The following is a 144,179-nucleotide window of genomic DNA, read 5'->3' as shown; positions in this document are numbered from 1 at the left end:
TACTAAAAGTACCCTCCCCCTCTTGGGTAATAGTCTACCTGGCCCACCATGTAAGCTAACACAAGAAAGTTTGCCCATGGCATTTCTATATTACAGTCTATCTACAACTGGAGCAACCTATGTAAATGGGAATACTAACATCAGTGAGCACTCAGCAAACTCATCCACTGCCTCTGTCAAGTCTTGCCAGTAGGTTAACAAGTGACTCATATGGCTATCTCTTCCCTCAAGATAGATACTGAGATCACAGCTGCCATTATAGACATATGTTTTTAAAAGTAAATAATGCATGCATAACTGTCCCATGTGAGATTGATGTAGACTGATTGGAATGACTTGGTCCATTCTCTTTGAGACCCGAAAGAAATAACTCACTTTGGTGTTCTGGGAATTATAATTAGAAATTATAATTTCTAATATGAGTTTTCTCAGGGCAGAAATAACTCCACACATATATACCTTTGCTTTACCATTACTTCACAGTTCCTCAAAAACAAAAATACCCATTGCCAGAGTTGATCATCTAGGACCAAATGGGCATGTGTAACATGTAGACCATGTGGGTAAGCACAGAGTTGTGGGAGCCCACAAAAGCTTCCTAGTGAGATCTGAGCTTGCTTTACACTGCAGGGCTGCATAAGGGGATGGCTTGACCATGTGCATGGTCACCAGGTGCCTGGGATGGTCTGCACTTGGCTGTGCTGGGGCGAGGTCTTTTGCTCCACCCCTTGGCATTCCTTTAAAAGCCCTTTAGTAAAGACAGAAGGGGCTGGTGGATTTTGACCTAGGCACTCCCGAGGCTATCCTGTGTTTCTAACTGTCTCTCTCCTCTATACTTCTATCTATGTATTTCTCATTTCTCCCTCCTTAAGAGTACCCTCAGGGAAAAAGAGGAAGCAGGTCTCCCTCATGTACTAATCAGAAATAGCATGTCCAGAGGGCCAGAGACTTGTGGAAAACAGGATCCAGGCAAAAATTTGGATAGATAATGAGGCTTCCTCACAAAGATGATGAGATCTTTTACTGTAATAAAATGAATCTTTAGAAAGGTCACTGATAGCAGAGAAAGCCAGGAAGAAAATATGTGGCCAACAAGCTGCAAAATGTGTTCCATGTCTGCCATATCTGACAAGGTGTCGAACTAATTTGGCAGTATGTTGTACTTGGGGAGAAAGACAGAAATATTTCAAATGTTCAGAAGGATCGTTATAACTCTATTCCCTATTAAACAACTGTAAAATAATAACTCACTACCATTTAGTGTCTTTGATCCTCATAACCATCCCACAGGGTAGAGTTTATCATCTTCAGTTTTATAGTCAAGCCAACAAAATCATATGAATTACTATGAATTACTTCAGATAATATAGCTATTAAGCAACAAAATAGGGCCCAACCCATGTCATCTGGTTCTATTATAGTTTGAATAAAAAAATGTCCCACAGAGGCTCCTGTGTTTGACTATTTGCTCTCCAATTGGTACTAATATTTGGAGGAGGTGGTAAAACCTTCAAGAGTGTCCAACTTTTTGATATTGTGACATGACCTTGTCTTCTACCAATGGGTTGGGCCACATGCATAGCTATCCTGGGATGCATGTAAACTACATGTCACAGATTATCATGCTTGCAAGTATTGAAGCTGGAGCTTATCTGGAGGAAATAGGTCCCTGCCGGATGGGCCTTAAGATTTATAGCCTGATGCAGCTTCTAGTCTTCTTGGCTTCCCGATTCACGCCAATGTGAGCAAGTTTCCATCACCACAGCAGAGCCACGTCCACTACCATGACTTCTCCATCCCCTGTATCCCTCAAACCATGAATTAAAACAAATCTTTCCTCCACTAAGTTGCTTATTATACTTTATCATAGTGACAAGAAAAATAACTAAGACAGGCCTCAGCACCATCACCCTTTCTATTCCACCACAACTGCTTGCTGATCTCTGAGAGTTGACTGCTGAGTCTTCCAAAACACCATGAAGTAACAATCTCTTGGAAAATACTCCAGTAAAGTTAATATAGAAATTTCCCAATTGTCTTACCGTACTAGTTTTGCCCATATTAAAAAACCAAAACACTTTTCAGAGAAAACATACCAGAATGTGGTTACCTTAGTGCCCACCCAGGCCACATGGTAATTTTCAAAGCTAATGCAACTTCACAGAAAGAAATAAGAACACTAAATTATGCTAAAAGTATTTTTGGCTCTTACTAAATGATGCATATAGAAAGGCTAGTTAAAAATAGTCACAAGGATTGGGGTGAGAAAGGAAAATACCTCATTGGCATCTCCCTTGCTTCAGCTGCCTAATTAGTCATGCAAAACACAACCTTTATGCAATGCATGAGTTAACATTGCTATCCCAACCTTCACTTTCCCATTATCTGACTTTTATGAGCTTAAATTTGCAGTCTTAAAGGTTGCACCTCTCCAGGATTTTTGAATTTAATTAAATACAGCAATAGAGAAAATTCACATTTTTCAAAACAAGTGTTCATCACCTTAAATCTAGCAATGAAAAGATGAGTCATCAATACTCTCAGAGAAAAGCTTTTAGCTTACATGGCTGATGTACTATTACTTTTTTCTTGCAGCTGATACGAGAGCTGCCAAAATTATACGGATGCAGCATCAAGAAAAGACAAGCTCTGTGCTTGTTTTCATATTTTCTTCATGTTGTTTGGTCAGAGTTCAAAGTCAAATCTAGATAGAATTTGTCAGTTAAGTGTGCAAGCACTGTAACTTCAAGTTTTACAATTATTAAAACTAGACCCTCTTCATTAGCGAGATAATTGTGTAGCTTGGTCTGTTCAAGTGGACCCTGGCAGTGGGATCAGGTTTTATCTCTGGTGCATGAGCTGGCTTTTTGGATCCCATTACCTATGGTGGGACACCTTGCAAGCCTTGATGCAGCAGGGAGAGGCTTGGACCTGCCTCTACTGAATGTACCAGGCTCTGCTGACTCCCCATGGGAGGCCTTACCTTTTCAGAGGAGGGTAAGATGGGGGAAGGCTGGATTGGGGGAGTGGGAGAAGGGATGAGAGAGGGATCTGTGGTTAGTATGTAAAATGAACAAAAAATTTCTTAATAAGAAAAAGAAACAAAAGAAGAAAAAAAACATATTAAAGTGATGTCTTCCTTCAAAAAAAACCCTAAGAATGCAATATTGTCTATGATTTATATTACATATCCTCAAGTCATATGAAGTACCCCAGATACCATTATCAAAACTCTGTGACACAAAAAGATATTTTTCCTTAGAATTAGAAGAAAATGACGTATATTTTGAGTGCATTTGGAACACTAAAAATTACTTATAATGTTTTTCCACAGAAGCACATAACCATAGCAGAAAAAGAAAAAAAAATGACCATGAAAATAAAAGAAAGACTAAAATTTGGGATGTACGAGTGGAAAAGGGTAGGGAGCTGAGAAAGGGAATCAAGAGATGGAATATGATTGAAGATGTTATGCGCATAGGTGAAAATGTCACAAGAAAACTCATTACTTGTATAATTCGTACGCACTAATTTTAAAAAGCTGATTCCATAGATACGTGCTTCCCTGGCACATCTTAGTGGAGCAGTGGTCTAGAACTTGATTGTAACGGACTGAAGAGAGTAGTCTTTAAAAGATATCATATGGAAATTGTGGGCTATCCATTAAAAAGTCTAGATATGGAAGGGGAAGGAGGGACTCAAACGAGTGAAGGGGAGCCGTGCTCATAAATTCAAGCTGTTTCTCAGCTACGTCTACACCTTGAGGGATGCAACTAGCAGCAGCTAGGATTGACCAAATATCAAGACTGACAAAGCAGGTTCCATCCTCTGACTCAGTTTGTGACTATCTCTGTCAGTGAAGTATGTTTCCTGGAGAAAATCATGAGTTCTATCTTGTTTTTCAATCCAGTAAGTCAATGTGTGTCTCTTAAATAGTTGAGGCTATTTGTGTTTATTATTGAGAAGAATTCACTGATTCCTCTAGATTTGGTGGGTTTTTGTGGTTCATTGAATTATTGTTAGTTCTTATTTCCTCTCTTAATTGTTCTTTTTAAATCTGTCTATCTATCTATCTATCTATCTATCTATCTATCTATCTATCTATCTATCCACCCATCTACCTACCTACATGCTTACCTACCTGCCTCTTGCTGTTTAACCTTTTACTTTTGCTTGCTGTTTACTTATTAATTGTGTGGGACAATTGGCTTAGATAGGGTTTCTATTCCTATGAAGAGACACCATGCAACTCTTATAAAGGAAAATATTTAATTGAGGTTTAGTCCATTATCATTATGGTGGGGAGCATGGCAGCTGGGAATGTGGTGGTGTGCATGCAGACATGGTGCTGGAGAAGGAGCTGAGATTTCTACATCTTGACCCTCATGCAACAGGAAATGATCTGAGCCACTGGGCTTAGTTTAAGCGTAATTGAGATCTCAAAGCCTGCCTCTACAGTGACATTCTTCCTCCAATAAGACCACACCTACTCCAACAAAGACACACCTCCTAATAGTGCCACTCCCTTTAGGGGCCATTTCCTTTCAAGCCACCACGATAATCTAGATTCCTTTCTAACTCTCATTTATTCTTATATTCTATTTATGAAATTATTAATTGACTGATAGTGCCTTTTTTGGTTTCTTTGGTGTATAGTATTCATTTAATTATTTTCTACAGTGTTGATTTGCTGGCCCTAAATTTCCTTAGTTTGTGTTTGTTTTGAAATATCCCCATTTCTCCATCAATTTTATTTTATTTATTTATGTATTTGTTTGTTTGTTTGTTTTTTGAGACAGGGTTTCTCTGTGTAGTTTTGGTGTCTGTCCTGGATCTCACTCTGTAGACTAGGCTGGCCTTGAACTCACAGAGATCCGCCTGGCTCTGCCTCCTGAGTGCTGGGAATAAAGGCATGCACCACCATTGCCTGGCTCCTCCATCAATGTTAAAAGACAATTTTGTTATATATCTATATCTTTCTATCACCTATCTATCTATCTATCTATCTATCTATCTATCTATCTATCTATCTATCTATCATCTATTTGTCATCTAACATCAAATTAACATCTATCAATCTATTTATTTTTCTGTCTTCTGTCTATCTAATCTTGGGTGGATATTTATTTGCTTTCCAGATTTAAATACATGGTTCTATATCTATTTTCTTGGATTTTGTGGTTTCCAGTTAGATATCTGATATTGTTCTGATATGTTTGGTTTCATAGATAAGTTGGCATTTTTCCCTTTCAGCATTTATTTATTTATTTTTGATTTGTACTTTTGGCATCTTGAGTATGATGTGTCATGGATATGTCTTCTCTGGTAAAGTCTATTTTGGTTTCTAAAATGCCTCTTGTGTTTGGTTCTCCATTTGTTTCTCTAGGTTTAGGAAATTTCTCATTATAATTCAGTGGAATAAATTGCCTGTGCCTTAGACTTTTTGTCAGCTTCTTCTTGTACCAGTGGATCATTTCCCCAGAGTTCTTGGAAGCTTTGGCCTTGCCTACTTACTGTTCTTTATGTGTGTCTGAGTGTGTTGTTGCCCTGACCTTATTGTTCCTGACTCATTCTTTCTTCTGTTTGCTTTTGTGTATTGATATTTAAAATACAATGCTTTCTAATGGATTTTAAAATTTGATTGGTTATTTAATTTCCAACATTTCTGTTTGGTTGTTTCTGAGAGTATCATTTTTTTTTGCTGCACTTACCTTTGTGTTTTTGTTTTTTGTTGTTTCCTCCAAATTATTGACTGTTTCATCTACTTGGGTATCTTTTTTGTCCGGGTCCTGAATTGATTTCTTTATTTCATTTGTCTGCTAATTTGAATCCTCTGTGTAGTCATCCATCTCCTTTTAAAGTAGGAGTCTGAACTGTTTTTCTGGCCTCAGTTATCTCATTATCTTGGTTTCTAGTACTGAGGAAATATGAACTAAGAATTATGAAAAATAATGGAAGACATATTATGATGGTTGCAGAAAAACAATGGAGAGTGATAAAAACCTATTTAGACGAGATGTGAGCTAAAACATAACAAATAAATGAGTCCAATAAAAAAATAAAAATATAAAATGAGATAGAAGATCTATCATTAATCTGTATTTCTTCTAGGTTGGTTTTGTAGCAGGCTCTTCAGGGATAGCAGCTTTTTCTGTAAATCGAGCAGTTAGATTTGAATGTCCTTCCTGCGGAGGAGTTTCATTTTGGGACTCTGTTTCCTGAAGGAATTCTCCAATGTAAGATCTACTTATCTGCCAGCCCCAGCTTTTTCTCTGGTGTGCTGGGAATCATATTTTCTGTATTGGCTTTTGTGGAACTGAGGGAGGGTCTGAGGGAGTGTGGCAGGTGTGTCCACACTTGTGTCTACCTTTGTCCTAGGTGATATCTTCCTGGACCGATTTCAGCTGCTTTTTCATTGATGTCTTGCCCTTGTGGCTTGAGAAGAGTTGTGTCCACTTGTGACTCTCTGCCAGCCTTACTAAATTTCCCCTCTTTTCACTTGTCTAGACAGTGGTCAGGCTGGTGTTTTCTGTGTCTTCTTTAGGCTAGTCGCTCAGGGAGTCTCTTGCAGCTAGGGATCCCAGCTAGGGATGCCACCCTCCTGTGCAGCTGACACAGCCAGTGCTGCACTAGTGTTACTCCACCTTCAACATATCCAGTTCTGGATACATCACATCTCTGCAGCTCACTCAGTCTGTCTAGCTTGTTCTTGTGCCTGTGTCCAGGAGGGGACAGCACTTTTCTGGCAGCTGTGACTTCTCCTTAGCCAGGCAGAAGCAACTCAGGATGGCTGCTCTTGACTGTTTCTCTGTGAAGGATTTTGTAGAATTCAGCTGTTACCCTTTCTTTCCCCATCTTTTTCCACTGTCCTACTAATTCCTTTGTGTGTTTCTGGTGTCTTTTACCCTTTCATAGGGATAGAATTGATTCATTTTCTCTCCCTTTACCAGATCACACAAAAGCAGCTTCTAATTTACCATCAAATGCAGAAGTCCCTCCAGGCTCATTTATTATTGTGAGACATTTCCAGCAAGTTATACATATTGAAGAAATCAAATTGCAGTTAAAATGAGACCCACCTCTCATGCTGTTTTAATTCTGTGGTCGTTGTGCTGAGTGGCATGGAGCAGATAGGAGGAACGGGTGTCATCAATGATAAGTAACTTTTTGAGACTTTTTTTCCCTGTAAAGTAAAACAAAAACGTAAGTTTAAAATATGTTGTTTTTTTTTCTTTTCAGATGGAAAATACAGTGATATATTTACTTGATGGGAAGAATTCAGTTGCTTTTTAATGATTAATTTTTGACAATTTTATACATGTATATAATGTATTTTAATCATTTTTTATATCCCCATTCCCTATACTTTTATGTTTTGGAGGATGGGGAGAAGGGAGTTTTAGTGTATAGTTTTTAGATTGATCAGTGGTAGGAGCTTGAAGCAGCTAGTCATATCCACAGTCAAGATCAGGGAAAGATGAGTACCTGAATGTCTGCCTACTAGGACTCAGCTAGCTTTCTCTTCTCCAACTCCCATCCCTTTTCTGAAGCATATCTTAAAAGTAAAAATAAAAACTTCTTGTTGCTTCATCTTGGTGTTTATTTACTTTCATGCTTGAAAGCCTTTTAATTCTATGTAGTCCTACTTGCTACATTTTTTTTTTTACTTTGGAAGTATTTTTAAAAATATTTTATTAATTTCCTGAGAATTTTATAGATTGTAATTTATTCATATTTACTCTCACGTCCTTCCAGATTCACCTCTAACCCCTACCCACCCAGCTTGGTGAGGATAGTACTAAGAGTTTCTTTGTCAGCCACCACATTTGCTGTGTAAGTTTGTTAGATAACCATCACAGGCTAGTGGAGATTCCCTTATGCTGTGTTTGAGAAGCAGGTTTTCACGAATGAATGACGAACATCAGTAAAAGCTCCTGCATCCACTCTGATGCAACTACTCCCTGACATCCCCTAGATGCTGAGCTGTAGAGCAGTATCTTGGTGATGCTGAGCCATCTTTGAATCCAGGTTGAATTCTAGTTACAATTTGCCCACTAAGTCTGACTTGTTACTATGCATTTTGTTTTTCTTCTCTAATGATAAGCTTGGTCTGGAGATTTTCTTTTCTTTGTTTTTTCCTGCTCCAGTTTGGCTTCTGTCATAAAATGTTCCTCATTAGTCTTCTATCAGTTCTTCTGTTGTCCGAAGTATTTTATAAAACTTTTTTTTAATGTTTGAAAAATTAACTTATTAATGACTTGTCTTGCTTTCTGTCTTCTGATGGTCCTTTCAAGTTTCTTAGTAGTACTTTGTGTATATGTTTTTCAGCTAATTTTCTAAAAACAGATCTATTCTCACATGTTTTAATTTTTTTTTCTAGACAGGGTTTCTCTGTGTAGTTTTGGTGCCTGTCCTGGAGCTCACTTCCCACTGCTCCTCATAACTCCTCCAATATCCACCACTACCATCTTCGTGTACTTTAAAAAATTTTTAGAACTCACTGACTCCAATTTATGATGTCCATATACTTCTGGATGTGGTGTCATTCACTGGAGTGTGGTCAATGTACTGAATACCATACTCTTAAGATGGGATCTTCCTCCTCCAGAAACCATCAACTATCCACCTTTGGTTAGAGGTAGAGACTTGTTAACCCTTTCACACATCAGTCTAGAATGTTGACTTGCCTAATCTTGGGCAGGCAACCACAGCTACTATGAGTCATGAGTCCTTCATGTCCAGAAGACTCCGTCTTGCTCTGGTCATCCCTGACCTCTGGCTCTTACAATCTTCCTGCCACCTCACCACAATGGTCCCTGAAGTTGGGGAGTGATGTGATAGTTCCACTTGTGGGTGAACACTCTACTGACATTTATTCTCTGCATTTTGACCAGTTGTGTATTTCTGTGTTATCCATAAGCCACCACACAAAGAAGTTACTCTGATAAAATCTGACAACGGCACTAATCAGTGGGTAGGTACAAGAATTTAGAGGGCAGTTTGAAACTCTGACCATTTAACAGAATAATAGTAGTAGGTACAATCCAAAAATAATTGGTTACTTCCAAGATAATTGTGCCACTATTGTACACATGAGACTCTCTTGCTATTTCAGTCATTACTGGCATTCACAGGATTCACAGATGGGTAAGACTCTTGATGATTTTTTTTTTTAACATTAGCAACCTGCATAATACTTTCTGGCACTATGAAAGCTAGCCAGCAGAGAGGATATTTCCCGGCCAGTTACAACTTTATTTCTCTATGTTCTGTGACCAATGTGTGTGGTTTCCTCAGCACTAGGGTTTCATCATCATATTCTAGTGGTAGGTAAAAGCAATGGCATTAGCCTATATTGTTCTGTGGGTCTCAAGAACACTTCTGACCAGAAAGTTAGAGGTATCTCACATACGACATTGGGATTTTTATTTGTCAGCACATGACTTCTGGGAAGAACAAAATCTCCTGCATATGGTAACTTCAATTAAACCCTCTTATATGAAAAAAAGATGGTGGTCATAATATGACAGGTTTCCATATGGCTTTTTTCCAAAATCTTTAGTGTTATTTATTCCTTCTCTAAGCCCTCCTGTGCCCTCTGCCCTCTTTCCCATCCTTCCCCATTTCCTCTCCATATCACCTATGTGATACTATCTCTGCTCCCTTAAGATCTCTTATATGGATCTTAGCATCAAATTTTTAGATCTGTGTATTTGAGTACCTGTGGAATCTGAGAAACTAAAGTGTGACTGTTGGTGAGAGAGAAGGAATTAAATATATTTTTTAAATTAAAATAAAAATTAAGTATATTAAACTTTGTAAGAAGGTACAGTTATTGCCACTTTACAGATAAGGAAACTAAAGAACAGAAATAAACTTGAAGATATAAATGGATGATCCATGCTAGTCAGATTTTGACTTTCTACATGATATTGTGTTTTTTGAGCTCATTTTTTTAAAAAAAATCACACTATTTAAGGATTCTCTGAGAGGAAGACATTTACCATTTTATTGAGACGGTAGCACTGTGACTCTGAATTCTTAAAAATCCCTTTAGAGTCACATGGGCTTGTTGAAGAAAGCTTTCATCAGCCTATTTTCAAGGCTAAAATAAATCCACTTTTATTTCAATAATATCTATGACCCTCCTCTTTTCTCTCTCCTTCCTTTCCTCATTCAATTGTCCTCCACCCTCCACATACAGCTACTTCTATGCCTATGAGCAGAGAATACCTGGAAGTCTCTATATAAAGTGAGGCGTGTTTCCAATGGTATATAGGCCAATGTTATTGTACAATTTCATTTATTTCCATCAAAACACGTTTTAAAAATGCCTTCTGTCCCAAGTAAAATTTCACACTGAAGACCTGAAATTATTAAAGACTGCTGTATGTCTTCCAACAAGAAAAGCTGATTTTCAGGACGTAATTTTCAGGGTGTATTCAGGTGCATTCATCCCCCCTCCTCTCCACAAAGTGTGAAGATTAATTTCCCATCACATCAATAAGAAGGAGTGATTATGACAAACTCCTGAGTTGAGGAGAGTCATTAAAAGTGAGCAAGAGATATTTCACAGGTCAAGTGTTTCGTCTGCAAGCTTTACCCTGGCTTTTGGCTTAAAATGTTGCTCTCCAAGGCCATTTAATTCTTACGGACACATCTTTTCCTCTCACAAGTTTATTTATTTATTTTTTTTTTAGAGACTGGGTAGGGAGGAGCGACTGTAACTAATTCTCTTCAGGATAGGGTCAAATTTGTGACCCTGTAGCTGAAAGATGTAGTGTGTGTCCTCATCTTCCGAGTCATTTTGGACCATCATTCTACATTTACTGCATTGAGCTGAACTCTGAAATTGGCTTGCTCATTAGAGGTGGTATTTGTATGATATTGTTAAACAACAACAACAACAACATTTATAGAACAGTAAATGCTTTCTTTATGGCCACAGAGAACTTGAGATTCTGTAACTATTGAACAATAGTTTTGGACAGCCATGGAAAGCAGTGCTTTTCTGGTATATTTTGAATGTAACGTTAGGATTAGACTTAGCACTCTAGAGGTTGACAGAAATTAAACTTCCTCAACGGCTTTTGGAGATGACCATGTGGGTAAGTCTGGCATTAAGTTCCCCAAGGCTTGTAAGTTATTAGAACTTCTCTCATGGCTAATGTTGGAGGAATCTAAAGACTTCCCTTTCCAAAAGCATTCCTTCAAATATTGTATTTATCATCTGATTTGGGATAAGGACTTGCCCAGTGTCAGGAATACAAAGCTAATCATTTTATTCTCTCTCTCTCTCTCTCTCTCTCTCTCTCTCTCTCTCTCTCTCTCCCTCCCTCCCCATCTTTCTCCCTCAAAAAGAGCTAGGCAGAGCCAGGTGGATCTCTGTGAGTTCGAGGCCAGCCTGGGCTACCAAGTGAGTTCCAGGAAAGGCGCAAAGCTACACAGAGAAACCCTGTCTCGAAAAACCAAAAAAAAAAGAGCTAATTGCAAACATATATATATATATATATATATATATATATATATATATATATATATATATATATTGTGAAACAACTTGGGAAAATTCTGCGTCTATGTATATATGAAGTAATATGGGAATAGAGACAAGAAAATTATCTGCCTTAACTTATAGCTTCAGGAGTGTCCCTAGCAGAGCCATGCCTTGGAAATGAATTCTCTCTCCCTTCAGAATGATGATGGGGGAGGTTCCAGGCAGGGAATGCAAGGTGTGCCAAACAAAGTTCACTCCCTCAAAGACCTGCTTCTCTGGCTACTTTTGTCTTTTCCTACCCCATGTGTTTTATATGTGACTTGGTAATAGACATGATACACTAATTTTTCTCCCTCCCTATTATGACTTCAATTTATGTATTTTATTAAGGAATTTTTAAGTTCATTTTACATATCAACCACAGATCCCTCTCTCTTCCCTCCTCCTGTTCTTCCAGCCTCCCCCTCAACCCACTCCCCATTCCCTCCTCTCACAAGGTAAGGCCTCCCATGGGGAGTCAGCAGAACCTGGTACATTCAGTAGAGGCAGGTCCAAGCCCCTCTCGTTGCATCAAGGCTGTTCGAGGTGTCCCACCATAGGTAATGGGATCCAAAAAGCCAGCTCATGCACTAGGGATGGATCCTGATCCTACTGCCAGGGGCCCCTTAAGCAGATCAAGCTACACAACTGTCTCACTTATGCAGAGGGTCTAGTTCAGTCCTGTGGAGGCTCCACAGCTGTTGATCCAAATTTCATGAGTTCCCACTAGTTTGACTTGGTTGTCTCTGTGGGTTTCCCCATCATGATCCTGATGCTCCTTACTCATAGAATCCCCTCTTCTCTGAACTGAAGTCCTGGAGCTTGGTCTGGTGCTTGGCTGTAGATCTCTGATCTGCTTCCATCAGTTACTAGAGAACGGCTCTATGATGACAGTTATGGTATTCACTGATTACTGGGATAAGCCAGTTCAGGCACCCTCTCCACTATTGCTAGTAGTCTAAGCTGGGGTCATCTTTGTGGATTCCTGGGAACTTCCCTAGCACTTGGTTTCTCCCTTATCCCATGATGTCTCCCTCTTTCTTGGTATCTCTTTCAATGCTCTCCTACTCTGTCCCTGTTCCAGCTCAAAAATCCTGTTCCTTTATGATCTCATCCCCATCCCCTACCCTCCATTTCCCACACCTCATCCCCAGTTTACTCATGGAGATCTCATCTATTTCCCCTTCCCAGTGTTATCCATGTGTCCCTCTTAGGGTCTTCCTTTTAGCTAGCTTCTCTGGAGCTGTGGGTTGTAGTCTGGTTATCATTTGCTATACACCCTAGTATCCACTTATGAGTGAGTACATACCATGTTTGTCCTTCTGAGTCTGGGTTACTTTATTCAGGATGATATTTCCTAGTTTCATCCACTTGCTTGCACATTTCATGATGTCATTTTCCTTTACTGCTGTGTATATGTACCAATTTTCTTTATCCATTCCTTGGTTGAGGGGCATCTAGGTTGTTTCCAGGTTCTGGCTAATATGAATAATGCTTCTATGAACATAGTTGAGCATGTGTCCTTGTGGTATGATTGAGCATTCCTTGGGTAGATGCCCAAGAGTGGTATAGCTGGGTCTTGAGGTAGATTGCTTCCTAATTTTCTGAGAAACCACCACACTGATTTCCAAAGTGGCTGTACAAATTTGCACTCTCAGCAACAGTGGAGGAGTGTTCCTCTCCAATGTAAGCTGTTATCAGTGTTTTTGATCTTAGCCATTCTGACAGGTGTAAGATGATATCTCAGAGTCATTTTGATTTGCATTTCCCTGATGACTAAGAATCTGAGTGATTCCTTAAATGTCTTTCAGGTATTTGAGATTCTTCTGTTGAGAATTCTCTGTTTAGCTCTGTAGCCCATCATTTAGATTGGATTGTTCAGTATTTTGGTGTCTAGTTTCTTGAATTCTTTATATATTTTGGACATCATCCCTCTGTCAGATGTGGAGTTGGTGAAGATTTTTTCCCATTCTGTAGGCTGTCATTTTGAAAATACTCATGACTACAATTTTTACGCATTTATACATCTCTTTTCTTGTGTTACCTGTTCCTTGGTTGGAATATCAAATCTGCTATCCTATGCTATTTTAGATGGCACATGTTCTAATTATTTATTATGAGTTGGTTCAATCTTGTGCTCAGTTAGAATAATATGCAAATACTGTTATCTTGTGAGAATAAAACAACCATTTGGGTGTGGCACTTGATGGAATGTGGGGGAGCTAGTTCAGTTGGGTTGTCCGGTAACTCAGGTAACTTGTATCCTATGCCAGGACTTCCAACTACATCTCTCTTTAAGATGGTCCATAATTCAATCTTCTCCAAGAGAGCAGCATAATCAAAATGGTAAAATTCAGAATGATTTTGATTCAAATCATGGTTGTTTTACTACTAACTATGATTTTGGACAGATTAATCACATTGAGCCTTTGTTTCCTGTCTAAAATGGAAAAATGTTTATTAAAATATTTTTGGGTACATCCTATGTGGTGTGTGATATCACCAGATAATATAATGAAGACTGTGGCATTAAAGGGGATGCTGGGTGGCACAGATTTGGTGCCTGGGTCATTAGGATGCCATAGTCCTTACGAACTCCCTCTTAACTCTTTTTAGTTTGCCAGCATTATTTATTAGACAAGAATGGTTTTACTCTGTTTTTTTGCCAAATCTTTGCAGTCTCTGGGCTGCAGACAGTACAGATGTTTATTTGACATGCACACAGGATTTAAAAAGCAGAAGACTATGAGAAATCTTAAATATAACTTACAGATTTTACCTGGCTGTAAACTTGTCATCCCCTGCTGTATCACTCCAGGCTTCTGCTTTTGGCTTTGGCTTTACATTAGACCCACCTGGGGTCACTTAAATGTCCAGATACTTGGGCTGCATCTCGGACTAACCACATAAGAATCTGCGCGGTGGTTATTTATTAGTGTTATTTAAGGCTCTTCCAGTGACTCGAATGTGCAGTAAGGGCTGCCGTTTTGGACCTCTTTTCATTTATCCTGCCAACCGTGTGGTTCCAAAAGGCAATGGATGTCAACCCTAAATTCTAGGAAGGCATCTTTGTTTCGTCTAAATTTCAGACCCTGTCATCATCATCGAACTCTGAGTTCTCTCAGGTGGCACCTTCTTGGCCTCTGATTCCATTCTTGGAGTTCAAAGACGTCACTCTAAGCAAATGTGCTTTTATTTATTTATTCCCAAATGCGTGTCTTATGGAACTCTGGAATTTCTCTATAAACTGTGAAATGATTTTTTTTTTTTGCCTCCTTCTCTGGAAATCGAGACCTCAGATCACTTATCTGCCAGGGATTTTTTGTCTTATTTTGTGGTTAAGTTCAAGGTCAGGGGAGAACTGCCCAAATTTATTTTTTCTGGCTGGCTGTTGGTCATTTCCCTTAGAAATGCTATTTCTTTCGTGTTTCTGTTCAGGAAAGTGGTAGTTCTCAATGTAGAAACACCAATGTGAAGAAAACAGAAACAGATTTGTTGTCTGCTAGAAACGCGGACAGGGATTGGCGGCAGCTAAGGATGGCAGTGATCTCTCTGAAGGGTTAAGGGTAAACCTGAATAATCTCTACCAGTATCTGACCTAAGTTCTCAACCTCAACTAAATGTTTAAATGAATTGGAAGCCTCTGTTGTACAATTTTAGTGGTTTAATGGGCTCAGTGAAACCCATGTGTGTAGATTTGTAATAATGTACTTGATTTGTGAGACCAAATGTCCATGCAGATCATCCCAGGAAACAGTTTGTTGAAAACCTTGCTCTTCTTTTATTGTTTCTGACTGCTGTGATTAGATGTTAGCTAGTGACTAAAGAAAACTAGGTCTGAAATCACAATAACTGGTTGAACTCTTGCCATGCATTTGGGGTTATGCAAACAGCTTTGTGGGCTTCACAGAAGGCAGATTTTAAGCCCCTTACACGAAATGGTGATGTGAAAATCCCTGAGCAGACATCAGTATTAATAATCCCGCAACTGTTTTATTTTAGTGATGAAACAACCAAGGCAAGTTCCTGAAATCGTTTCTCTCCAACTCTGTGACAAATGCATTCTTTAAGATTCAACTGCTCTAGGTCTTTGGTAACTATACAGCTAGTGGCCATGGTGACTTTTTAAAATCTCACTGTTGTTAATATAGTTTACTCAATTCAGCCTATTTAATTCTTCCCTTAGGCTGAAGTCACAAATTAATTACTCCTGTGTTTGCTGTTGTCCTTGAATTAACTCAAAAAAGAGCATTTTAAATTTATCAAATTACCCCCAGCCTGTAATAGTCTATACAACCTTTAACTCTCCACTAGCTACTCAATCTACATTATCATCATTTCTTTTTGATGTTGCACTTTGGGTTCAGTAGTCTCATTTTGAGTAGCCATTTCCCCTTACCTCCCTTACCCCTTTAACAGCTTTTTAATCTTATTTTTGAAGATATTACTTCCCTCCTGAGCTGACCTATTGCTAAATACACTTGACACAGCCTCAGGAAAATGTCACTCTCCTCCAAGGAGATGCTGATCTATATTCCTGTTGGCCTACACAGAACATTCACTAAAACATGACTCTGAGTAGGTTACTTGTGTTCACTGAACTCCAACGACTCCTCATCTACTTTTCAGAGTAGCATCTGGTGTGAAGTCCTGAATTGTGTTTCTTTGGAACATTTGTCTATTTTTTTTTCCTTGATAAAGACAATTTCCTTCTTTTTAGAAACACAGCACACTGTTTTCCCGAAACACTTAATTTTCTGTCTTGTATTGTGATTTCTTTCTGCTGCCTGTATCTCAGCCTTGTAGTAGATGATAAACTCCTAAGGGTGTCTTCCATAGAAAAAAATGCTCAATAAATACCTGTCATTGGTAATAACAGATCGTAGATCATAGCTTTTGGTGGGTGGGAGGCAAAGTCCCCAAAGAAACCTGTAATTTCAGGCTTACTCCCTCTCCCACATTAAATAGAAAGCGTTTACTGAAGGCTCATATAACATTTGATATTTGATGTGGGTTTTCTTTTATTCAGCCAAATCCCACGAGATTAGTAAAATATTTGGATGAGAAAACAGAGGCACTGAAAGTCTAAATTGAATGCAAGTTCTCATCACCAGTGAGTGAGTAGTTCAGAAAGCAAAGGTGTCTGATTCTAAAACTTGTATCGTTACCTGACCTCACCCCATCTCATTTGGACCTAATTTGGAATGGACACAGCAGATTTTGAGTATCAAGAGTTTTTGGTCCATGGAATGTCAAATACCTTACAAGTCTTTTAAGGATATCTGAAACATCACTCCAGTGATCTAGTCTGCAATGAGACCTAGATTACTTGACTCTACCCATGGAAGAAGAGAGTTAAGTGCTCCCACAGAGAGCTATTCTTGTTTAAGTGTCCTATGAAGGTGGTGATGTTTAGACTCCTCTCTTTTAGTGCTGTCTCAAGTTTTAGAGTTCATGGTGGTTTAAATGAGAAATGTTTCCCATAGGCTCAGGTATTTGAAAACATTGTCCCAAGTTGCCAGCACTGTTTGTGGAAATTTAGGAGGTATGGCCTTGCCAGAGGAAGTATGCCATTGGATTGGCATCGAGACTTTAATCCCTCAGTCTATTTCCTATTTGAACCCTGCTTCCTGTTTGTGTTTGAAGATGTGAGCTCCTAGCATCCTACTATTGCTGCATGATAGACTCTTAATCCTCTGGAGCTATAAGGCAAAAGGAACTCTCTCTCTCTTCTTTAAATGGTTTTCGGTTATGATGTTTTACCCTAGCAACAGAAAGTAACTAATCCAGAGTTAGTTCACATTATACTGAATCTAAGAGTCTACAGAGGCACCAATATTATTTTACCATATTCATGACATAATATTTTCTTATTACTTGTGTTTCATAATACTTTCACTTACTGATAGTACTATTATAGTCTTAATTAGGCATGTGAATAATATAAATAGCTTGCAGTGTTCCTAAACATTTACAATGGAGTCAAAATCTCCCATGTTTGTATTCTCTCGTATATCATCTTCTGTGCCATTAAGGTAAGACAGAATTTCTTGAGAGAACACTCTGCTACTGCATCTGACATTTTTTTGTAAGGCACTGGTGCTTTCTTTGCAAGGCTGGGTGAAAATGTACAGGCTTCCAGAATTCCGTCTCTTCTAATTCCTTGCTGATAGCAACTTTAGGATGTGTCTTGTTTTCAGATACGGTAAAATGTGAAGTGCTTATCTGAACTGGTGAAACATGACAAAATGATTTTACTTGAAAAAGTGATCGTCGCTATTGAAAAATATTTGTAAACTATTGGTATAGTCCAAAGAATCCTGGTTACAGGAAGTGAGTGGACTTGGATTAAATTCTAGTTCTGGTGTAACTGCTGCAAGTAACATCAGGTCTCTCAAGCTTGGTCTTCTAACTGGTAAACAGGGAGTAAGTAGTTTATCTCATGGCATGACTTGGATAATGAGTCAGTTAAATTCCACAGAAGCAGGAAGGAATCTATCATGGCTGTCACTGTGTTTGGATGCCAAAAAGAAGTGGTAAGACGTAGGAAGAGCAGATGAACCAAGGGATGAACATTTAATAATAGGAATCTATATGCAGAAGTTCTGTGTTGGCATATTGCTACAGTGTAAGGAAGCACACTCTAATTAAAGATGAAAATAAACACAGGGTTTTTCATTAAGTACCTAACTATCATTAGCCTGTTTCCATTTTATTCTAGTTAATTTGTGATTTTAGATCCTGTCTTGGTCCTCAATGCTGGTAATTTCTTTTATTGTAAACTTGTTTTTTATTTTCTTGTGCATTAAATAACTTCAGTCAATATAATTATAAACCAGAAGACTATTTTATCACTCTTGAATGCTTAAAAAAATCATTTATAGCTTTTTAGTTGTATTTATTGTTGAATCATCTAACTATAAAAATGAGGAAAAATCATCTAAAATTCTGCTTAGAGAGAATAATTACTAATACTGTTTCTTTTGTAATTAGCAATGGGGCATATTTATTATTTTTAACCTGCTTTTTACTTGATGTAGTTGAGTATCTCTTTATATCTGAAAGGTTTTCATAATACTGTCTATGATGGGTTCCATATTACAGTTAATTAATTTAATGAAATTTAGAATGTTTCCATCTTCACTACTTCAGCGTCACAATAAAGAGCATTCTTGAATATTTATATTTGTGCATGTTTCTGAATTTTTTGCAGAATGAATTCCTGAAGGTGGATTTGCAGAGTCAAAGGGTATAGGATTTTTATTTTAATTTAGATGGAAACCTTTGAATTTAGCTTAACAGTTTGTTTAGAAAGGTAAAAATCAAAACGGTTTTGAAGACATGTCTATCTGGAGTTACTGTTGTGTGTGCTTTGCTACGTTCACCGTCCTGAGCATTTGTCTATTGTGATATGGTGTCTGAGTGACATTAGGGCTCAGGAGGATCCAGAACTGTCAGATTTTAGGACTGACAAGACTCTTATTTATCTTATTTTCTACCCCCGCCCCCAAAATTGAACACAGTGTCCTCACTAAATGACAGATAACGACGAGGAGCAGATCCCATTACTCGCTCGTTTCATCCACATGATGAATGAGTTAGAAAGTGAATGCAGTGTCTGGGTACCAGGGGACCTGATTGTCACAGTATGAAAAGCCTCTTATTGATAACTGCGTCCATGCTTCCATATTACTGCCAACACAGCCAGTGCAATCTAGTTAGCATAGTAGATGTACAGACTCCCATGTGGGACCATTGACGTTTTATCAACCATTTGTAGGCCCGTGCCAATGCAGTTTGCCAAGCTGCAGCTCCCAGTGCAGTCCAAATAAAACTAAAGAGAGGCTTGGTTTTCAGTGTAATGGGAACTAGACAAGTGAAAATAATGAAAAGGTTTGAGTTACTCTCTCAAATTATCATGCAAACCTGCCCCAGAAATATGTATTATTTTTCTGAATGTGTTCCAGCTGAACCACAGAAAAAATAATGACCAAATACTGTGATGGCTCATTGGTGTTTTTTGTGACCCATCTGTTGGTGGCAGAAAGGCTCCAGGCTATTACATCTATAAAGCTTCTGGTAAAAATCCAAAATCCCTTCGTGGCGTTTTTTCTGCCTCCAAATTCGTTTTTTTGTATTGTACTTATGAGGAAAAAAAATATAAAAATGGTTGAAAGTTATTTGTCTGAAGATCAGTAAGTTTCCAGCTTTGCTTGGTTCTTTCTGGAAAAGAGGGAGCGATGGTTTCATAACGCAGCAAGATAGGCTTTGATGAGCCACACACGTTGACTAGGATTTCTACTAGGAATTTCTGCTGTGTTCTTCCGATGTTAACCCTCATACATTTAGTAACTCACTATGATTTTCATTTAGGAAATCCTTGAATTGTATTTGTAGCCCCGAGTGTGGGACAATGATTCTCTTTTGCAGGTTTTTGGATTCTGGCTTAGGTCAGATGTAAGGTCAGATACAACAGCCATGAGCCTGAGAACTGAGGTGCCTCTGGGAACAAACTCTCTGGGATTCTGTCTGAAAGCAGAAGTCACTTAAAAAGAGAGATAGCTGTGTATACAGGATTGTACCTGTCTTTTACATATGGGATATGACCAGGCTCCTTCATTGGACCATGTCAGAATCATGTTAGAACACAAACACTGAGAATAAGACCATAAGAAGCTTTCAAAATCATGGGGGTCCTGGTAAAATCCCGGTGAGGATGTCCCTATTGACCTATAAGCTCAAGTATGGGCGTGGCACTGGGGGTATTGTGGTGGTATCTTGAGGAGTCTTGATGTGAATGTCTGGTGCCCAGAGAGACAGATGCACTGTGGGCACTTGTGACTTACACTATAGCCTCCTGAGTTCTTAGTGATAGGAGGAGATGCTTGAGAGGTTGGGGATGTTGAGGACAAGTGGAATCGTGACCCAGTGAAATCTGAGCTATTTCTGTTAATATGACCTCATTTACGCACTGGAAAATTAAGGTCCTTAAATCAGCATTCTGTTCACAAGGTACTCACGAGAGTCATTAAGTTCAAGGGTATTAATGCTGCAGAAGTTTAATGCTATAGAGACCTAATATTAACCAGATTGAGACCTAACTGTGAAAGAAAATTAGAGGAACTAGTCAAACAGAACTGTGCTGAAGGGCAGAAAATACTGGAAATTAACTTCTCTTGTAATGTATATAATGTACATTGTACTGTAGCGTTTTTGCCCTGAGCTGAAAGGCACCTTACTTATGTAAGGGGGTGGCTGGCCTCCTAAGTAATTTATGAGTTAAGTTACTTCACCTTTATAATAACCCTGTGAATTACTCTTTTAACCCTATGTCAGTGAAGAGGAAACTAAGGCTTGGAGGACTAAAATAACATACTTAAGATCATATAGCTGATAAGGGGCAGAAATTGCCACAGCCATGGTGTGAGTGTGGCGGTCAGAATACAACTCATAAGAGTTAGTTCTTTCCTTCCGCCATGTGGGTCTCTGGGATTGAACTCTGGTCCCTCAAGCTTGGTGGCAGACGTCTTTACCCACTGAGCTATTTTGGAGGCCTAGAAGTCTTAAGTTTAAAATTCTATACACATTTAGTGAATGGCCATATAAACCTTTTGGAAGGATTTTTTTTCAAAGGCAAAGAATCCATAAGCAGGTGTGTGTGTGTGTGTGTGTGTGTGTGTGTGTGTGTGTGTGTGTATTGTGTATTGAGTGATCTCAGCAAATAAATACAAATACAAGCCCAAGATACCTTTGTAACTTTACTTTTAAAGACAATTCAGAATTTGAAGCAGAATGTATGGAAAAGGCTTTACAAGTTCTTGTATCTCAGGGTCCTTTAATCTCCCCTCTGTAAGGTGAAAGCCCAGTGTACTAATCCCTCATGAAGGACTACAGCCTGATTTAGTTTCAAACCCTTTGACAGAGTGACCCACCACTAGCACCACCTGCCTAGCATGAAAAGGATTAACTTTGATCTGATGAGCTGTATTTTATAAATAGAATTAATCATGGACTGCAGGGAGATGAGGTCATCAGATTTACACTGAAGTATTAATGCGTTAGAGACATTGAGGTCACATCTGCTCAGCTCAGAGGGTGAATCTTCTCCTTTCCATGAAGGTAGTTAGCCTTGACTCCTCAAATAGGGCATTCTTTACCAAACAGGACAACCCTGCTGCTGTCTGTGTTCATTGTGGAGCGGTGTAGAGACCCTGTTAGAGGAAAATGTGTATTTTCTTGCCATTATTGGTATCTACCCAAAGCTATGTGTTGGTCTAGGATTGGAGCACTGTGTATTCCCTCCTGAATATCTTTGACCCATTCTGTTTCAGCTGTTGTAACATGTGTTGTGTGAAGTTTACTATCACCTCTTTCTTACACAAGAGGGGGATAAATGAATTTTTCCTGTCCATCTTTTTTTTTTTTTTTTTAATTGGGCCCCTGAATAGGAGCCAGGCAATGAAATGCTGAATCGTTCCCATTACCAAGGCCATAAGAAGTTTAATAATTATGCATCCTCTGTATACTAATGTTGAAATTGTCTCCAACTCAGAGGGAGAGGCCTTCATTAAACAATACAAGCTCCCTTTGTGTCTGAGATTTCCTACAAGAACACACACACACACACACACACACACACACACACACACATACACACACACGGCCACACAGAGTCATACATCCCATAAATTATGTGGAACTCTGATATTGGAGGAGAAATGGCCAAATTCTCTCTAGTGTCTCTTAAATTTCTCAGCTTTCTGTGTCCAAGCCCAAGAGCCCGTTTGGTTTATGGCTCAGCAGTAATGTACATTTAAGGTCTGATTTCTTTCGGGAGTGGACTGGGCTCTTAAACTCATTTAAAGAAGGACTTATTTCAGGCCGCCTGCACTTCAGTACCTTCCAGGGTAGAGCTCAGAGAGCTTGTGTGGACTGTGACCTCTGTGAACACACTCTGCAGTCCACTTTATGGGCTCTTAACTCAGATGAGTTTGAGAGGGCACCTGTCACTTTGTGTCAGGAAAGGCTGGAAGGCCTAGAGCATATCACTCCAGACAGCTATGGTCTAGAAATAGTCTCTTCAGATACCCAGCACTCAAGATCGGACTTGCTGTGCTTTTAACATGGTTTCTCATCTCTGCAACTCATTTTAAAGTTTTATCTTCATTTGAGGTATTAAGATGGTGGAAATTTAAGTATGGGTTCTTGCTGAGGGCTGTGTCAAGTATACAGCAGGTGACAACTAGTGTTTGAGAAGTCGACCCACCAGATGTATAACTCCCCGATGGGGAGCCCCACCTGGCAAAGCCGTGGGGTCACTGGCCGTGGAAACCAGTTGTTTTCTGTCTGTGACTTTCTCAGGTGCCACCATCAGACCTCCCTGTAAGAACAGCTGTGGGGTGCTCTCCACAGCCCTGTGGTGGTGTGTTTTACGTCTCTGGGCACACATTTAGCTGTGGATTTCTGTTGAAGCTGTATAATTTGGATGAACAGAAATATTACCAGAATATTCTTCTTTACTGACACAGGAAAGTTAGCATATTCTCAGTCTCAAAGACAGCCTTTTTACACATTTTGCAAACATCTTAGAACTAGTCCAATACAGACTAAGCTGCCCCTGCAGAAAATATGCAAAGATTAATTCCCAGGTGTTGTTTATTGCTAAATCAAGGCCAGACTGTTTACATCAAGACATAGTCCTTGCAGCAACTCCCTTTCTTTATGTGCCTTGACCGCTCAAGATTCAGCTAATTGTTTAATGTCTGGGACCCCTCACCAACTTAGAACTACGTGCATGGGTCAATGTGACATTACTAGCCTAAGAGAAACCCCATGATTTATCTTGTGTTTTGAGAATTGGTAGGGCCCTGAAAATGTAACCTAATTGTCCAGAGTTTGGCTGTGGAGCAGAGGTAGTGATGTGGAGAGAGATGGCTATGTAGAACTATGTGAGAGCCGTTGCGGAATGTGAGTGAAGTGTGTGTGTGTGTGCGCGCGCGAGTGAGTGCGTGCATGCTCGTGCTAAGTGAGAGATGAAGAAGAAGCATGAGAGAAGCATGAGGGAGGGAGTGGGTGAAAGAGTGAGTGAGTAGAGTGAGTGAGTAATGTAAAAGAAAGATGTGTGAGTGAGTGTGAGTGTGAGAGAGCTGTGTGAAAGAGCTGCTGCTACATAGAGGAGCTGTGCAAGGAACCGTATAAAGAGCTGTATGTTGAGAAAGCTATGTAAATGAGGTGGTTAGCTGTGGCTGTGTGGAGATTTGTAACTGTGTGGGGACAAGGAAGAGGAAGCTGTATAGAGAAGAGATACAGAAGAGAAATGTATGTAAAAGATAGATGTATAACCATGTGAAAAAAACTGTATGTATGTAAAGATGTGTAGCTGTATGCAGTAGTGTGGAGATATGTAGCGTGAAGCAGAAAGAGTCAGAGACCATTCTTAAGATGAAGTAAAAGAGAAAGTTAACATCAGAAACATTTGTGTTTCCTTATTTCACCAGTCATAGATAGATTAAAACTTATTCCTAATTATCTCAGATAAAAAAGTTTCCTATCCCATGCTTCTCTGAAGCATTCCTTTTATTACCCTGAGCAGATCATGGAAGCTGGTCTCTCATGGCCCACATTAGGTTCTAAAGTGAGACCTTAGGGAGGTGATGAGAATAAGGTCATTATGGTAGGTCTTTCTTGAGTATGGGTGGGTTTATAAGAAGAGAGAAAATGTCCTGCTGAACACGCCCAATCCCATTTGATCTCGGAAGCTGAGCAGGGTCAGGCCTGGTTAGAACTTGGGTTGCAGGAAGAGAAAACAAAGTGATCCATCCATACTTACAATTTGTCTATCCTCATGTGATACTTTGGACCATTTATAGGCTCTGGCAGCAAAAATACCATTACCAGTGGATCAGAACCAGGAGCTACAGTAAACCTCTTTTCTTTGTATCTTACCCACTCTAATACTGTATTACTGGCAATAGGAGACAGATCAATGGATTACGCTCACAGCCTCCTTGGACTGTCAGGTTTTAACCTTTGGAGAAGCAAGGACTTCAGAGATGACTCCCAAGTGTTCTGGTGGCAGATGTAACATCTTCGCACTTTCCCAGCTCTGAGACTGTTCGTGGGAGTTTTCGAAGGCACCCTGCCGGCCAGTGACCAACTGCTTCCCAGTAGATTATTTAACCACTATGAAGGAGCTTCTCTAATAATTCTCACGTGAAGATACTAGTGAGTAGTCAAGGGAAATGACTCAAACAGGAGGCCACCAATCTTCAGAGCCACTCAAGGAAGTCTGTGCTAGCCTGTGTCCTTTATGAAGCAGATGACAGCACAGGAGTCAGCGTGGCAGGGTTGTGCTAGAGCAGCCACATGTGAGAGGACATGGAGAGGAAACAGAGACAGAGGAAGATTTGAGGAAGAAGGTGGGCTGGAATCATTATAGGTAGTAATGGGCTCAAGGACATATTTATTCTTTACCCTTTTTTCAAGGACATTTTTTGATAAGGTCTTTGGGAGAGGAATAGAACCAAAGGTTCCTGGTATAGTGTCTCTGAGTTTCCAAGGAGAGAGCTTGCCTTAGGCTCCTTGTCGTTTTAGTCATCTAGTTAAAAACAGCCCAAGAAATGTGGCCTTGATGTGAAACATGGTGCTAGCTTTATTCATCTCTGCAAAGTATCTGCTTTGAAAGGATAATAGAGAAAATTTCAGAGTTTGGCGCTGACCACCATAGAATGCAGAAGAGGTAAAGAACTGACTGTGGGTGGGGATGCTTTCTCTCCGTTTCTAGAACAGTCAGTAGCTACAAGCATCTTCAGCACAGGCCCAAGCTGCTGCAGTAGGCGTCAGAATTACAATGGAGAAGTGTAACACGAATCTTAAAAGGTCTTATTAATAAAAACCAAACCCAGAGCCAGGTATTGGGGTGAACACTGACAGATCAGAGAAACAGAACAAGCCAACCTCACCTTGCCAGCTTCTCAACTGATCTTGTTTCCTCAAACTGAAAGCCTGAGTCCTCATCCAAATGGATCTCAGCTGCTGAAAGCTAAAAGCTTAGAAAGGCTCTAGTTCCTGGTCCTCATGCCTTATGTATCTTTCTGCTTCCTACCATCACTTCCTGGGATCAAAGGTGTATGTCTTTTTCAAGCAAAGACATGAGATCTCAAGTCCTGGGATTAAAGGTGTGTGCCACCATGCCTGACTCTGTTCCTAGTGTGAACTCACAGAGATGGATGTCTGCCTCTGGAATGCTAGGATTAAAAGTATGTGTTACCACTGCCTAAATTCTATGTTTAATATAGTAACTGTTCTGTTCTCTGACCCCCAGATAAGTTTATTGAGGTGCATAACCACAGAGAAGACACTGTTCAGGCTCAGAACAAGGAAGACGGTGGATGGTCACTGAACTAATAAATCAGGGAACGGGAGTCTGGAGCTCAGGGTTCCAATGGCAACAGACTCAGCTAGAGAGCTCTTTGAGTCTCTCCCAAGGTGGCAGAGAGGCACCTGTCACATGTGCCCATGCCAGCAATAGAAGTATCTCCTTTCCCTTCCTTCTCCAAGTGCAAGTCAAGCACAATTAAACATGAAAGTGATTGCAAAGGATGTGGAACGATTATGCAGTTAAAAAAAAATCACCTGGCTTGCAGAGCAGAAAGCACTCAGTATATACAGGTAGTAGGTAAATCATTTTCCTTTGCTTGGTTCAGAAGAACATGGAGTGTGCTGAAGAACCAGCCCTGCAGAGACCAAGTGCCCCTAGTCACTGGCTGCCAGCCCTGTGTTTATATTTTACATAAACCACACTGAGCCAAATAGAGGAGAACTGGTCAAATTAGCAGGATGTGAGTCCTCATTCCTGGAACTTGTTAAGAGGAGGGTATCAATCAGGCTTACTGAATTAGCATTTTACTGATAGCAAAGCACAAAGCCTTTTAATGATGACTTTGGAGTCTCTGAGCTTAGGCTCTTGACTGCCTGTTCCTAAGCAACCAAAAGATTGGCAGAGAATGTGTTTTGATGTAACATTAAATAAAGGCTGCACAATGCTGAAAACAGTAGGCAGAAATTGGTATAATTGTATTTAGTTTTGGTGTATTATGTCAAAAATAAACAAAGAATCCTTTTGTCCTAGAAAATCCCCCCTTCTCTCATATAGATTATTATTAATTTTTTCTAATTTTCTTCCTGAAATTTAAGCAGATCACTTATTTTTTTTTTTTAAATGGAAAACATTTCAAGGCTTTTTTCTTCAGTTCTTTTCTGTCATAGAAAATTATTTCATATGCAGTAACAAGCAAAGGGGCCTGGGGAGGGGGTCTTCCAGCAAACTCCCACTGACTCCTTGCTTTATTCCTCCAGAAAGCACAATTTAGAAGAGTAAAGGCTCTGCACAAATTCAACGTGTTTTAACCCCGCAGCCATCACCATTTCCCCTGTGGTGCCTCCACTGACTCTGCAGAGGTGTTACATGGTACCTTGTTGAAAATGTGTACACCTGCACCTGCTTCTCCAATACTGTGTTGTTAGGACGCTATAGTACTGTGTGATGGTGCTTATTCACTTGCTTGTTCCATGTTGACTTCGGGTCACTGTCCCACACCTAGAGCTTCATATGGCTTCTGACTTACAATGGATGCTTAATAAATAGGTAGGGAATGTATTATCTAAGGTCGCATGGGCAATCAGTGACCCAAATAGACTACAACCAAGCTTTTCAGTTTTCTGGTTTGATGTTTTCCCCTGACCTTTGGGAAATATGAGATGGATGTGGAGACAATTACATTTGGAGGATGTGTCTTCCTATTGCTGTCATTGAAGGTAAGTGGATTCCGGTGGTATGATAAAGGCTAAGTCCAAGTAGTTCTGATTATTGAGCCATCAGGACTTTGGCTCCAGCTCTGCTATGGGCTGATTCACTTTTCTGAAGGAGCTTGCCTTGACCTCAGAGGACTCCACTTTCCTCTCTTGTACTTACCAAAGAACAAAGTAACTACTTCACAGGGGTTGTGTTAGCTTCTTGTGACTCAACAGTTTAGGAACACACACAGAGATCTTACATGAGCTGACCTTTGAGCACACACACACTACTTACTAGTACTTTCCTCCAAGGCATAACATAACTTTCACATTCTGTGATATTGGAGGTCTCAGATTGGTGGGTTCCTCCTTTCCATATCCAGTGCATTTATAAGGATACTGTAGGTATGTTGCCTGACCTGAAACCTCTTATTTATTTTATAACTGATTACAGCTCCCCATTCTCCAGTGTATCTTTCATGGTCATCCATTCTTCAAGACATTTCTATGCCAGGGTCTCTGATGGCTTCTAATTGATGAATACAATGGGAAAAAATTTCAAACTCATTTGACTTACATTTGTGGCATAGTAGACCTCTGACCATTGAGTGACATATATCCCAAGAACATTATGATCCCTAGATTCTTGGACATTACTGTATAATACAATGTCATAATAACTTGCAATAGATTTCAGCTGCAGAACTGATTCAAAGTCTTAGCAAAGTAAATGTGTTCTTCACAATAAGAATGTGAGGCCACTTACAGATGTGAGTATTCCCTGATGTTATAAACACCATGACCAAAAGCAACTTTGAGAGAAGAGGGTTTATTTTGGCTTCCTTGATCACACAAATCCATCACCGAGAAAAGCCACAGCATAGATTCAAGGTAAGGAATCTGGTAGTAGGAACTGAAGCAGGAATGCTATCTACTGGCTTGGTCCTCACAGCTTGCTCAACTTGCTTTTTATAGAACCCAGGACCACTTGTCCAGGGGATAGCACCATCCACAATAGCCTGGACTTTTCCACATCAATCATTAATCAAGAACAGACCTGCCTACAGGCCAATCTTATGGAGGCATTTTCTCAAAATTTCCTTTTCCTAGATGATTCTAGCTTGTGTCAAGTTGACAAACATCACCACCATCATCATCAACAATAATAACAATGAAAGTCCAGCCTACCTACTAAGTGATAAGGTTTCCAAGTTCCTGAAGTTTGCTTTTTAGAACTGCAAACATCAGTTGCCATAGAATTTATTTCTATTTAAATAATGGAAACTAAGAAAAGTGAAAGCAACACATTCCAGAGGATATTCTACAACTGTTCGTTTCACTTTTAAATCCGGTACCGTCTTCAGCTTTGGATCACATGACCCCTGTTTCTCCCAACTCTCCGTGTTAGGTTCTTGATCATGTATTCACTTCTTGTATTGATGTTACACAGAATATTGATCTCTGATAGTTTCTCCTTTATTGAGTAAATTCTCTTAGGCCAATGGGCTTGGCTATTTCATATTTTATGTAGGTTTCTTTTCTAATTTAGTGGCAAATAAAGTGAATGTGCTAAGAAAATTGTGGGCTTACCAGTGTGACTCTGTCACACCAATGCCATTTCCCAGCATACCAACAGCAAAAGAATTGGTACTCATTATTTGCTATTTGCTTCCTAGATTTATTCTCCATATGCCCTATCCTACTTTGTACTTCAGATAGCCTTTTTGTAGTCTATATAATCTCTAGTCCCATAACATTTGGCCAACCAGAGACACTGGTAAACCAGAGAACAGGAAAGAAGAGAAATCAGGCATTTATTCCAGTCCCTTCTCCCATCTGTGAAGCAGTCCGGCAGTGATGACATTCCTTTGTGGCCATAGCTTTTCCTAGGTGGCTTCTTTTCCATGCTCTAGTTTTCACTGGCTTATAATACTGTGTTTTATTCTTTCCTGCTGTTGCCAGTCCCTTGTTGCTTCCATGGTCTCCTGTTGGCTCCCATAACCATGCCTGTGCATCTGTAAGTCGTGCCTTCATTTGAAATCTCTCCACTTCAGCCCTGTACAAAGTACCATCTGTCTCCTCTGGTCCCAGAATGACACAGAGCTAATCCACTCTGCAGAAACAGGCATTAAATCATCTCCTGTCCTTCCTCAACCGTTTTGATTATTTCTCAACAATCTTACAACCTCTGTTTAAGAGAACACAAGGGGATGTGAAAGTTGTGTGTAAGAGAAGGGCCCTATATAACAGTAGGAAATAAGAGATGGGCCAAGAAAAAAAAAATCAAAGAAACAAAGAAGTAAATTATTACATCCTTTCTGCTCCTTGTCATTATTATATTTTATCTATTGACACCACTGACAACTTTGTAAATTTAAGTCTAATCCTGACACTCTTCTTAAAACATTCAGTGACTGGTGTCTGTGCAGTAAATTTGAAGCTCCCCAGTATGGTATGTGATTCATTCATATTAACTTTTTTTTGACCTCTTCCTGCTGGTCTGTGAATGAATCCTTCTGGTCTCTTAATAACATCACCTTACATGTTTAGTTCAGCATTTCTATCTTCAGAGCCTCACATCCTTTATCTCCCATTCTATTTAACACCTATATTACCCATTCAAATCCTAACAGTCAAAATGGACTTAAAAGTCATCTCTCTTAGTTCCAGTATATAGTTGCTTGTCAAATGCTACTTGTAAGAGAGGCCTTGCTTCATACTTCTGTAAAACCACTTCTTATGAGTTTTCAGGTTTCACAGCCTGAAGGGAATAGCATCCACTAGGTGGGCAATGTATCAATTAGGCTAGGATCCAGAAGACACACATCAGTGAGAACACTGAAACTTTCCAAATAACTTACTCTTCCTTTAATTCTTCTTACTGTGTCTTTATTTCTTTTAGAAGTACATTCTCCCTTCATGGTGTTAACTCCAAGAATGTTGAAATACAGATGCAGAAATTGCCACATTGTTCCATAAAAGATCTACCACCTAGTGGCCTTGAGAAAAAAAAAAAACAGGAATAATTAAAATGCAGAGGCAGTTCACTATCAAATTATAAGTTTGGCAGTTTTCATTTGGAATTAAAGGAGCCAGATTGTGTTCATTTAAAATGTTTTATATTGGCATAGCAGATGTCATCCCCTGGGAACATTCTTAGCAATTAAAATATATAGATACATAAAGCATAGATATATACATATATATTTAAATGGAGTGTTATGTGGTATTGTTGATTTTATGTCACCAGCCAGAGGAGATTTTGAGATTGTAGTATGAGTAGACATGCTAACAAACTCCCTTTGTGCTAATCCTCCATCAAGGAAAAAAAAAAATCTCAAGATGTTAAAGCAGATGGTTATCTTAATCTAGAAAAATCTAAGGAGGAAGAGTCTGAGGTTTCATTTGCCAACACATACTAGGACCTACAAATAGCAACTGCTAAATGGAAGGGAAAACTTTCCATACAGTTTCTTAAATGTTTCATTGTGCGGTTGGTCGACAGAAAAGGTTAATGCTTTGACAAAGAATATCTGTTTTGGACTCTGGCCAGGGTAAAACCAAATACAATTGCTCTCCTAAAAGAGCATTACAATAAAATGACTCCTAATGATTTTTTTCTATAGATCAGTGCCTTGCTCAGCTGTCATCAGAGAAGCTTCCTCCTGCAACAGATGTGAACAGATATGGAGACTCACAGCCAGACAATATGCAGAGAGGGAGAGACCTTGGAAGACTGAGATTTAAATGGGATGTCTCCATCAAATCCCTCCCCTCAAAACTCAGCTAACATCATGGAAGATGAAGCAGAAAGAGTGTAAGAGCCAGTGGGAATAAAAGACACCTACATAAACCTTATCAAAGTTCATATGAACTCACAGAGACGGAGACAGCATGGGCAAGACCTGCACACATCTGCAACAGGTCTTCCATGTATATAAAATGGCTTCCAGTTTAGTGTTTTTTATGGGATTCCTGAGTGTGTGAACAAGTGGGTCTCTTAGTCTTGTGCCTTTTCTTGGATTCTTTTCTTTCTGTTTGCTTCTCTTGCCCAACTCTAATGTGTTAGTTTTTTGTCTTATTTTATTTTATTGTTATCCCTTAGAAAACTTAGAAGTTTGTTTTTTAATGAGACAGAGAGTAGATCTGGGAAGGTGAGGAGGAACTGGGAGGAGCAGAGGGAAGGGAAACCATGATCAGGATATATTATGTGAGAAAAATATGTTTTCATTTTTAAAATGAATTTATCTATCTATCTATCTATCTATCTATCTATCTATCTATCTATCTATTTATTTATTTATTTATTTTACATCCCACTCGCAATTTCTCCTCTCTCTTCTCCCAGTCCCTCTGCCCATCTTCCCTCTGTTCCCACCCCTCAATCCACTCCTCTTCCCTTTCTGTTTAGGAAAGGCCAGGTCTCCCATGAGTATCAACAAAACATGACATTTCAAGTTGCAGTAAGACTAATCACCTCCCCATATATTAAGGCTGGGCAAGGCGACCCAGTATGAGGAGTAGGGTCCCAAAAGCCTGCAAAAGAGTAGAAGACAGCTTCTGTTCCCACTGTTGGGAGTTCCACAAGAGAACCAAGCTGCAAAAACTGTGACATATATGCAGAGTGCCTAGATCAGTCCCATGCAGGCTCCTTGGTTGTCAGTTCAGACTCTATGAGGCCCTATGAGCCCAGGTTAGTTGATTCTGTGAGTTTTCTTATGGTGTCCTTGACCCCTCTGACTCGTACAATCTTTTCTCCTCCTCTTCTGCAGGAATCCCCGAACTCTGCCTAATGTTATGCCTGTGGGTCTGCATCTGTTTCCGTCAGTTGCTGGATGAAGCCTCTCTGATGACAATTGAGCTAAGCACCAGTCACAGGAGGCCAGTTCAGGCTACATAGCTGCTATTGCTAGGAGTCAAGCTGGGATCTTCCTTGTAGAATACTAGGAGATTCCCTTGCACCAAGTTTTTACCTGACTCCGCAATGTCCCCTCCTTCCAGTAGTCTCTTTCAGTACTCTCCCCTCAATCTGATCTCTCATGTTCCCATCCGCACCCATCCTCAGTCCACCCATCAGATCTCTTCTATTTCTCCTTTCCAGGGAGATTTGGGTGTCCTCCCATGAACCCTCCTTCTTATCTAGTCTCTCTGGGTCTGTGGATTGTAGCATAGTTATCTTTTATCTTACAGCTAATATCTACTTCAGAGTAAGTACATACCATGTTTGTCTTTCTCAGCCTGGGTTACCTCACTCAGGATAATGTTTTCTAGTTCTGTCCATTTGCTTTCAAATTTCTTGGTGTCCTTGTTTTCACAGCTGAGTTAATACTCCATTGTGTAAATGTACCACATTTTCTTTATCCATTCCTCGCTTGAGGAACATCTAGGTTGTTTCCAGGTTCTGGCTATTACAAATAGAATTGCTATGAACATAGTTGAGCAAGTGTCCTTATGGTATGATTGAGCATCCTTTGGGTATATGCCCAAGAGTGGTATAACTGGGTCTTGTGGTAGATTGATTCCCAGTTTTTTGAGAAACTGCCACACTAACTTCCAAAATGGCTGTACATGTTTGCACTCACACCAGCAATGGAAGAATGTTCCCTTTGCTCCAATCCTCCTCAGCATGAGCTGTCACTTGTGTTTTTGATCTTAGCCATTCTGACAGTTGTAAGATGGAGTCTCAGTGTCATTTTGATTTGCATCCCCCTGATGACTAAGGCTGTTGAATATTTATTTAAGTGTTTCTTGGCCATTTGAGATTCTTCTGTTGAGAATTCTCTGTTTAGATCTGTAGCTCAATTTTTAATTGGATTATTTGGTTTGTTGATATCTGGTTTCTTGAGTTATTTACATATTTTGAAAATCAGCCCTCTGTCCAGATGTGGGGTTGGTGAAGATCTTTTCCCGTTCTGTAGGCTATGGTTTTATCCTATTGATGGTGTCTTTTGCCTTACAGAAACTTTTCAGTTTCATGAGGTTCCATTTATTAACTGTCGGTCTTAGTGCCTGTGCTATTGGTGTTCTGTTTAGGAAGTTGTCTCCTGTGCCAAAGCATTCAAGATTATTATTTCCCACTTTCTTTTCTAGCAGGTTCAGTGTATCTGGATTTATGTTAGGTCTTTGATCCACTAAGACTTGAGTTTTGTGCATGGTGATATATATGGATCTATTTGCATTCTTCTACATGCTGACATCCAGTTGTACCAGCACCATTTGTTGAAGATGCTTTCTTTTTTCCATTTGGCTTCTTTGTCAAAAATCAGGTTCCCATAGGTATGTGGATTTATGTCTGGGTCTTCAATTTGATTCCATTGATCTACCTGTCTGTTCTTGTGCCAATACCATGCATATGCATGTATATTATTATAACTCTGTAGTAAAGCTTGAAATCAGGGATCGTGATACCTCCAGAAGTTCTTTTATTGTATAGGATTGTTTCAGCTTTCCTAGAGTTTTTGTTTTTCCATATGAAGTTGAGCATTGTTCTTTCAAGTTTTGTAAAGAATTGTGTTGGGATTTTAATGGAGATTGCATTGAATCTGTAGATTGCTCTTGGTAAGATGGCCATTTTTACTATGTTAATCCTACAAATCCATGAGCATGGGAGATTGTTTCATCTGGTATATTTTTCAGTTTCTTTCTTCAAAGACTTGAAGTTCTTGTCATACAGATCTTTCACTTGCTTGGTTAGAGTTACCCCAAGATATTTTTGTACTATTTGAAGCTATTGTGAAGGGTGTTGTTTCCCTGATATCTCTCTCAGCCCATTTATCATTTGCATATAGCAGGGCTACTGAATTTTTTTAAAAAAATCTGTTTTCAGTGAAGGGGAAAATGAATCTGTTTTGTTTTATTTTAGTCTGCCTTGGAATTTCAAAACTGGCTTAGGTAATTGTACTAACCAGGCATCATCCAAGATAACAAGAACCATTTATGCATTTGAAGTATTTAGGCTTTCATTCAGGGAATTGCAGGTTTATAGGAAGCTGGACAGGCTCGAGAGAGAAAGATCCAAGAAACACCAGCACTAATGTAGTTTCCAAAACCATGCTTCTGCAGGTGTCTAGTATAAGCTTTGTGAATCTCGGGAACACAAGCCAGTCTCTGTTACCATCTCAGCATTTAGCAAGGAAGTAGGCTGCCCCGAGGATGCCCTACCACTGTCTCGGCTACCTCTACATCATGGATAAGCCACCATGTGTCTGTGTGTTGTGCTCTGTGTATGTGTCTGCTCAGAACTGCCTCTAGAGAATAGTGGCTTCTCCCCTATCCCCACCTTCTAGCTCTTGCACTGAGTGCTCCATATTGGCAGTTGTAACTCAGATTCAAGTAGGAAAAGGGATTCTGAGGATGCTGTTCATAGCCTCCTCTCTGTAATTTGTAGATAGCTATACAAGGAATAGTGATGTGAAAAATATTTTATATCATTTCACTGGTAAAAAGGACATATTTAGTACCACATTTCAAGTGGCATTAAAATATTTTCATTAGTTTTTATAGGCAAGAAGGAAAAGTACATAAAGAGAAAAGGGAATAGTCTTTGGAATTGATGGGGCTTGTGTTTAAAATCTCAGAGCTACCATTCTTAGCTGGGTAGTCTTGAGTTAGTCAATCTATGGTTTGAAGTCTTTGTTTTTCATCCATCAAAATGTGATTAGTGATGTCCACTTTTGTGTTTTGGTTAGAACAGTAAATGAAATCATCTATGTCAAGCACCTCTTCAACATCACAGTGCCTGGCACAATAACAGTCAGTTGGTAAATGTTAACTCTGCAAGAAATCGAAACTGGGGACCGACATTAAGCGTGATAGCAGAATGTCTGTTGCTGTGCCTTGACCAAATTACTTTGTTGTTGTTACATTTGTAATGGCTAGACTTTTCCCTTGTAACACATCATTTACAACTTTCAGTATCAATACGTTTTTTTCTCTCCTAATCTGTTTCTTTTACAATTTTCTTTTCTAGAAATAACAGCACAAGGAAGGCAGCTTAGCTCGGAAACTGGCAATAGTTGCCCAATGCTCCCCGAACAATTAAGTTGCTTTCTCCAAACTTCAATCTCCTTATGTGTAGACTAAGGAGCTGGACAGATGGGGACAGGAAGAAGGCTGTCAGATTGTGATCCATTTGTTTTTATTCCTTTCCCCAACATTTTTCTGCCCTTTAAATTCACAGTGTTAGGCACCATGGGTGTGATTTAAAAAGATACACATTAAAACAAACTAAAACAAAGAAAAACATAAACCTTGGCATTCAGGGCAATATAATCCGGCAAAGTAAAGGATATTAATGAGAAACACATCAAATAGAGCAGAATTAGTTTCTGGGATTAAAAAAAAATTAAGGTTTTATTGATAAACCTACTAGGTATATCAGAAGCTTCATGGAGAAGAAGGGAAGAAATACCTGTTTTTAAAAATTAACTCAGTTGTTCTCTAAGGGGGAGGGGTGTCACTGCTTTGAGAAGAAAACCTGTTGCAGTGTGTAAACAGCTGGCTCTAATGTCACTGACATCTTACAGCTAACAAGTTAGCACCTGTTTTCCAAGCTCTTGTACTGGACTCATTTCCATATCTGGTGTGAGTATAGAGACATACTATTTTATCTGATCTCAAGGATTTTTCCTTATTAACTTCTCGAATGTAAATTTTACCTAAGTGGTTTATATTAGTTACCAAGATAAATGATTCTAGTCCCCAGTTCGTCATTTTATTAAGATTTAACATTTTAGTTTTTTCCTAAAGTTTTAACTTAATGCTATTCATTTCACACTCTTTGTAATACTTGATTTAGAAATGTGGGTGGTGTTGCCTTTTTCTAATGTCCCACCAAATTTAATTTAGAGGGTAATTTTGTGTGCTGGCTACACTGGTCATCATCAGTAAAATGTTAATTAAGGAAGCAATTTAGAAAGCAGGGCTGATCTCAATTTAAATGCAGTTTTGACTGTGAAAACTTATGGCCTACAAATATAATTGAAATTAAGTCGCACTACGGAAAATAGGTAAGTTGGGTATTGTTCAAGTAGTACCGAAATGAATTAGGGAGGTTGCTACCAGAGCAGTGTTTCAGAATGTGTATTCAGAAACCAAACCAACCACACCCAAAAGAAGGCTAGATAGGTGACTTAAGAGCTCTTGATACTCTAGGAGGTTAAGAGGTCTTGCTACTCTTGGAGAGGACCTGGGTTCCATTCCCAGAACCCACATAGTTGGTTATAGAAATCTGTAACTCCAGTTCCAGGAGATCTGGCATCCTCTTCTCATTTCCACAGGCATGAATCACACACACTGTGCACATAAATGCACACAAAATCCTCTAAAATAAAACTAAGTGAAAAAGAACTGAAATAGTTAAGCGACTGTTTTACCACAGTGCTGGTGACTGTGTGTGTTGCTATTTACTTTTCAACAGGGACAAATTTCATATTTAGACAAGTCTTCCTTTTAAAGATTTGTGTGTACCAAAACACTAATGGATTGGCTCTTGTTGTTAGAGGGGCAAATGGGTTCCAGGTTTAAGTTAAGGATACTCATTGACTTTTCATACTCCACCAAGAAGTTGACTTCTGGCTTTCAAATCCCATTACAAAAAACGGGCGTTATTAATCGTGTGTCATCCTGAAGCGCCTTCCTGATCGGTGCAAGCTTTGCTGGTGCTGTTTTATGTCTGAGTGCACATGGCTGTGACCACTGCAGATGATCTGTAGTCTCCGTGTGAATTGCTCAGGCCTTGCTTTGTAATTAGGACAGGAGTTTTCAATTTGGGTGCCTGGTATGAAAATGGGTTTTCCTTACTACATTAGTCTGCCCTAGTAATGGATTACCATAGCATGTACCATAAACCATTCCACTTGCATTATCTCCAAATTACACTGAAGTTTTTTTTTTCTCCCTATGGAGACACAGAGATTTGTTACAGAGTAAAGGGAATTTTGGAACTAGAAAGTAGAAACTCCTCTGATAGTACTAAAACAGTCTTTTCTAGCTTGATCATTTGATAGAAGTAGAAAGTGAGGCTGATCTTTGTTCCAGGATAGTAGGATAATGTGGCTCTCCTCTTTGCAATCCCTTTCAGACTTCCCAGGACTCTTCAAGTCAAGTCCCCAGTACCATGGCTTGGCTTCCATTGGTTGATTCTGCTTTGCTTCTCTGCAGCAATGCCCTGCTTTGTTTTCTGCATTTCTTCTCACCCTTCAAATGTACCTCTTTCAAAGTCACCCCATGGTGCCTAAGGGAGTGTCCTTAAAGTCTAGCCTTAGCAAAAATACTTTCCTGTCTTTGATTGTCTTGCTTTAATTCCTTCGTCTGGAATATTCTTTTTCCTTAACTAGATTGTAGCCTCCACTCCAATGACAACTCCCGTGGGCAGCATTCTCTGGGCACCACTCCATAAGCAGTTGGAATCTGCAAGAATTTAACCAGAGATATTTTCAAACTATTTACTCAGTTAACCTGGAGTGAGATGTGTTATAGTAGACTTTGTGTCGGGCTGTCTAAAGGACTATTGGGTGCTCTACAAACCTCTATGGTATACTTGTTGCTTTCTATTGTAGTTTCTGTGTACTGATTTGTCTTTGGCATCCCCAGCTCCTGTCTCTAGCATGGTCCCTGGAACAGAGCGAAAGCTCAGAACTAACATTTGCTGAAAGTGTTAATATTCCAGGTGCTTTACCAAGTCCTCTGTCAGCATTGACTCATTCAATTTCATTATGGCCTGGTGATCAAGGGCTATCATGATCTCCATTGTGTAGATGACAGGAAGTTTCTTCCATTTTCAAGGTCACTTAGTATAGAATCAGATTGTCAATAGTATGATCCCAAGGCCTATCCATTTAACCATGATGCATATTCTGGTATAGATTCTCAGAAATATTTATTGGGTGAGTAATAATCTAATTAATCACCACCATGATCAGTGGCAAAGTTAGCAGAAGCCCTGCCCTGAACCTATATATTGCCAGTGCAGACATCTTCACTTAACCCTGATTTGTGTTACACTTTGAGAGTCAGAGAAACAGTGTAAAAAGTACATTGGGCTAGTGCATTCTGGCTAAATCTTGCTAAAAACAGGTCATGTGACTTTAGAAAGAAAATTCACATATCTGGGCTTCAGTTTCTATATTGTGAAGAGATTAGACCTGATGAAACTATTTTATAATTCTTCAATATAACAATTTGTCTTCAAAATATAATTAAAACTGGCATTTATTTATATATCTGTATTATTTATGTGTATTTAAATGTGAGGTATGTGCATGTGTATTCCAGAGGTCAATTCTAAGTGTCTTCCTCTGTCACTTTCCACCTTATTTTTTTCAGACAGGAGCACCCTGATTGATTAGACTTGCTGAACAGTCTGCTCCAGGTTCTACCTGTTTCCTGTCAGGTCACCTCAATGTCTGGGTACAGATGTTCACTGCTGGACCTAGGTTTTTATGTGCTTCTTGGGGATCAGAGTTTAGATCCTCACACTTGTGCAGTGAGCACACTTTATTAACTGAGTCCCCTGCCCCCAAATGGATATTTAAGGTGATTTTCCTACATTAAGTAATCCAAAATTAGACTATACACTGTCTTACTGCCTTAAAATTATAATTACTTAGCATGCAAGGTAGCAGAGATCTTCCTTGTGAATACTTGTGTCCTCTTGAGTTCCTAATGCGTGGTGCCCTCCTATGAAATCAGGATAATAGTGAGATGATATATATGCAATAGGTTGAATTATGTCCTCCTAATGTCCATATGTGAAGTCCTAGCATCCACTGCCTCTAATGATGTATCATCTGGGATTGGGTCTTCTATAGAGCAAATCAAGTTAATCAGTCTCATGTCAGAAGAGCCACCTGATAGGGGACAGAAGAAAAATCAAAAATTAAGGAATTATTCTATTGCCACTAATCTCATAATTATTTGGTTTTATTTTGAATCAATAAAGCCTTTCTAAAGGTATAAATGTTATGTCAATATTTATATGATTAATATATACATATATATTTAAACTTTTTGTCATGATATTAATGATCATATAGAGTACTAACTAATTCTAGAAAAAGGCTTCATCTAGTTTCCTGTATATGATTTTGGGATTGAGTCTCTATCAGGTAACTAGAAACTAAGTTTTTTACTCTGGATGTACTTATCAAATTGTGGTCTTTTAACTTCTTTGAAATCTGTTGCATATGACATTTAAAATGTTTAAGTTTTCTGCAGTGAACCATGACCATTCCTAACAGTGACCTTTGAAGTCTCCAAAAGGAGGATGGGGCCCCACAATCATGATGATTCTACCTAGATTGTGGTAATGCCACCAAGCCAACAAATACTACCCAAAGATCAGCTTTGGACTACTATTTCAAGACGGCTAGCTGAGATGGTCCAGCCTCAGAGACTATTCTATCCAAGACTTGAAATAAGACCTGAATTTTCCTTTTACACAGAGACTGGACAACAAATGATACAACTATCTCTCCCAGGACTTGACAGTTTTTGGGGGGTTCCCTAAAGATGCTGTCACCCCCAGACAGCAGGAAGTAATTTTAAGAACACGATGCCCATATTCCCAAGAGGTGGGGTGGGGGGTTTTTGATCACTCAGTGGTTTGTGGATATTTGTCAATGTTTAGGGGGGTTGGTTATAAGTTGTTATTGATCATGGTCAGGAAAAAAGCTGAACAAAGGAGATTAGATTCAAACATCTCATTTTGAAAAGAAAAAGGGGAGAAATAGAAATAGGATAAAAGGGTAGATTATTCCCACCAGGCAGTGGCACCGGGTCCTGTGCTCATTGCATGAGTCGGCTGTTTGAAACCTGGGGCTTATGCAGGGTTGCTTGACTTGGCCTGGGAGGAGGGGACTGGACCTACCTGCACTGAGTCTACCAGATTGATCTCAGTCTGCGGGGAAGGCTTTGCCCTGGAGGAGATGGGAATGGGGGGCGAGCTGGGGGGAAGGTGAGGGGGGCAGGAGGGGGGAAAACAAGGGAATCCGTGGCTGATATGTAGAACTGAATTGTATTGCAAAATAAAAATTTTAAAAAAAGGGTAGATTATTGAATGTACTTTTAAACCAAAAAAGTAACTACTAGTCTTAAATATTTTACATTAGTATGAATTTTTATATGTTGATACAAAGTTGAAGTTATTTTTGTTATACTATATATATATATACATACATACATATATATATATATATATATTTACTCTTGTTTAAGGTTTTTCGTGTATTGATACAAATTTAAGGTTATTTTTGTTAGAATGTACTGTACATAGCTTTCTACTCTTGTTCAAGGTATTGTATCTATGCAGCTCATTAATAGTGTAATGTAAATTTCTAGTCATTGAAAGTTATTATTATAAACTATTTAGAATAAAGAAATGCAGGTTAGTATTTAGTCATCTATTACAATCAAACTTGTAGTCATGTTAGATATTTTTCCAAGGTCAAACAAATATATATTTTAGATAGACAGGTGGTCTTTAAACACGTCAGAGATCTACAGAATATGGTATTTAAGATGTTTTTAATAACATAAGGTTCTTTTTTATGACAATGATACATGTCTGCTCCTGGCAGCACCAATCTACTTCAGAGGTGATGGGCATCAAAGATACTGCATATGGAGTTCACTTTCTTTGTGGCAAAAGTTAGCCACTGGGCAAGAAACTGCCCTTGCCTTGACTGCTGACAATATGCTGACCAAATTGGACAAGCAGGACACACAAAAAAATGACTGTTGAACTTTGCCAAGACAAGGCATGTTGTGTGATACTTTGTTTGTGTTCTGACAAATGAAGCTTGCCTAGAGATCAGAGGGCAGAGCTAGTCACTAGTTCATCATAGAGGCCAGGTGATGGTGGCTCACACTTTTAATCCCAGCACTTGGGAGGCTCATGCCTTTAATTCCAGCACAATCAGGAGGTGGAGACAGGAATAGAAGGTGGGTGGAGACAGGATCTCTTCCCCTTTTGGTTGGAGGATTTGTAGAGGTAAGAAATCTCTAGTGGCTGCTCCTCTAGATCTTGCTGCTTTCACTCCAATATCTGACTTCTGGTTTTTATCGTTAAGACTAATTAGGCTGACACATCAAAGGCAGGACAGTCCTTCAAAAATCCTGCTTCACAGAAAAGTCTGTCAGATATTCTAGGCCTGCAGACTGAAGATGTATGCCCAATGTTACAGAGGAACCTTGGGTGACTACTCAGGCAGTCAGCTGTTTTTGTCATTTCTTAGTTTTAGAAGTTGTTTACTCTGCACTTCTGGTTTATTCACGTAATATTATATCATTCTCAAGTCTCTGATGGAGTTGAAGCCTAGATAGTTATAGTGTTTTCCTTGTTACCAGACTCAAAAAAGAAACTCACAAAAGGTGTAACGTGTGTAAGATTGAGAGACATGAAAAGATAGTTTTGGGTTGGTAATACAAGTTAAAATGGAAAGTGAATTTGGTACAACACCTTGAACTCACCAAAATAGGATAGATAATAGAGTGTTTTCTCTGAATTTGCCAAATGCAAATGGACTGGACATTTTAATGTAATTCTTACCTATATATATTTGTATATAGTTATTATACATATTGTAAATGGTTTTACTATGTTCATTAAAATCTTCATTTCTTTTTTTTTTTTTAGACAAAAAGGGGGACGTGTATGATATTTTGATTGTGTTCTAACAGAGGGTGGAGTTAGCCACTAGCTGAACAAAATTAACCACAGGGGTTTTGGAAGACTGAGGACAGATTGGAGAGGAAGTAGTAAGGCTGAGTGGAAAGGGATCTGGCTCTCTGTTTGGAGGAAGGAATGGAGCAGGTAGGAAGGTCAGATGCCTTCTCTGCTTCTCTGATCTTTCAGGCTGTTACCTCAATATCTGACTTCTGAAATTTTATTGATAAAGAATAATTAGAGTCATGCATCAGGATGCAAAGACAGACACAGAGAGAAGATAACATGAAGAGCTACACATAGATAATGATAAGCTAAGAAGACAGATCTTGGGGAGATCTGTCCCTCTTAGCCTTCAGGAGAAACCAACTCTGCTGATCCCTTGAGTTTGGATTTCTAACTTCCAGGGTTGTAAAATGACAAAGTGCCATTGTTTAAGTCACCCTGTGTGACAAGTAGCTATGCTATCCCTAGGGAAACAATTTGGCGTGTGAGGCTTGACTGTCAGAGGTAAGGGCTCCATAACGATTGGCAGATGAATTATATAAGAATTCTTATTAATGAAACATGATGGTTTATATTTTGATATGAGTCATACTCTTTATTTTCTCATCTATCATAACAAAGACCAGATATAGTCTCATGATTTTTACAATAACTTTTGGTGCTGAAGAGGAATTATTTGTTTTTATGGGTGGAAAAACTGAGGCACATGAAAATGAAGAGCCTTTTCTTAACCTTCTTAGGCCATTGCTTTAACTAGGGCCTTTTTCCTAGATTAGCCTCAGGATTCAGCTTCCTCCGGTTAGTGTTAGATGCTGTACTGTGGATACAGGTAGAACATGAAATGGTACGGGGCCAGCCTTCAAATCTACTATATTTTATCAGAGAGACAGACATGTAGACCAATATGAAATCACTGTTGGCTATACAGCCTTGGACAATAACCCTTTCTCCTCAGTATGAAGAATCTCAGTTTGGTTCATGTTCCAGTTTGGCTAGATCCGAGTGATAAATTGTGTTTGCCATAAGATATTGGTGACCTTTGTTCATATTTATAAAAATTGATCAAAATATAAGCATGCATTCCAGTTTTAGTTAGAAAAAAAAAGGAAATAAAGAAAGACTAAGGTGGTATCCTAAAACTAGTCTCTGCCTATTTTTACCATCGGTTTCTATGTGACATGGTGGAAGTCATCTTGCTGCTATGAGGAGGAACATCACAGGCATAATGAGGAAGACAGTGAGGAAAGCTTGGAACCGTCTATGACAAGATGCCCACAACTATCTGAACTTCTTACTATGTGAGATAATTAAATGTCCTCTTTTTAGCCAATCACTCTCAAGCACTCTAGTTTGTACCAAGCCATTGAATTATTGAGAAGGTAGGTAGTTAATCATGCTTTGGAAGACAAACAAAGGTTTTTGGAGGAACTATCTCTAAACTTGACTTTGGAATGGAAAGGAGATTTCCTTCTATCCCAGTGTAACTTGAATAAGTGTAAGCAAGTATCCTCAGGCAATCAGGATATTGTACATAAGGGCAGACAAGTTCAGGAGGAGAAGTATTAGAAGAGAAGCTTTAGAAGAGAAGGTCTCTATGGAGGTTAGACCTCTGGGTTTTATTTAATGTGCTAAGAAACTGAACTTAATTCTGTGGGGTTGATGATGAGAGCATTTAATTTAAGTTGGAGAGGAACTGTGGTTGTAATGGTCATGTTTATGGTTTAGAAAGACCAATTACTTTGAGCACTGATGATGTGGTGTGGTGTGGTGTGGTGTGGTGTGGTGTGGTGTGGTGTGGTGTGTGTGTGTGTGTGTGTGTGTGTGTGTGTGTGTGTTTTCACTTCTGTATAATCCATGAGAAGGAAAGACAAATAAAGATTAGGTTCTGGAATGTCTTGAGGGCCAAGTTTAAAATGTTGGGAAATCACTGAAGGATTTTAACAAGGAGGAGCATGACCAAGGTCTGTTTTTCAAAGAGATATAGCATCATTTAGAAAATAATTGGTTTTGAATAGAGCTTTGGCAGAATTAAAAACGGTAGCAAACAGAGCATTAGAGTGTCGTGATTTAGCTTTTCACGTGTGTGTGAATCACCTAGGAATCTTGTTAGAAAACACAAATTTTGATTCAGCAGATCTGAGGTGAGGTCTGATCCTCAGCATGATCAGCAACTTTCCAGATGATTCTAAGACTGTTCATCCTCAGGCCATTGTTTCAGTGACAAGGAATCACCACTCAGAGAGACTTATTTATACGGGGAGTTTGAAGGTATATGCACACACATACACACACACACACATACACACACACACATTATACACACACACCACACACACGCCACACACACACCATACACACATACCACACACACATGCCACACACACACCACACACACACACCACACATACACACCACACACACATACACATTCTACACACATACACACCACACACACACACACACACACATGCCACACACACCACATACACACATGCTACACACACACACCACACATACACACCACACACACATACCACACACACACACATACACCACACGTACACCACACACACACACACACACAAACCACACAAATACACAACACACACACCACATACACACACCACACACATACAAACACACACACATACCATGCACACACCACACACAAACACACATAACACACCACACACACAGACACACACACATACACACACACACAAGCTTAAAAAACTAACAATTCTTTTCAGTTCAAAAAATTCAAAAACCTCAAAAAACATTTCAATCTTTCAAACACTCAGAAATGGGACTGCCTCGTTGGTCCTTCCATCCCTCACAGACAGGACACTCACTGTGTGCTCACTAAATGAGAGCAGTGTTCCTTGCAGCTAATACTGTCATGGTTCTTGGAACAATTGTTCCAGTCACTACCAGGCTCACACTTCTCTGTCGCATCTGCAAGAGAATCATACTAATCTCTGCTAAATCTGTCCATGGTTCTTTGAGGTTAGCTTTCAATATCTTCAGTGAGGGAGTTTCTACAGTAGTTGCAGAATTCTGGCAACTTTACTATTTCTTTTTTTATACTCTGTATCACTTCATTATTTTTTTTATTGAATTTTACAAAACAGCCACTCTCCTATAAAAGAGCTAATCAAGTGTGTGTTTCCTACACTGCACATTTATATAAATATACGTTCTGTCCGAATTGCATAGACTTCAGCTTTCAAGGAGAAAGAGATACTATTTCTTGGATTGATATGTCTGCATGGCACACATTTTCGAATATTTTGTACTAACTTCTATACTTTAATATCTGGCAATCTATCCTTCATTATGTTAAATGCATTTTAAAGAAGTATCCTGTGCAAATCCACAGATGACTCCCTGGCATACAAAATGGGTTCATTCCCATAAAAATGCAAATTAACTGTGTGCCAATGTAGGCCTTGAGCATTTGTATAGAAAATAAAAAGAGGTTTCTAACTGAGCCCAGAGGAGCTCTACCCACAATGAGTTGATGAGCAGACACAGTAAAGGCGCCAGATATATTACACTTCCAGAGTATTTAACTAGAAACTCAAGTTTTATTCAGAAAGTAATCTGCTTAAAAAGCATCGAAGACTCATTAGGCCTTTGCAGAACAGAGTGGCCCTGCATCCTGTAGTCTTAGGTTATATGGGCATTGTCAATTTCCTGAATGAGAGCAGAAACTGGATCAAACTCTAAAATGATCAATGAACAAAATACGGTAATTATTTAAGCAGTGGCAAGCAAGAGCCTCTAAATCTTTGTTAGTCTTTTACTGGACTGACCTGGAGCTGTGTGTGGAGTTGTGTTAGAGACCCTGGTTTAAGATGGTCATACATGGTGACAAATGGTTGTCAGAGCTGGGCCCTAGCCAGTTCTTGTTTTCTGCAGGGAATAAAAGGGGAATAAAAGGAGCCGCAGCTTTGCCCTGAGTTCATGTCAGGTGAAGCTTGCGTTGTGAGTCCTCATCTCAGAAGGCGGGTAGGGATGATGCATGTGTTATTGTGCTTGACTCCACTTCAAATTTCCAGTGAGTGAAAAGCAGCCAGACATTTTCTGCGGAAACCACTAATCACCTTCCTCAGTATGTTTCCAAAAACATTTGAGCATCCAGTAAATTACTGTTCCTGATATGCATAATCACTGTGGTTGTTTGTTTTGCTTTTAATCTTGCCAGGGCTGGGCTTGCTAGAGAGCAGGGAGGAAGGTTCACACAGGCTGCTGGGCTTAGTGGCAGCCTGTGCTTGAGGGCCAGCCTTCTGTGCCGGATTCTGGGATTCTAGAATACACTTTGACCTTGTTGTGGAACTGACTTTTTTTTTTCTTTCCAAAGCAACTGTGTCCTTAATGATTTTCTACTTGTATTTGTTATTTTTAAACTATAAGTCCTCTCTATTATTTAAAAGCAATTCTTTTTTATTAAGAATTTTTTTTTATTCATTTTACATACCAATCACAGATTCCCTCTTCCCTCCTCTCGCCCCTCCAGGCTCTCCCCCTCCAACCCAGCCCCCATTCCCTCCTACACTAAGGTAAGGCCTCCCATGGGGAGTCAGTAGAGCCTGGTATATTCAGTAGAGGCAGATCCAAGCCCCTCCCTCTGCATCAAGGCTGTTGGAGGCATCCCACCATAGGTAGCCTAGGTAGTGGGCTCCAAAAAGCCATGCAATTCTTAAGTATATCAGCATAAATCTAACTGTTCAACATGATTTTTCACTCTGTGTGCCAGTGCTTTCCAAAATCTTCATGATGCAGGACAATTTTCAAATCAGTTTAGGTTACCATTTTTAAGCCTGAGCTACTTCCACAGAAAAGAATGGATAGAAATTGATAACTTTTCAGATTTTCTTTTATTTAGTACCTTAATTTCCTCATCCTCAGTTTTTACCTGGCAAAATGACAGAGTAGTAGGTGAATTCAGAAAGAGCTGTGGGCCAGAGGACAAAAAGTATCCTTTTCCTTCTTGTAGCGTAGGGTTCGTTATTTGTTTCATTGCTGGGATGGAACACTGGACAAAGTAGCTTAGGGAAGGGAGGCTTTTATTTTGTCTCCAAGTGTGGGGGTGTAGTCTGTCCATTTTGGTGGGGAAGTTACAGAAGGGGTGGGCAGAAACTTGAGGTAGAAGGTCACCTTGTTCCATAGTCAGAAAGTAAGGGATGATGAATATTTAGCTAGCTTTCTACTCTTTATTCTTTTAAAAACCCTAGTCCATGGAATGGTACCTTCTACATTTAGAGTGGGAGTTTCTGCCTCAAATAAACCAGTCTAGAAAACTCCCTCCTAGCCATGTCCACAGGTTTGTTTCCATGGTGATTTACATCCCATCATCAAGATGACAATCAAGGCTAACCATCACAGCAGCCTCACCAACACAGTTGGGAAACGACAGAGACATTGCAGTCCCAAAGTAGCATGGAGATTTGGCAGAGGATCCACAGGATGAGGCACAACCATTTGTACAGGATGAGTGTTCAGAAAAGGGTGTGTTGCCTGAGATGGAGCCTCAGCAGACACTGCCAGATAGGATGATTCAAAGACCATCCTGTTGTTGAGATAGCTACACCCCTCTGGACCCTCCACGGCAACCTGGAAGAAAGCAGGGGACCTTGAACTGATGGAGATGAACTTTTTGACTTCCTGATGGGAAGAGAAATAATGCACAGTTATTTTAAAATAAAGAGAATTATTACTCTTGCATACATCTTTTTATTTTATATACTTAGATTCACGCAAAGTGCATTAATAGTTTGTTAAAAGCTTCCCTGGGAAAGCCTATTATCCTCTTTCAAAACTACTTCTGTTCCGCACTCTCTTTTTAAAGCCTTACTTACTGTTTTTCTCTTGTTTCCTTTTAATTCTCAGTCTTTCTATGAATGATGTAGTTAGACGTGTGGTGCTCATTGTTAAGCACGGAGGGTAATGAACTCCGTCAAAAAGCAAAGCTGGCAACAGGAATTTTGTATTGTATTAAACAGGATGGCCAAAGGAAAATCTTGGGAGTTGTTGAGACACGATCAGTCCTGCCCTTGGAAGAATGAAAACTGGAGTGTGCTAGCCACTTACACACCCATGTGAAGGAACACTCGTCCTCACCAGTGTTTTAGTGTTTGTACAACTAAGCTGGAGACTGGCCTCTTAGGGCAGATGTGTTGTGGGCCACACGCAAGGCCAGCTCTTAGGGGTTATTTGCATTTTCAGCACATAGATAAAGTAGGATACTCAGCTGCAGCACAGTTGCAGATAACGGGAGTTGCCCTTTCACATGGATGTGGGAGGCAGGGGAAGAACTAGAGATGTTTTGAGGACTTTCCCTATCCTATTGAATGCCCTGTTTGCCTTCTCCCCCTCAGTGACTTGTCTTGACCTCAACTTCTAAATCACATTTTTTTATAGGAACTTTAAAAATTTTTTTCATACTAAGCAGTTCAGTATATTTATTGTGTACTTGTTTTTGCATTGTAATATAGACTTCAAAAACATTCTAATTTGGTGCTAAGTAAAGATGCTTCAGACTTAATAAGGATAATGCTTTAATATATTCATATTATCAGACTATGAGAAAAAAAATCTACTTCCCTAAAAATGATAGGAATTCGAGCTAAATAAATTACAAAACACACACACACACACACACACACACACACACACACACACACACAAATGGTTACATTATCCCTAGGGGTAGATGTGAAATAAAATTACTTGCTAAATTATCAGAGGAAAAATATTTTAGCAGAACCAACTTAAAGATATTTCCTTACATTATTATATTGCATTATAGAAGGAGATGGATGAGATAGATATTTATGGAAATCATTTCACTTTGGATTTTTTGCTTAGGAGAAAAATGTATCCTTTCACAGTCCTGCCAAGAAAAATAGAATTGTGGAGGACACATAATGTTTGTGATGAGCACCTCAGCTATGATTTTGCTCCAGATGTTTTATCTCCTATGATGCTCCTATTTAATTAGTAGCAGATTCAATATAGTCACAGATGTGAGTCAGTGAAACGGTGATGATGAAACCGTTACCCTGCATAATTGTTTTAGCTGTTCCACTAATTTTTTCTTCTTCTTCTCTAATGGCCTATCAGGCATTCTTATCACAAATAAAATGTGTGCATCTGAGAGAAGCTGCAGCATGTTGTGTTTGGTAATGGTTACCTTTGAGATTATTTTTCTCAAGTGATTTTAGACTTTTTGGATGTTTTATGTTAACCTCAAGTTGACAGATAAAATGATTTAGGTCCTCCTCTAAAGCAGACAAATGACCACACTTGTCCTGAAGAATTGCTCTACATCAAGCACTGAATTGTTGGATGGGAGTTGGTTGGGACAACTTTAAAGATGGAAGCTTTTACTTCTTGAGGTTGATGAAAAGCTTGGCTTTGGATTATAATTATAAATAAGGGCTCTAATTATTACTGTCTTATTTCTTTGGTAATTCTAAGCCACTTAATGTAGATGTAACCAACCATCTTATTAAATAAGAAACACAGAGCCGATTCAGAGAAGAAAGCCAAGAGGTCAGAGCTAAGAGCCTTACCCTTCCTTCTTCAGCCAAGAGAGCTCTCCGAAAAAAAAAAAAAGGACCTACTTCCTGTGTGTATGTCTTTATATAGTCTAGCTGTTCTGCCTTCTCATTGGTTGTAAACCCAAACACGTGACTGCCTCGTCACTGCCTGTTTGTACAGCCCTTCAGGTCCTCTATGGTATTGAAATTAAAGGCATGCGCCACTGCCGCCATGCACTTGCTATGGCTCTAATAGCTCTGACCCCTGGGCAACTTTATTTATTAACATACAATTAAAATCACATTTCAGTACAAATAAAATACCACCACAACTTACCTTGGTTTGCTGACACATGTCCCTTATTTCCTTCCTTACCTCAGTGTATCTTTTTCTTCTATTCAATCAAGAATTTATTTTGTATTTACCAAGACATCAAGGCCAATTTCAGTTGTTTCCAAGCAAATAGGTGGTTGCTCCATGAATTTGTTTATTACTAAAGCAATGACTTTATTATAACATTTGAAGAAATGCACAAAGCAAAAGAACAAACAAACAAACAAAACCCAAAAAACAAAAACAAAACAAAACAAAACAAACTGGCAAAGTACATTCTCACAGCCCACACAGATTATACATATAAGTGAGATCTTGTAGTATCCTTCTGTGTGCTTGGCTTATGCAACTTAACCCAATGTCCTTCAGGTCATCCACTTTGTAAATGACAGAATTTCTTTCCTTTTAATGCCATACTTAATTTTAGAAATACAGTTTTGCTGTTATTGCAGTTGTTGTTGTCCATGGTGGTGGGAATTATGCTAAACGCTGAATTTGTCTTTGCAGTGGCTTTCCATCTTGCTGATTCTGCACATGTTCCTACTGATATGCAAGAGATACAAAGAGGAAAGTATAAATGTGGCTGTGTATTTTGGTGCCTCCATGTCCAGAACAAATATAAACAGGCAGTCAATACTACAACCAGTGTGACCAGGACAAGGCAACCAGGACTCAAACTCAGCGATAAAGGAGGGACTCAGAGTTGTACAGAAGCACCAGCTCAAGTAGCCAAAAAAATTTGTATAGTGCATTAGGGCTTTGATATGTTCCTGGGGTTTTGAGCTTTGCAAGCCTTTCTGAATAAGGTGGTTCTTTTCAAATGCCAATCATTTTCAGGAAGTGAAAGCCGATGATCTTGTTTGAAGGAGTTTCACAACTCTAAGGGGAACAGTGGTAACTTTGCCCAGAAACAACTACTACAACTACACTACATTTTTATTGGCCCAAACCAGAAATAGCAACAGTCAACCTTTTTTTATTTTTACTTGTTTATTTTTTAATAAAAACTTCTTGTCTTTTTGGATCCATTTAAAAACAACAGAAATAAACACATAAAATCAAGTGAGCTAAGGGAACTTTAATTATATTTAGAGTTGAACCATATCAGATACATTTTGAATATATTTTATTTATAGGATTAAACTAATAAAGAAATAACCCAATTTTCTAATTTGGATTTTCAAAAACAAACGGTATTCTGATTATAGTACACCTTGCACAGAAGCACCCGTTGTTGAATATGGAGTCTTTTGAGAGAAGGTGGGGAGGGGAGGGTGAAACAGTGTTTCTGTACCCAGCCCTGGCTGTCCTGAAACTTACTTTGTAGACCAGAGATCTGCCTGCTTCTGCCTCCTGAGTGCTGAGATTAAAGGCATGTGCCACCAGGCTCAGTGGCCCTAAATATTAGGTTTTATTTTTACAATCCCTACCTTATTAACTATTAAGGGGAAATGCATCTGCACATATCTAAATATACAGTTAGACTATAGAATATAGCCAGTACTGGAGGAATCAGGCTGCCCTTGAAAATAGGTTATTAGGTTAAACAATTTAAGATGATAATTTTATTTTATCTTTTTAAAAGCCTAAATGAAGATATAAGTGCGAGCACATTGGGAGAAAGGAGAAAACCACAATTGCTGTGTATGCTAATGAACACCACATTAACATCAAAAGGACAGGGAGGCTCAGAAGCCCTGCTAGTTTCCTCTGGATACTTGGCTCATGAGATTAAGCTTCCTGCTTGCTGGGCTCCTATCCAGAAGTGCCCAGGAGGGAGCTACCTTCATGTTTACTCAGGTGTTCTCACTGCCGGCTGTGGTTGCCTGTCAGAGGTCAGTGTTGACTTTCTGTCTGTCTGTCTGTGCCCTAGATCTTGAGTCCCTTCTAGTCCAGGGCTACAACTCTATAAGTTCTCATGGCTCTCTCTTTTCTGCCACCCTCCAGACACATCTTTTTGCTTTTAAAAGTTCTGTTCCTTCATTTGCTAGCAAACTGTGCTCTCCAATCCAGTGCAGTCATGATGTGGTGTTTGCAGGCTCTGATGAGGATGCAGTTTGTAGAAATTCTGTCAGCCACAATGCTTTCATAACATGGATGTGGGAGTCCAGGTGACAAAAACCCTACTTTACAGCTTGCCTCCTGCCTTTGTGTTCTTGCTTTTCTTTCTGTTCGGATTGTCTTCTTCCAGAGCAGTGCTGTGGCTGGAGGAAAAGCAGGGATTGTCCACCATTTTTCCTGGCAATTGTTCCCAAGATTTAAGCTCCTAGAAGGCAAAAGTTACCAGCTATAAAACAACACATTGCCCTCAGATACAACTTAGTCCCATCGCATCTTTCTTCATATGAGAGATGCCCATGGAGAGTGGCAATAGCAGAGGGATTTTGTTTCCAGGCAGGGAAGCTGGGGATGTAGAAAAGCCTTTGAACTGGGTCTGTTACAAGAACTCTAGGCAATCAGGTTCATAGCTTCCCAAAAGGTTTCCTTTAAGTGTGCCATGGAAGACTTCCTAGACACCAACATCAAGAAGCTTGAAGGACCGATGTTAGCAGATTCTGTAGTGTTTGTAAGTCGAGACTTTCCCGTGTCAACGTGGCAAAAAATGGGCTAGATGGCTAGTCATCAAACTTAATGAGATAGAAGGCATATTTGTCTTCTCCAGAAAGGGTTGTCAATGTCAAACCATTGTCCCTTGCAGTATCGTTTTATCCTTCCCATCTCTCATTTCCCCCTCCATCTCTTTAGTTTTCTTTTGCATTAGGGCTCAAACCCAGAATCTTATATAAGCACTCTATCACTGAGCTGTAACCCCAACCTCACAAACTCATTTCTCACCAAAACTGTTCACCTTTTCCTTAATCAGCCTTGACTCTCTGCTCTGCCAGGTTCATGCAGGGTCTGGACTGAAGAAGTTGCACCAGTGTGGGCCATGCTGATCACGTGACAGAGCACAAGAGAATGACAGTCTATTTGAAAGCAGAGCTATCTTGATGCTTCCATTTTATTGTGTAAGATATGCAATGAATGACAGCATCAGTGGGATGGAGACCTAATCCTTTCGCAAGGAAAGGTGAAGTTATTTAAAGGTATATAATATACGCCCCTGGTCCCTAAGACTACAAATTTCTATTCTGAATGCATTCTCTGCAGAGACATCTATATTCCAAATTGAACTGCTATTGTCATTTTTCCCTTCCTATGTTTTCTCGTGATATCCATATTTATGTGTAGGAATTTTATTTTATTTTACTATTTGGTTGAATTTGCAAGTACACTGAATTGGGTATTTCTGCTGTGAACTCGTTTCTCTCTCTAAAACATCCTTGGTTGCTCCTCTCATTTCCTGGAAGATGTCAATGACCCTGATGCTGACTAGAGCGGAATTCTGGTGCTGATTCTGAGAGTGCAGTAGCTGGGGGCCCTGCTGCACGTCTGTCTGCCCTCACAGCTTATTCAGTAAGCAGCATGAGCATGGGCTCCGTGAGATTCAGTCTGAGGAAATAAGACAGAGTTCATTGGTCCCTGTCGAGGTTAATGAGCTCCTAACTTCTTCGTTCTTTTTGTTTTACTTTGTTTGTATTATCTTTGAAATCTTAATGATTCACATAATTGCACATGCATTAAAAATTAATTTCAGCTGGGAAATACTGAGATACATAATAACTGTGCACATGCCTGGGAAGCAGTTTGGCTCAGAGGGGAATAGTTTTAGTTCTGAGACACCGAAAATGGATATAAAGAGCAGAAAAAATATATTTGAAGTAAGAAATAGGCTAATAGTCTCATTTAAGGTCAAGAAGCCTGTCTGCATCGCATATCAGAGATTATCACATAGAGAGCTTAAGAGTATTATTTGAAGTTCCTGCCAAGTCTCCCACTATTTATCTTTTAATATGCAGGTTTGTCACTCATAATTTGTATGGCTTAAAAACATTTTCTTTCCATTGATATGACTACCTAACTGTTGGATTGAGTAGCTGGAGAATGCTTTTAAAGAATTAGGTGAAAAGCAACATCTAACAATTACTTTTAGATGATGATGATGATGATGATGATGATTATATTTATTCCATTTACTTTATGTGTATGAGCATTTTGCCTACATATAGTCATGTGCACTGTGTGTATGCCTGACTTCTGTGGAGATCAGAAGAGAACCTCGGTTCCCCTGGAATTGAAGTTACAGATGGTTGAACCGCAATATGGATGCTGGGGACCAAACCAGCTGCAAAAGCAACAGTGCCTTTAACTGCTGAGCCATCTCTCTAGTTCCCATAGTTTTATTTTTATTTAGAGAATTCAGTCTCAGTTATATCCCTTTCAAGGCACCAGAAGAGTCTGGGAATCTTACATTTAGTGTAAAGTCTGGTAAGATCATGGTCGGATCTTTTTCCCTGTGAATATTACTAAGGTCCAGGCAGCTTGTTTGCCTGGGATGCCACAGCCACACGTTCCACATCCTTGATACATTAGGGAGCACGTTTTGCCCTCTCCTTCCTGTGTTTCCATAAGCACTATGGGATCTGGCTCCCTTCCATATATAGGTCCCACATCACATTCCCCTTTTCTTGTCCTTGTCTCCTGGAAATTGGTCTCTCTCTAGTTGTTGAAAAGGAATCTAGGCTGTTGGCATTGAAGTGGTGGTGTTTGTACAGTCTATATCTTGCTAACATGCTGAGTGTATCTAGGGCATGTCAAATGTACATTTTCTGTCAGTTTTTTCAATAGGAGCTCTGTCTTTTCATAAATATTTCTTGTGCTGTCTTAGAGGAAACTCTTCTAGAAAGTGAATATAGTATGATCCCACACCAACATATAAACTAAACTGTGTCCTGCTCTCCTGTGAGCTCTGATGAGTAAGCCTGTGTCAGCCTTCCAACAGAAGTTCAGCCTGAGCTGACTCAGTTCTCTTGAGTCTGTCTTTCCACAGCCTACTCCTGAAGTAATAGAATTCAGGGAGCTTCCCGTTGCTTAAGTGTTAGCGTTGTTCTGTCACTTGTTATCAGTTGATCCCTCAATAGCTTGACTCTGTAAACCAGCTAAGATATAAACCTTATATATCTATATCTTAGTAGATATAAACTTTACGTTGTATTTTATAATATCTCTAGATATTATGTCTTAATAGTTAACTTGGTGCTATTTTCTCTCTCTCTCTCTCTCTCTCTCTCTCTCTCTCTCTCTCTCTCTCTCTCTCTCTCTCTGTGTGTGTGTGTGTGTGTGTGTGTGTGTGTGTGTGTGTGTGTGTGTTTGTCTCTGGCAGGCTGCAGTAATTAGCATATGGTTATTTTGAAAATGACAGTTAATGGTGGTACATTTATCAGTCCCAATACCGAGCACTAGAACCATTAGTCCAAGTGCACATTATCAGGAGCCCAGGAGGAGCGGTGACAGGGAAGTTGGAAGGGCATAATGAGGTGTATGCTTCTGTGCAAAATGTGTGAGCTTGATAAGATGCTGCTTTGTGAGGCCCTGGGAAATGAAATTGCTGAATGACACAAGCACAGGCAGGAATTAGGTCTGTTCCACAGGCTAGCACCTGAACAGTGCACTTTATAATCAGCACAGCATAATTCTTGTTATGAATATGAAACTTAGCATATCCTCCAGTCATGAATGAAGGCAACAAGCCAGTGTGGACAGCACCTGTAACTTTGTCATAATAGAAGTCATACATGTTCTTATTTCATTTCGCAGTTGCTGCTGATAGTTTAAAATGTGACTTATTCTGCACATTGCTTTAAAATTACAGACGTTGATAGTCATGTCTGCTACCTCTATGATGTAAGGTATTACAAAAGATGCTCATTTATTACTTCAAGATGATCAGGACTTTGATACTGTGCTTTGTTGCTTTCCTTTATACCATTAATTTCAAGCCTTTAAAAACATTATTTAGAGAGCAAGTCCATGGCACAGGCTAGCTGCCTCTACTTGTCCTCCCCTTCCCTTTTCACTCTTCAGCAACATCCAGAATGCTCCTTACAAAAGTGGGTCTTGCCTGCCTGCCTACACTGCACCTGACTGACCTTTCTGCAATTCTGATTACTCTCACAGATTTCAAATCTGCAAGTGTGATTTAAAATAGGATGAAGGAACAAATAAACATGTGGCCCCAAAGACCCAGATTGATGTAATCTCTGAGATCCAGAAGATGCTAAGTGACAATTGTCAAGTTATAATGCGGTTCAAATGTCTACTGTGCATATTCAGTTGTAGCCATATTTCAAGTTTATAGCTATTTGCAATCCCTTCTAGTCTCCTTGAGAATGGGGAACATAATTTTGTTAATGCTATGGAGTTAACAATCCTGACATTCAGGAGGCATTCAATTAATGTTTCTTCAGTTGAATTATAAATGAGAAACAAATGCAGTTTTCAAAGAAATTGAAGATATGTGTTCGTGGTTTTGAATCCTGCATTAGTAGCTAAAAAGTTCTGGATGTTATACTTTTAAAATATTATTTTGGGTCATAGTGACATCATTAGACACATACATTACACAATGAGCATCTATGGCAAGAGTAACAGTGGCCTACAGACATGGCTGTGTAGTTATGCTGGACACTAGCATGCCCATCATAGTTACTACATCAGCTGAAATAGTTTCTGCACTAGGTGGACAGCTCTTCTGAGGCAGCAACTGCTTTTCTCAGAGTAATTACAGATAATGTTTTTAGTATATAGTGTCAGAACATTATCTTGTTGATATGATGGACATGATATCACTTTTGGAACAAAGCAGATGCCATTAGATTTGAGATGACATGTGTTTCATTTTCTACACCCACTTTAACTGTTTATTTTATTCCAACTATGAATACATTTAAGGGATGCAAAAAAAGGAAAAACTTGACCACAAAAGCTTATAGATCTTTAAAAGTAGCAAATTATTTATTCTAGTGACTTTTAAGCATGAACTCTTTTTTTTTGAAAACATATTGAAAAATGAGAAAGATCATCTTCCTACCTCTTTTGCATTAGGCCAATCAATTTTCATTTTTCATTTTCACTGAACTTATAAACTTCTAAATTTCTAAGATCCTATGTATCTATTTACTATATGTACTGTTTGCTGTCTGTCTTCACTTAATATCATAGGAGGCCCTTTAGGGAAGAAGTCATATTAACTTATGTATCTTGCTAACTTGAAATGATGACTGGCACAAAAATATTTTTTTAATAAATGGGTGACTGAATATAATATAAAATATTATTTTATATTTTATGTTATATAATTATATTTATAGTATATATAAAATATAAACAATTATATTTATATATTATATTTATATAACATGTTATATAAATATATTTATAATATATAAAGATAAAATGTATAACATATATGATGTTTGTGGGGAGGGACTCCTAAGTTGTTTTGTAAATCCCCTTGTGGCCAAAGATGTGCTGGTAGTTTAACATCATTTCCTGGATAATTCTAAACAACTATAACTGCTGAATGTAAACCGATATGCTATCTAAATCTGTTCATGGTGGCTAAGGCATGAAGCAACACAGGGAAATTTCCATGGGTTGTTTGGGATCTGATGACTAGTGCTCAACTGTGTCGCTAACGGTCTTACAAAATTAGTAAAGCATTAATATTGACATCGATTTCCAGGTTCCACAGGAATAAAAAGGCTAAATGAAATAGTGAGTATCTAATCTCATGACTTTTAAAAAACAATAATAATAATTCTGAGAGATTGGCATTAGAATAGTTGAACACTGTCTACCACTGTAGCAACCAGTCATTGATTACCACCTGTGGGTTAAATAACAATGCATAATGGAAGTTTGTGAAATGGTGTTCTGTCTTTGACTCCTAATGATAAGTGCCTTGAAATTATTTCTTTGACTAGAGTATTGAACTGACTTTTGATTTCTCCAAATTCCAACCTTAATTTTAATTAAATTATTTTTCGATTAAAAATTATATTCTTAACTATGAACATTGTCTTGTGTTGAAACCAAAAGGAGTCCCTAGAACAGTTCACAAAGGGAACAGCAGACTGTTTAGTGGTAGGTACAGATATCATTTTAAATGACATATGGGCCAGATAATCATGAAGAGTGAGTCAATGCAATGGCTCCATTACTATGTAAGCAGCCACTAATTACCAGTCCTCAGGGGAAAAATGTGATCTTCTTAACTGTAGAATTACATAAGATTCATTTCATTATTTGAAAAAAAAATCTTTGTTCATAGGAAGGAGATAAAAATAAAGTATGATTCTTCTCTCATGGTAATAAAAGAAATAAATGAGAAGCCAAGTGTTTAGACAACTGTCGTTAATTACATTCTTAATAAGCCCAAGAACATAGGGTTCAACAGCATAAAAGAATTGAATGTGGCAAAAGAAAAAAATGTGTGTGCTGACAGCCCCACTTTTCTTTTTGTCTGTTTTCCAGGAGTGATTAAAAAAATGAGCTAGGGGAAAAAGTGATGTCTCTGCCACAGCTGAAGTCTGACCAGTTGGGAAGGCGTTTTTCAAATGTAGTGAGGAGAATGAGGATGTGCTAGCAGATTTAGGGTTATTGTTAGCATCTCTTATCCAGTGATTACACTTTAACTCATTTTAATCCCCCAAATAACCCCATGAAATCAGCATGATTATATCTGCATTTCCTGTCCGAGAATGTGGTATTTCAGGCTAAGAAATTGAATTAAGCCCATTCGGTTAGTACACAGGACTCGGACCCAAATTTTCTGATTGCAAATTGTGTGTATTTTCTGTTTCATAGCTGCTACTCCCAGTTTCAAGCATTCAAGATAAAATCATCCTCTTAGCTGTCCTAAAAGAATACCTCTGTTCCCTATGATCCATGACCTTATGTGTTCCACATTTCATTCTCATTTTTGTTCTGTGTCATTTTTGCATCTAATTATTTTTTGATTTGTAATCTTAAACATGTATCTACATTTAAGGATCTCCGTTCTTTTATTTTTTCCTTTCTTACTTTTGTTTTTTTTTCAAGACATTTCTCTGTATATCCCTGGCTGTCCTGGAGCTCTCTCTGTAGACCAGGCTGGCCTTGAACTCAGAGATTCACCTATCTTTGTCCCAGGAGTGCTGCGATTAAAGGTGTGCACCACCACTGCCTGACTAACATCTTATAGCCTTGCTAGGAAAACAGTCAACAGGTAGGATTTGGGGGGTAAAGTAAATACCATAAGCGAGGTAGGAATGCTACAGAGTAGCTCACTTTTCTCTGAGACATATATTCACTATATGGAATCCTACTAACATGTAGGAATGCTTACAGTGTGAATCTTCTTTTAACCTATCATGGCCATGGCACTGATAAAACAAACCTCATGTCTCCGAGTAATTTCCTATGTACCCATCTCAATCCTGATACCTGAGTTTTTCTCTAAGTGGTTCTGGCATCTCAATTAGCGTTGGTCTGATATTTTTCTGTATTGCTGCTCACAAGTTCTTACTGATAAATGAACACCCTAGGTGTTGTCTAACAAGGACCAGGAGTATATGCCTCTTAGATTAACCATTGACTGTGATATGGGACAGAGAAAGAGTTTCGTCTCTTTACTCTCTTCGTTGAGAAACTTTTGTCTATTGCCTGAAATGTGTAGGAGACTAGGCTTGTAGCCTTATGTTCAATGGATTGTCATATGATTTATTTTCCCAAATAATTTCCTTGAGGGAACACTGTTAATAGTTATACCAGGATAAACATGTTTTAAGAGGGACTGTCTCAGGCAAACTGGGATATATGGTCAGTGAGTCAATAAAGGACTCTTTAATGAATGAATAAAATTAATCCTCTTCACTCTTTATGATTGTTGATTGAAATATATCCTGCAACGAGAACCTGTGCATAGATGATTCAGCCAACAGCCTATTGGTCTGTCTGCTTTTTATCCTTTTTTTTTTTTTTTTTTTACAGGAGGGCAACAAAGGCAAATTCAAAGTATTGCGACCATCAACTTTACACAAATACCTAACAAGAGGATTCTAGTAATAATGGAACATAAATCTAAAATGTCATTTTGAAAAATTTTGTCTTATTGGAACCTTTGGGGGAGATCCTCATTGGAATTGAAGAAAAGATTGTGTTCTTTGTTAGAAAACACATCACAAGACCTATCCCCCAGATAATTTTCTGCATCTTTGTGAGGGATGTGTTTTCTAAGCTTGTATGCCCTTTTGTGTTGTTATGCAATTCAGTGATAAAAGGCAAAAGGCTAGAAACAAACGTGTAACCCCAGCTTTACAATGTATTCAGATATGGAAATCTTCAAGCAGGAGGACCACAATGATCTGCCATTCTCTGGCTGGAAGCTGTGATGGAACTGTATATTTATGCAAATAAAAAGACATTAACTTTGGAAAAGTTATGTGATGAATCCCTTCAGGGGTTTGAGAAGTTGGTTGAATTCAAATGTGCTTCAGATACTACAAATGCTGCTCACATGATAGAAGAACTGTGTTCAAGAGAGTTCCATCACCCCAGCTGTGAACCACCACACAACCCCTGACATCATTTGCAACATATTGATCTTTCCTACTTTCTGCAACTGTCTGAGAATTAAGCTCTGCTTGAAAGCCAAAGTTTCACCAAAGATAAACACAGCATCTTTACTGAGACCAAAGTGTCTGGTGTTGCAGAGCTCCAAGTGTTTTTACAATTTGGTACTTTTATGCTATTTTAATGCATATTGTATCAACAGCATATGTCTCAATGTGTCTAAGTACACATTTTTGTATATTATAGCCACATATTGTAAAGCACTGGATATTTTGGAGGTCCTTTCTCTTTCTAAAATTAAAATCCAAATGCAAAGTTGATTATTATGCACTTTTGCATTCGTTATCACTATAATGTTATTTAAAAAGGGCATATGATAATAGGCTTTGAGACAGGCTGAATCTTTACAAAAGTACAATTGAGAGTTGACACATAATAGCTTAGAATTGTAAAAGAGTTTAGTCATTAGAGGTTATTGTTAAATATATAATTTTATTCAGATTCTTAATGCATTTTAATGATGCAAAGGCAAGTAAGTTATTAATATCTAAATTCAATTATTACAATTAGGTCTCTCCATGTATTGCATAACAAACATGCTAAGACTATGGAAAATAGTGACAAAATGAGACACATACACACACACACACACACACACACAGATCTTGAAAGATAGGAAAAATAGGAAATAGGAATAACGATAAATTAGAACTTAAAAATGTCCTTAATAGTAGTTTTTCTGGGGAGTGGGAATGGGATAGATGTGGTCCATGTTTAAAACTATTTTCCAATACACCAGAGGAAGCAGAAGACTCACAAGTGGAGGATAAGAAAGTTTGTCCACTGATGAATGACAGCATTATTGAAGAAGAGTATCTTCAAGGGTGGCTTTAAGATGTACTACCAAGTAAAAAACTCACATGACAGGAGAGAGAAGGTGACAAGGTCTTTAGACACGAGAAACTGAATAAATAACAGCCATGGGAAGCAAGTTTACCTCACTTCTCTGCAGAACCCTCCAATACTAAAACACAGCTACATTTAGATAGTCCTATAGGGAAGTCAAGTATTCCCGAAGACATTTTCTAAGTAGATACCACCTTAAAATTAAGTAGAATGTTTTATGTCAATATAGAAATTATGTGTATGTAGAGTAATTAGATCTTTTTGGTCCTGTGTAGTGGTGACAAACACTTTGACACCTTTTAACATTCTGCAGAATGGCACATAAATCTTTCTGCTTGACTAATAGTAGATTTTTTTCTTTATGAGTGCAGCAATAACAGGGTAACCATGATGATAATTTCATTTGGTTCCCAAAATGATATTACATCTTTAAAAAATATGTCCTTTACTCAGGTGAGGAAAGTGAACCTCAGAGAGGTAAGGTAACTAATGGAGAATTGCACAGTTAGTAGGTGGGGAAACTTGGACTGAAATCCATGAACCCTGATTCTAAACCTGGCAGTCTTAGCTAACTATCATACTCTTAAAAAATAATTGTCTGAAAGAATAGGCATTTATATTGGGCCTAATATAGTTTCTTCTACTATTGTAGCATCCACATACATTTTATAGCATAAGTATAAATCTTTCACCCTCAGAAGATTAAAAGTAATGTGTTGGGGGCTAGAGAGATGGCTTAGGGATGAAAGACACTGTCTGCTTTTCTTGAGGACCCAGGTGTCATTCCCAGCACCCACATGGTGGCTCACACTGTAACTCCAGTCCCAGGAGATCAAATGCTCTCTTTTGGTTTCCCTAGGCACCAGGCAGACATGCAGTGTACAGACAAACTCACAAACCACCCATACACATAAAATAAAAGTAATGTACTATCTTTTGGGAGAGAGACTATAACAAGATGTCACCATTTATTATTTTTATTTTAGAAATTATCTAGAGAAGGAAAATGTCATTTCTAAACAGAGTAACAGGGTGTTAATGTTTCTATTGAATTATTTATAAATCTTGGTTTATTGTGTCACATAGCAGGCAGGAAAAGGAATCAAGTCAACAAATCTGTTTTTGTATTTTTTATGTATAGTCACACACAATGCATACATTCAATAGAGAAATTTTCTACTGTGTATTAAAAAGGTGAATGCAGTGTTTAAATTTGGTAGGTTCATCTGCTGCATACTTGCAAAGTGGAAAAAAAGTCATTATTTTTCTTATAATATTGATTATGACTACAATGTAAACCTTAGAAAAGGGGTTCAAAAATCCAAGGACTTGAATTTACATTATTGCATATCACACCATTGAAGAGTAACAATGTAGTAATAGAGACAGTTCTGTGTCACGCAGTGCAGTGGGGAAGGTCAGTCATCATCCCGCTCTCACTATCAGAAGTCCCCACTGAAGGCTGTAGGGTTGTGGAGAGTCCAGATTATAAATTATATCCATTTAATCTTTTTTCATGAATCTCTAAGGTGGCTTATGTGAGCAGCTGATAACTCATGCCTCCTTGTTTATGACAACTATTATATTAAGGGTGGAGTGAGGCCGGGTTTAATCTATTGTTGACATTTTTGTAAAAAATAACCTTGTCATCTTCTTGCAGGAGCATCCCCATATATTGCCTCCAACTGCCTTTGTCTTATGATACACATGCACACTCGCATTTTTATATAGCCTCGTATATAGTAGACTACCCTTGGGTTTCTTTGTTTTTTGTATTTAGGTTTTCAAAAAAAAGCCTAGCATATTCATTATGATTTTAAAATTGGAAAATTGTACACCATTTTAAAAGAAAGCAAGAATAAATTTATTAATGTTTATTCTGCAGATACACCTGTGTTTGCCATATTTATTATTATCACACTGGCAGCATTGAATAGAGTGAGAATAAAACTAACTTATAATGGTTTGCCACAGCCAGGCAATAAATGCAGAGTAAATAAATCCACATATCCTTTCATCATACATGGAAGGGAAAGTGACTGAATTATTTTACAACATTGTACACAGCGAAATTCTTTCATTCTGATTTGTTCTAATTGTTTTTAGAAATAAATATTTTTTCTTATTTATTGATTGATAATTTCATATATGAGAACCTGATGAATTCTAAATGACTAGTGTTATTCATATGCATATGTTTTTAGGGCTGACCACTTGGGATTGGGTCACCTATATGGGGTCCTGTCCCCAGAACAGGTCAATTCTCCCTTCCTCACCAGTCATCAATTGCCTGGAGCTCTTCATTTAGGTATAAGGCTTACAATGTCTTCCCATCCGTATGGGTATGTTGATTCATGTTGTCATTTTCAGCTCTTGTTCAGACAACCATATTGTGGAGATTTAATGGCTGCAACTTTCCTCTCATTTATAGAAGACACGATCATGCAGCAGATGTCCTGGTCCTCTGGCTCTTACAGTCTTTCTTCCCACGATATTTTTTTTCTACAATGTCTTTTCCACAATGTTTCCTGAGCCTTATTTGCAGGGTTGAGTTGTAGGTATAGTAGTTGGGGTTGGGTACACCATGGTCAGTTGTCTTATGAATTGTGACCAGTTACATCTTTCTGACATGGTCTCTATCTACTGCAAAAGACGGTTTCCTTGAAGAGATTTGAGAGCTGTGCTCATCTGTGATTAAAAGGTTAAGTGTTGAGAATGTGGTTACAAATTATTCTCGTTTAAGAAAGTGGTGGTGGTAAGTTCTCCTCCATAGTCCTTGGCCTTGCCAGCCATGAGAAGTGGGCTAGGTTTACTAGGCCAGGCATGAATTCCTTCCTTTTGAGTTGTCCTTAAGTCCAGTTAGTGGCTGTTACTCTCAAGATATAAATACCACTATTGACCAGGAATTAGGCCATCAGTTGACAAGTGGGACCTCATAAAAATAAAAATCTTCTGTATAGCAAAGGAAACCACCAAGTGAGGAGGAAGCTCACATATTGGGAGAGAATTCTTGCCAATTACACATCTGATAGAGGATTAATATCTAGAATATATAAAGAACTCAAAAAGCAGAGTTGAGAGAAGGGACCTTATTAAAAAATGGGCTTTGGATATGAACAGAGAGTTCTCAATAAAATAAATTAAAATAGCAAGGGGCTATCTCAAAAAGCATTGGACAGCCTTGGCATTAAGGAAAATGCAAATTAAAACTACTTTGAGATTTCATCTTGCCCCGGCCAGAACGGCTAAGATTAGCAAAATGCTGACAATACTGGAGAGGATGTAGGGAAAGGGTGTTGGTCAGTTTGAAAATTTCAGAAAACTCAATAGAAATCAGTGTGAAGAGTCTTAAAAAACATAAAAATACATTTACCATATGACTCAGCTATTCCACTCCTTGGCGTATGCCCACAGGACTTGGCATCCTACTCGACAGGTACTTGCTCTGCTATTTTAATCATCATTCTATTCACAATAGGCAGGAAATGGAAGCAGTCTAAGTGTTCTTCACCTGATAAATGGCTAATGAAATTGTGGTACATATACATAATGAAGTATTTTTCAGCTGTAAAGAAAAATGAAATCATGAAATACGCAGGTAAATAAATGGGCCTAGAAAAGATTGTATTGAGTGAGGTAACCCAGACCCAGAAAGACAAGCGCTGCAAGTTCTCTCAGAATTTTGGGTCCTAGTTCTGAATCTTTAGATATGAGCATGCAACCAAGAGTAACTGAATGTATCAGGAATGTAAAAAGGGAACACTGGAGCTGGCGGGGGCCGGGGGGAATGGGAAGCTTTAGAGAGACACAGCGAGAAGGGGGTATGTGAAGACTGGAGTGAGGAATAAATAACCCTAAAGATGTTTGAAAAAACACATGAAATTATTTTATATTTATTTGCAATTGCACACACCCATAGACACAAAAACAACCAGAAAACTCACACATACAATAAAGTTATGCCTCTTGTGATGACAATGCTTCCTCTAAAGCTAGAGACTATTCAACAAAAACCACAGTGCCAGGAATGGCACATCTTCTGAGTTGTTGATTAGAGAAATCTAGAAATCTTGAAAACAATGGGCTATTGCTGCCATGGCCCTTGGTTGCCTACAAAAGTTGAAGGTATGACACTACACACATCAGACAGAGGACTTGGAGAAATTGAGCTGGAACTGACCTGGTAGTGCCCCTCCACCCAAGGACTAACCCTCATTAGTACCAGAAAGAGCTACATGGGCTGCCAAGGGAGAACATCCATCAGTACAATAGTCCTACCCAGCTGTAATACATATGAACCAAAACAACGGCCAGTTTCCTCAAGTATGGATTAATTTTAAACATACATACAAACACACACACACACACACACACACACACACACACACAGACACCTGTTTTGTTTCAAATATAAGATTTCAGCTTACTGAGACAGTTTTTCTATTTTCTTGTGAATGAGACTTTAGTAAGCCAGTATGCTTTTAGGGGAAAGACTAGAATTTCTAGCTGTGACCATTCAGAATGCTCGTGTCTTTCCACTATTTGTGTCTTTCTCTGCATTTTTCTTGAAACAGTAAATATTATTGATTCATGACGAGGTTCCTTAAGTTACAAGAGACTTGGATTCATCCCTGGTAGGTATTGAAACAGAGAGACCAGGAAAGAGTGAGACATTTGGTTTGACATTCTTGGTTGGAATGACTCATGACCATGCCATCCCATCTAAAGTTGAAGTGGTAGTCTTTCTTTTAATTTCTAAAAAAAATGTTTGGAGATTATAATATAATTACAACACTTCTCCCTTCCCTTTCCTCGCTCCCAAACCTCCCATCTACCCCAGAGGCTGTCTTTCTTGTTGCTGTTTCCATCGGCGGGGAAGAGGGAAACAGAAGTATGTACAGGAAGACTCAAGCAGCAGACTCAGAATGGCGTCTGTCCCTGCCTCTCACAGTCCATTGAGTCGTGTTGGTTATAACTCTTCAGTTCACTGAAAAATGTAATCTGTAGTCAGGTGGCCAAGGCCCAGTTCGAATTTTATGGGCTCTGTCATTCTGAGAAGAAAAGGGTGAAAGAAAGCCTCCCCATGACTTCCCTCTGTGTTCAGTTGGGAGAACTCTGTTCTGGATAAAATGTAGCCATTTTCCATGAGAAACAGCCACAAACATAACCCAGGTATTTCACCCCACTCAAGGTGTAAGCACTTGTGTCTCCTGAAGGTCCAATTGTAGTTCTTCAGAGTTCATCAAAGTGTGAGCCGAAAGACAGCGTGTCCTGGCCACCTTCATCTACAGGAGCACAAGCCTTCTATGTCCAAGCAGAATCTACGAGGATATCCAGAAGATTGTGCTAAAAAGTAGTTATTGGATCCTTCTCAGTAGACCTTGCAAGGCTTCCCGGGACTGTTTAAGATGGTTCCTCGGTCAACTGATCCTGATGCCTCTGGCCCCAGAGTTGCTCTCTTGGTCACTGGCTTTGTGCTCTGGAATGCTCTGTTATCTTCTTTGGCAATATTGGAAGAAAATGTTGGAGAATGTGCTCTTGTGGACTCTGCTCAGCCTTTGTAGTCAGCTTGTGTGATGGTTACTCTAGTGGTGAAGCAAGAAGCCCAATGAAAGAGTCTGAAAGGAGGCTCAGCAAGACTCCTAGTTCCTAGAACCAATGAATGCTTATTAAAAGAGTTCATTGCAGATATGATTGAGGACCTTTAACATCTGACTATTATTCTGGACTATCTGAGAGGGCTCAAAATCTAGTCTGAAGTATCCTTAGAAAGAAAAGCAGAATATGAGTCCACAGAATATGAGTAGGTGATGTGGAAATGAAAACTGTAGTCAAGTCATGCAAAGCCAAGGAGTACCAAGGATAGCTGTGAACCATCAGAAGGTGGGAGACAGGCATGCAGTGGCTGTTCCCTAAGGCTTCAGATAAAACTGACTCCACTTGACTTGGGGGTTTTGCACTGCAGAACTATGAGAGGAAAACGTGCTGATTGCAGCTATGGCATTTGTGATACAATCAGCTTTCTTTCTCTGTGGGTTTTACATCTAGGGGTTCAACCAATCAAATGGCTTATTAAGATAAGCCATACCTAGAGGGAACATTTGCAGATCTTTTTCTTACCACAGCTCTGTAAACAATACAATTTGACAGTTGTTCAGATGTTGCTTACATTGTGATAAGTATTACAAGTAACACAGAACTGATCTAAAATACGCAGAGGATGTGCATGTATTACATGCAAATGCTACATTTTCGTAAAAGGAACTTAAGCACATTTGGCAACCTTGGACTTTGCTGTTCAAGAGGTTCTTGGAACCAATCACCCACAAATACTGAAGGATGACTATGATAGATTATGGTGTCCATAGAAAACCTAAGTTTGGGTTGGCATGTATTTGGTAATAGAATTCCTTTGAAAACATAGTGCACTTCAGGCCTATTTTTGTCTAGCAATTCTGTGTGAAATAATCACAGGCTAAGATCTCTTTTGATCATGGTTCTTAAACCTGTCAAATCTCCTATTTGTTTCCTGGTCTCTGTGCTCAGTCTGACTTTCTTTCTTTCTTTCATTTTTAAAATTTAATGTTAGCTATTCTGAAGTTATTAGAAGGGATAAGCTAAATCTTATTTTTGTAGCTGGGCTCGTTCTGGTGACAGTCTGACTTCTAAGCATTTGCTGGCAAACACAAAGGCATTCACTTCCCCCAATGCTACTGGCCCCAACCTTTCTAATTTCTTATTTAGCTTTGATTACAGCTGGCAGGTAGAGAACTCCTAGCAGATTGCCCTCTCCAGATGATATGTTTGGATACTGGAAAATTCTTGCTTGAGCTCAGATTTCTCTTGGATTATAAAAGCAGCAAAAGCAGGCTTGACATGATAATGTCTGGACCTTCCTCAGTCAGACCTTCAGTACTGTAGACTTAGCTGTATGTAATCTGACTTCCATAGCATGAAAGGCTGAGGAACTTCTCAGCCACTGCGTGTGTGTGTGTGTGTGTGTGTGTGTGTGTGTGTGTGTGTATGTGTGTGTGTGTGTGTGTTTGTGTATGTTTACATGTGTGCATGTGTGTGTGTATTATGTTGTTTGTATGTGTGTGTATTATGTGGTGTGTATGCTGTATATGTGTTTGTGGTGTATGTATGTGTGTGTGCACGCATGTATGTGTATGTGTGTGTGTTGTGTGTATGTATATGTGTGTGTGTGATGTGTGTGCATGTGTGTGTAAGTGTGTGGTATGGTGGGTGTATATGTGTATATAATTTGTGTGTTGTATGTTCATCTGTGTGTGTGTGGTATATATGCATGTATGTGTGCATGCATGTATGTGTGTCTGTGCATACATGCATGAGAGTGTGTATATGTGTGTGTATGGTATATGTGTACATGTTTGTGTGCCCGTGTGTGTATGTGTGCGTGTGTGCATGATAAACACATTTCTTACTATCTCTTGGCTCCAATCATTGCTACATCCTGCTTGGTAGGAAAGGCTGGGAGTAGACAATTATCTAGAACAGTGTCTTCAAGAAAGTTAAAAGAGAGAGAGAGAGAGAGAGAGAGAGAGAGAGAGAGAGAGAGAGAGAGAGAGAAAGGGTGTGAATTTGTGTAGGTGAGGAGGATCTGAGTGGAATTGAGGGAGAGAAAACCATAATCAGAATATATTGTATGAAAAAAATCTATTTTCAATAACAAAGGGAAAGCTATACATACAATTTCCAATTCCAACTATTGGTTCCCATTCAAGTAGCAGCTAGCTGCCTGAAGTAGAACTGTAAGTAGGTGGCCACTCACATGTGTTCCTGTCACTGGGTTTCTGCTGGATCATTGGGACAGGGACAGCTTGAGAGTGACAGGCAGCTATCACTGCTACTTTTTCTCCACAAGCTCTTTTGACAACCCAACAAGACAAAAGGCAGAAAAAAACAACCTGAAAAAGAAGCAAAACCAAACAACATTCAGAAATTCATCAGGCATGATATAAACCCAAGCACTAGCCAGAGCGCCACTGAGCATCAGACAACAATGAGGTGGTGGTTCTGCACTCAGTTCCTGCGGTCCTGTGTGGTGCACAGCATCAGGATTGGGTTCTGCTGCTCAGTGAGAAAGTGTGCTGTGGAAAACTGTGTAACTGTCACCCCAGGAATAGCATAAGATGTAAGTAGCTTCCCAGGGTGAGTTTTCTGAAATGCTCCGGCAAGCTTTTCTGGAGTTTCATTTGGTAGGGTGAGTAGGGACTAGGCAAAGTGAGTCAGTGTGGCCACTGTTTATTGGATGAACCAACTACTCTTTCATGTGTTTGAGATATTGAATATCTGTGAGTGTGTTCATGCAAGAAAAATATTGCTATACTTAAAAATTGGATGGTGAATTTGTCTATTGGAATATTGAGGTAATGTAGTGTGCGAGACGTCTACCTTTGTAGCTTAATATATAGTACAGTGTTGGAAAAGCTAGGAATCTCTTTAAAGTATCATTTGCCATAGTTTTTTGGCAATTTTGTTTTCTTGAAAGCAATGATTATATTTGATGTATTTTGAAACTTTCATAAACCTGAATTATATATTAATATTTAATGATGAAAGTATATTGTAACTCTTTTTGTGGCTCTCAATATTACAAAATTATAAAGAAATAACTAGCTTTACAAGTTAACTGGTATACTTATTTTCCTTCGTGAATATAACAGTGCTTCCTTGGGATACCTAGGTTTTCATGAATGCAAATTGTGTGTTAAATGTATTATGAAAAAGACATTAATTATAGCATCAAAATGTTGCATACTTGCAAATACAAGCATTTTACGTACACAGGTTTCTACTTGCTTTGATATAATGAAAATTTACGAAGAAATTGCTGTTTGGATTATGATCTAAGCACATTTCCTAGCATTTGTTAAATCTTTGAGTGACACATTGGATAACATAGTGCAAATTGGCTGCCATTTCTCATACCTAATGATGGTTAATAGTTCAGAAAACAAGCTCAGAATTCACACTCTCGTAATGGGGAATGTGCCACTGTCAAATCACTTAGATATAATTATGATTTTGAAATCATAATGACTAAGTGTGTGTAATTAACAAAACCGAACTTTGAGTGAGAAGAAAATGTGAAAATGTATTTGACTATTAAAAATGAAGTGGAAGATCCACTTAGTTTTTATTTGGCTATATTTAAGACATACAGCATGGTGTTCTGATGTAGCTAGAGTTTTCCTGCCTGGCCCACGGTCAGGGCAAATCTCTCTCATCCGCCAGTCCCACAGCCACTCAGACCCGACCAAGTAAACATAGAGACTTATATTGGTTACAAACTGTATGGCCATGGCAGGCTTCTTGCTAACTGTTCTTATATCTTAAATTAATCCATTTCCATTAATCTATACCTTGCCACATGGCTTGTGGCTTACCGGGATCTTCCCATGCGGCTTGTCATGATGGCGGCTGGCAGTGTCTCTCTCTCAGCCTTCCACTTCCCAGAATTCTTCTCCTTGTCCCGCCTATACTTCCTGCCTAGCCAATGGCCAATCAGTGATTTATTTACTGACCAATCAGCAACACATTTGACATACAGACCATCCCACAGCATTCTGATATGCTTATAAATGGTTAAATGGTCATTATAGTGAAGAAATAAACATATCTATCATCTTGCTGTCATTCTTCAACTTTCTGGTAAGAATATCTAAAATATTCTTAGTAAATTTCCACCATACAGTATTATAACAATAGTCCCCATGTTGCACTTCAGATCTCTAGACATCCTGCACATGTGTACCTGTGTTCCTTTGGTCTTCCGTCTTTCTATTTCCATAACCCACTCTCAGATTTCATCCTTGGTGGCTCCCTGTGTCTAGAAAACCAAAAATGACAGGAGGCCCCAAACAAGCCCTTGCACTAAGAATACAGTGAACGAATTCTTCCTGCAGCTAAGACAACTTTCTTGAGGTATAGTGTCTGTTATACATTTCATGAGGCTGCACAGAAGTCCTGGAAATGTGTTTGGCTTTATACAGTCCATGTTAACACATGTCAAGTTTCATCATGTGAGTCTTTGAATTTACTTTGGATATGAAGAAAAGGAGACAGAGCTGAATTCAGGATAACCCTGTGCACTCCAAGATTAACAAAATTGTGCATGACTTGTTCCTTGAAGAGAAGTAGGACCAGTATAGATAAAGTTAGTTTGAAAATATTATTCTTATAGATTAGTTATTTGAATTTTGTTATTATTGAACTCCAGTCTGAATCTGTGACTTCTACCCTTTTTTTCTTACTATTACTTTACACTTTACTGGTATTTTTGATATTTTTGTTGTCAACTAACGTATCTGTTTCTTGAATATCCCTTTAGAAATCCTAAAATTTAGGAACAAAGTCCATTTTGTTCATTCTATAGTCTTAGAAAATGTAATAGAATATACTTGATACACATTAAGTGACTGACTCCTCATATGTAAACATTTTTTGATAATTTAGTACTTAAACTCACAAAATTAGTGATGAAAAGGAGACATTATAACAGACACTAATGAAATTCAGAGAAACATTAAGACATAGCTTGAAAATCTGTCTTCTAATAAGTGGGAAAATGTCAAAGAATTGGATACACTTCTAGACACTTATAACCTTCTTAGCTAGCATTTCTGTTTTAACCTGCCTTTTTATTAAGAAATTTTTTATTAATTTTACATACCAACCACAGATCCCCCTCTCTTTCCTCCTCCTGTCCCCCAGCCTCCTGAGCCCAATTTCCTCCTCCAATAAGATAAGGCCTCCCATGGGGAGTCACCAGAGCTTGGTACATTCAGGAGAGGCAGGTCTGAGTCCCTCCTATTGCATCAAGGCTGTGCAAGGTGTCCCACCAAACAGCCAGCTCAAGCACCAGAGATGGGTCCTGATCCTATTGTCAGAGGGCTCCTTCAGTAGATCAAGCTACACAACTGTATTGCTCATGCAGAGGGCCTAGTCCAGTCCCATGGAAGATCCACAGCTGTTGGTCTAAATTGCATGAGTTCCCACTAGTTTGGTTTGGTTGTCTCTGTAGGTTTCCCCATCATGATCTTGATGCCCCTTGCTCATAAAATCCCCCTTTTCTCTCTTTGACTGGACTCCTGGAGCTCGGCCTTGTGCTTTCCTGTGGATCTCTGTATCTGCTTCCATCAGTTACTGGAAGAAGGCTCTCTGATGGCAGTTAGGGTATTCACCAATCTGATTACCGGGGTAGGCCAGTTCAGGCACCCTCACCACTATTGCTAGTAGTTTAAACTTGGGTCATCCTGTGGATTCCTGGGAACATCACTAGTACCTGCTTTCTCCCTGTCCCCATGATGTCTCTCCCTCTATCAAGACATCTCTTTCATTGCTCTCCCACTGTTCCAGCTCAACCATCCCATCCCCCTATGTTCTCATCTCCCATCCCCTACCCTCCATGCCCCCTCACGCCCAGTTTACTCATGGAGATTTCATCTATTTCCCCTTCCCAGGGCAATCCATGCATCACTCTTAGGGTCCCTTGTTAGCTAGCTTCTCTGGAGCTGTGAGTTGTAGTCTGGTTATCCTTTTATTTACATCTAGTGTCCACTTATGAGTGAGTATATATAGTGTTTGTTCTTCTGAGTCTGGGTTACGTCACTCAGGATGATATTTTCCAGTTCTATCCATTTGCCTGCAAATTTCATGATGTCTTTTTTTTTTTTCTGCTGAGTAGTACTCCATTGTGTATATGTACCACATTTTATTTATCCATTCTTCAGTTGAGGGGTAACTAGGTTGTTTGCAGGTTCTGACTGTTATGAATAATGCTGCTATGAACATAGTTAAGCATGAGTCCTTGTGGTATGATTTAGCATCCCTTGGGTATATGCCCAAGAGTGGTATAGCTGGGTCTTGAGATAGATTGATTCTCAATTTTCTGGGAAACCATCATATTGATTTCCAACGTGGCTGTACAAATTTGCACTCGCACCAACAGTGGAGGAGTGGTCCCCTTGCTCCACAACTTCTTCAACATAAGCTGTTATCAGTGTTTTTGATCTTAGCCATTCTGACAGTGTAGGATGGTATCTCAGAGTTGTTTTGATTGGCATTTCCCTGATGACTAAGGATGTTGAGCAATTTCTTAAATGTCTTTCGTCCATTTGAGACTCTTCTGTAGAGAATTCTCGGTTTAGCTCTGTAGCCCATTTTTTAATTGGAATGTTTGGTATTTTGATGTCTAGTTTCTTGAGTTCTTTATATATTTTGGAGATCAGCCCTCTGTCTGATGTGGAATTGCTGAAGATCTTCTCCCATTCTATAGGTTGTTGCTTTGTCTTATTTACTGTGTTCTTTGTCCTACAAAAGCTTCTTAGTTTCAGGAGGTTCCATTTATTAATTGTTGCTCTCAGTGTCTGTGCTACTGGTAATATATTTAGGAAGTGGTCTCCTGTGCCAGTGCATTCAAGGATTTCTTCCTACTTTCTCTTCTATCAAGTTCAGTGTAACTGGATTTATGTTGAAGTCTTTGATCCACTTGGACTTGAGTTTTGTACACGGTGATAAATATGGATCTATTTGCAATCTTCTACATGTTGACATCCTGTTATGCTAGCACCATTTGTTGAAGATGGTTTCTTTTTTCCATTGTACAGTTTTGGCTTTTTTTTTTTTTGTCAAAAATCAGGTGTTCATAGGTGTGTGGATTAATGTCAAATTTTTCAGTTCGAATCCATTGGTCCACATGTCAATTTTTATGCCAATACCAAGCTGCTTTTTTATTACTATAGCTCTATAGTAGAGCTTGAGGTAAGGAATCATAATGCCTCCAGAGGTTGCTTTATCGTACAGGATTGTTTCAGCTATCCTGGTGTTTTTGTTTTTCCATATGAAGTTGAGTATTGTTCTTTCCAGGTCTATAAAAAAATTGTGTTGGGATTTTGATGGAGATTACATTGAATCTGTAGATTGTTTTTGGTAAGATTGCCATTTTTACTATGTTAATCCTACCTATCCACAAGCATGGGAGATCTTTCCATTTTCTGATATCTTTTTCCATTTCTTTCTTCAGAGACTTAAAGTTCTTGTCACACAGGTCTTTCACTTGCTTAGTTGGAGTTACCCCCAAGGTATTTTATGTTATTTGTGGCTATTGTGAAGGGTGATGTTTCTCTGATTTCTTTCTCAGCTCATTTATCATTTGTATATATAGGAGGGCTACTGATTTTTTTTTTTTAGTTAATCTTTGGGTTTCAGGGTAACTGTAGCCTCACAAAAAAGAGTTTGGTAATGTTTCTTTTGTTTCTATTGTGTGGAACAATTTGAAGAGCATTGGTATTAGCTCTTTCTTGAAATTGTGGTAGAATTCTGTACTGAAACTACCTAGTCCTGGGCTTTTATTGGTTGGGAGAATTTTAATGACTGTTTCTATTTCCTTAGAGGTTATAGGTCTATTTAAATTGTTTATCTAATCTTGATTTAATTTTGGTATGTGGTACCTATCCAGAAAATTGTCCATTTCTTTTAGATTTTCCAATTTTGTGGAGTACAGGTTTTTGAAGCATGACCTGATGAATCTCTAGATTTCCTCATTGTCTGTTATGTCTCCTTTTTCAAGTCTTATTTTGTTAATTTGGGTGTTCTCTCTTTGCCTTTTGGTTAGTTTGGATAAGGGTTTGTCTATCATGTTGATTTTCTCAAAAAAACCAACTCTGTTTCATTGATTGTTTATATTGTCCTCTTTGTTTCTATTTTATTGATCTCAGCCCTCAATTTGATTATTTCTTGGCATCTATTCCTCCTGGGTGAGTTTGTTTCTTTTTGTTCTAGAGCTTTCAGGTGTGCTGTTAAGTTGCTAGTGTGAAATTTCTCCAACTTTTTTATGTGAACATTTAGTGCTATGAATTTTCCTCTTAGCATTGCTTTCATAGTGTCCCATAAGTTTGAGTATGCTGTACATTCATTTTCATTGAATTATAGGAAGTCTTTAATTTCTTTATTTCTTCCTTGACCCATTGGTGATTCAGTTGAGCATTATTCAGTTTCCATGAGATTGTAGGCTTTCTGTAGTTTGTGTTGTTGAATTCTAACTTTAAGCCATGGTGGTCTGATAAAATAAAAGAGTTTAATCCAATTTTTTTGTATCTGATGAGATTTGCTTTGTGACTGAGTATGTGGTCGATTTTAGAGAAGGTTCCATTTGAGAAAAAGGTATATTCTTTTCTTAGGGTGGAATGTTCTGTAGATACCTATTAAGTCCATTTGAGTCATAACATGCTAGATCCCTTATTTCTCTGTTAAGTTTCTGTCTGGCAGACCTGTCCATTGGTGGGAGTGGGTTGTTGAAGTCTCCCACTACTAGTGTGTGGGGTTTTGTGCTTTAGTAATGTTCAATTTAAGCTTTAGTAATGTTTCTTTTATATATGTTGGTGCCCTTGTATTTGGGGCATAAATGTTTAGAGTTGAGACTTCATCTTGATGGATTTTTCCTGTGATGAGTATGTAATGCCCTTCTTGATCTCTTTTGATTGATTTTAGTTTGAAGTCTATTTTGTTAAATATTAGGATAGCTATACCAACTTGCTTCTTAAGTCCATTTGATTAGAAAGTCTTTTCCCAGCCTTTTACTCAAAGGTAGTGTCTGTCTTTGAAGTTGAGGTTTGTTTTTTGTATGCAGTAGAAGGATGGATCCTGTTCTCATATCCATTCTGCTAGCCTGTGTTTTTTTTATAGGTGAACTGAGTCCATTGACATTAAGGGATATTAATGAACAGTAATTATTAATTCCTGTTATCTTTTGGTGGCAATGTATCTGTATTTCCCTTCTTTGGGATTTGCTGCTGTGGGGTTATCTATTGCCTGTGTTTTCATGGGTGCATCTAACTTCCTTAGGTTGTAGTTTTCCTTCTAGTGCTTTCTGTAGGGCTGGATTTGTGGATAGGTATTGTTTATATCTGGTTTTGCCCTTGAATGTCTTGTTCACTCCGTCTATGATGATTGAAAGTTTTGCTGGGTATAATAGTCTGGGCTGGCATCTGGTCTCTCAGTGTGTACATTTCGTCTGTCCAGGACCTTCTGGATTTCAGAGTCTCCATTGAGAATTCAGGTGTTTTTTTGATGGGTCTGCCTTTATAAGTCACTTGGCCTTTTTCTATTGCCTCTCTTAATATTCTTTTTTTTAATTCTGTATGTTTAATGGTTTAATTATTATGTCGTGAGGGGACTTTTTGGGGGGCAGTCTAATCTATTTGGTGTTCTGTAGGCTTCCTGTATCTTCATAGGTATATCCTTTTTTAAGTTAGGAACGTTTTCTTCTATGATTTTGTTGAATATATTTTGTGTGCCTTTGAGTTGGTATTCTTCTCCTTCTATCTATAGGTATGATGCAATCCTCATCAAAATTTCATTGGCTCAGAAACAGAAAAAAAAATCGTAAATTCATATGGAAACACAAAAAACCCAATAACAAAAGGAATCCTGAGCAAAAATACGAGAGCCACATCACGTGATGTCATGTTATACAGAGATAGTGACAAAAGCAGCTTGGAATTGTTATAAGAACAATGACATAGGTCAATGAAATAAAGTGGATGACCCAAGAATAAGCCCACATATCATTTACAGAAGTGGTGTCAAAACATACCTTGGAAGGAAAAAACTTGATTTCTACATGTAGAAGAACAGAACTAGATCCCTGTATCTCCCCTGACAGAAATAGAAAATCAACTAAAATGTAGCAACGAGATTAATGTAAGACTCAAACTCTGATACTATAAGGAGAAAACAGGAAAACATGTCAAGATAAAGGCAAGGAAAGGGGTTTTGGAAAGAACTCCAACAGGTCAGGATGTAGAGTCAAGAACTGATAAATGTGATAGCATGAAATTAAAAATACACTGTCCTTTCAAGAAAACTTTAACTGAGTGAAGGAGAAACCTACAGAATGAGAGAAAAGTCTTCAGTAGCTAAACTATGACAGAGGGTTAATAGCTAGCATGGGAACTCAATAGGAACTCAAAATATTAAAAAGCTAAGACCAAATAATACCACCAGTAAATGGGCAATGAATTAAAGAGACATTTCTCCTAAGATGAAGTACACATGGCTAAATAATATGGAAAAATATACTATGTTCTCATTCATCTGGATAATGCAAATTAAAATTTCATTGAGATTTTTGTCTAACCCTAGTCACAAAGGCAAACATTACAAAATCAATGATAAAGGTTGGCGAGGTTGTAGGAGGAGGACAACCTTCGCTCACTACTGGTGGGAATGTAAATTGTTCTACCCACTAGTGGAAAACTAAAACTCAAACTACCACATGACCCAGCTACACAATTTTGGAATGTACATTCACAAAGAACTGGCAAGTTCATATGAGAGACATATTTTCATATCAATCTATATTGCTGTGTGACTCACTGCTGTCAAGCTATGTGCCTTGTTCACATGCTCATCAACAGAATAATGAGTGAAGGAACTGTGGGATGTGTTTGCAATGGGGTTTTATTCACACATAAAGAAGAATGAAAGTATGTTGCTTGTTAGAAAATGGATGTAACTGTGTATTATCATGTTAAATGAAATAAGCCAGGTTTGGAAAAATAGCTAATGGTTTCTCTTATTTATGGAGGCTTAGTTTATATAAATAAATACAATTATATAATTTCTACATATCCATATATCTATTGACATGGGGGGAGATAGAGGATTAACAGGAAGGGCAAAGTGGAGAAATGGAAGGCAAGAGATTAATGTGGAGAAAAATTATATAAATCCAAGAAAATGCATTTATCAAACCCATTATCTACACAAAATCTGCTAATAAAGCATTTAATATTCCATGTATTATAATTATGTTGTTTTCTTGATAACAGGGGAGTTACTTCTCCTAAAGTCTAGATAATATTAAATGGAGCCTCTCATCCTATGAAATATGGTTTTAAAGGTCTGTTTGTGGGTAAGGGTTATATTCCCACGCTCACATTTCACTCTGAACCTCTGTGTCCACAGAATTCATTTAATTCCGGGATTGCATCAGGGACTACATACTTTATGCTAGTATATAGAATCTAGAATATGAACCTAATGCTTTTTTTCATACCCCAAACCAAAACAAAGCAAAACACACACTACTTCAGGCATGTCAGTTGACTGTTATTTCAACTGGAGGGACAGGAGAGATTTATTGTGCTGTAGTGAAAACAACCTCCAATTGCATTAGATTTTTTTTAAAAATTATATTTACAGAAAGCTTAGCAGTGTACATTTGAATCAGAGTAGTGGAAAGTTCTTTGGCTTTTGCTTTTTCCAGCTTGGCAAATGAGAGCCACAGATTTAGGACCCAGGACGTTGCCTCCCCATTGGCGGCGGATCTCATCATATCTGTCGTTGTAATTGGTCCTAATAGCTTCCACCAACTTAGCCAGAGCACCTTTGTCTTTCGAGTTAACCTGTGTGAAGGCAACAGTGGTGCATGTCTTCTTCCTGTGGACTAGATGCTCCAGCCTGGCCTTTCCCTTGATGATGCAGGAGGAGACCCCCATCTTGAGACATAGGGCAGGCAGGAAGATCACCAGCTCAATAGGGTCTACATCGTGGGCAGTCACCATCAGCTGAGCCTTCTTGTTCTCACCAAGGTGGTCTTGCTCGAAGGACAGGTGGTCTCTTAGTTGGGACGCCCCCTTTACCAGCAGCCTTCTTCTCAGGATGGGCCAACAGCCTTTGCTTCTCTTTCCGCTTTGTCTCTGGCCTGTACTTGTGGGCAAGCTTAAGCAGCGGGGTAGGCGTTTGCTGGTCCAGGGCCTGGGGGAACTGGTTAAGGGCAGGAGGTACTTTGAGCCACTTACAGAGGATGGCCCTTTGCCGCTGCAGCCTAATGTAGTGGGGCCATTTGAGGAAGCAAAGCATATGAGATCTCTTTGGGCTGATGTCCTGCCCGATGCCTAAGTTCTAAGGCTTTTTCTCAAACAGAGGATTTACCACCTTTTTGGGCTCCAGTTTCTTCATGATGGTGGGGGCTGGGGTTACTTTTCCCACTTAGCCTTGTTTCTTTTGAGCATCTTACTCAGACCGGAGGAGAGACAAGTGTTTTGTTTGTTAATCCTCCCTAACCTGGGTGTTAGTCATCAGCTGCTCACTTCTCCCAGACAATGGGCCCACTCCATCTTGATCTCACCGTCCTTGACTCTTTCCATTCCCCTCCCCATCTGCTTTTGTTCCTGGATGGCACAGATAGCTCCGAGCTTCTCTCATCCCCTTAGCAAGTCCTCTTAGACTCCAGTCCAGAGCTCATTAAGTGTTCAGAGGAAAAAAAAGGATCTTTCGGAAAGAAATACTAGAAATCTTGGTTCAAAATAGCACTTTGGGGCTTTCCTCATTATCCTTCCAAAGGGGAAGGATGGTTTTGTTCTGTTTTACTAGGCTCTCTCTTACTCCAAAATATAAGATAAGAAAATGTGGGAGATGTTTCTTATTTCACATTCAGTTTGTATTAGGCATCTTGGGAGTCACCAGCACCTTAGAAGTGTAGGGGGACATGGGCACAACCTGCTTGAGAGCTGGGATTGCCATCCTTGGTAGGACCACATTACTGTGTGGACAATAATGTAGAAATTAACAAATAAAAGATAAATCTTGACTTTTTTCATTTTTTGTACTGTGAGAATTCTCGTAGAATTAAAAGGCCACTCAGGAATCCCTTCCAGGTGTGCAGTTTTACAAGATGAAAACATATTTCATTCTGTTTATGGTATTTAATAATCTCTAGATATGTGCCCAGTAATAGATTCAAAGATGGGTTATGTGGATAAAAATACAAGTATTCCTTATCAGAATTAAGAATGCTGGTTGGTCATAAGCGACATTTCTACTACTGAAAGTTGACCTTACCCTGCTGTAGTCCCTGTGACCTTCACGTCTAAAAGCTGTTCTATATGTAACTTTCTGCCCATAATGTGTTCTACAAAAGTGGCGAATTTGTGAGATTGATAATTATGTACTTTTACCCACTGCTGTTAGGATTGTTGAACATGGAGATTGCTCTGAGCTCCTGACCTATTCCGGATTTGATGTTATTTCTGGGTCATCATTGTTATATTCTTCAGCCTGCATTTTGTCCCTTTCATTACTCAGAAGCAATGGATTAAAAACCCATTACCAATATGTATGTGTCAGAGTTTTCTAGAGGAACAGAACAGTGTGTGTGTGTGTGTGTGTGGTGTGTGTGTGTGTGTGTGTGTGTGTGTGTGTAAAGATTCACTTGCACAGTATGGTTTGAATAGTCCAACAAAGGCTGTCTGCATGCCAGGGGGCCCGATAACCCCGTCATTAGCTGCTCAGGTCATATGGCTCAATGGCCACAATTTTGCTTCAAAAATCTGAGAGTCTTGGAGAGAAGCAGACCTTAGTTCCATGTTAGAAGGCTGAAGAATGGCAGCCACAGCAGTGGCCATGGATGGCTCCACACATCAGCAGGCAATGGAGGTGGGCAAGAAGCTGAGCTGCTTTTTCATGGGGTCTGAGAGTTTGGGCCTGCTGTGGGAAGGGGTTATTCACCCTGGAGGTGGTTCTCTTCCCTCACCTCAGTTACTCCTTCCTGGAAACGATCTTACCAGATGCACTCAGAGATGTGCCTCTTTTAATTCTCGATGGAGTGAAGTTGAGAATCAACATCCACCATCACAGCATTGTTATCTTTCTCTTCCCCTAGGATAGTGTTTACCATACTGTGGTAGTGGAGTGGTGTGTTAAAAACTCAGTTTTCTGACTCTACTCCAGAAATCCTGAATCAGATTTAGCAAGGAGAGTCCTGTTGATGTGTGGGAGATGCCCGAATTCTAATATTCATTTGCTCACAGGGAAGTATGCCCGAGAGCTTAGGCATCTCATATGTTTGCATACATTTTTAAATGTTCAGGCATGATCATCTCTTTACTAGTTCTCTCTCATCTTTAGAATGTGAGCTGGAGCCAGAGGAAAAAGAGGTTCAGGTTGGGAAGTATCACTCACTTGGCTTAATAGTCTGTGCTAGGTTTGGTGTTTGTTTGTTTTGTTTTCTTCCTGTTTACTGAAAATACATTTTTTTCTTATACAATATATCCTGATTACAGTTTCCCCTCCTTCTCCTCCTCCCAGCGCCTCCCCACCCACCCTACTATCTGGATCCACTCCCTTTCTTTCATTAGAAAAGAACAGGCTTCTAAGAGATAACAACTATTGGTGAAATTATTAAGGCAACTCCACGTAGTTAAAAGGGAGGTTTATTTTGTGGGGTAACTCACAAATGAAGGGATAGGTAAGAGGGTCTGGGAAAGACATAGCACAGTCTGGCGGTGTTTTCTGGAGAACTCTGCTCTGTCTCCCTCCAGCATCCAGGATCCAGGAACCAAGAGAGCCGGCACATTCAGATCTCCGGTCTTCAGGGTCCTCTCTTGGCCCTGCCTTGTAGGCGTGACAGTTACCGAAGCCTCAATGGGGGCTGGAACTTCCAGATCAAAGCTGGAATGGCTACCCACTATAAACAACAAAACACAACAAAATAAAATATAATAAGATAAAGCAAGGACTATCACACGGAAATTAGACAAGGCAAACCAACAGGAGGAAAGGAGCCCAATAGAAGTCATAGGAATAAGAGATTCACTTGTTCACACACTCAGGAGTTCTATAAAAACACTAAACTGAAAGACATAATGTATACACCGAGGATTTGGTGCAGACCCATGCTGGTCCTGTCTTGGCTGCTTCAGTATCTATGAGTTCATATGAGTTTTTCTCAGTTGATTTTAAAGTCTTCAGATAATGGGGGAGATGGAGTCCCAATGGGCCATCTCTTGTCACCAAACAAAGCCTACAGTACTGGGTTACATTGAATTGAGTTGTTGGCCAGAGGGGTCCCATGGAAATCCCCAAACAACCCAGGTTGTTGCCAAGGCAACAGATTTCTCTCTACAAACTGACAGCAAGGCCCCATTGCTGAAGACAACAGCCACACAACCCATTGAACATGAGCGATCCAGCTGGTGCCCACATAGGACCTTCACCTTTGTGTTGTAGTGTCTTTGGTATGGAAGGTACCCTGTAGGCTACCAAAGGAGAAACATAAAAATCAACTCAGCCACAAACCCTTTGAGCTACAATTCTGTCCTGGCTGCAAAATATGCTAGGGCAGTTATGGCACAAAGCTTGTGGGAGTAATCACCCAATGTCTGATTTGATATATGACACACTCCATGAGATGTAACTCATTCCCTAAACTGCCTAGATAACCAAGAACCTGAGACTAGATAGCCCAGAGACATAGAGTAAAAAAAGAAAAAAATACTATTGCTCTTAAAAAAAAACAGTAGCATTAAAATGATTCCCAATTATGTTCTGCTATATCCATAGATGAGTGCCTTTTTCAGCCATCATCAGAGAACCTTCCTTCTGCAATAGGTGGGAACAAATACAGAGACTCACAGCCAGACATTACACACACATAGAGAAAGACTTTGGAACATTCAGCTCTACATGGAGTATCTCCATCAAATTCCTCCCCTCCGAAATCAGGGTACCCTGCGGAAGAGGAAGGGGAAAGGGTGTAGGAGTCAGAGGGGATGGAGAATACGAGGAGAACAAGGCCCCTCTAAGTCACTTGTGGTTTTGATCTTGGTGTGACAATTATTCAAATGCTGGCTCTTTTGTGTGATGCCCAGGGCAGAGGAAGACCAATTTTGATCAAAGATCAAAACATTTGCCAGATTCCTCACTGCAGTCTTCTAAAATACTTTATGAAGTCCCTATGTCCCCAATTTGAGTTGATTTTAGAGGACACATGAGAAATGGAGGGAATCCTAGTACCCTCCTTGGACTTGTATAGTTAAAACTGTTTCTGATTTGGACTTGGCAATAACTACAAGACCTCAGCAAAGTTCTAGTTAACATTGCTTTTCACAAAGAATGTTTTTCTATCATTGGTTTCAAGGAGTTACTTTTGCATATAGATATGGTAGCAGTCCTTTGCAAATATTTTTTCAAGATCAACTGAGATGATTATTTCTTAAAAAATTGAATGATCAATTGACTCTAAGTCAAAGTTTGTAATAATTTCTAATTTGGGTCATATTTGCAACCTTTATTATATAGCTTTTTATATTTTATATTTATTATATAGCTTCCTTATATTAAGCAATTATTGACTTTACCAGAGTGCATGTTTTTTCTTAATAGGTAAGATTAGTTTGCAAGAGTTTTGATTAGTGTGTTAGGCACATTCAGCAATTTGCATTCTTTCACTTCGTGAACTGTGTTTTTGCATCAGGCCTATGATGGCTTCATATATTCTCGGCCTTATGTGTTCTGTGGTCCATGAATGCTCATGAAACACTGGAGTTTATCAAAACTAGTTGGTGGTTACTGTGTACCACAGAAAGAGTGTACATTTTGTGGGGGCTGGAAGGGAAGTCTGGGTGAAGCAGGGTCAGCCTGATGATCTGAGATTAAGGGGTGATTTTCTTTTTTCCCCCCAGGATGCTAAGGATAGTCTGCCTTTGTCAGTCATTCCTTCATGCTATATACCTTCACCCCAACAGCTACAAGTCACCTGGTAAGGATGGGAAAGGAGCAGATGCTACTTTTGAACGGAAGCACGGTGTCTGTCTTCCTTCCTGGGAAGGACCAAAGAGTTCAGACTTTCCTCTGACACATAGCACTGAAAAAGTTTGAAAGATTATTTTATCTTTATCATGTTGCATGGAAACAGGTTTCAATAGCTAATTGTGAGCTTGCTTTATTCTTTCTTTCCTGTACTTACTTTCAACATTTTTGACAACAAAGTGAGGCAGCCAGATGTATAGATTTGCAAGTTCACCTATGGAAATTTTCACTTAAAGAGTAATTGCTGACTATATATGAGGGAGACTAGCTGGGGATTTGTGAGCTTCCAAAAAGTAAAAAGAGAATACTTTCTTATATCTATATTGATGCTTGTCTGGAAGCATTTGGCTTTCATTTTAAAAGATGAGGTCAACATTGTAAGTTTTGTTCTTTTTGAAGGAAACTATGAAGAAGTGAGGCCATTGGGGTGGATGATTGTAGTAGACTGTATTTTCAGCGGTGAGAAATCTGTCCTGTTCAGTGGTAAATGAATATCTCTCTGGTGAGACATGGAAGTAAAATGGGGGGGGGTATATCTTAAAGATCTGAGCAACACATCTTTATTTCAAATGGTTCTGTTACACAAAAGCCTCCTTTTAGACTGATATAATTTTGTTTCTTTAAACCTTCAAAGCACAAAGCTATGGGTATAAAATGTTATTTTCTTATGAGAATGTAACATTTGTCTAACTTCAGGAAAGAACCTTAGAAAAACGCTGTTTATGTAGAAATCTACACATTATAGTGGAAGAATTATTATGAGACCATTTTGTTCAGTACGCTGTAGTTAGTCAACATGAAAGCACATTTAGCAGAGATTTGTGGTAGCAGTCACTCAGCCGGTAAAGACACAGTGTAGCTAGTGGCTATAATGCTTCACATTCTGATAAGAATGGCTTATATCAGTTCTCTTGGAGTCTAGATGGCTTCATGTTGTTTATTTTAAAACTAGACTCATGAGCTTGTGGGTAACTGACTTCACTTTCACAGGGGATCATGGCACAGTCACCATCAGGGGTAGGAAGCTAGAGATTCATGACAATTCACAGGCAAGGTTTGCATTATAAATGGGTCAAGCCAGACTGCAGTGAGTCTATACTTCAGGTTTTCTAAAATCATAAAGTGAATGATGTGTTTAAGTTGAGGAGATGAAATAATCTCTATTGTCTCTATATAAAGGGAACAGTATCTCTGACTTAGGGCACATTATATATCTATTGTGGATCCAGGATTCTATTTTGTCAATACAATAGCTTTGAGGTGTATGTGTATTTGGGGGGCAGGGCGGGGTAAGATTGAGCTCCTTTTAATAAACAAGTGAATTTGAGGTTCAGAAAAGTAATTTTACCAAAGGTAGAAAGGCAGAAATTTCTCAAAAGAAGCATTCAAGTGCAAGTCTGTCGCTCTTCAAAGTGTGCTGGTGATATCCACAAAGAATGGAGAACAATTAAATTGGAGAGGATATTTATGGACAAGATCATGCTTTTCATTTTATTCCTTTAAGTCCTAGACATTAAAAATACAAATAAGGACAGTTGAGGCCTCCGTGGAAAGTGGTTCATAGTCTTCCTTCATGGCCTTCTTCACATAAAAAGAGAATCATTGAATGGAATTATCATTAGTCAATCCATTGACTCAGTCCTATTTTCAAGAAGGGGGGAAGTTAGAAGTGTGGCAGCTATGGGCATAGTTCATGCACTTCTTTCTAAGTCCCAGGTGGTGGCCTAAGAGGACTTTTGCATGTAATTAATAAAAAATGTGACTTCACTTTCATTTACTTACTGCTCTGTAAAAATATCTTTCCTGGGGATCCCACAGGAAAGAGTGACTATGATCTGGAGATAACATTAAGGTCCTTGGGTCATGATGTCACCCAGAAATACCTCTGCTTACCTTCTAAATTTATAATGAATGGAAGTAAAAGTTTAGCAAAAAATGTCAGTATGATGGTGGACAGAGTTGTAGGTGAAATCCTTAGAAAGCAAGACTATGAAAGGACAGAAGATGTGAGGGAAATCAAAGGCAGCTTGCACAGGGGTAAAAATTCTGCCTATATAAATTAGAAAATAAAAATAGAAAGCAGTTAAAAGGAATTGTATATGGATGTAACTATTTAATCCCGGATATACAGGGAGTCAGACCAATCTCCTCTAATAAATGTAGATGTTATTAATGTAGCAACTGCAGAAAAAGGATTAGGTAAAATCATGTGGGAAGCTACTTTTTCTTACAAACTTTATCCAGTCTTAACTCTGTATGACTGGATTTTTTTTTAGTTTAAAATGTATTTTATTAAGTGTGTACTGCATTGCTTCTCAGAAAATCTCCAAATTCAAGGCAACAGGGACAAATCAAATACAGTGCAGCAATAATAAATGCACAGAATAACTACTCAAGATAGGCAGTAGAAGAGCTACCATGAGCTCTCAGAATAGAAGAACCCTCCTCCAAAGAATGCCCTATCCCTCTCATGAAATGCTGTGAACAGCAATATTTCAGACACAAAAGCGTCTGACCCATTCCTGAGAAAAAGATGAAGGCAAATTGGCAGAAGAATTTCTTAAAATATAGCAAATGGAAGTCTCAAAGGGGAACTCTCTTCTGCAGAACACCAATGTGTGATTTACGGAGTATTACAGGGCTGTGTGCATGCTTTAACCTGCGGTTGTTTGTCCGAATTCTACCTGGGAGTGAACGGAGGAGCTGAGCTATGGCGTTGTGGGATGTTTGACTTTGCAGTATATGTAGCAACATCTCTCTGGGATCAAGGGATATAAGGATGAAAAAGCAATTAAAACACAGTGGCTACAAATAAACCCAAAGAGAAATGATAAATATTAAAAGAGCTCTAATTGATTCCATTTCATTATTGTTCCCCCCAAGCCCTCCATGATGCTCCAGGAATGTACCACACAGATTGGTTAATCAGTATATCACACAGACCTTGATGTTCAACACCACTCCTCTCTTGCCCTCTGCCTCCAGGCATACTTCCTAGAACAGTTTAGGCAGCAGAGACTCATCTATTGGGAGGAATACTGAATATCTTTCCAAGGTAGAATTCCAGCCAGTCCAAAAACTATGTGTGCTTGTGCTTGTGCGTGTGCGTGTGCGTGTGCGTGTGTGTGTGTGTGTGTGTGTGTGTGTTTGTGTTTAAAGAGGTGTGGGAAACTAGACATTGAAACTTTTTTAGTATTGATTGGCATTTGTTTGAAGCAAATTTAGCTCCAGGATCCACATGGTGAGTGCAGGGGAAGTTTTGCCAAGGACCCTAAACCCTTCCATTGTAGCAACTTAATTAAAACTTGCAGTTGTTTAGGTCAATTCTGAGGTTGCATCCAGGCCTGTCTGTATTTCTTCCTCTCTCACATTAGGGAAAGTTTGTTTGAATTCTTCCTGGCATTGCTGTGCCTCTGCTTCTTATTATATAGCCTCCCTCGTTCCTCACAGTGCCTACTTTCCTCCCGCCTCAGCACTCTCTGCGTTGGTCCTTGTCCCCTGTGGTTGTGATGCCTCCTCCGTTTTTCTAAGTGTTTCTCAGTACCTTATGAAATCCTCTCTCTATTAGCATGGCCTAGTATTTATGGTGAGCTTCCTATACATCGACATCTTGCTATTCCATCTACAGCTTCTCTTGAACATCCGTAATGATGCAGTCTGCTTGGTCCTAGAACTTCTCCATCTAAATTGTGTCTTCTCACTCATGGTACACTTACACTCTGCAGAGCCAGGTTGTGCAAGTCTGGGTGGCTACTCTCATTATGCATGAAATCTCTACTATTTTATAACCAGCTTCCCCAGGATGCCCTCTGTCTTCTGGTTGGCCCGTGGGATCCATGGTCAGAGGCTAAGGAAATGTGATTAGCAGGAAGAAGCCTTCTTGCATTTGTCTAGAGCTTTCCAAGCAGCTGTCTTCACCGAGAACTCAATGATGACATTCCAGGTGGGCCTTCCTCAGCCATCTGCAATGACTCCTGGCCAAACACAGAAAGAGCTTTTTCTAGTTCTCAGTAGAGACACTACCTGGGAAGATGTTGGCATGAAGGATGCATTATGGCAGGTCAAGTGTATCTTGTTCAGTTCCATTTTGACAATTTCTGCCAGAGTTCATTCTCCCCGGAAGATACAGCTAGAATCTTTACCCTCAAGAAGGAAACTTTTCCTCTCATCCCATGTCTATTACACAGTATCTGCTTTGCTTTTTCAGTGATGCTGGGAGGAAAGTTTTTCACAGAGACAGTTCTGTTGGTTTCCTAGGCTTCTCCAGCTCAGTTCTCCAATCTTCATTCTTGTTAGTTTGCTGCTCATCCTCAGGTATTGGCAGGGGTGTGGCTCCTACTGTAGCTGCCAGAAGTGAGGCTGAGATGTTCCCTCAGATTGTGGCTCTGTTTCTCCAAAATGAGAGGTTTTGTTGCTTTGTGTTTTTGCACCCTTCTACTGACAGTTCTCTGCCCCTTGACTGAATATTGACTCAGAAATCTTAGCCTACATAGCATGATAATTTGAAGCTTCCTCAAATTCCCACAGTCAGACTACACAATCCTACAAAACAAGTAATACGATGTGAATGTTTTTTTGTGTTTAATTCAGAATAATCACTCCTATTTATGGACCTGCCTCAACTGAATGGACCAGGCTCTGCTGACTCCCCATAGGAGGCCTTACCTTGGAGGAGGGGAAGGGTGGTGGGTTGCACGGAGTTGGGGGGAAGGCTGGGGGTGGGTGGGGAGAGGGAAAAGAGGGAGATTTGTGGTTGGTATGTAAAATGAATATAAGATTTCTTAATAAAATAAATAAATAAATGGTAAATAAAATGTAATTATTTATATAAATGTAGCAACTAGGTGAAAATCTAGTCTCTCATTCATAATGGCAGTGATTAAGAAAGTATTCAATAGGTAGACTGCTTACAAATCAAATGTATTAGATGTATAAATCAAATTAAAATATTGAAAGAAATAAATTAAGGACAGATCACTCAGGAGACTTTAGTTTGTTCAATTGCAGTTCAATTCATGTTTAAATATCTATAATGATATACTAATTCGTCATAAACAAAAGCAAGACTGGTTGGATTTGTAGTCCAGAGCTGTCATCTATTGGTTCTGTGATCCTGTGCAAGTAAGAAATACCTTGTTACTGTTTCCTCACTTATAAATACAGACAATAACTGCCCTTCCTAAGGATGTTAGAAAGATAAAAAAGAATAAATCCTTGACTTCTCTCTGCTTGGACCACAGCCTCCTGGTGGGAGCCCTCCAGGTATACCTGCTGCTCTTAACAGCAGAACAGCTGTCCTTTGATATTCTCAACTCCTTAGTGAAGCTTGTCCTGCTCTCTTAGCCACCAGCCCTCCCCATCTCCCCCCTTCATCTCTTCTAGGAGAGGAAATGACTGAAAGTGAGAGAACACTGAACTGGAAGTCATGTGCAGGGTTCATGATGACAGTCTGACCATGAATGGCAGGTGGCAGGGTATGCATGGAAGCGTAATTCTTGAGACTCCAATGAGGAGAGAAGTCCATTAGAGCACATCAATATGATTTATTACAGAAAATGGTCCCTGAGATGATAAGCAGTATGCAGACAATGATGGGAAATTAGAAAAATTAAGCTTACATAAACTTATTATTATAGAGAATTATAGATTTTTATATTTGAGAACTGACATCTTTAAAATAATTTTACTGGCTTCCAGAAAACGTTTATCTGAAACATCAAATTTTATAGATCTTTCTATCCCCCTTCCAAATTCTTATCAATTACATGAAAGTTATTCCACTAAAACTGATTTTAGTATATAAAATGACAGAGTGAATTCCATTATTAAATTCTACTACATTGGGGTGTGTATCGTTGGTTGTATGGGAAAGAGGCTATTAAAAATGTTACTTAAAGCTAGGAATTACAGACACTTTTAAATTAGAATCTGATAAGCTTATGGTAGAAATTAATTTGGATATTTTACATGGGGTAGATATAGTAGTTGTTAAATGTCTTACTTACTCAGCAAGTTTTTAAAGTTTCTAGGTGGTGCACCATTAATGGCATTTCAATACAGAGTCCAGAGAAGAGCTGTCTGTGGTTTAATGACTTCATCAACTGTGATAGAGTTTTGTATTCAATAAACTTTTTCCTATAAATATAAACATGTCACATTAGTGGGATGCCAACTGTTTTTGAACAGTCACATGACCTCTCTACATGGCCTACACGAGGATGAACCTGAGCAGAACTTAAAAGAAGAATCAGTAGGAACAGGAAACATCACATGTGAGAGTGTAGAGGTGTCAAAAAGAACTCTAATTTGTACAGCTGAATATTTGTAGTGGCATTTTCAGCTATAAAATGCTAGCACAGCATCAGCAAGACGGCTTAGCAGGTAAAGGTGTTTGCTGACAGACGTGCCTAACACCATGAGCTTGGTCCCTGCAACTCACATGATAGAGAGCCAACTCCCTCAAATTCTTTCACCCCCACATGACTGCTGTACCACATATGCATGAACACACACACACACACATACACACACACACACACACACACACACACACACACACACACACACACGGGGGGGGAGAGAACAAATTGAAATGAAAATCTTTAAAATGTAAATATTATTTCAATAATAATAGAGATGAGAGTTTGGAGTGAGAAAAAAACATAGATTCAGTTTTGATTGGCTACATTTTCTGCCTATCATTTAAGGTTAGTTAGGTGCATTTTTTAAATAAATATTTTTATTTTATAATTAATTTAATTTTACATGTCAGCCATGGATTCCCTGTCCCCCCTCCTCCCATCCCCTAGCCTTCCCCCCTAATCCATCCCCCATTCCTGCCTCCTCCAAGGCAAGGCCTCCCCTGGGGATTCAGCCCAGCCTGGTAGATTCAGTTGAGGCAGGTCCTCCAGGTGTAGCTCCAGGAGTCTAACCACCAACAGAGAGGAGGGATTGTATGAGCAAGAGATATGGAGACCATGATCGGAAAAAGCACAGGGACAAATAACCAAACTAGCAGAAACACATGAACTGTGAACCAATAGCTGAGGAGCCCCCATGGAACTGGACCAGGCCCTCTGGAGAAGTGAGACAGTTAGGTACATTTTAAAGGCAAGAAGGTTGTTTAGATTACAGTTGGAGACTGAAAGTCCAAGATTTGATGGTCCCATCCAGGCTTGGTGAGGGTCTCATAGCAGGTGGCATTTCAAAGGTTGAGACATGTGGAAGAGATCACAGATGAGGTAGGAACCTAGAGTGATTTATGGGACAGAATTACATTCTCCCCCCCTCCATTTTTTAAAATGAAAAATGCATACTTAGGAGCTACTTGGGGTTCTGAGAGAACCACAGGAATCCTTTCTGAGAACACTGCTTTCAACAAACTAACTTCTTCCATCAGATCTACTGAATGTTCTACCCTTTTAACACTACAATGCTGGGACCAAGCTTCCAACACAAGGACATAGCAGGGCCTTTAAGCTCCTAGATCAAAGTTGTTAAATTCCTTATGCTACAGAGCTAGAAATAAAATAGAAACACTGTCTTTGGGAAGATCATATAATGCTATTTTCTTAAGAGTTATTTTTTGATCTTAGCCATTCTGACAGGTGTAAGATGGTATCTCAGTTGTTTTGATTTGCATTTCCCTGATGACTAAGGATGTTGATCAGTTCCTTAAATGCCTTTTAGCCATTTGAGATTCTTCTGTTGAGAATTCTCTGTTAAGCTCTGTAGCTCATTTTTAAATTGGATTGTTCAGTATTTTGATGTCTAGCTTTTTGAGTTCTTTATATATTTTGGAGATCAGCCCTCTGTCAGATGTGGGGTTGGTGAAGATCTTTTCCCATTCTGTAGGCTGTCATTTAGTCTTATTGACCGTGTCCTTTGCTCTACAAAAGCTTCTCAGTTACAGGAGGTCCCATTTATTAATTGTCGCTCTCAGTGTCTATGCTACTGTTGTTATATTTAGGAAGTGGTCTCCTGTGCCAATTTGTTCCAGACTACTTCCTGCTTTCTCTTCTATCAAGTTCACCATTTGTTGAAGATGCTTTCTTTTTTCCATGGTACAGTTTTGGCTTCTTTTTTGAAAGACAGCTTATGATGGAGAGGATATGGAGCAAGAGGAACACTCCTCCACTGTTGGTGGGAATGAAAACTTCTACAACCACTCTGGAAATCAGTATGGCAGTTTCTCAGAAAATTGGGAATAAGTCTTCTTCAAGACCCAGTTATACCACTCTTGGGCATATACCCAAGGAATGCTCAATCTTACCACAAAGACACATGCTCAACTATGTTCATAGCATCATTATTTGTAATAGCATGAACCTGGAAACAACCTAGATGCCTCTCAACTGAAGAATGGATAAAGAAAATATGGCACATATACACAATGGAGTACTACTCAGCAGTAAAAAACAACGATATCATGAAATTTGCAGGCAAATGAATGGAACTAGAAAAATCATCTTGAGTGAGGTAATCCAGACTCAGAAGGACAAACATAGTATGTACTCACGTATAAGTGGATACTAAATGTGAGGGAAGGGATGGCCAGAATGCAACCCACAACTCCAGAGAGGCTAGCTAAAAGGGAAAGACCCTAGGAGGGACACATGGATGACCCTGTGAAGGAGAAGTGGATGAGATCTACATGAGTGGACTGGGTATGGAGGGTGGCAGAGGGCAAGGAGTGGGGGATGAGAACATAGGGAAATGGGAGGGTCAAGCTGGAACAGGGACAGAGTGGGAGGGCAGGGAGGAAGATACCATGATAGATGAGGACATCATGGGAATAGGAAGAGGCAGGGTGCTGGGGAGGCTCTCAGGAATCCACAAGGTTGACCCCACCTTGTTCTACTGGCAGTGATCCAGAGGGTGCCTGGACCAGTCTACTCTAGTGACCAGCCTAGCAAATAACCTAGCTGTCATCATAGAGCCTTTGTCCAGTGACTGATGGAGGCAGATACAGAGATCCACGGCCAGACACCAGGCTGAGCTCTGGGAATCCAATTGATGAGAAAGAGGAGAGATACTGCAGGTGAGGGACATCGAGATCATGATGGGAGGATGTGCAGAGATGACCAGCCACACTAGTGGAAGCCCATGAACTGTGGACTGGTGGCTGTGGAGCCCCCATGGGACTGGACTCGGCCCTCCGGATACAGAAGATGGTTGTTTGGCTCGAACTGTTTGGGGGGCACCCAGGCAGGGGGATCAGGATCTGTCCCTGGTCTATGGGCAGGCTTCTGGGACCCAGTGCCTGTGGTGTGACATCTTGCACAGCCTTGGTGCAGTGGGAAGGGGCTTGGACCTGCCTAAGCTCAGTGTGCTGGGCTCTGCTGACTCCCCATAGGAGACCTCGATTTGGGAGATGTGGGGATGCAGGATGGCTTGGGAAAGAGGGCTGGGGGGGTGGGAGGAGGGAGAAGGGGGGATCTGTTGATAGTATGTGGAATGAGTAGAAAATTTCTTAATAAAGAAAAATGAAAGAAAAAAAGAGTTATTTTTTATTATGTGTATGCATGTGAATCTGTGTGTAGATATATGCTCACACACAGGCCAGACAAGGACACTCTGATGCCCTGGAGGAATTGTGAGCTGCCAAAATCTGATCCTCCTAAGAGCAGCAAATATTGGTAACCACTGAGCCATCTCTGCAGCCAATTGTGTTATCTTTTCCAGAATTTCACCTTTTGCATGTTTTGTGGACTTACAATTAAAGCTGTATGTTTTTGGTCAAATTGAGTATGATGCTGAAAAAGACAGATAGATTTAACTTGGTAAGTGAGTCAAAAACAATGAAAAGGTATGGCTAGGGGGTATTGCTCAGTGGGAGACTATTGGCCTAATGTGTGCAAAACCCTGGCTTTGATACCTAGCATGGGAAGGGGCGGAGGGAGAGAATGACTATGAAAGTTTATTTTTATTGTAGAGTTTCCTCTTGATAAAAATGGAAAGTTTACCTTGATGGCATGGGTTACTTGAGGTTAGTGAGCAACTATGTTGTATGATGCAAAAATTGGGAAGTTCCATGTTTTTACAAATATCTCTATGCTGGAAATAACATAAATAGGAGAGATAATAGCTGTGATCCAAATGTCATAAAACCATTATAAGTTACTTTTAAATATTATTAAATATAAACAATGTCATTATAAAGATGCTGTCTATCATAAAGATTTTGGTTTCTAGGTGCTGTGGAAGAACCGTTTTGTATACTGAGAAGATACGTTACTCTCATTGGCTAACAAAAGCGGATTGGCCAATGGACAGGCAATGCTATGGTGGTAAAAGATCAATTCCTTTGTAAGAAATCAGTCATTTAGTAATCACAATGTGCCTTATATTTGAAAGCAAATATATTTACCAGGTTTCTTTTTTTCCTGCATTACAATAAAGTATGTCCTCCATATGATTAGATAAAATTCAAAGCTATAGCTATTTACAATTCATTCATAAAAACACATTATTTTTGTGTAACTACATAAAATCATTCTCAAACTTCACGTTTCTCTCCGTGTCATGTAAATATGCATGAGCAGAGATGAGCAATGTACCTGAAATGCTTCACCCTTGAAAGCCAGGGATTCAATTATGTGATGCTCCTATCTCCCTTTAAGACACAGACATTCCCCTATTTTCATTTTTTTGGGGGCTGTTCTTATTTACTTTCAAACAGAATATAGGGAAATGCCAGATTACAGGGTGCCTTACAAAATAGTTTAAAGCAATGTACTCATATGTTGATGTTATGTTTATTCTATTAAATAGGGTGGATGGTGACCTCTCTGTTAAATATCCACATCTCACATACAGGGACTCCAGTCAACTGAGTTTTTATTTTTTAAACAAAGTGCTTTTCTTCCAGAAGGCTAGGTATGTGCACTTATGTGTATGTTTTAGAAAAACAATGTATAATACAACCACTATACAAAATACCGCTTAATCCTTTTAGTTTGATGGATAAGGGAATCATGCCTTTAAACTGTGAATTGCAAAACCTCTCAGGAATAAACAATTTGACACAAATGTGACATTTGAAAATGGAATTGCATCAATAATGTGGCGACTTCTCAGATGTCGTTGGAATCCCTGATAGCGATTTGGAGAAGAGCTGAGGCCCTCTGCGTGCCCGCTTCAGTAACCGCTGCTCCTTATCTGGCTTGGTGTCAAATAGACTCCGTGAAGATTTAAAGCCTTAGAGATAAGCCCGCAATTGAAAATGCGTTCCTATTATGTATTTAAAGCAAGACGATGCTACCTGCTTTCTGAGCTGAATTTGTACAGCTGGAGCTATTGGGAACTAATTTCCTGAATTGAATGCTAATTTGCCCTGATCATTCTTAGTACACTTCATTGTAATATTCCATTTTAAAACACGAATTTAGAATGATTTAAAATGATTTTGTGGTTGGATATTATTAGTAAGAGTCTGTAGAGTGGTTTTTGTACCACAAGCTCATTTCATGTGGCTGTGTTTTCTTACCTACCAGAGTCAAGACAAAGGGAAACAGCTGGCCTCATCTGGCAAGCCTGCAATCAATTTATGACGTAAGACTAGTGGTGAAGGGTTTTTCCAAGCAACTGTCTGCACTGTGTGTTCAACTGATTTAAAGTATGTAACAAAAGTACTGTCTTTGGTTTTTCTGTATGTGCATACATATATGTGAGGGATTTAGATGGGGGTGATGTATATCATTTTTTTTTTAAAGTCTCAATCCTCTGAGAAATGATGTTAGAGGCAGAGCTCAGGATGGATTGCTGAGTCCTAACTGGCCATTTATGTGATTTGGGCAAGCTTCTTGGGGGTCTTAGTTTCTTCTTTGTAAATGTTTATAGTATCTCACAGAGTTATTTTGAATGAGATAGTAGCATATATATGAAATGATTTTTTTTTTTAACAAACTCTACTGACATAAAGTGAGAATTGGATTGAGACTGTTTCTCACCCAAGTTGCCTTGTAGAGGATATTTCATAGGCCGGGCGACATTTTTATTTTTACAACCAAGGGAGGAGAGGAATGCGTGCTGCTAGAATCTAGTGGGAGGGGGTCAGGGTTGCTTCTCAGTTTCCAGCACTGAACACAACAACCTCTGCAGCAGGGTTCTCTGGTGCCAAATGTCAGTGGTGCTGTTGGTGGGAAACCTCGGGTTAAATGAAAAAATGTCAAACACTTACATAGCTCCACTGACATTACTTTCCCAGCATTTCAACCATCTTTTAGTGTCTAGAAATGCCATACTTATATGTACTTCAATCTGAAAAATGCATTAAATAATAACACTAATATATATCATTAAACTTTATAGGCTTATGATAATTGGTCTTTATGAATATTCTCTTAAATTAATGTTGAAGGTTCTCATATTCATAGGTATTTTAATCATCCTTTAAAGTATTTCTGATAATATTTGAGTTTATTTTTGGCCCACAACCCATTATATAACAATCTTAGACTGAATGTATTTCTGAGTTTGGGTTTTTTATTTTTATTTTAATAGTAAATAATGTTCATTACATTTTATATATATATGTGCATTGAATGTTATGTAATAACAATATGAACCTAGAAAAGTGCCCTATAATCAATAATTGCTATTTATTTAATAAAATGTGTAAATAGTCACACTAAGTGGGTTAAAAATATCTCACATCAGATTACATTGTGTTTTGCCATCAAGTTAGGTCAGGTTTAGTAGTCAAATGAATTATAAAACAAAGCTTCTGTCTCCTAGAGAATTTTTGATTTTTTGAATTGTAAATGCGCCAATACATTTATTGTATGTTCCTTTATTAGGCCTAATGTCTCACATCTGTGAGGCTATGTCACATCACCTAAAAAGCAACAGAGTATAACAATTTTTATTGCACCAAACAAATGTGCACTCCCTTGCCGACGCATTTAGTAATTGTTGGAAAGGGCATGTATATCTGAAACATGTACTGCTTTAATTAATGTTCCAAGTTATGCCAGATTATATAAATAAGTGTCCCAGTTAATAAGCATTTGCATTCAATTTTCACAGTTGCGAGGGAAATACACCCTACAAAAATGGAAACATGCTCAGGAAGGATGCAATTTATAACACAAGGTATTTACAGAACTAAAGTTGGAGATATATATATATATATATATATATATATATATATATATATATATATATTCTGTGAGTAGAAGTATTATTAGTGTCTATTTTAATTAATAGTGAATACGTATGCTAAGGACCTGACAGGGTTTCAGGACAGTGTCATTATGGTGATGTATAATTATATATCCCACTCTCACTGTATTCCCCTGTGAGTGCTTAAAATAAGGCTTATTTATGGGAGAGGGGGCGGAGCAGCTTGATAGGTGACATGATGAATTAGAAATGCAAGCAAATGCTTCTCTAAGACTGTGCCTTGTGCACAGAGACTATGGACATGCTGTATGTATAATTCTCGCTGAGATTTATAGATGACTGTCATTCTCAGTTTTTGAAGGTTCCTTTCACCGAAGCATGCAAATCTGAAGAGTTTCACAACCACATACCTCACGTCTTCAGCAAGCTCTAGACAGTTTAGCTTTGCCTCTTCCATCACGTTCAAGTCAAAGTCATTGCTGTAGGTTCTTCTGGAACAGGATGTCATGTTTGACATTTTTGTTATGTTTCTAGGAATGTGATAATAGCGAACCTGAAAATACTCCCCATTAGGAAATATTCATAAACACTATATAATAAATTTAAAAAATCTAGTTTTAATTTTGTGCTAGAAACCATAAAAGTAAGAACGCTTCAGATAGCTAAAAAAAAATGTAGAAAAGTCAATTTAGGAAGCACAATTCTGAACTGGATGTGAATGAGGAACTTGGAGGCTTAAGACTTGGTAAGAGGAGACAAAACTTTGAATGAAGGAAGGGATTTGGAATGGAATATTCTCTCTCTCTCTTATCTATCCATCTCTCTGTCTCTCTATCTCTATCTTTCTATCTGTCTGTCTGTCTATCTATCTATCATTTATCTATCTGCTGTCTATCTATCTATGAGTTATACATTCATAAAACAATAGAATAGGGAATTAGGTCAATGGGAAACAGTGTGCTGGCCAAATTTGGTTTTGACATTGGGTTATGAATGAATAAATAAATACATATTTCCTTAAATTTTTCTGTAATCAGGATTGCCTTTTATGGGTTGGCTTCATACCTACAAAAATATAGCATCATAATCTCCAATGATGATTGACAAAATGGAGTCAGATTGTACTGTGTTCTTTACTCTATAATACAAGTAAATAAAATTATCATAGTAATAAAAGGTAAAAATATTATATGTGCAAGGGTAAAAAATAAATCTTTTAAAAGTTTATTTTAAAAATAGATAACCACTAGATATTAGAATATCTAGAAATAGAAACCACTAGATATTGGAAAGTATATTTTGCTAGATACTCATCACAAAAAATACTAGAAATCAAATTTGGGGGATCTTCTAAAACAAATTTTAGTGAAAATGCAAATAACAAAAAATTGTTATAATAGAAAGAAGAAAGGATGAAAATTAGACACATAAATATTTAACTCGAGATAACTAAAAGAAGTAGAAGAAAGCTATGTTAAACATTACATAACAATAATTATAATAGCAAGCAAGTGAACTGTGGAGATCAACAAAAGTAAAAATTAGTATTCTTAAAATAATAACAAAAGTCAAACCATTGTCAAGCTTAAACAACAATAAAAGAGAAAGGCAAGAGTTGATAATATTAGAGTTTCATGAGCAGTTCAGTATTACAGTATTTGATCAAAACACTACAATTTCAGTTAAAACAAAGAAGAGTGGGAGAAATGTATTGTCAGAGAAGTGAAACACTGAGATTAAATAACTTTGTTTTTGAGAATACCAATTTGGTTGAGCAAGAGATAGAAAACCTAATAAGCCCAGACCCAGATGCATTAATAATTTTTGATTTCCCCACCACTCTCAATACCTATATTTCAAGTTAGGTGTACATGGTTTTACTGGGTGAGTTGTTCTAACATTAAAAAAATATATACTTTCAAAGTCATGCTAAATCAGAAGGCCATTACCAAACCTGTCTTTTTAAAGTGCATATAATTGGGGTTGGAGAGATGGGTCAGTGGTTAATGGCACTTCTTGTTCTTCTAGAGGAGCTAGGTTCAGTTCATAGCACTCACAGGGCAGTTTTCTACTATCTGTAACTCCTGTTTCAGAGAATCTGACGCCCTCTTCTGGCGTTTGTGGGCACTGCTTGCATGTGGTGCATAGACATTCAGGTAGGCTAAACACCCAGACATATAAAATACATAAAAATAAATTTAAAAATTATATTATATATACATTTTTAATTTTACGTTGTACAAAAGTTTTATGTGCATTTTATATACATATTTAATTTTAGGTATATTTGGGCTCATATTCTGTAGGAGGTTTTGAAACTTCTAATTAGCAGTGGGTTGAAAGAGAAGTTGGAGACAAACATGAAGTTCTACTTATGAAGTATAAGGAAATAGAATTATCAGAAAACTATTTTCCAAAAGCTTATTATATCTGACGGATAAGATCATGCACAAAAATATGTTTTACCTATTTACAAAAGATCTCTATAGGAGAATTTATATTTATAGCCATTCTCTTACAAACATTTAAATGCCCTTATTTGTAGAAAATCTTTAATGAGACATTATGCTTTTAAAGATTTTATCTTTGGGTAGATTTTAAAGAATATAACCTTCATTCTCAAATCTGTATAAGCCAAAAGACCATGGAAAATGACCACCAATGTGAAGAGTTTAATCCATTTCTCTGTACACATGTTCTTTTTCTTTCTTTTCTGGATGTAAGGTAAATTAATAAATAAATAGGTTTAGTTCATCTCTTCTATTTTGGAAAAAGATCATGTAAAGTGGTTATTTTCATGATAATACTGTAAGTATTGTATAAGTAAGTATAGATGACAATACTGTAAGTATTGTATAAGTAAGTATAGATGAAGTTTATATAAAAAGATAATTTATTTTATTTTTTCATTAAGGAATCTCTTATTCATTTTACATACCGACCACAGATTCTCCTCTCTTCCTTCCTCCCACCCTTCCAGCCTTCTCCCTCAACCCCTCTCCCCCATTTCCTCTTCCAAAAAGATATGGCCTCCCATACAGAGTCAGCAGAGACTGGTAAATTCAACAGAGGAAGGTCTAGGACCCTCTCCTTGCATCAAGGCTGTGCAAGGTGTCCCACCATAGGTAGTGGGCTCCAAAAAGCCAGCTCATGCACCAGGGATGGATCCTGATCCTACTGCCAGAGGGTCCTTTAAGTAGATCAGGCTACATAACTGTCTCGCTTATGCAGAGGGCCTAGTCCAGTCCCATGGAGGCTCCACAGCTGTGGGTCTAAAGTTCATGACTTCTCACTAGTTTGGTTTGGTTGGCTCTCTAGGTTTCCCCATCATGATGCCATTAAAGACTAGGCTCAGAACCAAAAAGATAATTTATTGGTGAAATTTTTAGAAACCTAAATGCAAAACTTACAGTTTAAACGTTTGGCAACTCAACCTTAGCAGGAATGACCTGGTTAGATTTGGTCTATGTGTGCAGAGTAATTAATAATTAAATCTGCTAGCAGAATAAAGAAGACAAGTCATTTCCTTTAGGTAGATTTGACGCAAGCTTTATGGCATTAGTGATGAGCTCTTTCCAAACTATGGGGACAGCTCATGAATGAATGGGCAGGAACTATACTGGAGTGGGTTTGGTTCTCACGAGCATCCCCTGAATACTTCTTCAGGATGAGCAGCAGGAACAGGGAGATTTGCTTGTAGTTTTTCTGCTGGACAAATGAAATGTTTACTTCTAAGCAGTTTGTGGAGGGCGAAGCCTATCTGAGTGCACTGCATAAGTAGGTTAGCAAGATGCCCAGATTCTAGCTCCTAGAGTAATTATTCTGCAAACCGGGCTTCAGATTTTGGTTAGTGTCACATGGAACAGAGTTCTGAGCCCATATTTTAAAAAAACGTTTTCTTACTTATGTTTGGCTCTGGGGGATTTTTTTTCTAGACTTTTGACTGAGCATTGAAATGATTTTAAAAGCTTGTGTACCATAATTTATTCAACATCTGCATACTTTGTTAGCCAGGAAGATTTGGCACTTTTATATATTAATTTTCAGTGCTAATTGTTGCAAATATTTTTCTCATTCAGTCAACTATCTTTTTGGCAAGAAGATAAATGACATTAACTAAAGTAATATATTGGTCAGTACACACACACACACACACACACACACACACACACACACACACACAGAGAGAGAGAGAGAGAGAGAGAGAGAGAGAGAGAGAGAGAGAGAGAGAGAGAGAGCGAGCGAGCATGCACTCCTCTTCATAGTTGTTAGGAGTATTTGTAGCCACCTCTAGGATTCCTCTATATTACTCACTGTGGGTAACAAAATCTGGCAGTTTTGTCCCATATAAAAGGTGTAGTATTTGCATATGACTTATGTAACCCTCCCAGGCATTTGAACTCATCTCTGGATTACTTAAAATAAAAGAACAAATTATGTGAATAGGATTTGTGTTATACTGTTTAGAGAATAAAAACAAGAAAAAAATCTACATATGTTCAGAATGGATGGAATTTATTTATTCTAGATTTTTTTTATCTGTGTTTGGTTGAATTAATGGGCAGAGAATCCATATGTATAGAGGGCTCATTGTGTGCATGTATGTGTGTGGGCATGCATGTGTGTGTGTGTACATGTTTATTTAGGGTGGGGATGTGGTCTCTGATATTACATGTTAAAGCATGTAGTAAGTTCATAATCATCAAAAACAATGTGATGTTGATATTTCAATAGACAGTAGAATATAGTAGGAAAATTCAGAAGTAACCATGGAAATGTAGTTTTTCATTAAAATAGCAGTTATGGTCAATAGTGAAACAACAGATTTAATAGTCTTGTGCAATGTGTAGCCATCTAGAAAAAAGACAACAAATGATCTTTTCCTAATTTCATAGACAAGTTATCAAATAGCTAGATTTTTTAAAACCATGAAAATATTAAATAAAAACAAGGAAATATTTTGTCTGATAATGAGATAGTTATTTTTGTATATGTCATATTTATGCATTAAGCAAGTGAAAAAGAACAATCATGTGATCTTGGAAGGGAAGGTTGTACTCTAGAAAAGATACAGCCCAGCTGACAATTAGGTTGTGGCATTGTGAAACTCGGGGTGCAGGACCGAGCTATGTATGCCATCTCTGAGTTCTAAGCCACAGAAGCTATAAAGTAATAAATATGTGGTTGTGGAAATTTATTAGAGAGTAATAAAAACAAATACATGTTTCATTAATTGCTTTTCTCATTGCTGTGATAAAATGCCTTAAGATTTAACTTGAAGGATTTATTTCTATTTATTTTTAATATTTATTTTATTTTTAACTGTGTGTCTTGTGTAAATATGTACATGGGAGTTCTGGTGCCTATAGAATTTAGGGGCTTCAGAGACAGCTGCAACTGCAGTTCTGAGTGGCTGTGAGACACCAAATGTGGAGACAGGGACCCAGACTGGGATCCTCTGGAATAGCAGTATGCGCTCTTAGCCACTGAGCCACGGCCCCAGTTCCTGAGAGAATGCACTCTGTCATGATGTTCTGATTAGTTTCTGTCAACTTGAAACAAGCTGGAATGATCTGGGAAGAAGAACCTCAGTTGAGAAAATGACTCAATCAGTGTGAAGGTAGGCAAGTCTGTTGGGGGCATTTTCTTGGTTAATGATTGATGTGAAAGAGTGCAGCTCACTGTCGGTGGGGCCAACCCTCGGCAACACAGTCCTGAGTTGTATAAAAAAAAAAGCAGATATATTATAGTTTCCAATTTTGTGTTTTTATGGGATTTCTGTGTGTGTAAACATGTGTATCTTGGTGTCTGTATGTGTTTCTTGGCTTTTCTTCTGCTTGTTTCTTTTATCCCATTCTGTTTGTTTGACTTTATCTAATTTTTTTTTATTATCACTTTTTAGATGCCTGTTAGTTTTTAATTTGAGAGAAAAAGAAAAGATGTGGATTTAGGGGAAAGGTGAGGTAGGGAAGCTATGGAAGGACTTGGGGGAGGGGAACTATAATCAGAATATATTGTATGATAAAATTTATTCCCAATAAAATTATTATTTTTTTCCACAGCAATGACAACAAAACAATCTGAGAAAATCATGAGAAAAAAGCAAGTAAAAAGTGTTTCTTCATGACCTCTGCTTCAGTTTTTGCCTCCAGCTTTCTGCCTTGACTCCCCCCAGGGATGGAGTATGACCTGAAAGTTGTAAGATAAAACAAACCCTTTCCTCCCTAAGTTGCTTTTAGTCATGGTGTTCTATCATAGCAGAAGAAAGGCAACTAAGACACATGGTACGAAAGTATGACAGAGGATGGACTGTTGGGATAATCTTTTTATACACTATGTGAAGATTTGCCTATGTCCTTCCTCACTTGCCTAAGGCACCTTCTGATTGGTTTAATAAAGAGCTGAATGGCCAATAGCTAGGCAGGAGAGGATAGGTGGGACTTCCGGGTAGAGATACAAACTCTGCAAAAAAAAAAAAAAAATGATGGGAGATTCACCAGCTAGCCATGGAGGAAGTTGGACATAAAGTACTGAGGAGAGATAATGAGCCATATGGCAAAACATACATTAACATAAATGTGTTAATCTAAATTTTAAGAGCTAGCTGTGAACAAGCCTAAGCTAAGGCCAAGGTTTTATGGTTAATAAAAAGTCTCCATGTCATTATTTGGGAGCTGGCCCAAAGAAAGTCTGACTATAATGGACTTTGTCCTTGGTAGTAGTGGCATGAAATGTTAGTTCACTGTATTAACATTCAGGAAGTAAAAGGCTGGTACTGAGACTATACCCACACACCCTGGTCCTGTAGCCCTACCATACCAACTTTGCAAGCTAGACCTATGTACAGAGGGCTGTAGCACCTCTCCAAAGAGTGCCACCATCGAGAGATAAAGTGCACAAACCCTTAGCCTTTGGGTGAAATTCATATCTGTTTGATAATATTTTGCTCCTGCATAGATTCTTGGTCATATCATAATGAAACTGTGTTTAGTCTAACTTCAAATGCCCCCATAGTCTTAGCTATGCCAATCTCTTTAGAAATTATAATCAATCTGCCAACACCTACCTTCTTTACCATCCTTCCAACTTTAATCGTATTCCCACTTCTTGTTAATATTACTAGTGCTGGTCTTGGATTCTTTTTGATGATCCTTTTTTGGTAATATTTCATTTTAAACCTTTTGGCTTGTAGTTTATCTATGCCTTTATATTTAAAGTATAAAGTTTGTTGACACTGCCGTACCTAATGGAACGGTGCAGAAGAGGGGGAGGATAGACGGTAAGAGCCAGAGGATTGGGGAGTTTGCTGTGGGATCATGTCTCCTAGCAATATCAAAAGTTACACCTATAGAATTTCACCCACATGACTGTCCAAATGTGAGCTGAACAAGGATGATACCAAAGAACATGCCAAACTAGAAGAAGGAAAGTTCATGAGGCCTCAGCCCTACATAAAGAACAACAGGCAACTGAATGAAGCTGGGGTCTGGAGAGGTGACCATCCCTAGGAAGAGCACATCAACTGGTTGTCCAGTGGTTAGCCCAAAAAACATACACACAAGTATGTATGGACTGAACAGGTTATATTTAGGAATATATATGTATATACAAATATATATATATGCATGTAATAACAACTAGTGGAAAAGAAACCATGAATTTGAAGGACAATAGCGAGAGGTATATGAGAGGCCTTAGAGAGAGAAGAGGGAAGGGAAAATAAATCTCAAAAATAAAAAAAAAAGAGAAAGAAATGGGCTGTATCTTAAAGCTCATGTGTACAGATGGAACTTGGGAAATTGTTTTTATTATACTTCCAACTTTACAGATGTGCATATAGTATCTCATTAAGGAATAACTAAAAGAAAATAAAAAGTGGAAATATATATTTAAAATAAATAAAGTATGTGTGTTATTGCCAGGTTATAGTTAAGTATTGTGTTTTACTTAATATTTCCGCCTTTTAATCAAGTGTTTAAGCCATTTACTTTTAGTGTAATTACTCATATAGTAGTATGCAAGCTTGTCAGATTTCTCTTTGATTTTTTATTTGCTCTATACGTCATTATTTTCCGTTTTGGAAATTAATAATTTTACTTTCATGAATTATTTTTTCAACTTAGCTTCGATGCTAGCTGTTTTCTCATTATTGTGACAAAATGCTTGCAAAAAAACAACTAAAGGGTTTATTTTGGCTTACATCTGAGAATGTGTGTAGTCCATCACCACAGGGAAGGCATGGAGTCAGGCGTGTGAAGGGGCTAGTCCTGAGCTGTACTCAGCCATGAAGCAGAGAGCGATGAAGTCTGGTACCTGCCTGCTTCCTCCTTTCTCCACTCTTATACAGCCTGTTCTGTCCAGATGTGAACATGTAGCCTCATACTCTTGTTAACATAGCTTTGAGTCACTCCTGTCACTGCGTCTTCTCTGCCTTGAGACAACATATACCCTTCTTCCTTTAAGTTGCCTCTTACTATGTATTGGTCACAATGATGAGAGAAGAGATGTGCTTACATTTTATGTCTCTTTATGTGTGCTCATTCCCTGGCAAATGTCTTTTCATGAAACTCCGCTTTACTTCCAAGGAGCTAGGTATTTGGCCAGTCTTGAGCAGATACACCTGCAGTCAATACATCATTACTGTACTCTTATCACTGTCTATTTAAATCAGCAAAGCTGATGTATTCTGCTTAAGGTCTCTCCTTTTTTTTAAAAACACCACTTAATGTATGATGCTAAGGAAATGCACGGTAATTCTCGGCTCCCTGCTCTAATCCTTGCAGGAACTGCACTCCTCCATTCTGTGTTGTCCAATTCAGTTTCCTGGGTGATGAAAGAGTAATTATCTTCTTAATATAATGGCTATGAGGATAGAGGGAGTTTGCTGTTAGTCATTTCACTGTGACTGAGTACTGAAATAAAAGTTAATTTAAAAGTTTATATTATTTCTGTTCTAATTATGAAAATCCATGTGTGTCTTTGTGGGGGTGTGTGCACATGAGTGCAGTTGCCTACAGAGGCCAGAAGCAGGTATTAGATTTCTTTGGAGTTGGAATTACAGGCAGTTGTGAGCCATCTACCCTGGATCTTAGGAACCGAACACCTTCTTTTGTATTCACTCTTAGACACTGAGCCATCTCTCCTGCTCCTAGAATTTTATTTCCTAACAACAGATTTCCTTATTCTAATGTATACATGTTGCAGATGAGAAAGGGAAAAAAATCTAAATTAGATACCTTCTTAATTATGAATTTCAAAATATATTACTATAATATGTGCTTTAAACTACAAATTATGTGGAAAAGCCACTTGGTAATTTAACTAGAAATTATGTGGATTTTATTATTTTATTTTTTAACTGTTTCCAAAAGTCCTTAAAGGTGAGTGACATACCTTGGCCAACAGCATAAGATTTCAAGCATTTTGGCATAAGAACTGCATTATCTTCTGTGGCCATAGTTCACAATATTACCTGAACTATTCTGCAGAAAGCTTAATATTTCACTTGTTTGGTAGGTGTTATTTTCAGTATAAACAAAGCCTCATTAGCTAAATCCTTTAATAGTATTGTCCTGGGAACCACACCTGGCAGTGGATGGGTCCTGCAGAGGATATGAGGAGTCGGCGGGGGAAGGAAGTGGGCCAGGCCATGGTGGTCTGGAGAATCTTGCAGCCTGACTGACTAGCAGCCAGAGTGTTTATTTATTTATATAGAGGTTAGTAAGCAGGGATACATTCATGATGTTCCAAAACATAGATCATATCATTTTTGTTTTTGGATGTGTGTTTCACTTTCTTTTGCTCATCTTTTAGTCATCATTAATAAACTATGACAGAACAGAGTTATCGTTTCCAATCATTTTTCCTCAAGTTTTGACATCATTAATAAACAGAGTTTTCATTCTTACTTATTAACCCTATAACCCTAGTTTTGAGAATCTAGAGGCATATGACAGCTTGTTCTCAGGCTGGTAGCTTTGGTTTCTTCAAGGACTCTAGACCAAAACAAAATCTTCAACCACCCTGGCCATTTTGCCATGTCCCAAGCAGTGTATTATTAACTCTTAGTGGTCAGAGTGCCCAGAAAAAGTGTTCTCAGGCCAAAGCTGATGCAGTTATTATTCAAATTATGGCATACTACAATGAATATTCTCATTTATATCTTTATAGAACTTGTCTATATGTTTAATCCTGGCATTCTGTTGTTCCTTGGTCATATGACATTATAGTTGCTCTGCATGACCTAACTTTTCTAAGAGAGGGAGGTCCTGACACCTCATACTTTTATCATCTTTCCACTCCATACTTTGCTCATCAGTATGTCTCTGTGTAGGTCAGAATTGTATGTCACAAAATTGTCTGAGTATATAGTGGGAAGAGGCTTGTAATCTGAGCTCCTTTAGCCCACTGAATCTTGTTGAGTTTAGTTTGTTTTGAATATCTTGTTCCTGCGTAAGTACAGGAACAGATGTTTCAAGAATGTCTCATAGCCTCATGAAGAGACCTCTTGCTTCTTCATGTGTCACAACCGTCAAAGTGTAAGGAAGACCTTCAAGAAGATAAGGATATCTCCCTAAAAGTGGGGGGAATAGTATTTTCAGAACTTTCCTGGGGAAGCATAGAAGCAGCATTCCTGGGAAAAGGCATAAATGATTCATAAGGAATTTTCCATCCATCTAATATCCTCAAATTGTACAAATATTAAAAGTGCTCCAAGTATGTAACAGGTGGGGATGAAAACCAAAGGTGGCATTGCAGCCATCATGTGGCTCAGCTCTGCTGGATCTTTGTCAAGCAGCTGTGCTTGCTTTATGACTTCTGCCATTCCATTCAGATATGGCTGTATCAATATTGTACCAAATCTAATTTAAAATGATATTGGAGCTGTGCTAAATTATCTTTACACAAAGTTGGCACCAGTGCATGGTCTCCAAAGTAAGAGTGTGAGGCAGACAAAAAAAAAAAAAGTTTAATTTTCTATTATAAATTATTTGAAAGGTATAAGCACTCAAAATACTGAAGCACTCAAATCATATTTATGGAGGCACATACATGGAACCAAGGCACGTGAAGGACACAGCTTCCTTGGAGTAGATTCCAACACTCACGGAAGAAGTGCCCGTCTGCTCTAAGAAAAGATTGGCTCTGGCAAGCGTCTGGAGATGTGGCTCTCTCAAGGAGTGGGAAACTCTTACAGGGCAAGTGCTGTGGATTGCAGGGGCCAGCTGCCACACTAACTTACCCCACCAAAGAAGGCCTTGATATCTTCCCCTTCTTCTTTAAACAGCGTGTTTCAGACGCGCTCTTATTCAGGGTGCCGCTGCCTTTCTCATCTCGCAAATTTCTTGGGTGTGAGCCAAAGAACGGGCTAATTCCCAACTCACTGAAACTATTAAACCGATCGATAATGAGGCTTTTTACATTAGCCTTGTGCATATATTCCTTTATAGAATACATTTTAAAATAATTTAGTGCCAGTAGCAAGTCAGCATTTACATGAAAACTGTTCTGTATTTGTCTAGCTTAGTGCAGTCTATTACGAGACAAGTGTTATTTATGAACTACGCTTAATTCCATGTAGTGGCTGATGATTTTGTTTCCAGACTCACTACCAGGAGATATGACAACAGTGCAATTTGCCATTAAGCATACTCCTTTTTAAATGATGCTGCCCCACATCCAACTTCCTTATGTTAGTTATACTGAAGTGTTTCTTCAAACTATTTAAGATTTCAAAGATCTATGTGGCATCCCTTTTCCTTTAGATTTGGTCTCTAAGTTAATTTTCTAATTATCTTTGTCCTTGTGATTTGTGGAATCGTTAATTTTAAAGTGGTTAAAGACAAAGAATTCATTATGATTAACAATTCTTAAAATAAACATTATTTAGGGAATTTTCCTGTTTTCCAGTCATAAATCTTGCTTGACAATGACACCAAGTTTTTGCAGCACATAGAAGTTATAAAATTCTCTTTAATATGTATCAGTTAAAGTGAGCAGAAGCTAAGGATAACTCCTATACTGAAATGTAATCTCTGGTATCTCCCCTTAACCTTTCCTTGCTCAGTGAAGTGATCATTCATGTAAAAGACTGTTTTCACTTACAGATGCTACAGTTATTACTCAAGCTAATGACGGCAGATCCTAAGGACTTAGAGTTGAATAAACCTGATAAATCCACTGACTTTTCTGAATGGACACTCTCATCACTCTCATTGGCAATGCAGTCACATCCACAGGACCACTGAAGTCATTCTTCCTGCACGGATGCCGAAATGGATGGCATGGAGTCCTTTTGGAGGGCATTTGCTGTAACAGAATCTTGCACACTGTGTCACCCTCCAAGCACACTCCCATCATCATGATGGCTGATCACTGTAAATGCAGAAAGTTCAGCCAGTTTTACCTGTAACACTAACAAGATGTCCCCGAATGTCACTATTTTGACTGCACAAATGTGTTAACACTCTTATCCTTGAGTGTTAAAGGGCCAGAGGTTTCAGTATCAAAGGAAGGTCCCACATAACAGTATAAGTGAGCCTATCAAAGCTCCCACTAATAATTATGCCTGGATAATTCCCTCTGGAAATACAGCGGCTTGCTCTGTCCCAGGATCTGCCTGTTCCTATTGTGGTACTATGATCCCCTGTGTTTTAAACTTAAGATGAAGTGGACCTTCATCTTCTATTGAAAATCCAGACCTTCAGCTTCCTGTGATCCTGTAACTAAAAGAGATAAAAGGACCTTTCCAGTAAGATTGTCTAACAGGCATTGGCAACCTTTTCAATTCTCCCGTCAAAGGAGGCGGGGCATGCTGAAGTAAGATATGTCCCCGCTGAGTAACCTTTACATGGGACCTGACATTTTCAGTATCTCTTGTTCCACTCATGGGGTCTGTGCCTATTTTCAGAGTAGTGATGGAATTAGTTTGAAGAAAATGTACCTTAGACCTGGATGGGAAGATATACTAGAAGTGGAGGACCAAGGGACAGCTAGTGCACACCAGGGAGTCTTGCTTCTTACATGCTCTGATATCCTCCCTGGATGTGATCAACCTGAGACAAAGCCGGCTTTGGCCACTCCACCTGGAACACAGCCCAATCTCATTTTGAAAAGGTGTGATGCTCTATCACCCACTTTGCTTCTAAAACATAAGTATGTTTCTTGTAACTTCATGGTTTTTAAATACTTAATACTTTTCTGATTCGTGTTAAAGACGAAATTGAGGCTCTCAAACTTCTAACAGGAGCTCTTTGATGGTCAAACCTTGATTTATTTTCATAACCTCCGGTGCATCAACCAACATACTCAATGGTTCAGCAACAAGGAGTCACACACATACAGAGTTTCCGGTTAACTTTGTGGTGCATGAGTCAGTGGTGGAGTCACTGTAATCGACCCCTCATTCCAACACTTTCTTTCAGATTCCCTTACCTCCATGCTTTGGTTTGCTTGTAATTATTCCACTTATTATTTTTTTTTATTTCTGTTCGTTTGGTCAGCTAAGTGCTTCATATGACCTGGTGATTTTACATTTTTTTCTTTTACAATTTTCTCTAGGGTAAATGGCTACAGTCCCTACTATTTTAATATCTGTCCCATTTTCTCCCCCCTCAAACACGACATTATAAGATACAAGATACTGAAATTCCAGAGGCTGTAACTGAGACCTCACTGAATCTTCTTAGCTGCAGGTCCAGTGGTATTATCTCTTGACATCCATGATGGGTACTGTCAGCTCTCTCACTGAAGAAAGAGAGGCCATAGTGACATAGAATTTATTTTGTAGAATGCACTTAGCCTAAAAAATAGTCACTAAAATATCAATGACTGAAAACTATGACATGATGGTATGGTAAAAACAAATTGACTTTTTACTACACACACACACACACACACACACACACACACACACACACACGTACATATACTATGTGTATGTTTTTTTGTGCATGGGGACATGTGTGAAGGTCAGAGAACAACTTGTGGGTTTGGGTTCTCTCCTTCCTTCTTGTGACTGAGGATTGAACTCAGGTTTGGCAGTAAGTACATTTACTTCCTGAGCCGTTTTGCTGGCCACACAAAACAATGTTTGGAAGAGTAGAAAAAAGCAGAAAAAATAATATTTGATGAGTCAGGCATTCATCCAAATGTCTGCAAAATTACATTTCATGTAATTTTGGCCTTGTTCCACTGTGAAAGGGGAGGAAAGTAAAGCTCGGAGATATTGAGTATTTTGTTCAAGGTCACACAGCTAATAAGGGCTATTGGGTTCTAAAGTTTTTGATCATAATATCTTTCAGTAAAAAACAAGAAAAAGAGGTGCTGGTGATATGCTCAGTTTATAGAATTCATGCCTAGCATATACAAATCATGTTTTTCAGCTGCAGCACCCTATAAATTAGCCCCACACTTGGGAGGTCGATGTATCCAATGCCATCCTTGTTGACATAGACTGCATAGTGAGTTCGAGGCCCGCCTAAACCAACATGAGAACCCATTAAAAAAAAAAAAGTAAATAGGTTTTGAATGCCTTACTTTTTATATTGACTCACTCTTTGGTCATCCTGAAGCCACAGGCTGTATCTAGAAATGATCATTGTGAAGAATAAGTATAAACACAAGTGGTTACAGCAGAGAAATAGCAACAGAAAGTATTTTTAGATAATTTGTAGGTTTTGCAAAGCCCCTGTAAAGAATGCCTTTACCCAGGTTCAACTTTTAAATGCAGGATACATCGACAACTTCCAAAGAGGCTAAGCTGCGGATGTGTGTCTCAGGGGAACTCCCAAAGCTTCCGAGTGAGACTTCTCTCTTGCGTGAAGTCGCCACGTGAGGATACATTTCATCGGGCCCTAAGTGATTAAGTGCTGTCATTCATCAGAAAAATATGTTCTGGGAAGAGGACAGCTCTCAGCGTTGTGTCGCAAAAGAGAAATTTAATAGTTTAGGGAATTAGGACACTTGGCTTTGAACATTCAAGTTTACTAGGCTGTGATGACAACTTTAAAAAAAAAAATTGGTGAATTTTAACCTTTAACAGAATGATGCAGCAACTTTAAATTATCTAAAATTTCTGAAACAGACTTATGCTAAAATACCAATTTTCATCTTAATCTTTAAAAAGGTTATTGAAGTAGATTAAACAGTGCTTCAGGAAGCAAGCGTATTTGACACCATCCATTTTACCTTATAATAACATAATTGCTGTGGAGTTTTGACATTTAACAAGGGGTCTGCAGATACAGCCGCCTCAAGGACAATTTTTCTTCCAAAGAAAACTGGTAACATAAAAGATTTCTAACTTTTCTGATTGTGGCATACATATTTAAATGCAAAACTACTTTCATGGTCTCCCCCACCCACTGGAAGCACATGTTGCTCTTCAAAATCCTATTATATTATACATTTATATAAAATATATAGTCCTTGTTTGCATTCTGTGTAATGCCATTAAAAGTGAAGGCAGGTTTTTATTTTGTTTTTGTGATAGGGTTTTCCAATTTGTCAGGAAATCCTATGGTTCTCAGAAGTGGTGTGTGTGTGTGTGTGTGTGTGTGTGTGTTGTGTGGTGTTTTCTAGAATATATCTCTGCTGAACCCTTTTTTAATAGGATCGAGTGCTTTTATTTTTATTTATTTATTTATTTATTTATTTATTTATTTATTTATTTATTTATTTATTTATTTTTGGTTTTTCGAGACAGGATTTCTCTGTGTAGCTTTGCGCCTTTCCTGGGACTCACTTGGTAGACCAGGCTGGCCTCGAACTCACAGAGATCCGCCTGGCTCTGCCTCCCGAGTGCTGGGATTAAAGGCGTGTGCCACCACTGCCCACCACCACTGCCCGGCTGTGCTTTTATTTTTATAAATAATTTGTAGGAATAAACTCATTTGATTCCCTTAACAGTTTTATGAGGTTAGTACTATTTTCTTGATTTTACAAGTGGAGAAACAGAGGTCCAGGGGTAGAATAATGTGCTCTGTCAGGCAGCTGGTTTGTGAGGAACTAGATTTTGAACCCCTGTGGTCTCCCTAAGTAGGTCATTTCCCTTGGAGAGTTCAAGCTGCCCCTTTCCTACCTCTACTTTGAGATGATGAGTACATGCAGTGACAGGGTCCTCCAATTGCGAACACTTGTCCTGCTAAGTGCTTGACACATGCATATGCAATCATTTGGGATTGTGTAGGAGGAAAAGGGGAGACAGGAGGACAAGAAGGCCCATCCATACAAGGTCACAGTAAAAAGCACTAAGCCTGTCTTGGCAACGAGAGTAAGGTTTGGCACAGGTATGGCACAAAGAATAGAAAAGAGAACATTCCTTCTTTAAGGAGACAGAAGAGACAAAGGAAATTTCTTTAAATGTTTGAAATTATTCTGTTCATCAAATGAAACTAAAACAGATTCCATGCTTAATCTCTTAGTGGCTTGAAGTCATATCCCCTCTGTGTTGTTTGTACTGTTTGACTAGGGGCTCCTGTATTGGACAAAAGAAAGGAGGACTGATTCTTAGATGTGCTGAGCTAGGGTGCCGCTGCTTTTGATTAGCTGATGAAAATGCAATTATGCATTATTTGCATCATGTGGTTGATTAAGTTTCATGATATTACATGAAAGTCTATAAGTATAATGCCATCACAGAAATCCCCAGCAGTCAGTTAGTAGGGTTTGATAAATTGGAGGAGATTGCCTTTTTCTGTTTGGATTGATGTGGGGAAGCAGAAACTGCCCTAGATACTTCAACCAGAGTGGATGTAACATTCTGCCATTTGCTACATAAAGGTAATAAGGGGCAACGGAATAATTCAGAGGCTAGGGATAGCAAGAAGCTGCTAATCCTGGAGGATTAAAAGGACAATGTGCTGTCTGGTGGACTAAAGTTAAGGCAGAGCTGTTTCTGTAAAAGGTTGAATTATGGAGATGTATTCATTCCAAATGATGCTTCCATGACAGAGAAACAGGGGTGAGGGGAAGGGGGCAGAGAGCTTGCTTTTTCCCTTCCTCTCCCTTTCCAACACAACTCAAATCTAGTGACAAAAGAGCTTGACAATGTGCTTATAAGAAGGACTGGGAACTCACTTGAAAGAAATAAAGACAAGTGTTCATTTATCGATTATGTGTACAGAGACTAAGAACATTTTTGATGTAGGAAATCAAAGATTTTTGTTTACTTGTTCATTATACTGTACTATTAGTCATTATTTTACACTGTACTCCTACTTATAAAATGTTTACTTTAAAACAGTGAACTGCATCATGTAGAACGAATCTTAAAAGGTCTTATTAATAAAAAACAAACCTAGAGCCAGGTATTGGGGTGAACGCTGAAAGATCAGAGAAACAGAACAAGCCACATTCAACCTCACCTTGCCAACTTCTCAGCTGATCCTGTTTCCTCAGACTGGAAGCCTCTGAGTCCTCACCGGAATGGATCTCAGCTGAACTGCTGCTAAAAGCTTAAAAGCCTAAAAACTTAAAAAGCTTCTAGTTCCTGTTCCTCATGCCTTATATACCTTTCTGCTTCCTGCCATCACTTCCTGGGATTAAAGGCACGTGTTTTTCCTAAGCAATCATGAGATCTCAAGTGCTGGGATTGAAAATGTGTGTCACCATGCCTGGCTCTGTTCCTCTTGTGGCCTTGAACTCACAGAAATCCAGACAGATTTCTGCCTCCGGAATGCTAGGATTAAAGGTGTGTGCTATCACTGCCTGACTTCTATGTTTAATATAGTGGCTGTTCTGTTCTCTGACCCCCAGATAAGTTTATTGGGGTACACAATGTATCAACCACAGCATCACACAAGCAGTCTCACATATTTCTAGTTGCCACATCCCTTGACTACATCAACAAGCTGTGTCAGTGGTTAATCCAGAATGCCTAGGTTGGTTTAAGCACACACCATAATATTTATATATGGCAAGCCACTCAGTGACACATTTCTTAGAAAACGTCTTTGCCATTGAGTGATGGGTGACTATATTGATGTATCATGCCTATATATATATATATATATATATATATATATATATACACATTTGTTATAACACCCTAATATTTTAACCTTTTCTTTTAATAATTATGCTCCCAATTGTTATGCAGATGAATTTTTACAACCCTCTATAAATAGTTATTATAGTTTAGATGTTGATTATCTAGAAAAAATCTGTCATATTATGCTGCAAGTAAAGGTAACGAAGTAAGTAAAGGTCTGCTGGAATTATTCAAGAGAAACATGGACGCAGGTAAAGGACTATATATCACTTAAGTGTTGATATCTAGTAAACCATCTACTCGAACAAGGTCTTCTTAGCAGAACTATATAATGTCTTTTCCCAGTAAACTGGCTTCAACAATGTTATTGTAGGAAGCCTTCCTTCCCCCATGTTAGTCTAGGTTCACTGGTAAATCAACACCAAGACTAGGTTGAATATGTAATGAATTTGTCAAAGATGATATCTGTGAGAGAAAACAGGGAGAAAGCTGGCTGAGATTTCGAGAGCTTCTAGACATCAATGCCGGTCAAATCTCAAATAGAAGAAAGGGGAAGCTGAAAGGGGGATTGGATAGAAGCATGTTAGACTTTAAAACAGTCTTAAGAAAGTGTGGTAGGCTTACTTGGGAGTCATAGCAAAATTGTCCATTGAAGATATCCATGTCTCCTGGGAGTGCTCCTCCTATAATCTCCCTGCCCAGGTTACCATGACCTAGGACTAGTGGTCTTTAGTGCAAACATGGTAGTGGGCTGTAGAGCAAAGCTTCTGGTCCCTCGTTCCAAGTTCAGGTACATTCCTTCTTCTCAGATCATGAGAGGCTCCTGCTCGTCACGGCCACACTCCCACGGGGCTGTACGCCTTCCCTCCGAGAGCTTCCTAGCCATTTCTGTGAACATTACAGCCCACATGTCCACGTCATATCATACTCCTCTCTGGCTGGGTCTATGTCTGGGCAGCATTCATCACAACACAACATCACCGAGAATTTGTCAAACTATGCTCTCCATTGTATTACAAATCAACAAGGGAAATATTAAAATTCTTGACCCAAAGAAACGAAGCAATGTTTTTATTCTTTTAAGCTGCTAAATTTTGTGTTATATTTTATTCAGTAGTAGATAATACAGGGGAGGACAGTATTAATTTATTAATCTACTACTAAATGTATAGTTTTTTTTGGTAAAGAAATGAATGAATTAGCTCATGTGCCTCTAGCCCATATGTGCCAGTTATTATGATAGAAGTCAAAGAGAAAAAATAAAATCAGAGGAAAGAGTCCAAAGACATCACAAGAAGAGAATGAATTTCATAATAACATTGATTCCAGTTCTTCAGAGACATTCCAAGGAAAGTTGTTAAGGAAGGTGAGCCTAAAATTACTTAGAACCTCGAGAAAGGAACCACAAAACCAGGAAAGAAGAGTGTGGAGCAGTTCAAGAACAAGCCACAAGAGGGCAGAGGACCGAAGGAAAAATTACAGGGCGCAAACAAATTCAACAGGAAGAGAAAAATCTCAGCCAGACAGTAAACAAATGGGATGAATCAGCAGCCAAGAAACCCAAATGGGCAGACCTCAAGCAGAGGAAGAGAGAGCTGAAGCCTAGCAGGAACTCAGTCATAAGCTGAACTAAGGCCTTGGGGTTCCAGCCAACAGATTGGGAGAAAAGATTGTGACAAAGGGGGAAAAAAAAGAGTAAAGTTGATGAATGATTCGCAGAAGTTGATTCAAAGGGAAATTAAAACTATGCCTTTGCACAGATTCAACACGTGTGATCCAGTGCTTCGTTCAGTACGGTAACAGAGTGCAGGCTTTTGACGAATTGTGGGGAGATTCGGTTGAATTAAGTAAAACTAAACATTCCAAGAATATTGTTAAAATTTTTTTCACTTGTGTAGACGTAAACAGCAGGATGCAGAGATAATCAGATGGTTTAAAGGCCTCGTGACGAAGATGCTGCGGCACTCGGCGACAACATCCATCGTGGAGTGTGCACGGTGAAAAGGCCATCTTAGACCAGAGGAACGTGCTGAAGGGAGAGCTCCATGGGAACGCGTTTCAGCTTTACAAGTCATCAGACCAACCCACTCTGGACAAGATGCAAGGTGCTGGAGGTGCAGCCAGGAAAATTAGAGCTCAGTATGAGTGAAATGAAGCAGATTTCGACCCCAACGGCCCCAAATTAAGCACTCACTGGTTCATAAAGTGTTCTCGGACTTTTTAAAAAAACCCATGCACCCCCAGAACTTCAATCAGAATTAATTGAAGTCATCCAGGAAAACAGTGATATACTTGCCCCCCCCCCCCCATGATGGTGACCTCGTTGCCATCCACTGTCTGTGTCATGGTACACTCAAGGATAGGAAAATGACTGAGGAAACAATAAAGAAGTACGTTGAGAAGGTGGCTAATGGTCAATACTCTCATTTTGATTGTATTGATGATACTAAGCTTGTGGATCATATAATCATATCAGAAACCATCAGTTCTTTATCCAACAGTAACTGACAAACATAGAAGGAACGTCCTACTGTACTTGCTGAATCCCAGAGCTCCTTCCCACATGGTACAAGAAATCATCACGGTTCTGCAGAAAGATGGCGACGACACTGTAGCCCACCATGTGGGACCTTGGAATCCATCTGCCCGGCTTTGCTAAGCTATCTGCAAGGATATACTCAGGAGGCAGTGCTGGTGAGTCTGCGTGTGTGCCGGTGTCTGACATCCCGGATTCTGTTACTGGAGACGTTCAGCCTCTATGCATGCCCTCACCAGTCTGGCAGCGGCAGAGCTACTACATTGTGGTCGCAAGAATGGAGAGATTCGCGCTACCTAGCATCCTGCATGGCACCTAGTTCTCAAGTGGCTAATAAGGCAAGATATAAAGATTAAATAAAATGGAAGAGAAGGTTGTTTTGCAAAATACTTTTGGAGCATGTTGGCATGAAAAATGGGCCAGCATCAATCAAAGTATAATGATTCTCTTCAGCCTTTTTTTTCAGAGTTGCGACTAGGAAGTTGTAAATGAAGTCAAAGCTGTACTGAGGAGCCCGATTCTTACATGGATTAAAAAAATAATAATAAAACACCAGTAGTGGGGTGGAGACTTTGCTTAAAAACATGAGTGCATAGGTGTGGACAAGATGAATGAGTGAGGGGGAATCCATTTCCCAGTGAAGGCAGGGATCCATACTCACAATTTGGAAGCTCTAGACATGTATTTCTTCCCTGTAAAAGGATCCACTTATATAAAATTGTTTCTAAAAATAGAAAAAAGAAATGAATTAATTGACCATTATGCCGAAGACTTATTTTTAGTTTCCAACACAAGAATCAAATCCTATTAATCCTATTGCAGGAGATGGGCTATGCAGCTACTGCAGAGAGCAGACAGCAAACGTGAATACTGCATTGCAGAGGAGGGTGTACAGGCTGAGGTTAATGAGGACTTTATTCGTGGAACAGGAGTACATTTGATCCCTTATCTGCTAGAACAAAAACACTTTTGTTATAACTAACAAATGAGAGGTGAAAAAAAAAAAAGAGAAACAAAATTAAACAAAGGGCGGATAGACAGAGAGAGCTCTTGTTCCAGGGAACTAATGCAAAATGTCTTTGCTTGTAGAAACCAGAGCCAGAGACCTTTCTAACATGCTTCTGGGGTTTTCTGAGTGTTGTTGAATTGGCTCTGTGTGGCTGATGCCTGGTTGCTAGTGACTAGAAGCATCTTTGCTACTGACAGATTGAACATTCTGGAGCTAAGGACCTCAGCTGTGAAAGAGGGCGTTGTTCCTCTCAGGGACCAGGATGCTGAGTGAGGTAACAGCTGTAAAAGGTATTTATTTCAATGATTATGAATTTTCTGGTTGATCTGACTGCCTTATATTCGTATTCTTGACCTCTTTTATAGTCTGAGGTCCTTTCAAAAATTATAAGGAAATATCTTCATTTTTAGCTCATGATTTTTGGCACAGTTTATGTCCTGGTCTCTCACAATTGAAGGTGCTTGATTGGAAGCCCCACAGGGGCAGCTGGGGCAGCTCTCTAAACCTTGAGTAACTAAAGTCAATATTCTCATGGGAAAGAAAAGTGGAAATACACTCTATTCTATGAAAACATACCCATTAATTTCTAATGGAGGGCTTGCCTTTTATAGACATCTCTGTAAATAAATTTCTGGGCTTTGATTCCCGTTGTAAGCTCAAACATGATGCCCATAGTTTAAATTTCAAGGCCTTTATTGTGTCATTTTTAAAGAAGGAGAATGTTACATGCTATGCTTTGAATTATATCAATGAACTTCTTATTCAGAGGTGGACTTTCTGACGACCTCACCCTTGGGAATGCAATCCACTGTCAGAAGTAAAAAAAAAAAATCATCTTTCAAGGCTAACATCATGGGTATAAAGGCATGTTCTTTACTCCTAGGGCCAGGGCTTTAATGAGTTCTTTACCATACATTTTTAAACAAACTAGGTTATTCAGTTTCCTAGCTCACAGTAGGCAAGAAACTACAAACTGAAAAATAGGGAAAGAAAATGTTGAAAGTGGCCATAGCCTAGGAGTGATGATTGACAGTCTGATGGAGGACGCAGAGGCAAGGAACCCAAAAGACATTTGCAGGGGCGAATTGCCACTCAGGATAACATGGCTTTTACACGATCAATAAAATGTACGATTTGTGTTTAGCAGTCCCTGTTGAAGACGTCATGTATATTGGTATAATTCCTTGATAGTAAAGTGTGTACATTCCCAGTTCTTTCTGCCTTATCATTGAAATAGCAGTGAGAGTTGTCTATTTTGCTCTGCCATGCATGGAAGACAAAGCACAGAAAAGTAAAAATCTTGTTGGCCTTTGAGCTATTGTGCATACAAATTTTCCAACTCTATAACAGAGATAATAATCTTAAATCAAAATAGCAAAAAAAAAACCAAACCCAAAAACAAAACAAAACAAAAACAAATAAACAAACAAAAAAGACCACTGGGGTGGGTATAGAGAAGGGAATAGCAGGATGTGGGTAATATGAAGTAGGACATAGAAAATGAGGAGGGCTGTAATTGGATATTTCCTGTCCTGAATGCCCGGTCCCAAATAATCACTCAGAGGCTTATATTAATTATAAATGCTTGACTGATAGCTCAGGCTTGTTACTAGCTAACTCTTACACTTAAATCAACCCATATTTCTATTTATGCTTTGCTAAGTGGCTCATGACTTGTTACCTCATTTTCTTTTTTTGGGGGGAGATTATCTGTTTTTTTGGTGAGTCTATTTTCTTTTTTTTTAATTTTATTTTACAATATAATTTAGTTCTACATATCAGCCAGGGATTCCCTTGTTCTCCCCCCTCCCGCCCCCTCCCCTTCTCCCCAGCCCACCCCCCATTCCCACTTCCTCCAGGGCAAGGCCTTCCCTGAGGATTGAGATCAACCTGGTAGACTCAGTCCAGGCAGGTCCAGTCCCCTCCTCCCAGGCTGAGCCAAGCGTCCCTGCATAAGCCCCAGGTTTCAAACAGCCAACTCATGCACTGAGCACAGGACCTGGTCCCACTGCCTGGATGCCTCCCAAACAGATCAAGCCAATCAACTGTCTCACCCATTCAGAGGGCCTGATCCAGTTGGTGACCCCTCAGCCATTGGTTCATAGTTCATGTGTTTCCATTCGTTTGGCTATTTGTCCCTGTGCTTTATCCAACCTTGGTCTCAACAATTCTCACTCATATAAACCTTCCTCTTTCTTGCTTATTGGACTCCTGGAGCTCCACCCGGGGCCTAGCCATGGATCTCTGCATCCAGTTCCCTCAGTCATTGGATGGGGTTTCTAGCACGCCAATTAGGGTGTTTGGCCATCCCATCACCAGAGTAGGTCAGTTCAGGCTGTCTCTTGATCATTGCCAGCAGTCTATTGTGGGGGTATCTTTGTGGATGTCTGTGGGCCTCTGTAGTGCTTTGCTTCTTCCTATTCTCATGTGGTCTTCATTTACCATGGTCTCCTATTCCTTGTTCTCCCTCTCTGTTCTTGATCCAGCTGGGATCTCCTGCTCCCCCAAGCTCTCTTTCCCTCGACCCTTGCTCTTCACTTGCTCAGCTATGTTCATATCAGCATTGTTTGTAATAGCCAGAACCTGGAAACAACCTAGATGCCCTTCAACTGAAGAATGGATAAATAAAATGTGGTACATATACACAATGGAATACTACTCAGCAGAGAAAAACAATGACATCATTAGGTTTGCAGGCAAATGGATGGATCTAGAAAAAAATCATCTTGAGTGAGGTAACCCAGACTCAGAAAGACAAACATGGTATGTACTCACTCATAGGAGGATACTAGATGTGGAACAAGGACTGCTACTCACATCACCAGGGAGGCTACCTGGAAAACAGGACCCCAAGAAAGACACAGGGATCACCCAATGACGGAGAAATGGATGAGATCTCCGTGAACAGCCTGGACATGTTACCTCATTTTCTATACATTCTTCTTGCTCAGTGGCTGGCTGGAGTCTCTCATGACTCCGCCCTCCTTTTTCCCATCATTCTCAGTTTGGCTTTCTTGCCTAATTTCCTGCTCAGCTACCAGCTTATCAGTTCTTTATTAACCAATGAGAGTAATACAAGTTCCTAGTGTAGAACAGGATTATTCCACAGCATTTCTCCCTTTTTGTCTAATTAAAAAGGAAGGTTTTTATCCTTAACATAGTAAAACTATATACTACAAAAGCTGTTATTAAGTAAGAATTACAGTAACAATATCAATCCATTTGCATTTGGCAAAATTAGAGAAAATAATTATCTTATCTTGGCGAGTCTAAAGTTTTGTATCTAATTTACTTTTTATTATAACTAAGGAAAACTATAATCATAGCTATTTAGTTTTCAATTCCATCAAAGACCCCAGAAGGGTGAAATGTACCTAAGGACAGGGACATCTTGCTGCCTAGAGAGTCACCCGTTTTCTCTGTAACATTGGGGCATCCAGTGCTGGCCTGTAGGTCTAGCACATCCGGCAGGCTTTCCTGTGAAGCAGAGAATTTTGAAGGATTGTCCTAACTCTCTTGACAAAGTTCGGCAGTTACCTTTTTTGTGTCCTGCAGGTCCAGTTTGAACAGTGACTGTTAGTAATTGAGGAAAGGGAAGTTTATTTGCCCATATGGTTGGCTTTTGCCATAAGGAAAACAAACTCCATATGCTGTTTCCTTGATGCCCATCATCCTTTTTGAAGTAATTCAGTGCCACTAGGAGCAGACATGTCTCACGTCAAGTCTAAATTATTAAAACATTTTAAATGCCGTATTCTGTAGGTCTTTGAAGTGTTTGAAGATTACCTATCTATCTGAAATATATCTTTGTATACCTAGAAAATTTAATTAATATGACTGTAAGTTTGACTATTAAAGATGACTATTAATCTATATTTCTTAATTATACATTTCATTTTTAGAGCTGCATAAACATGATACCTTAAACAAGAGTAGAAATATACATACAGCATAACAAAATTAACTTTAAATTTGTATCAATAAAATAAAATCCATACCATTGTAAAGTATTTTGAGATTAACTATTGTTTTTTTGGATTAAAGTAGATTCAATAATCTACCCTTTCCCCCCATCATTTCTATATCATATTTCCCTTTCTTCTTTTAGAAAGAGACCTCCAAATTTAATTTTTTGTTTAGTCTTTTTTTTTGACTATGACCAACAACAATTTGCATTTATAACCAACATTTTGAGAATGTGGGTAAGGTTTTCTAAAATACTTCCTGCTGATTGGCAGTGCTGGTAATCTTTGGGGGTCCCTGAGAAGATCAGGATAATTGTTAAGTCTTGGCTAGAGTATTCTGTGATGCTGGATCATCTCAGTCAGAAGTCTTGAAGTTGATTTGGATGCTGGATCATCTGGGCCACTTTTATTGGTGTCTGGTCCCTTTCCTCTGAAAATACATAAACTTTAAAAGTAACACACATATCGGTATTAATATAAGTATAGAATGTGTATTGTATACAAGTTAGTCAAAGATGATTTTTTTTGTTGTGTGCTTGAGCAGGTAAAATATATATCATGTGTCTTGTAGTTTCTTTAGGTTTATTTTCCCATGTCTGTACTCAGGACTTCAGGACATTTTCCTTGATCAAACCTGATTTTCTTTAATCCAGAATGAATCCATAGCCTTTCTTTTTCTGTGGAAATAAAAACATAACCTCTCCCCCTAAACAACACATCTTTTACTTAAATTTGGAAGTTAAGATATTTTAAAAATATATAGGTTAGTTTAATCTACCAGTTTTCATAATCCAGTGTTTCTTAACAACCAAAAAATTCAAAGATAATACAGTAACATACAGTATCCAAACTCTCTTTTTCCATTTTATGTGGTTTATTTTTTTATTACTCTGTTCCTTCTTTAAGATCTTTATTTTAAACTATATTTTTAAAGCGAATACTGTATATATTATTTCTTTTCTCTCTCCCAAGCCTACATACATTTTTAAATACATTGTGACCAGTTCAGAGGTTTTTTTTTTTTTTTTTTTTTATCTGAATCTGTCCTTATTTCACATCTGTAAACTTTTCTGTTTGCATGAGCAAAAAAACTGCTGTCTAACTTAGACCATCATGTGCTGGTGCAGGCTCCTCTGCCTTGGTTCCCCGAGTCTAGTTCTCATGGCAGAGGCATGTTTACCTCCACCTCTGGGTGCCACATTTACTGTTCCAACTCTGGGAAGTTTCTAGGTTCATGCAGCCACTGAGTAGCATGCCGTCAGCTGCTCATAAACACCACATACGTATTTGGTAGTAGGACTTCTTAAAAGAGCCACCTGTTTTTGCTGCTAGCATCAAGCCAGAAAGCCATCTCTTAAAGGAGTCGTGCTTCTGCTCACTTCCAGCAAACAGAGCCCATTGGAGAAAAGGCAGTTACCAAGAAGCCGTGCTTGACTCCATTCTTGTATGTCTAGAATCCTTTTTTAAGCTTTGTTAGTTTTTTTTTTTTTTCCCAAGACAGGGTTTTTCTGTGTTGTTTTGGTGCCTGTCCTGGATCTTGCTCTGTAGACCAGGCTGGCCTCGAACTCATAGAGATCCGTTTGGCTCTGCCTCCTGAGTGCTGGGATTAAAGGAGTGCGCCGCCGCCACCGCCGCCGCCGCCACCACCACCCGGCGCCTATACCTTTTTATAGTAATCCATCTCTCCTTTTACATGGCAAAACCCGAAGAACAGCACTTGTAAAGCTCTTGTTTTTAGAGAACAGAAATGCTCCCAGACCATAGGTAGTTAAAAGTGTCTGGAGCTTAAGAATATATGAGATGAGAGTAGTGTGAATACTGATTGTGTCCTAGGAAGGATGCAAGCTGTCACCTTCTCTCACCTGAAATTGCAAGGATATGCATCTCAGTCTATCGATTCCCTCTGCATGCATATTCCAGCAAGGGAATGCACTTTTTCCGTTACACATACTCCTCTCCACCCGTTTCTGCTCAGCAGCAGTTTCCATACACGATTAACACTCAGGTAGCATCTTCCATGTTAACCTTGTGATGTCTGATAGGGAAGACAGAGATGGATAGTGCCCTACTGAGATGTGTACACATGATCCATAATGAGCAACTGCAGCTCCTTTCTGACCATGACCAGGCATCAAGGCAAAGTGAGGTCCAAGCCTACTGAGGCACTGGGTCCTAAAGGAACACATTTTCAACTTAGCTAAACATATAATTGAGCACAGCAGGCAAGACCTTCCATACTTAGCTCAACACAGGCCTCTGGTTGCTTGTTTCTTTTCTGATCTTTTCCCAAGGAGACTCAGCCCTGTTCAGGGACACTGATGTAGGTTACAGGGAATGCTACCCCCAGAAAGTTCCCTTCTACAGTGTGTTCTCTTATGACCCATGGAGCCAGCTCAGGTATCATTGTGACCCTTTGTGTTCCACACAGTCCCATAGATCTGGGAAGGCTGTGAGGTTTAGAATGGAGGTTTTATAGCAACTTTTGTTGAAGGTAAAGTGATTGTACTCTGGAGGCTTCAAACACCACTGGTGTTTCTCAGGGGCTGAAAGGTTAATCAGCTCTGAATTCTGAATCTCAAGGGGGCACATTTTTATTTTCTGTCTACAATAGAATTAAGCAGGATTATAGTTCATTTCTCAATCCAGTTTCAATTTCTCCCATCTGGGCAACAATACTCAGTACCTTACAGGAAGTTGGGTGTGCCTGTAAATTTAACCAAGTGTCGGCAGTGATATTTTCCTGGGTAGAGATTGAATTTTTTAGTGATAGCATTGAAGGCAATGGCATTACCTCTTCTGACTCATGGATCTTTTTTCACATGCTTTGAACACTAGTATGGAGACCTTCATGCATAACTGTAGAGAGCCGAAGTCTACCCTGAGGAATATTTTGCAAACTCAACTTAATAGAATTCTGAGTTTCTCATCTTTTCCTGTGTTCATAATGTAGTTGAATATGAATCAAAGCAAGGATAAAGTATCCTGTTATGCTACCAGTATTGATGTGTGTAGAGAAGATTGTTCTGCTTCCACCAATAATGGTCTGACCGTACATCTTACCTAGGGTTATTTACTACTAGTGCATCATGGTATCTTGTAAAATGTAAAGTGTTTCCCAGTAAGTACTTTAGTGTATGAAGTACACATCAGTTTTGTCAAAATGTAGACTCTGGATCATTAAGTAAGGTCAATGAGTAAGGTATGTAATACACACTTCCAGAAAGTTCCCAGGTGATTCTGCTGCTCTGTGGACCTCAGGGTAGTTGCAAGTTTAAAGCAAGTACCGTAACAGAAGAAGGGCTGAGGGAACTCCAGTTGTTTCATATGCTTATATACAATATTCTTGCTTTGTGTGGTAAGACATTTTTTTTATTCCTCCAAATCTCTCTCCATGAGGTCACTATAATCCACATCTCATTGCACATAATGGCTTCAGTATATGAAGGGAATAGCTCCAATTTCAGCTCTCACTAATGCTATAGTGGTTTTGTAGGGTTTACATAAACTCTTTACATCTGCATAGAAATCTGCTTAAGCAGAGTTGGCCTGCCTTGGTGTGGTGATTTGAATAAGAATGGCCCCTATAGGCTCATATATTTGAATGCTTAGTCACCAGGAAGTGGAACTCTTTGATAGGATTAGAAAGATTAGGTGGTGTGGCCTTGTTGGAGGAAGTATGCCACTGGGGGTGGCCTTTGAGGTTTCAGAAGCCCATCCCAGCCCCAGTATATCTCCCCCATCTATGGATCAGGATGTAACTCTCAACTACTTCTCCATTACAATTTCTGCCATGTCTTCTGCCATGCTCCCCACCAGGATGATAATGGACTAAACCCCTGAAACTATGAGCGAGATGAGACCCCAATTAAATGTTTTCTTTTATAGGAGTTGCCTTCGTCGTCGTGGTGTCTCTACACAGCGATAGAACAGTGTGGTGATACATTGTGTACCCGAATAAAATTTGCCTGAAGATCAGAGAACAGAACAAGCCACTAGATTAAACATAGAGGCCAGGCAGTGGTGGCACACACCTTTAATCCTAGCACTTGTGAGGCAGAGAGCTGTCTGGATCTCTGTGAGTTCAAAGCCACCCTGGACTACATGAGATTGACTCAGTCTAGGAGAGAAACCAGAGTCAGGCAGTGGTGGCACACACCTTTAATCCCAGTACTCAGAAGCACACATGCCTTTAATCCTAGGGAGTGATGGCTGGGCGGAGAAAGGTGTATAAGGAGTGAGGAGACAGGAACTAGAGGCTTTTCGGCAGATGCATCCCTTTCAGCTAAAGGCTTTTTTGGCTGAGGCCCTTGTGGTTGGAGCTCCTTCAGGCTGAGGAGCTGGTGAGGTCAGAGGTGGTGGCCGTGGCCGCTCTGCTTCTCCGATCTTTCAGCTTTCACCCCAGCATCTGACACCAGAATTTTTAGTTTTTACTTATTTTTATTAAAAGACCGTTTAGAATTCATGTTACAGAACAGTAATTAAGATACTTGGGATATGTGGTCTGTTATTCTCAGTTCTCTGTCTTACATGCTTATTGGCATCCAGCGTACTAAACTATTTTCTGCAATTAATAAGAAGTTGTAAGTGAAATTTCTTATGACTCAAGAAAATAAGAGAGGAAAGAATAAGAACAACCTGCTGCCTCAACTCTGCCCTCATGGACCATTCCCTTCTGGAACTGTAAAGCCAATTAAACTTCCATCATCATCACCATCACCACCACCATCATCTTCATCATTACCATCATCATTCATCATCCCACCACAAACTCTGATCGACTTCTATAAAGAGAAATGTATAGGAGATAAAACTACACCATATAACTCCTATAATTCTATGTAAATTATATGGGTAAATGGTGCATGTACTTACCTACATCTAACAACTTTGATCTGATATTCTTAGAACAAATTTTTTTTTTTTTTTTTTTAGAAAAGATTGTTATTGGTTTTCAGCTCCATGAAGTGTTTTCCCTAATCAGTCACTTATGGGCCATTGCATTTCAGACTGATTAGTGTGACTCAGCATATGAGTTGAGCTAGATATTTGCTTTTCTGGAATGAGAATCTGTTCTTATTCTTTACAATTAGTGTTAAGTTTCTCCTACTTTATTATCTATCAGATGTCATGTGTTCATGTACATGTTGATGGGAGTACTTGAGAAATAGTCTAAGACTATAGGTGTACATATAACCAAATAAACAATAATAACAAAAAGGTTGGAGGACGAGATGGAGACTACACAATGTTTGAGATGACTTCATTTTCTGTACATTAGTCCAGATAGTCATCAATACTTTCTAGTAATTTCTTTAGTGCTAATGGCTGATTTCAAGGGGAATATATTCAAGTTGATACTAACAACCAACATTTAAAAATATTTTTGAGCTAAATTCAATGTTATAAAAATTTTTCCCAAAGTATGACCTGATGATTTTCTAGATTTCCTCAATGTCTGTTGTTATGTCCCCCTTTTCATTTCTGATTTTGTTGATTTGGATGCTCTCTCTCTGTCTTTTGGTTAGTTTGGATAAGGGCTTGTCTATCTTGTTGATTTTCTCAAAGAACCAACTCTTTGTTTCATTAATTTTTTGTATTGTTCTCTTTGTTTCTATTTTATTGATTTCAGCTCTCACTTTGATAATTTCCTGGCGTCTATTTTTCCTGGGAGACTTTGCTTCTTCTTGTTTTAGAGCTTTCAGGTGTGCTGTTAAGTCACTAGTGTGAGATTTCTCCAAAGCACAGGGACAAATAGCCAAACGAATGGAAAAACATGAACTATGAACCAATGGCTGAGGGGTCCCCAACTGGATCAGGCCCTCTGAATGGGTGAGACAGTTGATTGGCTTGATCTGTTTCGGAGGCATCCAGGCAGCGGGACCGGGTCCTGTGCTCATTGCATGAGTTGGCTGTTTGAAACCTGGGGCCTATGCAGGGACGCTTGGCTCAGCCTGGGAGGAGGGGACTGGACCTGCCTGGACTGAGTCTACCAGGTTGATCTCAGTCCTGGGGGAGGCTTTGCCCTGGAGGAGGTGGGAATGGGGAGTGGGCTGGGGGGAATGTGAGGGGGGCGGGAGGGGGGAGAACAAGGGAATCTGTGGCTGATATGTAGAACTGAATTGTATTGCAAAATAAAAAAAGAATCCAGTCCAAAAAAATTTTTTTTCTCAAGTAGCTTCCATAGAAGAGCTAGACTGGAGCATGAGTTAATACAGAGTAATTTATTAATGTACTAGTAAAGGTTCCTTCAAAAACAAGCAAACAAAACAACAACAAAAACCTGAGAAGGCATGATTTACTCCCCCAAAGTACAAAACTCAGTGACAATATTATTCTAAGACATAGAAGGCAAATTAAAAGGCTTAACAGTGTGTTAGTGAGAATCTACAGTGATGGAGAGAGCCATCACTAGGATTAGAATGCCTGATCTGGTAAATTGTATGGAACTTCAGTAGGTAACTTGGATGAAGGCAGAGAGATGTGATATTGCTCGAATCCTAGATGGTCTTATAATTAAAAACTCACAACCAGATATCAGGGTGAAAGCTGAAAGATCAGAGAAGCAGAGCAAGTCACAGCTACCACCTTTTACCTCATCAACTCCTCAGCCTGACAGAGCATATGCAAGAGAGTGAATTCCTGTCTCTTCTTGCCTTGTATTACTTTCTCTGCCCAGCCACATTGCTTCCTGTTTCAACCTTCCTAGTGCTGGAATTAAAGGTGTGTGATCCCAAGTGCTGAAATTAAAGGTGTGTGCCACCACTGCCTGGCTGTTTCTTTTTTAGACTGGATTAATCTCGTGTAGCCTGGTGTGGCCTTGAATTCACAGAAATCCAGATGGACCTCTGCCTCTGCCTCCTGAGTGCTAAGATTAAAGATGTGTGCCACCACTGCCTGACCTCTGTGGCTAACTCTGTGGCTGGCTCTGTCTTCTGATCTTCAGGCAAGTTTTATTAGAGTACAACAAAATATCACCACAACATGATAAGGTTGTAAAGAGGGAAAAAGGACAGAAAAGCAAAGCAAAAATAAGTCACAAAGAAAGAACCTACAAAGATTGATATTGTTGAATGTCAGGAAATGATAGGATATGACACTAGGGTTTTAGTAAGAGTGTTTACATAGACGTTGCTCATCACCAGAATAAAATAAATTAGTTATAAAAAAAAATCTGCAAGTCATGAATTTGACAGGGAGTTAATACCAAAAGTATAAAGTCTTCCAAATAATCAACTAATTCTATTAAAAATGGGCAATGGCAAATAAACATTTCTTTAAAGAAGATGTACAAATGATCAACATGTATGTGAAAAATCCTCAGCTTCACTAATCATCAGGGAAATGCAAACCAAACCACAGTGAGATCTGTCTTCTGAGTAGGAATGGCTATTACATTAACAACAGCAGCTAAGTTTAAGTGCTGCTCAAAGTGTGGGGAAATTGGAATATAAATCACTGTAGGCTCATTTGCTAACATAGGAATGGATAATCCTCAAAAAAATTGAAACTTATACTACCCTATTATTTAATCTATTTTATTCCTGGATATGTATCACAAGGAAATACCAATATGTTGAGGAGGCATCTCTACTATCATGCTCACAGAAGAGCTATTCCCCAATTACCAAGACATGGAAACAACATAGGTTGTCTTAGTTAGGGTTTTTATTGCTGTGAAGAGATACCATGACCACAGTAATGCTTGTAAAGACAAACATTTAACTGAGGCTGGCTTATAGTTTCAGTGGATTAGTCCACTATCTTCATGGAGGGGTACAGGCAGACATGATGCTGGAGAAGGAGCTGAGAGCTCTATGTCTTGATCCACAGGCAGTAGAAGTGACTGTGTGCCACACAGAACATAGCTTGAGCATACAAGACCTCAAAGCTCCCTCCCCCACAATGACACACTTCCTCCAGTAAGACCACACCTACTCCAACAAAGCCACACCTCCTAATAGTGCTTCTCCTATGGGGATGTTTCTTTCAAAACACCATGTAGGTATACATGTACTGGTGTATGGATAAATAATACGAAGTATACATGCACATTATTACACCATGAAAAGAATAAATTATCATTTGAATGGAGAACTAGAATGAAAGTAGAGTTCATTATATTTAGTAACATAACCCAGAGGCAGAAAGACAAATACTTTTTCATTTTATTTCATTCATATGTGGATATATAAAACAGTTAAAAGTGTTGATAAGAAACCAAGAATACAATGGGAGCTGTTAGAGACTAGGGAGAAAGGGGGTAAGAGGCATGAGAAAATGGAAACTAACAACATAACTAGATCAGAACAATAAGTTCTATTGTGTTCTTAAACAGTAGAGTGACGCTAGTTAACAATAATGTATTATTTGAACCTTTAGTTTTCTTTCATGAGTATCTGTGGTGGGCATGTGTGCATGTTTGTGTGTGTATATACCTATTATGTACATGCAGATATACATGTACGCATGCATATGTGTAGAAGCCTGAGGTTGACAAGTGTCTTCCTTGATCACTCTCCTCATTATTGATTGAGGCATTCTTTTTCAATTGAACACTGAGGTTATAGATATGGTTTATGTTCATGGGATTTCCCGATTCTGACTCTCTAGGGCTGGAGATACAAGAGGGCCTCAATGGCCACTAAATATTTACATGGGTGGCTGGAGTCCTAACTCAGGTCCATACAGCACCCTAGTGTTCACTCTGTACAATAGCGTACAGCCCTTCTCTAGGACATCGTGGGCCACATGACAAACTCTTCCTCTGCTCACCAATCTTTGATGACCAGCGATCCGTTTTCTATGTCTAACCCCTTGATAATATTGAACTTTTATTGCTTTACTTATTTTTCTTTGCATAGTATTCTCGAGATTCCCTCCTACTATAGCATAGGACATATTTCCTTATTTTTTTTTAAAGCTGAATAATATTTCAGATGTGGACATACCACATTTTCTTTATCCATTCATCTCCTGATGAGTTACCTCTACATTGTATTGTGAATGATGCAATGTACATATGTGTGGAGATTTCTCTTTGGGATCCTATTTTCAATCACTTCCTTATCTGTGTCCATAAATGGGTTTTGTTATATTTATTGTGTATGTGAGGTCTATTTTCTGGTTTTTTTTGAGGATCATCCACATTATTCTGCATAGTAACTATTATTTTTACATTGTTGTTAGTTAACATGTGCAATGTTTTAAATTTGTATATATTTTTAGTAATACTATATATTTTTTCTCTTTCTCTAAAAAATAATGGCTATATTAATGGCCAGGGGGGATTTATCTTTGTATTTTTTGTCCAGCATTAAAGATTTATGGGGTTGGATATTTTTTACATGCTTGTCAGTCATTTGTATAGTATTTTGGGGAAATTTTTGTGTTAGTCCTATTACCATTTTTTTAATCACATTACTTGCTTTTTGTTGAATTGAGGATGTTCTTTACAAACTCTGAATATTGACTTCTTAGTTGACATTACATTAGATTTTACAAATATTTTCTTTTGTTGTAAAGATTTCCTTTACACTGTTAATTATTTTTTGAATAATATTTTAAGGTTTTTTTGCTGCTGTTGTTTCTATTTTTTTTCCATATTATAAAGCAGGAAAGTGGAATCTAAGATGGTATTTGGACATTGACCAATCAAGACAGATTACTAATGCTGAGGCCTGGCATCTTATCAACCATTTTGGAATTATATGTTTCATTTTCCATAGTGAGAGTTAGTTTACCAAGTATACATTCTTTTGTGAGATACTTAGAAGGTCTTTCTTTTGCTTATTCATGAGGATGGAACATGTTTGTACTAAGGATGGCATTGGTAGATAAAGACTCATCCAGAAAAATGCAATTAATGTTTCTCTCAGCTATAATACCTTCTTGTTTATATATGTAGCAGTGACATTCAATCCAAAGCACATCTTATCAAGTCAATTAATGGGCAAAGGCAAAGAGTCCAGAAATCACTGTGGAGCTGCACGCCATGTCTCTATTGAGTGTAGCTGGAAACAAAGCTGCATAATGCAGCTTAGAACTTCTCATTGCAGGCAGGGTTTTGCTTACTTTACTAAATGTATTGACTGTAGGATATAAACAAATCCTTTGCAAACAGATTTAAATGCATTGCAATTACAAAATGGTCATCCAGTTTCCCCTCTAATCTCAGGAGAAAGGAGTAACAGCTGGTGCTGTATTTTACCTCAAGAAAAGAGGCAAGAAGCAACATCTCTGGACCTCCTGTATCTCCTCCCTGCCTTTTTTAAAAAAAGCATTTCTCCTGCCACTCACCTATTGACTGGCATAGAAGGCTGGGACCACTGTTGACTGCCAGTTACCATTTCTTAATAAAAATAATTTAAAGTTCTGAGGATAAAACCTTCTCTAGTTAGTCCTTTACATGATTTAGATGGATTTATCACGTTGGCCATCTACCCTTCTGTGTCTCAAGTGTACTGGAAGATGAATCTATACAAAAACAATCATACTCAAGTGCTAGTAAACGAACTTGGCTTCAACTTGGAAGTCTTGGATAAATTGTAACATTGCTCTAGTGAATTTTATTCGCTTTCCTTAAATTAGTTACTGGAAAAAATTGGTCACATACCTCTTGAAGTTCTTTATAAGGTATATCTTTAATTGGACCCCATGCTTCCACATCAAAAGCCTGCTCATTCTGATCTTAGTCACAGAGGTTCTGTTGCCCCCAAATCCTTCCTACTACTTCCTATATCATCTGGCTGCTTTCATTTCTTTTCAACGTCTGTTGTAAGTTAAAGACATGGCTTTTACATGATCTCAGGTTCTCTCAGTTTGCAGGATGGTGGATAGTAGGTGGAGAGCATGTTCTAGTTATTTAGGTTAGGATATTATCACCTGTGGGATGACTCATCCCTAACAGGCTTGAGGGCCAGACGGCCCAAACAAGTAAAAAAGATACTTTCTGAGAGCCAGCCTGGGTCTGCCTGATGGTCATAGCAACAGCAGCTGAAACATGATCTGGAGATGACCTGGACCAATGAGAGGCAGCCATGTCACACCAGCTGATGCATATTCAACAGACCTCCCCCAAGGGTGGGGTGGAGAGTATATAAGGCTTGCCTCTTCCTGAATAAACTGAGCTTGTTGTTTCCACATCCCCCCCACCCCCAGCCTCCCTGAGTCTGTGTGGTTTGACTCTGCGCCTACTTGGCCCTCGCTCCCAAAGGGAGCAACAGCAAGGACCCTGCTACAATCACCCCCTCACAGTCCTCCTGTATGCCTCTAAAACACAGCCCAATGAGAACAGTCAGTAATTATTTTATGAGAAAACAATACCTGGGAGTTTGATGATAGTATGTAAAGAGAAAGATTCCATCTCCCCATCCCACTGTTAGAAGACTTTAGATTGGCTCTTGTGATACAAGGAAAAGTAATATTTTACCAGAAAGGTAAGTGTGATTTAGAAACTATGACTGGAGGAAATATTCAGTGCTAGTTACAAAATCACTTTTCTGATGATGAAAATGGGTCGTGTGGAGAAAGAAGAGCACAGACAAATCTGCGCTGTACTCTCTAACAAGATGAAGCCTGTGACTGGGTCATTGCTTTGCAGCTGCCAACAGTGCAGTTTTCCTCAGCCCTTGGGATACTGTCTGAATGCTTATTGTTCTAAACAGCTCCTGAAAGGTAGCTAGAGGGACTGACAGTGGATGGAAAATAATGTGTGTATGGATCATAACTCATAGTTAAATTAAGGTACCCACCACCAGCATTATGAGCTAAGTCTAATTTTTAATTTTAGTTATGAAAATTCTCCTTTGGAAATTGCTTTATTTTTCTAACTTTAAAAAAACTATGGATTTACAGAGAGTTGCAGATAAAGCAACCTACCTAAATGGTGATTAACATCTTACATAACTTTAGCTCAATGTCCAAACCAAGTCACTAGCATGGATATAGTGTACATAGCTGATTCAGATTTCATGAGTTCCATGTTCATCAAGATGTAACACTTCAAAATTATTATAATTGTTTCATAATCTAGATCTAGAGTTTTGAAACTTAGCCATCATGTCACTCTTTGTTGGCTTGAAAGAAGCTGCACATACTGTGAATGTCACCTCATGGAGTCTACCTCCTTCCAAATCCTCCTTCAGAATGGACTACCAGCCAGACTTCCCTGATTCAGTGGTGAAAGCTGTGATAGCATCATTTTATTTATTAGATTATGTTCATTTCAATCAAAAGTGAGAAAATTCAGTAGTTAAGCTGCTTCTATTTTCATTTTAAAATATGCTCAAATTATTTGGCATCATGGCAAGGTGTTATGTCTTTTAGTTTATTTAAATTTGTTTTGGTTACTTGTGTTCTGACTTGAGGCTTTGTACATTGTGTGTGCTTTGTCTGTTCTTCTGGGTCCTATAAATGGTATCAGGTGTGTTCATCCCAACACATAGCAAGACAGTGGTAATATTTTTGGAAAGCAAGTGAAACACTTCTTTTGGTTCTCTGTTGGCACAAAATTCTTATTTTCCTCTTCCCCAGGATAGCTGCAATTGATGAAGAACACAAATATGGAAGGAAGTCCTGTTAGAGAAGACACAAAGACGCCCTGTGCTTTTTCCAAAGCAAAGAGTCTTAGCAAACGTCACAAATGGGAAGCCAAGGAACTCACAAGAGAATGTTTTGGCTAGTCTTAGGTTCACTTGCTTGGTTTTCTTCCCTTTATCCCTGATTATAAATATCTTGTGTTATTTTTAAAAATGTTTACTATAAGAGTCTCCATAGTCCAGGCTGGTCTGGAATTCTTTATGTATCCAAGGTAGACCCTAAATTCATGCCTCAGCTTCCCCAATGCCAGGGCTTTCTACCATGCCTGTCTAATATGAAATATCTCATGAGGCCTTGGGTAAGTCACTTTCTTCTTTAGAATTTTCTCATGTAAAACGAGAAACCAGGACAGGTCATTTGAGCTTTGCATCCTATTTGTCATATTGTAACTATTTGTCAAATTTCTATTATTCATTAGAAATTGCTTTTATTTAGACTAGATCTGTAAGTAGGTCACAGTACTATTTCCTTCTCATAAAACTTCAAATCATGTTTTTTATTTTTGTTTTATTGTGAAGTCTTCCCTTAGTTAGAGTTACAGATTTAGCTGAAAAAAAAATGAGGTATAATGAATGGTGGTGAGAAAATAAACATTCCAACTATGGACAAGAATCTTGGTCAGTAAAGCAAAGAAAAATTAATAGAAATTTTGATGAATAGTTGGAGAAGATGCTTGCTGTGTAGACTAAGAGTAAAGTTGAGACTGAGTAAGAATATGAAACAAACCCAAACCTTGAGTTGCTTCCTGTGGACTTAGGAGAGTAAGCAACACAAAACAATAACTTCTTTGCAGTGTCAGCTCTCCCCGGACACCAGTACCAAAGTTCTTTCTCTAGGGTTGCAGGCTAACAGTTTTTCACTGCACTAAATCTGTGATTATAGTAATTCTGGCCATATCTTTCTGTAGAACTCCTTCACTGAATCTCCCATGGACTCATATGCAGCAATTCTCTTTTGCTCCAGGAGTCCAAATAATAGGTGCACACACACACACACACACACACACACACACACACACACACACGGACTTTTTATATAAATGCAGCACCCTTACAAACACTGTAGTTAGATAGGGAAGCAGCCTCTGACCCTGGGTCTATTTATTTCTATGGCTGTCTGTATGATTATATCACAAAGCAGGCTAATGAGCACTGAGTTATTTTTGGGCTTTTGTTCTTAAAAATAATGTTGATAAAAATTAAAAAGTACAGTACTCTGGTTAGGGTTTTGTATGTGTGTGTGTGTGTGTGTGTGTGTGTGTGTGTGTGTGTGTGAACTTGACACAGGCTGGAGTCATTTGAGAAGAGGGAATCTCAATTGAGAAAATGCTCCTACCAGGTTGTGGGAAAGTTATTGGGACTTTTTTTTTTTAATTTATAGTTGATGTAGGAGGGCCAAGACCACTGTGAATGGTGCTAGGCCTGGGAAGGTTGTTCTGAGTTGTATACGAAGGCAGGCCGATCAATCCAGGAGGCGCAAGCCAGTAAGCAACATTCCTCTATGGTCTCTGCTAGTTCTTGCCTTGAGTTCCTCTCCTGAATTCTCTTAGTGATGGAGTGTGACCCGAGATTTGTAATCTGAAATCATCTCCTTATTTCTCACATTGCCTTTGGTAATGGTGTTTTATTACAGCAACAGAAACCCTAACTAAGACAGAAATTGATACCAGATTGTGGGGTGTTGCTGACATTGTGATTTTGGGAATGTTTGAATGGCATTTGGAACTTTGAGCTAGAAAAGACACCGAATGTTAAGAGCATAATGAACTGTTGTGGAAACTTAGAAGGTAATGCTAAGAGCAGTGAAGATGATGGAGGTTTTTGGCTTGTGATGTTTAGAGGAAAGTTTAAGAACTCCCTAAAGGCTCTATTGGGGCTGTTCAATATTTTGATATAAGCATCTGTGGTTCTAGCCAGTTGGGGCTGAAGAATCAAATAGGATTAACAAGAGACTAGAACCACTAAAGTGAAAACTTAGCTGGGACAATTACTACTAGAGAGCGAGGGCTGAAGAATCAGCTGTGATTAAGAAGAGACCAACATGAGTATTTCCTCAGAGTCAACACACAAAGCTATGTTCCACAGGTGTCAGCTGAACTTGATAAACTTGATAATGTGTAAGCATCACTAGGTGGTACCATTTTGAAAGCATGAAGAGGTAGGTCATGGAGAGAAGCTGAGGTATGGCACCATGTGGCTGTGTCAGAGTCTCACAGAGAGCTTTCAAAAGGCTATTGGTAAAGGTGCAGCTCAGTTGTAATGAGACCCAAGCATTTTCTTTTCTTTTCTTTTCTTTTCTTTTCTTTTCTTTTTTTTTTTTTGGTTTTTTGAGACAGGATTTCTTCATGTAGTTTTGGTGCCTGTCCTGGATCTCAAGCTGTAGACCAGACTGGCCTCGAACTCACAGAGATCCCCCTGGCTCTGCCTCCCGAGTGTTGGGATTAAAGGCATGAGACACCCAGCATTTTTTTTAATTATGCCATTTTTAAAATTTATTTTACATACCAACCACAGTTTGCCTTCCCTCCTCTCCTTCCATTCTCCCTCCCTACTTCCTTTCTACATGCCCGTCTCCTCCTCAGAAAGGGTAAGGCCTAGAACCTTCATCCAGTAACTGATGGAAGCAGATGCAGAGGTCTGCAGCCAAGCACTTGGCTGAGCTCCAGGAGTCCATTTGAAGAGAGAGGAGGGATTCTATGAGCAAGGTGGGGTCAAGATCGTAATGGGGAAACCCACAGAGACCGAGTCTAGAGTCTCCATGGGACAAACCTAGGCCTTCTGCCTGTCGGTGATAGTTGTGTAGTTTGGTCTGTTTGTGGGACCCCTAGCAGTGGGACTGGGATCTGTCCCTGGTGTGTGAGTTGGCTTTGGGGACCCCAGCATTTTTGATTTACCGGTATTGTGGAGTGAGAGTCATGGACAGCTTCAGATGGAAGTGGAACCAGCATGAGCCTAGAAGACAAGCTCTGCATTTGGCAGAGGACAGTTAGAGAACCAGCCCAGGCCCTTGGGAGCCCAGAGGATCATTATCAGGTTATAGACATCAAGTATTGACCTTTACACCCTGTTGAAGATTTATGTTGCTTTGATTTTATTGTGACTGTGTTTGATTATTCTTTCTTTAAGTAAGAATATATATATTTTAAAATTTTTGTAATAGGATCCCACAATCAAGAGACTTTGGAATTTTTAGACTGGTTTTTGATATTTTAGAGAGGCTTTGAGTTTTTGGATGTTTTAAAGAGACTGATCTATTAAAGTGTTGAAACTTTTAAAGACTGTGGAACTTTTGAAAGTTAGGATGTTTCCTGTTGTGATATTAATATTAATACAAAACCTTGGGGGATGAACAAGAAAGGAAAGGTTATGGTTTAATGGTAATGTGTTGTGTGTTAACTTGACAAGGGATCAATTCTCCTGGTTAGTTTTCTTGTCAACTTCATACACTCTAGAGTCATTTGAAAAAAGGGAACCTCAATTCAGAAAGTGCTGGTACCAGATGAGACTATGGGAAAGCCTGAGGGGGAATTTTCTTGATTAATGATTTATGTTGGAGAGCCCAATTGACTCTGTGCATTTTCATCCCTGAGCAGGTAGTTCTGATTTGTATAAGAAAACAGTATGAGGAAGTCAGGAGCAAGCCTATAAGCAGTGTTCCTCCATGACGTCTACTTCAGTTCCTGCTGTGAGTTCCTCCCCTGACTTCCCTCAATGATGGAGTATGACATTAAAATTGTAAGCTGCCATTTCTCACATTGCTTTTGGTAATGGTATTTTATTATAGCAATAGAAACCACAATTAAGACCTTTGGGTAGAATTGGCCCTGGTATTTAAAGAAAATGAGAGGAGTTTTTCTTCATGAGTTGCTAAAATGGAGGTGAAGGCAGAGTTGAATTGAGAGGTGGAGGGAAGGGGATCTGATGTTCATGGCCATCAAAATATTTTTATTGTTTTGGTGTACTCTAAGATAGAGGCTCTAGGGTAGTTCTTTGAGGCTTTCTATAAAGTGATGGATAGTTAGAAAAGCCATTTAGGAAGTCAACCTAGAATAGATGAATAGATTATGAATAGTAATGACCATGTATCTGAGGTCATAAATCTCTTCCAGGTAATGATCATTTCATAATCTGATAGATTATCTCCAGTTTGTTTTGACATTTCTAGCACAGCCCACTCTTTGAAGAAGCTATTCATTTAACAAATACTTACTCAGCACTTATTGTATACTAGGAACTAAAACCACAACTATCATTTATCATGCAGTGACTATATGCTAAGAACCTTTATCTGTTGTCTAAAAACTTTTGAGAAAGGGTCAGATAGCTTTCTTTTCTTATTTACCAAGAAGTCACTGAAGCCAGAGAAACTAGGGACAACACACCCTGTGAATTAGCAAAATGTCATTTTCATCTAGGTTATGAACTATGAGCCTTTGCCCTTAATGTTTATAGTGGTGTCTTTCCTTCCCAGGGGAGCACAAACAAACTTTCTTCCTCTGTCCACTAGAATTTATAGTCTGGACTGAAAATAACACATGTGAACGGGTAAAATAATTCCAAATTGAGGAGGATGCTATGAAGGAAATAACCAGATTGATCATCTAGAGATAAAAGGACTGTGTGGTGATATATTGCATACCTAATAAATTTGCCTGAAAATCAGAGAACATAACCAGCTACTAGATTAGACATAGAGGTTAGGCAGTGGTGGCACACACCTTTAACCCTAGCATTTGGGAGGCAGCGATCTGTCTGTATCTCTGTGAATTCAAAGCCACCCTGGACTACATGAGATTGACTCAGTCTAGGAGAGAAACAGAGCCAGGCAGTGGAGGCACACATCTTTAATCCCAGCACTTGAGATCTCATGCCTTTGCTTGGGAAGCACACATGCCTTTAATCCCAGCACTAGGAAGGAAGTGATATCACTGGGTGGAGAAAGGCATATAAGGTGTGAGGAGATAGGAACTAAAGCCTTACTTGGCTAGGAGTCTTTCAGCTGAGGAAAGCTTTTCAGGGTGAGGAGTCCTAGAGGTAAGAGGTGGCTTGTTCCTTTATCTCTCTGATCTTTCAGCATTCACCCCAATATCAGGCTCTGGGTTTTTTTTTTTATTTTTATAAAAAGACCATTTAGCAATTTGTGTTACAGGACTAGATGAAAGAGAGGCATAGACAGGGATTCTGCTTCAGGGAGGGTTGTCAAGGAAACCTCTTCAAGGAGGAGTATTTTAAGGTGAAACTTGAGGATCGAGATGGAGCTAGCCAAGTGAAAAGCCAGACGCAGAACATTTTATGCAGAATAAAGAAAAGAACAGTTGGAGAAATTAGGAGAATGAACTTGATGTTCCTAAGGACTTGAAAGAAGACTAGAACATGACAAGTGTAAGAATGAGAAACAGAAGATAAGGATGAAAGTGTGAAGTTCTCCTCTTCAGTACAGAGCCTATACATTTAAGTACAGGTTGGAAGAGCTATAGCTTGTAAGAACATGTAAAAAAATACGTTGGGGTTTGGTGACTACACATTTAAATTCCAAATACAATTTAAATTCTATTTGCCAGAGTTGCATTTCTTTTAGAATTTAATTTTATTTCATAGGGGACACACTCAACCTAAATTCTGTCTTAAAATCCTATCATTTATATATTTAAAAGACTCCCCTACCTTAAACTATGTTATTAATTAAAAACAAGTACCAAACAGGTTGGTGTTCAATATAAAACATTATTACCCTCATTTGTAGATCTGCTGGTTACAAGCCTTTCTAAGAAAGTCACACTATTTTTCAGTCGTAGTTGTGAAGATTGAATCCATATGGCGTGTAGCTCACGCCGTGTATGAAAATCGCATTTACCATCTCGAGTGATGTAGCAGCTTTCTCTTCTGTAGCTTTCTAACAATTACTCACAGGAATTTGTTAACTTGAGTGGAAGTTTGCTCAGTAACCTGAAATATAATCTTCAGGTCAAGAGATGAGAACTTGTTTATAGCCCATGGATGCTGTTTCGGAACTGCTTCTCTCATCTGGGGCTTCGATTCCCACATCGCCAGTGTTTGTTCTATGAACTTCAGTCTAAATATCTTTTCTCTTGACTGTGAGGACAAAAGCAGAGAGGAATTGGAGAGTTCATGTTTCATTTTGTCATCTGTCAACAATACACTCTGGACTTCAAACAGCAGGTATAGTCTTTCTGTCTGAATGGGTTTCTTTCTTTGAAAATCTAGCAGAGCATACCAAGAAGAATATGAATGAGGCTAAAAAGAGGTCATCAGAAGTGATGCTGTTAGAGGCCCATAAGCTAGGGGTAAACAATCAGTGGATGCCGTGTTGTATTTTTTGACACTGGTCACATACCTAGGGCAAGAGACAAAATAAGGTGGTGTGTTTTTGTATAGGGGTGAGGGGGAGTCCTTTATCTGCTCAGATTCAAGTCCTTTAATGGTAGTTATTACCAGCAACTTAACACTAGCTGTCACCTCTTTTTAGATTATAAACTTGGAAAGAAAGTCTGGAGGGCTCAGAAAATGGTCTGACTTTTCCAAGTCTATGTTCCTCAGCAGATAATTCTGCCTTTTCTAGGAGACACTTTTATTTTCAAAGGCATGTCTTTGTATTAATGGTATACACTATACATTTGATTATATCAACTTCTTTTTCCATTGTTTACTGCTTCTTTGGCACTGGTTCTATAAAGCTGGAGGAAGGATGTAACTCAGGGGTAGAAGCAGATGGGTTAAAGTCTGGTGAGAATTGGAAAAAGACTTAACAATTAGGTAGGAGGAGTACTGGGAAGGATTGGAACCTGAAAAGTGAGCTCAAAGTTGGTGGTATCTGATTCAAATGGTGTCTTGTAAAATTCAGGAACATCTAGAGGTTATCAGTTTATGACATTATCTTTAGAGGGAATTAGCTACCCCAGTGATTAGGAGTAGTGAAGGAACCTCTAAGATCTAAGAGAAGAACACCTCCTCACACATTTCCCCAAGACTCTTCCAGTCCAGGAGCATAACAATGCCCTTAATACAAGCTCTTTAGCAGGTCCTTCTGAGAGAGATCCCAAGCATGTTGCTAAACGCTACATTATGCCTAAGAGTTTATTTGTTTGAATGAAACAATGACAATCATTTAGGTATTCTATACAATTGAGGCTGAGTAATGAGCTGAACTATAATTGTATTTCCTTAAGTTAGGTTTTGGTTGAGAAAGGACCTTAACTATGCAGTCCAGGCTGGCCTAGAACTTGGAATCCCTCTGATTCTGCCTTGTAAGTGCTTGGATTACACTTAGATTACAGGTGTGTGTCATCCTGCCTGGTTTAAATTTACTTTTCAAACTGACGTATAAAAAACCTCTATATGTTGTATATATTAATGGGAAACATGCAATATTCAATACATGTATGCACTGCATAATCTTGGTCTTAACACTGCCATTTGATGTCTTACATTTCACAACTACATCTTTCTTTTGAGTCATTGAAAGGAATTCATTTACTCACAGTTTCCTTCTCTGTTACACTGGTTTTATGGAGGTTTTGAGTGTTTCAGAGTATTTGACAATGGTTATATGAAAGGAGGCATTTGGAATTTTATTCTTCTGAGAGCAAATGAGGTCATGGAGGTAGCATGGAAAAAAGAAAGACCAGGTGCTGGGGCCATGGCTCAGTTGGTGAAGTACTTGACTCTCAAGCAAGAGGACCTGAATTTGGATGCTTCACATGCACATAATGCAAGCAAGCAAGCAAGCAAGCAAGCAAGCAAGGAAGAAACCAATAAGAACTAAAAATGGTACACAGCAGCTTGAGCCCATAATCCTAGTTTTCTAGAGGTAAAACAAAGACAGGGGGATAATTGGGGCTTATTGGCTGGCCAGCTTAGCTGAACTGGTGAGCTCCGGGTTTAGTTGAGAGATCTCGTCTCAAATAAATAAGATGGGTAAGTAAATACAGGTAGGTCCCCAAAGTCAACCTCTAGTTGACTGTCATACACATGCACACATACATACACACAAAATCCAGGGTGCTTGTTGAGGTTTGATGAATATATTTTGTATATGACCCTTTGGAAGGTGAGGCATATGGATAAGCCTATTCTAGAATTTGGAATTTATCAGTGGGTAATATGGCAATTTGCATACACGAAGATATGCATAGACTCATTCACTCTTCCATTTTCCCTTTGGAGGCTCTGTGATTTTCATAAACACATTTCACCCAAAGAGCTTAAAATGAATTTTATAGTAGTCTGCTGTGGGAAACATTAACACACTTCAGAATACGAGCGAATTTGGCACCTGTAATAAATTTCCAGTGTCATTCTCTGAACCTGATAGACCTTGCTAGAATTTTAATAGCTTCTACACATACCTGAAAATACAGCCACAGTGTCTGTCACCTTTAGAAAATAATCATTCTGACATGCTTTATTCACTTACAACTCACTTGACACATTTTCAGTTACATTTAAATGTGAGCTTCATTTAGTCCCTCATTTCACATAGCAAAGGTTAGATATTCATTACAGAAGTTGTTTCCAGACATAAGAAGACCCAGGTCAACAAAATTAGAATGCAATGTGCACATGGTGTTCTTGACAAATCTTTTGTGTGCAAAATATATTTCCAATTAATTATAGGTGTCTTTAATGTGACTTCAGGCTAATGGAAATATCAACACTGACTGTGTCATTACTTGCCTGCATTTCTCTTTGTAGAAAAAAGTCATTTCTTTTGCTTACTAGGAAATATTATAAATATTCTGTACTTGAAAACTTTTGGTTTGCCAGTGGAAGGAGAGTACTAACTCATTATTCAGATCTTGCATTTGAAGTCTTCAATTTGAGTTTTTCTTGTCTTTTTTCTTTCTTTCTTTTTGCCTTTCCATTTCAACGTGGGCAGGGACAGAAATATTTCACATTTTGGGAGCATTAGTTAATTTGCTTCAAAGCTAGAATGATTTGGCAGTCTATTGAGGACACAGGTGGGCTAAGAACTACACTTTCATGTTTTTATTGAAAGGGAATCTGAGGCTGAGCAAAACCCAGGAAGAAGACAAAAGTCA

At 38.9% G+C, this 144,179-nt stretch overlaps 2 pseudogenes; one reads left to right on the top strand and one right to left on the bottom strand.

The window, feature by feature from the left end:
* Positions 1-52,008: 52,008 nt before the first annotated feature.
* LOC131924597 (large ribosomal subunit protein eL8-like) lies at positions 52,009-109,385 on the bottom strand (annotated as a pseudogene).
* A 6,369-nt stretch (positions 109,386-115,754) lies between these two features.
* LOC131924596 (pumilio homolog 3-like) lies at positions 115,755-118,146 on the top strand (annotated as a pseudogene).
* The last annotated feature ends 26,033 nt before the right edge of the window (positions 118,147-144,179 follow it).

Source organism: Peromyscus eremicus, chromosome 14 (assembly GCF_949786415.1).
Source record: "Peromyscus eremicus chromosome 14, PerEre_H2_v1, whole genome shotgun sequence".
In the NCBI taxonomy this organism is placed as follows: Eukaryota; Metazoa; Chordata; class Mammalia; order Rodentia; family Cricetidae; genus Peromyscus; species Peromyscus eremicus.
The sequence above is the reverse complement of the archived record's forward strand: the minus strand, read 5'-3'. Positions and strand labels throughout refer to the sequence as shown.